General features: G+C 44.3%; 1 protein-coding gene across 1 annotated transcript; it reads right to left on the reverse strand.

Annotated features, from left to right (window-relative positions):
- Window positions 1–15,182: 15,182 nt before the first annotated feature.
- On the reverse strand, window positions 15,183–120,079 carry LOC122778181 (protocadherin Fat 4). The gene is made up of 17 exons (XM_044039808.1): window positions 114,539–120,079; window positions 63,482–63,613; window positions 58,831–59,092; window positions 57,911–58,261; window positions 54,824–55,746; window positions 52,790–52,964; window positions 40,334–40,514; window positions 37,283–37,533; window positions 32,571–36,920; window positions 31,005–31,109; window positions 30,282–30,589; window positions 27,577–27,662; window positions 26,264–26,443; window positions 25,775–25,899; window positions 24,494–24,711; window positions 20,135–20,396; window positions 15,183–18,325 (listed from the first exon to the last, which is right to left on the reverse strand). Exons 1-17 carry the CDS (start codon window positions 119,639–119,641, stop codon window positions 16,419–16,421), a joined length of 14,919 nt encoding a protein of 4,972 aa, XP_043895743.1. The 5' UTR covers window positions 119,642–120,079; the 3' UTR covers window positions 15,183–16,418.
- Between the last annotated feature and the right edge of the window lie 24,100 nt (window positions 120,080–144,179).

Raw genomic sequence — 144,179 nt, forward strand, 5'->3', positions numbered from 1 at the left:
CCCCCACCCCCTTCTCAGAGAACATCAAAGCGTGTGCACTTGGATGGATGTTAATGGTGCATGGCTGTCGTCTTGGTCCTGAGTGGCGAGAGAACTCCCCAGTGAAAGAAAAACAGCCAATTCGGGGTCTATACGGACGCAATTAGCGCGATTTATGTGAGCCTTTCCACGTCAGCACTCCCCGTTTCAACCCGCGAGATGTCGTAACTTTGACTTTTCAGAACCCTTACCCCTTTATTTTTGCCTTTTTATTGAACTTTATTGTAACAAACGCTAGTTCTAGAGTGAATCTATGAATCTATAGGTTGATTGTCTCTTAACTAGTGGTTACTATCAAAGCTTTGTTCCAGGTATTAAGTCAGAATTGGGTAAAACCCTCTTATGACCGTCATGATAATCAGGCCGCCTGGATTTATTTTGATTTTATGGCTGTAGAATTGTCAAAAAAATGTTAAATGAGTGAGTGGTCTGCTGTCTTAACCAGAACTCCCTGGAAGAAGAGATCTTGGATCTCAATAGGACCTTCCTGGCTAAATGAAGGGTAAATAAAACAAAAAATAAAAAAACGGCATCTGTGGACAATAGATCAAAATCTCTGCAGGGGGAAAAATAGAAGTGAAAGTCGCGCTAATTCGGAAAATCCAGCGCGCAGGACTCTGCGGCGCTGCTACGCGGCGATAAACGCTGACGCGGAGAACTCGCAGTTGACAAATGCAGTTTTGTCCTAACACAACAGCAATTACATGCACTTCATCCTTCAAAATGTCCCACCGGTCGGCCCACCCACTGAAGTTTTCCTCCCAAAAACAAAGGAAACTATTCTCTTTTTCCTTTTTCTTTTAATGGCGGTAGCTTTGCTTTGCATCGCCTTCCACCCCCGAGGCACTGCTTCTCCAGTCCCCCCTCTCCCTCCTGAATTTGAATGAGCCGAGATGGTGAAGGCCTGCACTGAGCATGGAGGAAACAAGGTGCATTATGTAGGTGGGAGGTAACCGAGCCATTGAGAGACAATTAGCATGAAGGCCAGACCTTTGGAAGCAGTGTGGAGGCTGCGGAGAGCGTTGCCGGGCCCAATGAAAAGATTAAGACTTGAGAAAAGATAGCAGGGCATGGGAAAATCCAAAGGGAACCGGGCGACTGAAGTAGCCAATGAGGAAAAGGAGGGACATGAGGTTTTTCTTCCTCTTCTTTTGGAGGTGAAAATGAATGTGCGTATGCATTCCTGCGTCCTTGTTTGTACGTGACTTTTGTTTCCCGCTGCACGTCCATGTGAAGCTGTCAGGCCGGTGAAAGACGCCGGCGCGGAGGACGAAGTTCCACCAGGTGTTCGCAAATCTGTTATTGGATCGCGGGCTAAATGGCTGTCATGTGTCAATGAGAAGCCTGTCGTGTGGTTAATGGTTTTAATGAGCCGTCCTTTCACATGTTGCTGCGTTTCTTTTCTTTTCTTTATTCCCCTGAACTCCGCTTTGGTGGATTCAGCCTGTATAGCCGAGTAGCGCAATAACGGGCACAGCTCCGCGGAAACTCCGCCAACTCCCCAGCCACCCGGAGCAGCCAATTTTAAAATTAGGAAGCAGATTATCCACGCTTGTGTTGTGGATAGTGACATTTCGCCCTTGCCATTTCCTACAGGCATCGCAGCTAAGAAGCATCCAGTGTAACTGCCTGGAAACCGACGCACGAGGAGCAACAGGAAGGTCAAAGAGAGCAGTTACAGATGTTGGTGTGTGTGTGTGTATCAGCTGTTAACTGTGTGTGTGTGTGTGTGTGTGTGTGTGTGCTGCACTCACAGGCAGAAAAACTCAGTTTTCATAAACATCACAACAGGCTGCAGAAATATGTGGTAATTACAGAAAACGTGAAGCAGCTGTGGACGTAGTTGAGTTTTCTGCTGTATTTATATATTCTGGTTATATACTGTTTATATTGTCATATGTTGATTCCTAATATGTTTCTATCATTTCTGCCGTTTGTAACTGAAAATGACCCAGGTAAAGGTTTCATTCTACCAAGACTTAACCTTTTAAACTGAATTATTCTACAAAATCTTTACTTTTTCAGACTTAAATCTTTAATATTATATCTATAAACTTAATTTGAGCTCTTGATTTGTTTTATATTCCTATGAGGAGAAGGGTCAGCTCTACAGAGGCGGCCATTTTGGACCACAAATGTTTTCACAAAAGCCCACAATGGACAAAGTAACTCACTTGGAAGGGAAGAGTCAAGTGAGAGATTAAACCCAATACGTGTATACGCAAGATGATTAAGGTCATTTGTTGCAGTTTATCTGAATTCACACAGATTTACACATGACATTTTTAAGGAGAAACAGATAATCTGTCAGTGTCTGACATGTCCTTCCCTCAGATTTAATCAGGATAACTGGCCAGATTTTAGGTCCCGATCTGGTTCTTCCGACAATCGTTGGCGTCTTCAGATTTTGGGCTGATTTGAACAGATTATCGTGCCGAATGATCCTGTCGTGTGAGGGATTAACAGACGTCATGTAAGTATTAAACACGTTTGATATTTTTGAGCCCTGCAATAACCAATGAGAGCGAGTTGAGCCGTAATTTGTACAATCCCAAATTGATTCCGTGCTCAGCCATGACTTCATCCACAGTTCTTTTTGTGTTTCTCTGCACAAAACAGCTATTAACTGACAGTCTGTTTATATTCTGAAGTCCCATTAAATCAAGTGAGTTTCTGCGAGATCCCTAATCCCTCGCATCTCCTCCCTGAAACTGTTTGATTGTGGGATTGAAGTGTGTGGTCCTGCGTCTTGACTGGATCGTCTAGTCTGTTCTTTCTCAGGATTAAACCCTTGTTTGTTGTGCCTTTTTTTTTTTAATCAAGTCAAATTTGAAAATCCTCTTGATTGATTGGGATCTGAAGAATATTGGTCCACTTCTCCTCAGCGGTTAGGAAATCTTGTGTCCCTGCAATACATGGAAAATTGGGATCAAAAACTACAATGTTGTTCCCTTTATTTCTTTTTGTTGGGTGTCCATCCAGTGTCCCCTAAACCTGAGGGATAAATGCAGCGCGGTTTGTCAGGAAAACCACTGAAAGTTGTTTGTTTACAGTGGAAAACTCCTGTGGGCGCCTTTAACGAGCAGCTGAGTCCCTGCTCGCTGCTGCTCACATCTTTCTGTTTCTCTTGATCATATCTGCAGGAGAAGCTCTTCCCTGTAGTGGATCCATTAAAGAATAACACAAGCCGTCGTCTTGTGCTAGGGTTCCATCATGGTTCGTAAAACCATGGGTCATTCATTCTTTATCAAACCGAACCGTTCCACCTGGTGGAGACACGGCTTTAGTTTGTGTATTTAAGGCAGCAGTTTTCATATCAACAAATGTCTGTTTCTCAGTATAAAAGTTTTTGTTTTCATCAAAATGTGAGGAAAAATGCCATGCCAACAGAATGCAAAGCAGAACAAACCTGCTGCTGTTCCTTTCACCATGCAGCTCCAAGTTTCCTGGACAATAAATGACAAAACATCACTTCTTTCTCTTCTCTTTCTTTCTGTGTGATTGTGTGTGAGAGAGAGAGGGTAGCGACAGGAGACACAAAAGTAGGTCACAGAGGCCGCTCTGTTATTTGTTAATTACTCAGAAGTCCACAGGGGGCGATAGAGGTTCTGCACTGGAGCTTTAATACGCATAAACCGAAACACTGTACGTAAAATAAACTAATTCGGCGAAATAGACCTAAAAATACACAAGGTCGGCAAGAAGGTTCGAAGGAGAAGGAGTGTTTACAGAGAACAACTAATTGAAATTACAGTGTGAGTCACATCGCAGTCAAACTGTTCAACTGGGACAATATCGAACATTCGGATGTGAAGAATCTCTGCTGCACAAACACTAAACTTTTCACCCACCTCTGCAGACGGTTAGTGACTGCGGTTTGGAAGATGCAGGGCTTAACATCTCAGGGATTGGATTGTTTTGCTGAAGTAAGGACCTGGCGTCGGAGGCAGTATTGTTTCCAGTTCTCTGTAATCTTCTCCTTAACTCGGCACAATAACGTAAGTGCTACTGTTCTGACCAAACACACAAGCCCCGAGAGGATCAGCGAGCGCCCCAGAGAGTTCACAGAAAACCGAACGCGAGGTCAAACACACGACGAATCTCTGAGGTAGAGAAGGATTTTAGGGGGTTTTCTGTTGTCAATAAAAGTCATTTTTTAAATAATCCCAAGCATTACGGAGCATTAAGTCAGAGAAGAGCACTTCCTGAACTGTAATGAGGATTCAAAGATGTCAAAACCTCGTACTCTTGTCTCGTTTTACTGCTTTTATTTCACATTTTCTTTTAATATTTCATGCATTTCCACTGTTTACCTGCCTTTTGGTTTTTCCCTCATTTGTAATTTAATGCAAGATTTACTGTGGAGTTTCCTCAGTTCCTGTTATTGTTTTGCTCTGTGTGGAGGTGGTGGTGGAGCTTTGTTCTGACTTTATTTGCACATACACAAATAAAGTCAGACTCCGGTGCGTCTCAAAGCTTCGGACATGATTGCTAAACTCTTAAACGGGGACTTTTTTCTCTGTGTGTTTTCATTTAAATTACAGTTGAGGTTGTTGAAAGTGGGTGTTAGGTTGAAGCAGTAGTTGGAGGAACAGTAAACATTTAGATAGCCGGTCCACCCACACTATCATATTTGACCACACAGAGTCATCGGTGTGTCATGTTGGGTTCTGACCGTGGGGGTTTGGGGCTTTCTGATGTGTGCGATTTGCTCGTTGAGCATCATTTATGATCGAGTTTTTTGTTTCCGACGAGTGGTTGGTAACAAAATCGTCTCGAAGTCGCGGTCTCGGCCGAAACTGGAGCCACGGGCCTGAAAACCGTGATGACACATGAACCGAAATGTCCACCGCGCCGTTTATGATGTCGTGTGCGGTGTTTACGATGCTGCAGGACCGCGAGAGGGAACCTTCCAGTCAAACCGGGCATGAGCGCTCATGTCGTGTCCTAGGAGATAATAATACTTTTAAACAGGAGCTTTGCAGGAGAAGGGAGAAACCACATGTTCAATTACAGAAATGACAAATCGTCGTCCTGTCATGCAGCTCAGACTATTTTCTTATGAACAGTTCTGAATAAAAAACTGCTCTGAAACAACCGTGTCTAACTGTTCGCAGTTAAATGACCATCAAGAGTAACTTTTAAGCCTTTCCTCATGGGTTGATGACCTCAATTATTAGTTCTAATATGTCTTCAATATAACATGTCCATTTTATAAACATTGGTCCCCCTTTGGAGTCAAATAGACAATAAAGCAGGAGATGCTCGAGGACAGGGTCCAATTCAGAGAAGTCCACGCAGAGAAAATCTCCTCGAGCAAAGGTCCAAAACATCATGATGTCCTATTATTGGTGGTGTTTTGAGTCAATAACGGACTGAAATGCAATAAAAAACATGAACTGGAAGGATTTTAAATAAGCCTTCTAATAAAAAATCCTCTTTTTTTCATTTGCAGTCAAAACAAAAATAAAAGTCAAATTAAAGGCCAAGATGGGATGGAAAAGAAAACGCTTTACACTTTAAACGAGCGTCTTAAACTAAAATGACTGCTTTTCGGAATAGAATTTGTACATTAAGTTTCCCTTTTGTTCTTTTTTGTTAAAGTAAAGAGTGACTGGATTAAAAAGCACAGTTTTTTGCCTTTTATGAAGTTTCCTTTTGTTCTTTATCTGATTTATCTTCCTCTTGTGTCTCCCTGTCTGTCTCTCACTCGTGGTCTCCATTGTTCTAAAGCATGAATGTTTAAGGGAGTAAAAAGAGCAAAAGAAACGCTGTGGAAAAGCTAACAGCAGCGTTAATACCCTCTATCTAACACGAAACGTTCATGTTTCTGGACACTGTCAACAATATCACCTAACAAAAGCATTAATTCTCTATTTGGAAAGTTCAAAATGCTCGTAAAATATGTCAAGGAGTGTGAAAATGACGCCGTCTTCTGTTTCTCTGCTAATTTTAAGGCTACAAAAACGAATGATCTGCAACTATACACTAATATAAACAGATTTATGTGTAGTACATAATATTTTTTTTGCTAATTAACCCTGCAAACCGTACAAACCTTACTGCTCCACCCTCTCGTCCAAATATGGTCTCTTCTGGTTTCCAACATTCAAGACGGCGCTGGCGCTAACATTAGACGACTTCACGAACGGTGAATCTTTTCAAACATAATTTGAGCTATTAATACAAAACCAGATAGAGATTGTCTTGCAATATAAAACCACCTGGGTCTGAATAAATGAACGAACGATGTCAAGTGTCGCTGCCAATTTCGATCATGACCTAACCTGATTGTTGACCAAATAGCTCCAAATAGAACTCTGCTAATTGATAATAATGAGACTCATTGTGCACCTTAAAATATCCCAATCATCAATCACAGAGCGGCGTTTTTAACTCACGATCCTCTTTCTTATTTGTTCTGGAGCCTTTGCGCGCTCAATTACTCCTATTATTAGACCAGGTTTGCTCGATCATTAGAGTGAAGAAGTGGTTTTCACTCTCTGAAGCAGTTTCCATAATGTTTCTGATGAGGAACTGTGTGTCATAGTCTAAAAAGTCCTGAACGAGCCTCCCTCGAGCTGCAACTTTCCCATGGTCAAGAGTGAACCCACCGAGTATCAACCGCTGACTTCCCCCCACCAACCCGCTCAGCCCCGACATCTCGGTTTAATTTTCGTCCCTATTAGATTCAATATTGATTAGGTTAGAGATATTTCAGCTACAGTGCATTGACAGAGATTCCCAGAGTAACACGGCCTCTGCCTGTAGGCTTGGCTGTGCCTTCACTGGAGCTGCTCCTGCCAGGTTATGTCTCTTGCACGGTCCGTTCTTCTCACGCGAAGAGATCTGGCTGCGCATGAGACACCGGGGGTAAAGGGATAGGTCAGGGTTGGTTTTTTTTTAAAATGTGGTCATATGAGGTTTTCCTTAAAACACAGCGTTTGTAGAGATGTTTGAAATCCTTGAAGGTCAGATTGACCAAATGACAGAAGAACTGGGTCGGAACAAGGACCTTCCTGCATGGAGTTTGCATGTTCTCCCAGTGTGTGCACAGGTTTTCTCCAGGTTCTCCGGCTTCCTCCCACAGTCCAAAGACATCCAGATTAGGGGATTAGGCAAATTAGAACTCTAAATTGAGCGTAGGTGTGAGTGTGTCCCTGATGGTTAGCAGTAAAACCAACAGTTTCCATGTCCTTGAGGTTAATATGCAGATTTTCTCAGTGGATTGAGAGAATTCTGTCTGAACGAATGTCTTTGGACAATGGATTTCATTAAATTGGGCCTTTTATTAATAACCAAAGTTTGTTTTTCCTTCTGTCGCTGCTGGCAACCATGTTTCCACTGACAGCGAGTGTCTGGCAGGTTTCGTGTAGTCATCTGTCAAAGTAAATCCCAGAAGTTCAAGAATCCATGTTTTAAAGTCCATATTAACAATGTAAAGCAAGTCTTGAATCTTGATTAGGAATCAAATGAAAGCAGAGTTACTTGACTTTTATATTTAGTGGAAGTGGAAAGAGAACTTGACTTGTAACCAGAGGGTTACTGGTTCAAATCCCCACCAGATCAAAGGACTAGAGCTCTCAATTTCCGTAGGTATTTTTTTTTTTTACTGAAAAAAAGCCTAAAAAACTAAGAGTTGAAAAGAAATTACCCACTCGGTTCTCTTTAGTGAGTGTCAGTCACCAAAGTCGCCCCTCTGTGTTCATTTGAACCAAAGTCGGTGTAAACAATAACGACATCTGCTCTGTCACGGCGTAAGAATGCGGAGGCGACCAGCTGGGAGAATCTTTTTTTCCTCCGAGCAGCGAAGGCTCCGGCTGGTGCCAAACACTCAGCGTCTTAACCGGCACTTAAGGCGGCAGCAACTCCTCGAATTAGAAAAACAAAACAAAACCCGGAGAATCGCTGAAGCAGCAGGAATGTCACACCGGGGGGACGAGAACCAGATGTGCTGCCTCTGTGGAGCCTGACACCGCGGCTCCCTGACAGTGCAGCGACACTCGAGCCAAGGCTCTCAGGACGATGGCGTTGTCTGTTTAGCATCCATCACACACTTCTATAAATGCTCTCAAGCTGGTGGCTGATTCAAGGCCCTCAGTGCCGGAGTAAAACCGCAGAGATCCACAGTCTTTCACAGAGCGGAGGCAGCCATCGTCTTCCTCTCTCACACTCGTACACACACACAAGCTTTCATGTCTGTTGAAAGGCAGCGTCTGGCTGCAGTACACACAGCGCCGAGGAACACTTATCGGAAACGAGCCTCGCGAGCGTTTGATGCACATGTGATACGGATTTCTGGGCGATAACTCGCCGAGTGTTAACGTCGTCTCATCACATGTGAAGACTTTCGGAGGACAAAAAGGGGCCGTTTGTCCGTCAGGCTGCACAGACGTATGAAGACTCGGCTAATGAGAGGCGACGCGTGGATGGCTCCAACGGGATTTACTGCACACCAGCAACAGCAGGAGGTTTGAATCCTGTAACTGAGGTCATTGTAATGACGGGTATTTGCAAACGTCAGCGTGATGATGGCTTTGGTCCAAGGTGACAGTGGCAGGAAGGTGCTCTGTGTAAAACTGCAGTCTTTAGTGTTTCAAATAAATAATACAATCCCGGTTCATTATACTGGAGAGTGGTTAGTTGTCAGGAAGTTTCTGAAACCCATAAACAAGGTTCAATTTTAGAGCTCCGGTTTGTTTATGCCGACATGTTGGCAGGAAAAGCTTCTGCAAACATGATTAGTACCAGAATAGGCTTCAGGCTGTCAGAGTGCACCGTTAATAATAAATCTATAGAGATCAAACAATTTTATGATGATAAGATATATGATACATGGTCCACAATACCAATATCACAATTCTGTGATAATCCATTTACTACAAGACCGAAGTGCAGGATTCTCTATTGATTCACAACATCGAGATCAAAGTGCAATGAGGTTTCACTTCACCTCATTCATTTGAGCAGCGCCGGCAAGTGGAGACATGAACTAGTGACGCCCGGCGAGTGAAACTGGTAGTGAGTGGGTTAGAATCTGTTACCTGTGGATTACCATTATTCCATCCCACCTTCTCTCAGGGTCTTTGAGGGTGGGGCTTCTGGTCAAATGCTTTCCAATATGGTGTTTTGATTTTGTGACGGGATTGTGTGATGTCAGTTACTGGAGGTGACCCACATTGGTATGGTATTTAATTTACAGAGGCTACATACATGGATTTTTCTCCACCAGTTAATCTGAACTAAAGCCTTTTGGATTTGAGGTAAAACCATCTTCAACTTTTCTATCGCAGGTCCAGTCTCCTTTTGTTCATTAATGAAGATGAGTAAGACCTGGACGACTGAGAACCTTCAAAGAAACTTCCTTTGTATTAGCTGTTATACTTATACTTGTCTTCCTTTCGGTTGACCATTGGTCGTCATTTGAGTCATTGGCACGTTGAAGGATTTTAAAGTAAATGTCTTTAAAAAGTAGTTTTTGTGAGTTCCAGGTCTGAGAAAGGAGGTTATAAGTAACACAGTTCTACACTACAGATAGAAACCACACCTTAAAAATCAACCCTGTTTACCTGTTTTTTTCCACATCCAACTTATCTGGTTAATTTTCACATGGCGGCAAAAGGGGGAGTTTGAAATTGGAAGTGTGTCTGCTCCGATCAGCAGCAGCAGAGGAGCGATGAAAGAAAAAGGCAACAATAACAGGCCGTAAAATAAAATATCCACCGCGATCATGTACGAGAGAGAAGCAAATAAAGCATCAATACCTGCATCTGCTGTGACAAACGAGTCAAAAAAAGACGCAGTGTTATTTATATCACATATCTGGATTCTCGTCGTTTATTTTTTGTTTTTGATGTCGCACTGATGTTCTCCGTCTCTCGCTCGCGCTCTCGTCATCTGTTGCTCACATGTCACAATTAAACGTCTGTTAACCAGCGTGAAGCGTGAGTGAAATGGGTTTTTAAGTTGTTGTTGTTCCAACAAAGAATGTGCTTCTAATTACATTGATGTGAAACTCGGAGCGGCGCTGTCGCTGCATGATTACTCTGAATAATCAATCCTTATAAACAAGCTTTAGGGAGGCTTTTTTCTTTTCTTTTGGGGGCAGAGAGGACGGACTCTCAGTGCCACATCCTTTTATAAATAGCAGGGAAAGTCTTAAGTCAACATGGAAATCATCTTAATGGGAATTATGTTTTGATGACGTTTGTGGATTCAGTGGTGGGAGGGCGGGGTTTTCTGACTGGGAAATCGAACGTGTCTCTTTTGCACCTTTCACTCAAGATAAATAAAGTGCACTGTGCTGATCTGCAAAACACATTAAGGCCAGTGTTTGGCATCCAAGTCACTTTGTTCCAACCCAAACCTAGTATGAACATAGTTTGAGATTTTTTAAGTGGGTTTGTATATTTTTTCAAACATGGAAGTCACAAAATAGAGGCAGCTGTGGACCGATAACTACTGTGTTCTGTGGGACTTTGGTGTGCGGGAGTGTTGTGTTGTTTAAACACAAAGTAAAGCAGTGAACAGAGTCTTAAGATAGCTTACACTCAAGGTGGTGTAGTTTTTTTTGGTGAGCCTTTTGTTTATGGGTTAAAATCAGTGTTTTTTTTACCTTTCTTTATCTGCTTTTCCTTGTTTCCTGTTTTATTTTGTACTTCTTCCTGGTTTGTGTACCTTGTTAAGATTGACTGAGTTGATTGCCTGCCCCGCCCTAATGTGATCCACCTGTGTCTAATTTGTCTCACCTGTGTCACCTGCTCTCCCTGTGTATTTAATCTCTGTGCTCCACAGTGTATGCATGGGGTTATTTTGTGTGTTTTCTGGGTCATGTGCTTCATGTAGTTTTTCCATTTGTTTCCTGGTCTTGTTACTTTTGTTTTTGGGGGATTTTCTGTTTGTGTCTTCCTTGTTGTTAGCTTATAGAATTGAAATACTTTATTCATCTCCAAGGGGAAATTGTTTTAACATAGCAGCAATACAAACAATTATTATAAACATAAAATGTGCGACAGTGGGAAAAAAAGAGTGCTATAATAAAGGAGTGGCATAATGGAGTTCAATGTCATACTGTATGTCATGGAGAGAAAATGTGCATTGTGCAAATGAGCAGGTTTTTTTTGTACTATTACAGAGAGTTATTGTAAGTTTTGATGGCTGATGGCAGGAATGACTTCCTGAATCTGTCCTTGTGACAGCGGAGCTGTCTGAATCTCTTGGAGAATGTGCTCTCCTGGGCTTGGAGGATGTGGTGGAGAGGATGATCGGGGTTATCCATGATGGAAAAAAGTTTATTCAGCATCCTTCTCTCCACCACAGTTTCCACGGTGTCCTGTTTGCAGCCGATGATGGAGCCGGCCTTCTTTATCAGTTTGTTAGTTTCACCGGCTCCAATGCTGCTCCCCCAGCACACCACAGCAAAGAACAGTGTGCTGGCCACAACAGGCTGGTAAAATAACTCCAACATCTTGCTGCATACATCAAAGGATCGCAGCCTCCTCAGAAAGAAGAGCCTGCTCATCCCCTTCCTGTACACAGCACTGGTGTTAGCCTTCCAGTCTGTTGCTCAGCCTCACATCTAGGAATTTGTATTCCTCCACCATCTCAATGTCCTCCCCCAGTACCCTCAAAGGTTGTGGAGCTGTCCTCTTCCTCCTGAAGTCCACCACCATCTCCTTGGTCTTGGTCACATTCAGAATCAGGTGGTTCTCACTGGCCCATTTCACAAAGTCAGCTACCACTGGTCAAATTTGAGTCATATTTAAAGTCTGAGGTGTATATGGTGAACAGGAAGGGGGACAGCACAGTTCCCTGTGGGGCTCCTACATCACTAACCACCACATCAGACAAACCACAACTCAGTCGGACAAACTGTGGTCTGCCTGTCAGGTAGTCAGTGATCCAGGAGATGGTGGGCGTGTCCACCTCCACCACCTGCAACTTCTCTCCCAGTAACAGTGGCTGGACGGTGTTGAAAGCACTGGAGAAATCAAAGAAAGTGATTCTCACAGTGCCTCCAGCACCATCCAGGTGAGACTGAGCTCGATGCAGCAGATAGATGAGGGCGTCATCCACCCCCAGGTTGGGCTGATAAGCAAATTGAAGCGGGTCCAGTGAGGACTTTACCTGCGGTCTGAGGTGGGCCAAGACCAGCCGCTCCAGCACCTTCATCACATGGGACGTCAGAGCCACTGGGTGGTAGTCCCTGGGTTCACAAGATGATTTGTGTTGTAGGCTACAAGCAAGTCCTCAGCTGCTATGCAAGTTAGCAACATCATAGCTACACCATTAGCTGCTATCCATGTTAGCAACATCATTGCTGCACCATCGGCTGCTATCCAAGTTAGCAACATCATCGCTACACCATCAGCTGCTATCCATGTTAGCAAAATCATTGCTACACCATCAGCTGCTATCCAAGTTAGCAACATCATTGCTACACCATCAGCTGCTATCCAAGTTAGCAACATCATTGCTACACCATCAGCTGCTATCCGTTAGCAACATCATTGCTACACCATCAGCTGCTATCCGTTAGCAACATCATTGCTACACCATCAGCTGCTATCCAGTTGGCAACATCATTGCCACACCATCAGCTGCTATCCAAGTTGGCACACATCATCATGCTGCGTTAGCAACATTATTGCTACACCATCAGCTGCTATGCAAGTTAGCAACATCATTGCTACACCATCAGCTACTATCCATGTTAGCAACATCATTGCTACACCATCAGCTGCTATCCAAGTTAGCAACATCATTGCTACATCATCAGCTGCTATCCGTTAGCAACATCATTGCTACACCATCAGCTGCTATCCAAGTTGGCAACATCATCGCTACACCATCAGCTGCTATCCAAGTTAGCAACATCATTGCTACACCATCAGCTGCTATCAGGCAACATCATCGCTACACCATCAGCTGCATCCAAGTTGGCAACATCATTGGCCGCCAAGTTAGCAACATCATCAGCTGCTATCCATGTTAGCAACATTATTGCTACACCATCAGCTATGCTATCCATGCTACTAGCAACATCATTGCTACACCATCAGCTGCTATCCAAGTTAGCAACATCATTGCTACACCATCAGCTGCTGTCCAAGTTAGTAACATCATAGTGGCACCATCATCTATGTCATCAACTGCTATATACAATCCCAAAGTAACCCTTTTAAATCTTTGAGGGTTTTATGGGGAACAAACTAGATTTACTTGTTTTATTGCATCATTTATAAAACGGATAACTTGTTGCTCACAGACCATTTGTATATTTCTGTGGGGGGCCAAGTCCTGCCCTGCCATGTAACATACAATGTTTGCACTGAGGATACATATGTATGTCCCAATTAATCCTTAAACCCATCATAAGCTCCTCTGCCCTTCGCTGAAGTCCAGCAGCCATCTGGATAACATCCAAAAACAGCACTCGCTGCCGCCCGCCCCCCCCCCCAAAGAAAATCAAGAAGACAGATTCATGTCAGTTGCTCATGAGTGTTTTACATCCCAACATACTGTAGAACAATGTGCCCTTTGTGTATACAAGCTGATCCTGTTCACCTATGGGGAGGTGGGGTGGGGGCCGAGAGTTCCTTCTGATACTGGCTGATGTCTTTCAGAGAGTGGACGCTGTGTGGTTTATTTGAATTCATCTCCTATTTGCTCAGCCCGCCGTTCACCCACACGGTCATTATCTTTGTGAGTGTTATTATTATCTGAGCATCGGCGGGGTCCAGACTTCCCAGAGAGACTTCGGTCAACACGGCCCTCTGCAGGCCCCCGAGGCCCCGCCGTGAGCTCGCAGCAGTGATTTACCCAGACTTGGACTGTCACTCTTCACTGAGGTCACAGCTCCCTGCGTTTTCTCTCGCGGCCTCTCTCGCTCTCCTCGATGACAGAGAAGATAAGCATGTTGCTCACACTGAATCACTGAAAAAAAAAAGGTCTGCTCAATAAGCCAGATGTAAATGATTGCTGAAAGCAATATAGGACCCTGCATTGCAGACTGTGCTTGATGTTTTGCTTGGCTGTGAGTGAGCAGTCTCGGTTTCATTCGGGTCCCAAAATGCCTTTTTAAATGTTTTGTTCAGACTCTGTATTATTTAAAGACGTACGCAGCGTGAGTGCTGAATATGCACTACGTCTCCTCACTGAGGATTGAGTAAAAGGAGGTAATCTGAGCTTGAAGATGGATATTTCTTTTAAAAATAGCCAGTGCTTACATGCATCTAAATGAGCTGCTAACATGTGCAGGGAAGCAGCTTTTTAAAGATATAGCTAAACTTTAATTTACTACCCTCTTAAGTCAAAATGGACGAAAACTACTATAAAAACATTTCAGATAAATATTTTTTCTCTCCATAAATCTCTTAAACTACAATTGTGAGGATTTTAACCCTTTTAAAATGTCAGTTTGATTAAGTTTGCTTATTTCCATATCACAAATGTTGAGTTTTTTTAATCGGTCTTGGACGTGTCAAAGATTAGCCAAACATTAACTTTGATGCATTATTAGTTTTTGTGTAGCATCCGATTTTAAAATGTACTTCACTCTTATGTCGAAAAGGGCAAAAATGTCCATAGTGAAGCCTGAGGGTTATTACATTTATTAAGACTTAAGGCCCATTTTTACTCTACGCAAAAAAGACGGATGGAGCCTTTGCTCCGTACTTTGCATTAATTTCTTCCGTCAGACGTTACGCGGCACTGCCCTCTATAGGAAGTAAACATCCATACCAGTGCAAAAGACACATGCAGGTATGTAGGGTAGTGACATTTGGGAGGGACGGATGTAAAATGGACAAAAATTGAGTATAAATGTAGCTTTAAAATGACCCTTGTGTCATCAGAGATTAAGGAGACATGTTTGAAGTGATATTGAAAGTTAAGTTATATAATGCTATTTCCCCCTCTCTCTCATATACTGTATTGCTGGATATCAAATTTGCAAATCCACGCGTTTGCAATGTTTTAAATTCTTAAGTTCACTGTTGTACACATGTACACAATGTATATTACACTTTTTAAATTCATAGAAATCAGTATTTCTATTAAATTTCTATTTTAATCACATCATCCGTGTAAAACTACTAGGGTTTTTTTCGTGAGACTCCTAGTTGGATAAATTGCATAGTGTGTGTTTAAATAAATATTTTTTTATTCTGTTATTGGCTTTTTACAAGTACAAAGCATACAGCATGTTATAGTTTTATCAAAAGTGGAAAATACTGGTGTTACATACGTAACAAATGTAAAAAATAAGTCTTCAATCTTACTTTCCCCGAAAGTAAGAACATACATTTCAGCGTATGAAAAACATCCATAGAAACACAGCTTAAGTAATTTTAAGTTAATAAACAGTACAAAAAAAATGTCGAAACCATACATGTCAAAAAAAATAATGGACGAGGGACACCAACAATAACAAATGACTCCATGATTTATCATGAATTTTAAAAAAAAATGTACACAAGTTCATAGTGTTTTAGTTGGGGTCATGTTTACACGTCATCATCATACATCAGTAACATCAACATCATCATCATCATCGTTGCCTGGAAAACACTTGGCTTGTCAGAAAATGCTCATTTATAGCAGACACTCTTCCCCACCCACCAAAGAAAAAAAACCTTTCCAACTCAACTTAGGCCGGGGGAAAAAAAAAAGACTAAAAGTCCTTCCCTCCCCGGAACTGAAATCCTCAAATGTCTGTAAGGCAGGAGACGTAATGAACCCTCATTCTTGGAGAATTTATCCAGTCTTCCATAAGAAAACAAACCAGGGAAAAAGATGAGGGATTCTAATCATTGGTGGGGTCTGAAACACCGTGTGCTGTCAGTAACGGGTACAGTCGGATCACACGCACACGTGCTTCTTTTCAGGCAAAAAAAATCGAGCCTTAAGGCAACCCAGACCGTGAGCTTTCTTTTACTTTATGGCCTGTCGGAATTTCTCTTCAGGTGTTAAAACAATCTCCCCTCTCATCTCTCAGCTGTGAATGTGACAGAAGCAACATCAGTATAATACAGAGCAGAAATGTGTGATCGAGATAACGTGAGCGGCGCTTTTGCAGTCACGAAACGTCGTAATGAGGCCTCTGAGAGATGAACGCGTGATTGTACAGTTGAGAATTTGAAACCTAAAAAAAACACAAGACTGGTAAACTGTTCCAAGGTGGCCAATGCCAAACGTCTGTCAAGTTACAGGTGCCATTTTTCTGCCTTACTGCATTGAAAGTCGTCTTATTTTGAATAATGTAAAAAAAAAAAAAAAGACACAGGGGTCCGATGCTCTCTGGAAATATACAGTCTTCTTAAAAAGCAAAAAAAAGGAGAACATCACCATATTGTACATCATCATCATAATAAATAGTCTCATACATATTGCTCAGCTTCTCCTTCGTTTAGAATGGTCACTGAACCATCGCCACTGTTCATTTCAATGTCTTTTGCTGCCGCGTTCTCCGGAAGCAAGGCTAAGTCCTTGAATACGTCCACATAATGTCCAAAGCCGGGGCCCCAGTTCAAGAGATTGTCCCAGTTGAAGCCCCCAGCTTGCTGGCCTAGTTTATGGGGCAGGGTGTAGTGCTGCTCACTTGGGGGCAATTGGGCAACACCAGGCCCTCCTTCTGCCCTCCGACTTGAGTAGCGCCTCTGCTTGAGCCTCCCACTGTAGTCCTCATCGTCAGCATCTGACTCGTTGACTTGTGAGAGCTTGGGAACCCGGGAGGTGTAAGAAACCGGTTTGTCCCGGTCGTACTCCATCTCCGAGCAGGTGAAGGAGTCATGAGAGTCACTTTCTGAAGAGGACTCTGGTGCCGGGATGCCGTCTGCAGGGTTGCGGACCCTTGACAGTGGCCTGCGGCAGTCCTCCTCAGAGCTGGAGCGCCCGTGGTCGGCGCTGCAGATGCTGGGGTTTCGTGGCCGTGGAGTATTCAGTCGCTCCACTTCCTCAATGGATAGCCCCACAGGAGGCCCCGTCTCCAGGGGGATCTGCTCAATCGGCTGCTTCAGCCGACTCCCGGGCCTGGAGGTGTGGCCGTGGCTGGCCATGGTCTGCGGACTCTTGCTGCGTCTCCCCAGCCGGGTGGCATAGTTGAACATGGGCGGAGGCTGGCACATGTCATTGTGCAGGTCCAGTGGGCTGCCCTCACGGCGAGCCAGGTTGAGTTCTCTGGTAGGAGTGTTTCGGTAAAAGGACGAGGGCTTGGTGAACGGGGCTGGCGAGTGTCTGGAGAGCGGATTTGGGGTGGGGCAGGCTGAGTGGGAGTGGCTCAATGGGGTGGACCTCAGCGCTTGCGTGTACTGGGGCTGGTAGGTGTAGCTTGTTGCTCCAAGCGGTAAGGGTGACTGTCTGGCGAAGCCCAGTGGGCTGTGTCTCTGGATGGAGAACTTGGGTGTGTGACTGCGGAACTGTTTGTAGTGCTGGATGATATCGGCGTCTGAAGGAGCGATACTGCTCGCGTTGTCTATGTCGTAGTGCTCGATATCTGCCTCTGGTACATTGCAGGGAGCACAGGGAGCACTCGGGACAGTCTCATTGTTGTGGGGGATGTCGGTTTCGTCATAGATCAGGTAAGGGTTCTCCCTCTCAATAATGTCCGGTTTGGGGTTCCCTTCCGGTTGTTTCCGTACCGTCATGTCATCTCCATATGGCGGGATGTTATCCGGGTCATCAAACGCGACGTTCTCGCTGCCCTTCTTCTTTTTCTTCTTCTTCTCCTTCGGCTTCTTCTCCTTGGGTTCCTTTGGCACTTTAGTCTTGTTGCGGTCCTTGCAGTGGTTGCACAGGATCAGGCTGAGAACCACCAAGGCAAGGACAGTGGCACAACTGCCGACAATTGCCGGTACTGCCCAGATGGGGAGGACCATTGTCTCTGCAGTGGGGCTGGGGCTACAGACAAACCCACCATTGTTGGCTGTCTTGCAGACAGTACCCTGTGGGCACTGGACACCCAAACAGGCCACCAAAGTCTCACATGTCTTTCCCGTGTAAAACTCGGAGCAGACGCAGGTGAAACCTGTGCGTGGATCCGGCACACAGCTGCCGTGGTTCTGGCAGGGATTAGAAGAACAGTCACCGGGCGGGACACATTGGTACGTGTACCACTGGTTGACACACATCAGGCCATCCCAGCACGGACTGCTCTCGCAAAGGTTGGGACCTCTGCAGCCGATCTTGACGGACGAGCTGGTCTTGGTTAAGGTGACGAGGCTGTGCTCTCCGGTAAATGGCAGGTTCTCCCTGTTGTACTTCACAAAGGCCAGGCAGCCATCGAAACCTGCAAATGAATGAGAGCAAAAATGTGGATCAGATTAAATGAGAAACAGCCAACAGCAGCTAACAAGGACATAACCGTGTCCTGGAGGGGAATAATTTCCAATTGATGGGTTTTCACAATGTATGCCAAGGCTGGATCGCTTGCTTGAAAATAACAGGAACTGGGAGTTATCATCAGAGCTAAAGGAATTTTGTTTAGACGGGTAATTGGTTCAAGCTTAGGACAAAAAAACACGAGAAACTTCCTCGTAGAAAGCACCTCCTCGGAAAAAAATCCATATTTTAAAAATGGACTTAATCTATCACTGGCCAATTTGAGAGGAGAAATAATTTTTTTTTTTCTAAAACAGAGAATCCATCGTCGGTGCCATTATAGCTCCAAGACATACATCTGGCTTGGATGAACGTCTCTGTGTCTAATTCAATCTTTTGCTTTGTGTGTTGCCTAACAGCACTGCCTCACCGATGTAAATAGATTTTATTGAATTTATCCCAGTGTAGATTAAATCCATTTGTGTCTTTTCATTAGCTCTTGAAAAGTGAGTACACAAGGAGAACACGACTGCTCAGACTCGGCATTGAGGTACGGGTTAGTGACCAGGCAGCCTGCCACAGACCTGCGTGCTCAGAACATGTTTGTTTTGAAATATGCCCCAGTCCTCGTGTAGAGGAGGTCAAGAAATCATTCAAATTCATTTTTACCATATTAGTCCATAGCTTTAAGGTTAGGGTTTTTTTTTTTTCCCCCTCCCACTGAAATTTAGAAATGTACTTTTTTATGACCTCCCCGTCTCTGAAATTTCACGACATCTCGTCTGTGATTTAAGTGTACACAAAAACAACGAATCTCCACAACGGCAGGCGCTTCAAGACCAGGTCAGATTAAATGGACATGTGTTATTTTGAGAATAAATGATGCTCTGATAAAGACATGTTTGTTCAACTACTGTAAATTGGTCGGCGTTCAATCTCAGCTGTGTCAAATAGACACAAGATTCCGGGCCAGATTCGGTTTTGCCGGGGTCAGCAGTTTGAGCAGAGGACTATTAGCTCATTTGGAGGGGGGGAAGAAGTTTGCAGTAGATTTATAAGGGCTCATGGGTCACACATATGTACTGTACGTGCATGTGCACGCACTTAAGCGTGCGTAAAAGAGGTTTCCATAACGCGAGAAAACACGGCCGCGTCAGTAATTTACAGCAGGTAAAGAGCCGTGGGTGAGTTTCTTGGTGCGCCGCCAGGTTTTGAGAGCTTCAGCATGTGTGTGTCTGACACGGCACATAAATACACGTGTACATTCACGCTCGCACTCGTAAATATACTGCACATTCAACAAGGGTATAGCTGTCATAATTACGGATAGAGCGGTATCTGAAGTACGGGTTTTAAGGCCTAAAATATGACAAATTCCTTGTCAAAACAATGGGAAAAATTCCTAATAAATGTTTTCTTGACGGGATTTATTTCGCCATGAGGCTCGTGATAATAAGGTTACTTATGGCTGCAGCACAGTTAGCAGCTCCTAAAAAGGAACATGACCCATTCTGACCCTATATATTACACATTCAACACTGAAAAATGACTTTGTGTGCATCATTTTATCATTTCTCTTATCAAACAGTTTGTGTCCGCAACAGTTGGGATTAAGGCGATTGCTCACAAGCACTGAATGAGTGGGAAACTTCTCTTATTTCCCCTGGCGTGATTTATCCCTCCAGCCCCGAGGTCAAACAGGCAATCCCCCAATCACACGCCAGAAAATACACTTTCTCTTCACTCGATTATGGACAAAAACAGACCCCGGCCTCACCTGCTGCTGTCTTTTGTTGCGCCGGCCCAGGCGGGATCCCTCCCAGGGAAAACGTCAACACGCCCAGACCGCCAAAGTCCTGCGTGACATGCTGGATGACCCTGGGGTGACCGCTGTCCACCTGCAGCACGGTAGCCGAGCCGTTCTTGACCAGCTGCAGCGTGTGCCACTGGCCGTCGGACAGCACGGCGTCCCCCAGGGTGCGCTCCACCTTCCCTCCCACGCCTGCATCCGAGATGTAGTGGATGTTACCGTTCCTCAGCTGTGGATACAACACAATAAGAGTAAAAGTTAAAAAATGCTCCAAAACTGGTGATTTTGTTTTTGTATTAACAGTTATTTCATACATATTTGTGAAAACAGTCGTCGACAACAACACGAGCGATTGATTGGCCAAATTATTTTTGAAACACTTGGTGGTGTTTCGCAATCCTTGCACACCATGTAACGGCAGGAAATGAGTGAATAAGACGTGTAGTAAGTGCAAACTGGGCTTTGAGAATGCCATTTCATTTTTTCCTTTTGAATTATCATGTCAGCATCAATGACAAGTGACAAAAGGAATTCTTCTCCCAGTTTCCACAAAGCTACGACCACTCGCTGCTTTCCCCGACTGTACTGTTGAGGTCAAAGCATTGAAAACAAAATGCAGCATCATGCTCGTAAATCTTCTTCCCGAAGGGGACACACACACCACATTTATCATATTCTCACGTCTTCTGTGCGTGTGTGTGTGTTGTTCAGGCACATGACGGCGATCAGAAACTCCCCAACAGCAACAACAAAAACACAAAAAAGGACACAAGGAGTGCATCTTTAGAAGAAATGAATCAAGCTCGCAACACATTTGCGGCGTACACTGCGTACGATACTCTCATGTGTCCTCCCCACACTGATGGAAAAGTCATCCCTTCTCCTTTTTCAAACGACACCAAAAATCAGCAATGATAAGTAGCTTCCGGAAGAAATGATTTTAAAATGGGAAAAGCAGAGAGTCCCCCAAGGCGAGGAAAACTGAGTGCTCTAAACCTGGAAAATCAATCACAGAGTTTATCTATTAAACATCTTTGTTTTTGTTTTTTTTATTATTATAAATATAGTTCTCTCCTCCTTAGCATAATGTACACGACAGTACGTAGTCCACTGCTGCTGCTGAACTTCTGGTGAGAAGCTGCTCAGAGCTGGAAAACAACATCACTTGGAAAAGAAGAAGTGGAGAAGGGGTTGGTGGTGGTGAGAGTGGAGGGAATGGTCTAAAAAGGAAAATTGAAGAGAATGAATGAGCCCGCAGGCCTCTCTGGGCAGCTGCCCAGGATCAGTCAGAGGGAGCGGGGGGGTGGTGGTGGTGCTGAGCTGGATAAGAGGAGAAGAAAGAGGAATGGGACTGTAGGGAAGTAGATGAGGAAGAACCATGTACTGTAGTTTGTTTACAGTTTACACCCAAAAAGAGTGTGTGTGTGGTAATGATTTGTGGTGCAAAGCCGTGAGACAATGTCAGCGGACGCGGTGAGAAACGCGGAGTGAGAGGGAGGAGGCAAAAGGTCGACCAATTTCTCCTTTTTGTCCATTTATCATATTAGCTCTGGCTCTGATAGTGGCCAATGGCTGTGCTGCCTCCACTTGTCATGTGGAGACGCAGATTATCGCTTTGCCACAGAGGCCATCAATCACAAAAATGGACATCGTCCTCTGACTTGCCAGTGAAGCTAATCAGGGAATAAAAATATGCTGTTTCAACAGAGGTCTACATGAAAATATATTCATTTTCCTAAGGACACAGTGGTCTCAATTGCTAGTTTTCAGGTCTTCTTTAACAACATATGATGTCCATCCATTCCTCCAGCTTCTACCAACGTATCCTCCACATAAGGGTCGCTGGTGCCAATCCCAGCTGACATCGCCAGTCCATCACGGGGACAGAGAGACAAACAATAATCCACTCACACCTATGATCAATTTAGACACCAGTGTGACTGACAGCTGTTATCTTCCATTATTTAGCCTGGTTCACACTCTTATCATTGACATCCACTTGCTCCACAGTCATGGTTGCTACTGGTTACAGTTGCTCTATTTGCACATTTTGATGGCTGCTATTTCTTGTTGTAAATGGATGATGATGATGATGATGATGATGATGAAGAATTAAAATAACAGTTTCAAGACCCCGTGTGAGCATGAGAGCTTGTGTGAGTAATGCAGGGTGCACAGCCTGTTGAGTACAATTGGCCAGATTTTGGTCCCAATCCGACCCTTCCGACAATCTTGGGTGTCTTCAAGTTTTTGGCTGATTTGAACAGATTATCTGGCCAAATTACCCTGTAGTGTGAGGGATTAACAGACGTGTCATCTGACACATCAGAGTATAATAACCAGTGAGAGCGACGTTGCGTGACGTGATGACCGTCTCTTCTCACAGCAGAGAAATGGGACAAACTTGTGGATTTATGGTAGCGGTAGGATTGCTTTTTTAATGTGTCCTGCATGACGTATGACAACCCAAAATGGAGAGCCTAAAGTCCGCCTTCATGTCTGTTTATATTCTTAAGTCACGTGAGTTTCAAAATCCCTTGAATCTCCTCACTGAAATGGTTTGACGAAATGCCAAGCATGTGGTCTTGTGTCTAGTCTGTGTTTTCTTAAGATTAAAACATTGAAAATCAGTTCCATAACTTGTTGCATCTGTGTCTCTCACGTTTTTAAAGTGTAGGAGCAGTGGCTACAAGATGCATTCAAGGAACCTCACTTCTGTAAACACACGTCGTCCGCTGATCACTGGTAACCTTGTGGCACTAATAATTAGAACAGCCTGGAAATAAACATATTTTTTTTTCAGCACAATCATCAATACAACATGATTCACTTTTGATGGTCCAAATACTCGGGAGATTTTTCTTTTTCATGCTCATGACTGCAAATGTTTCTATGATGCAACGTCATCTGGCAGCCACACTGTAAGACTTCAGCTCAAATTAAAGTGGATTTTTGCAACTGAACTGATCATGATCATGAATTAATGCCTTGAAAGTCCACACTGTGGCTCGTGTCTGACGCTGACCTTAAAAGAAACAGCGGTTGCTTTGCAAATGAGCTGGCTAGTTAGCGAAGTCATTCTAAGCACATCACGTAGGTATGAGGTTATTCAAAGAGTAAACTGAACTCCACAAAGCCCCGACGTTTATCCAAACTGGATCTTCACAGGGTCAAATCTTAACAGAAGTTATATACATACACTAGTGGCAGTGAGTCAGTGTGCAGGTGTTAGCATTTGTCATTAGCAGGCTAAACAATCACACAAAATACTTGGGTAAACCAGTGAAATAAAGCCTGTCTGGCGTTTGCTTGACATTGTTTTCTGTGTGACGCAATTCTTTTTTGGATGAATGTCTGACACAAACACCTTCATGTTACATATGTAGAGCAGATTCTTCACCCATCCAGAGAGATGTTGGAGTCTCGCATGTCCCAGAGGACATAAAACACTTTCAGTGTTGAACTCACGCGCTACCAAAAACAAAGCCGTCAATTAATCTGTCGCAAATGACCTCAGTGGTCATGAGGGAAGGAAAGGCAGCCAGGCCGATGCCCCTGTGTAACATTTAGGAGGGATTACTGGAAAAACTGTAATAGAAGTATGTTTGTATAATTGCTTTAAAATGGCTTGTCGCTCAACTGTGTTCACACGGAGCATGACCAAATTACATCAAAGTCATCAGTCGGCGCATTGGACGAGACGTGTTGTCGCTTGTGTCGTTACTTAATGACTTAATGAAGGACAAAATTATAGTTTTGGTCTCCAAAAGTTCTCCGTTATTGACTTTTTATGGCATTTACAGTCCGAGTAACTTCAGCTGCGGTCGACGCTAAAAAGAAATGACAAAAATATGCAGGCTTCCACAAATCGTGACACTCATGATGGAAGTGAATTGCACGAAAAATATCCAGGGGCACATTGCTTCAAATTGCTTAACACACTGAGTTAACCTCGACTAAAAGAAGCCCCTTTCTATTACAAGCTCCAGTATTTATGTTACTTTTTCATACAATGTTTTTATAATTTTCCATCTACATTTTAATAGGAAGTCTCAGTGACCTTTTGACCTGCCCCCGTTTCCCCATTGTAATTTGTTGTTGCTCTTACACTTTCTCCCGTGAACACCTGCAGCAGCTCACTGGCTTTCAGCCAAGGCTTTTATTGTGAAAGCGTGATTTACGGCGCTTTATAATAAAGAATTAGACGGCAGACACTGAATAATCTACGACCTATAATTATGTTGCCGTTACTGGATGAAATGTAGTGAAATGACCTGCAGTTAAATCAGAATTTAAAGTATACGACGTTCCCTCTGCCGCTCTCACCTTCACAGTGGTGTAGTTGCTGCTCTCTTGCACGTGCAGCAGCGTGCCGGTCTTGCTGCGCGTCCTGAACTTCACCTCCAGGCTGCTGGGCCCGACGCGGTCAGAGGACCTGCCCTGCAGCGACTGTCGCAGCAGGACGTCACGTTTGGGGCCGGGCTTCAGGGAGTAATCCAGCCGGCCTGTACCATCCAGGGACAGGGCGGTATCCGCCGTCATGTCTGCGCGAGACAGACAGGGGGGGATATTCTCAGTCCGAGAGTTTCACAGTCAAATTTAAAACATTAACATATAAAATATAATCACTCTGCTGCTCAGGGGACGCTCAGGTCTGAATGATTTTCCTGCCTTTACCACAAATTGGTCTTTACTTTGTCACTCGTGGTTAGAAATGTCTTCCTGTAAATGAAAGATGTAGGTCACGCCTCGCAACGGCCTGTGAGTGTAAAATTGAATGTGTTGATGATGTTTTTTAAGGAACTTAAAGCTACGGTAAGTGGAGCTAACAGAGCAGGATTTGGTCTAAACACAGGAAGTTGTTCTCTTGTTTGCTGACTTCATCTTTCTACCCTTTCACATACATTTTATGTCAGGAAATTTTACGAAAACAATTGCTTTTGTCAGGATTTGGTGGCTTATCCTCTTTAAAAAAATGGGTCCACTTATTTTATTTTTATTATATGTAACATTATATGATATTTTGTGTGGGTTTATTGCATTGTTACACAATTTGTACTTTCTTGTAAATAATGCACGTCTGCAACTAACTCTTAATCGATTAATCTGTAAAATAGCAGAAAATGTTGCTCAGTGTTGATCAAACCTGGAAATGATGATGTTCTCAAATGTCTTGTTTTGTCCACAAACCAAAATGATTCTGTTTTAATGATTTCTCTGTTATATGGAGCAAAGAAACTAGAAAATGTAGCAGAAAAATCCGTTTCATTACTGAAAAAAACCCCACTAAAATAGTTGATAATTCATCTCAGACAGTAGTTAAAGAAGTCTCTGGCAGCTTCTGTGAGTCTTATCTCTCTTCTGTTTTAGTTTGCTGATGTCTCATCTGAGTATGTGCAGATAGATTTATTTATTTATTTATATATAAAACACAATTGCTTTGAAATAAGGCTCAGCGTGCAGCATTGTGGCCTACATTTAAGCACCAGTGCTCGGTGCCTTTTGATGACTCATGGAGGAAGCATCATAAATAATCATGATGGAATAATCTTTCTTTCCCCCAAGTGCAACCTCAGCGTTACAGAGAGACACTTCAAAAGCACTTACACTTCTCGCAGAATTTGCCCGTGAAGCCGTCCACGCACTGGCACTGCTGCCAGGACCAGCGGTCCAAACAGGTGCCCCCGTGTCTGCAGGGGCTGGTGGTGCAGGCTCCTTCCAGTCTTGGACATCTATGGACATGGAAAGTGACAATCAGACGGCTAGTCGGCGGAAAGAGACTCCAGAAAAATAATTTCTCACCCATGCAGGGATACAAATAAAACCCCATAAAGAACCCCGGAGAGAATTAGCATATTAAAAGATCTGTCTTCGCCTCACTATTCACCAGCAAGACAGAAAAGTCAAAAAAATCCCTTGTCAATAATCTGCCGTTTTGTATTTAAAAAAACATCTTTTTAAAAACCGTCTCAGGAGGGTTTGAGAGTGTGAACAGATGTCCCACAGCGAGTGTCAAGGAGGTTAGAGAAGACGGACAGATTTAGACATGGGGGGGGAGAGAGGACAGGAGGGCGAGAGGTCCACGGGTTTGCTGACCTGTCAAGGATGCCACGCGATGCCAGCGCCTGACTCGGCTCCAGCGGGCGGCCATTGACGGCGAACTCCATGATGCAGCCGACAAAGTCGTGGGTGGCGATCTGACCGCGCCGATGAAGGACGGGTTCTATTGACCTGACGCCTCCCACTGAGAGCCGGTTGGGCTGCACGTCCAGGATCCTACACACACACACAGAGACGGATGAACAGAAGCTCACAAAGGGACGGAGAGAATGCACAGAGACGTCCATATGCACGGGAATCCAAACGCTCACAGATGCATTGAAGTCTTCAGAGACACACACACACACACACACACACTTACAACAGAAAGACACAGCGGGTCAGTGAGTTTCACAACAACATGGTCCCAAGACAATTATAGAATAAACCTTCTGCAGACCTTTCTGGCCTTTCCTCATCTGTTGAATCCATCTCTTTTTTTTGCACTCACTCTCTCACATGCACACACACACACACACACCATCAAACATACACAAAAACACATGCACAGTCTCAAGTTTTCCCCCCACAGAGCTTGGCTCAGCATTGTCTGTGTGTGTGTGTGTGTTAAAGCTGTAACCATCGAGTAATTCAATGTAGGTTTACATCATATATTACATATTTGCAGCAGATAACTTCATTTTTCACCAATTCTTCTAATAAAATTGTGAAAAAAAAAATCCAACTAAGTATGAAAATGCACTTATAATAATAGTGCTGTCATCCAAAAGCTTTCACAATAAAGCAGTGATGGATGAACAAAACAGCCAAAACAAAAGATGAGAAACTGCTCCATGGATCTGTTTCTGTCCTTTATTCTGTACAGAATAAATAAAAGAAAGTACTCAAATAGGAAGAGACACGGAGTAAACTACCACAATATTCATTTTTTTTCTTGGGGTCAGAGCGAATTTCCATCTCACCGGATGAGTCAAACTGAGTTGGAGAAGCCATCGTAAACTGTTTCCTAACCCAGGAGGAAAAACCGTGTTTGGTTCAAGCTGTCAAACCCGGTCGACGTGCAACCAATGACGGGCAACAGGTCAAAAGTGGAAGGGTGAAAGTCTGAGGAGGAGGAATACTGGGCTCTGTGTTACACTCAGCCTCCAGTGTGGTGATTGTACTTTGTTGATTTGCTTCACGGAGTGAAGAGTGAAGAGCAGCAGCTGTAAAGAATTACGCCAATGTGCTCATGGTCAAACCAGGTACATAAAAACCACATAAATTGGTGTTATTTTCCATTATTTACAGACACTGGAACAGAAACGGTCAACAATGTGTGTTTGTGTGTGAGCGTTTGATTTTCTTACCAGTCAGTGTGCACTGCTACATTGCTAACAGCACAATAGCCTGGCTCATGGTCATCGCCACACAGGTCCACAGTCAAAGAAGCAGCCTATATGATGACGGAAAACACACGAGAAGCATGTATCATCACATTATGCCGATTATTTTCGCCCACCAAAAACTCTGCTCACTCTTTCTGCACCAAAGCCCATAGAAAATATCAGCTATTTTAGCTCACAAGATCATGGAAGCTGCTGGTCGATTGCTAGCCCATATGATAAGTTCGTGTCACTCATGAAAATCCAAATTAAGGATTTCACACCCAGAAGTTACAAAGTAACACACATGAACTTACTGATAGAGGCATATGTGAATCGACAACTTATGTGCCGCAACATAAAATTGCTGATTTTCTGGTGTGGGAGAACGGTGACACAAAGTTTAGGTTACAGTCAAAAAAGGTCATTTAACTGTGAGGAAAAAGTGGCAGACATATAAGATATACGCCTAAGTGGGCATATATTTAATTAGGTGAGCCTTTTAAGTGGCAAAAATCTGTTTTTAGCTAGTGTAGCTAATTCCTTAGCTAGTTTAGCTAACCGAGTGTGTCAGCGTGTGTCATACAACCACTTAACTGTCCTTTTATCTCCAAATTTGACACTGGAAACTGTGATTGGATTAACCAATGATTCACTGTGAACAAAATGTGAGCAAAGCTGACAGAGAAAACACTTTTTGTTGTCGTTAGCAAACCACAACCATTTTGGCTCATGTATGACATGACATTTTATGTAACGCGCCCTCCTAAATAACTTAGTTGATGGAGACAGGCATCATAGCATATTTCATTTAATTGAATAAAGAGGAAAAATGTTTTTAAAGACGGAAACCCCGTGACTGACACAGCAGACCAGTGCAGACTGTGTCGCACGTTAGCACAAGTGCACGTTGAGGTTTCAACAGAAGGAAAAGTAGATTTGAAAATTGTCAAAGGTCTGTCATTTGCAACACGATTCCCCGCCCTAATAGAACTTTACTGTGCGCAGATCTTTAGGCAACTTGGCCTGTCACAGCAAATATCTTCTCATAGACTGTGGGCACCACTTTCACCCCAGGGTTCTGGTTCCACCCATTCATTTCTCACTGGGTATTTGTGTAACTAAGTCATGTTCAATGGTTAGAGTGAGTTTTGTCCACCACAAAGCATGTAGGCCAATTATTTTTCATCATTCCCGTACAGTGGTTGATGGGAGTGTGGCATAAAAATGACATAGATTACAGCAAACATTTCCTATTTCCCGTTAATGGCACTAAATCTTTTGCACAGATGTGGCTTTCACTGTTTCTCTCTCGCTCTCTCTTCCACCCCCTCCCTGTCTGTCTCTCTCGCTCTCTCTCTCTTTGTGCGCCTTGAGAGGGAACGACCTTATGAGGGAGAAAAGAAATGGGCTGGTGAGGAAACTGTCCGGAAAAGTGTGTGAAAGTGTTGAAAAACCGGGGCAATCACGCTCCACCTCTCCTGGACCTTGAGTAAACACGGACCACACCGGCTCGAATCTCTCACACAAATCATCCACCGCCCCACAGAGCACACACACACACACACACAAGTCTGTACCTAAGAAACTCTCTAGTTTTAAAGTGGGGGGAACTTTAAACACCAAATGTAAAAAACAAAAATTGTGAGTTGACCCTTTTAATGAGGCAAATATCACGACTTTCCACATCTGAAAACAAAGGCTCTGGGACGGAGGTCAAATACTGGAATAAGGGTGTTTGATTTCTAACAGTGATGTTTTGACTACATTGAACAGTGTTGTTAAATCAATGTGGTAACTGTTTAGTTTACATTCAATCAATTTCTCACTCCTTGTATGGCGGCCAATAGAAGTATTGCTCTTACGGTAATGGAGAAATAAAGTGATTAAGGTGGCAATGGTGATAAATCACAATCGTAACAGGATCTATGAACTCTCTGCTCCCACTGATTGCTTGGATCTCGCCTGATGAAGCCGCGTGTGACCAAGTCCTTTTGGTTTCCGTCTGCGTTTGACATTAGCTCTGACCTCCAAAATACCCCACAACACCTTTCCTCGAAAACCCCCAAAACAAAACCATAGTGATTGGGTTCACTTTACACCACTTGAGGGAGTTGGCACTTCAGGCACGACACTCACACTCTTGACTCTCATTCTTCAAGAGTCCTAACGTGACCGCCTCGGCGTATTATTCGCAGGTTCTTGACGCGTGCCGTATTCCTTTCCATCCCGTCACTCTGCACCATCTCAAGACTGACAATTTAACGATTTTACCAGCTTCCTATGAAACTCCCGGCACACGGTGAGAAATGACAGATTTGACGTCCAGCAGGAGAGCTATATTATAGAAGGTCTGACAGAGCCTGGTTAGATTTTTTCCCCCTTTCCTTGCCACTGCATTGCTGGCAGGACGAAGCCTCTCATTCGGAGCATAGGAGACAGAAATTCAACCTTCAGAGCCATTTTGGATCCTCTTATTGTACATCACAACGGGCAATAAAATATAATTACAAACCATGAAAACCATGAGCTGTGGTTTGAGGGAGTTAATTATAATCTGATGGTGCAAAGAAGAATATAAGGCCACATTTGGATGCAACGCTCTGGTTTAAAAGCCCAGGACGTAAACACGACACACACCTTTTTAAGTCACGTGGGTTGATTTCGACCAGAAAAGTAGGTGATCTTACCATCCCAGCTCTCCTGGCGATGACCGTGTGGAACTGCCCGTCGGCAACTTTGATCATCGTCATGAGTTTGTAAGTTCCACTTCCCAGGTTGAAGGAGAAGCGCATCCGTCCCTCGAAGATCTCCAGAGCCAGAAACTCCGCCTTGTCTCCGGTCTGGTTGTCGTGGTTGTACATAAGCAGAGCGTTGCTCTGCAGGGTAGCAAACTTAATATATATGTAGTTATTGTTGGGATCCAGCGACGGAAACTCCATGTAAGAGAGCTCCTCAAAGCCATAGCTGTTGAGTTCACAGTGTTTGCCGAAAACCCCTGAGGACAAAGGCAGAACCAAAAGAGGGATCAGAGACGAAGCCAATGAATGATTCACACTGTTGCTGCTGCTGAGATAAAAAAAAAAAACATGTCTGCAGATAAAGTGGAATCTTGACTGAGCAATGTTATCTAGTGTGTATTTAATAGTAACAAATGAGATATCACAGATAGTAAGCTTGCATCTTTGGAATGTTCCAAACTTCTATACCCTCAAACTGGAGGCTCATTTAAGACAGCAACAATACAAGGCATGAGAAATGGAGCCACTAAATGAAATGTCCACATTTGCTTAGGAAATCATGGTTTAACTTTCTATTCTTTGGGGAGGCTTCACATGTGAAATTGTCCATCTTGTATTTCAATTTGCCAGAGCTCGCTAATACCCCAAAAAAGTTTTCCTACCATTACTTACCGAACGGACAATGACAGTAATATCCATCCACCCGATTCTGACAGGAGCCACCATTAAAACATGGGTTACACTCACAGTGATTGATGATGGAATCGCACGTTTTGCCTGGGTTCACAGAACAACACAAATTAAAATGGATGGAGTGGCAGACAACACAGGGAAAAACTCCCGAGGGAGCACAGTTCACTTTCCCCCACAGGCCGAGTCATGCGGGCCTTTCATCACCTCACAGCTGAGCAATGCACTGCAAAAAAAAAGAAGGGCCTCAGATTGAGCCTCAATTTAGCTTTAATCCAAAATGTGTGATATAACCTATTTAACTTATAGTATTTTTGGGAAATACAAGATGCTATTTTGGAACACTTTGTCAAACGATTACATCACTTTGTCCAAAACAACATCTTGAAATTTTCATAGGAAAATGAGCTCACACAACTGGAAGATTCTTCCTCATAACAAAAAATGACATTTTATAATTTATTGCAAAATCTAAATATGTTTGGATAAGGCTCTCTCGCTCCCTTTTTCTTCTTCTCCTTTTTGCAGTGCATAAAAAAACAATGTACATGAGTTCAATGGTGTTCACATAAACACAACAGGTGATCATATGGAATGATAAAAAATAACAACCCGGAATGATTCAATGCAAGAGGACTCACAAAGAACAAATACTGAGAGATTTAGGCTGTAAATCCTGAGACAAGTCGCTTAATGGAGGCAGAACCTGCTGCCAAAAACCAGGCAGGGAAAACAGGAAGGTGAGAGTTCACTATGAGGGCATGCAAACTACCGTAAGTCAATAGGTGCGTTTCTTCGGGGTCATTCGTCTTGATGGAACCTCATGATTTCAGGTCATTTTTTATCCTCATAATAAAAAGGGACAGTAATGACTCGACTCGAGGCAAATCTCCTGCTCTGAAAATGTCTTTCAGATGCTGCTAGTCAGCAGCTGGACATCACACAGGATTTAAATTACCGAGTAATTCCACTTAAAATCCACTCCCCTTTTATCAAGGGTAATAATGCGGAGTATTCATTACTTTTCCGAACTAGAAAGCCTGATTGGATCTTTTATAAAGCTGCTCGTTTGTCATACAACTCACAACTGGAGCCAAATGAGAAATCTGTGATTAAGAAGCCCTTCTGTGTACAGTCGGATTAGAAATGCATCTGTGTGTGGTCATCGCTGCGTGCACCAACAAAGAAATGTGATACTGGGGGAGCTGTGTGTGGAGTCTACACTCAAGTCGTGACTGGGGTCAGCTTTGTATCATCCTTTTTTTATTAAAGCAAACATGACAGGCTGATATACATCACGTCCGATACCCCCCAACTAGTAAACCCGAAAATCAAACTGTTCCTGGCGTCCTTGCTTGCATGCTATGGCTACAACACGTCCTGGAAACATTCAGGGGGAAAATATTTTCCTTGGACCTAAAGCAGTGTCTGTGAGTGCATTATCATGTGAGTGTCCCAATGTTTTTTTTTTTTCTTTTTTCTAAGCCTCACATTTTAGTGACTGCGGTCCGAAATGTAATGTGACGTGTGTGTGTGTGTGTGTAGTACCTGCAAAGCCAGATTTGCAGAGGCAGTTGAAGCCGCCGGGGAAGTTCTGGCACAGCGCCCCATTCTTGCAGGGATTGGAGAGGCATTCGTTGACGTCCCTCTCGCAGGCCATGCCGGTGAAACCTTCAGGACAGGTGCAGGAGAAGCCGCCCACCAAATTATGGCAGGTGCCACCATTGTGGCAGGGCGACGGCTGGCACTCGTCGACGTCCGTCTCACACAGGGCTCCTGTGTATCCTGGCCTGCAGCTGCAGGCGTACGGCTGCAGGGGGTGGTTGGAAACAAGGATCACTGGGACACTTTCTTCTGTCTTCATATCAGGCCCGACACTGAGACGCCGCTTGCAGCTGCCTCCGTTCTGGCATGGGTTATGTGTGCACGGATCATGGTCCACCGCATCTATTTGCACCCCGCTCTGTCTATATAAAATGTCTTTGATACTCTGGAAGAATGTGGCCACGCCGCTGGGGTTGACATATTGTCCGTGGCCCCGTTTAACAGCTGCCATCAGGAAAGTCTGATTGTTGAGCTCAAACGCTCCATAGAGGAGCACTCCTGTGCCCAGTCCTGCTAGCTGAGAGTTGGCAATGCGTAAGAAACTGAGGTAGTGGTCCGTGAGGAAGTTTTTGATCCCTTGCGAGTTGAGACGGATGAGAATGCTGTTGTCTACTGTGGCGTTGGTGAAGCCCATGAAGACGACTCGAGCCGTATTGCTGACGGAACCGTGGACGCCGTCGCTACTACGGACGGTTAGCTCAAAGGTGCCATCGGTTGAACGAGATTTAGAGTTGAGGTTGCAGGACCCAGTTGGGATATTAAAGAGGCTGGACGATGGAGGGATAAGAGAGCAGTGGAACCTGTCCTGAATGTCTGGGTCCTGGGGTTTGACATCACCCAATGAACCTCCGGGAAACATGTTCCCAAAGTAGTGGACAAGGATTTCCATGGACCTTGGCTCTGAAGGGTTGTCATTCTGGTCATTTATTTTGACGTGGACTGTTCCTGTGGAGGACATCTGAGGCACGCCAGAATCCTTGATCATAACAGAGAGGTAGAAGTCGCTTATCTGTTCTCTGTCTATCTCTCGGCTGGTTGTTAACACTCCAGCTGGACTAAGGCTGAAGTAGCTGTTAGCGGAGCCAGAACTGAGGAGGCTGAATAAGAAAGGTCCTTGGTTCGGGGGTAGATCTGGGTCAGAGGCTGTCAGTGTTTTAACTCCAGTGCCAGCTCTCTGGTTCTCCATTACTTCAGCATAAGCGGTTGTCAAAGTTGGACCATTATCATTGATGTCTTCCAGATTCACAATAACGGTGGTGCTTCCTGTTGCAGGAGGTGTGCCAGTATCCACAGCTAGAATGGATAGATTATAAACAGGAGTTGTTTCTCTGTCCAGCTCTGCGGCTACAGAGACTTGGCCTGTTTTCGGGTTGATAGTAAAAACATTTTTATCAAACTCTGGAGAAATGGAGTAAGTAAATCGGCTCCAGCTTGGAACAGAGTCTGAATCCTCAGCACTCACAAAGGTTACCAGACCACCGGGTGAGAGACCCTCACTAACCTGCACATCGTACAGTTCTTGGGTAAAAACGGGAGGGTCATTAGCGTCGAGAATCGTGATATTCACAAACACCTCATCAATATCTGCACCGCGGATGCTCCCCGCGTTCTTGGCGAGAACTTTGAGTGAAATCTTTTCCTCTCTCTCACGGTCTAGAGTACCTGTGACATAAATCTGACCTGTTTTCTTATTGATGCTAAAGCCTTTCTTTCTGCTCTTCCCAAAAATGAGGTAGTAAACCACTCCATCATCTCCCTGGTCCCGGTCACTGGCGAACACTTCCCCGACCACTGTGCCTCTTGGAGCAGCTTCAGATATTTCAAAGTAGTACTGTTTGGAGACAAAGCGGGGTACGTATTCGTTGGCTCCCTTCAGTTGAATATTGACATTGGCGAAGTTGCAGCGCTCCTCGTCTGGGACATTGAAGGCCTTTACTGTTAAATGGTAGACCTGCTTGGACTCGTAATCCAAAAAGCCTTGCGTGGTGATGGTGCCAGAGTTTGGGTCGATAACAAAGAGGTCACTGTCCGATGACTGGATCACGTAAGCCATGACCGCGTTCGCTCCCGAGTCGCGGTCTGCGGCGTTCATTTTGACCACGGTCGTGCCACTGGGAACGTTCTCCTGCACAGTGGGGAAGTACTCTTCAGGATCAAACACGGGAGGGTTGTCGTTCACGTCGGTCACGTGTACTGTGACCGAGACGTAGCTCGTTTTGACGATCCAGCCTCCATCCGTGGCTGTAACTCTAAGTTCATGTTGCTGCTTCTCTTCAAAGTCCAGAGGTTTGGCCAGGGACAACACTCCGGTTTTACTATTAAGGGCAAACTGGCCCTTTTCATTGCCTGAAGTAATATTGTACGTGATGAGGCCGTTCATTTCTTTGTCTTTGTCTCTGGCAGACACAGTCCTAATAGCTGTTCCCACAGCGAGGCTTTCAGGCACAGTGGCTGAGATGTGGCTTTGCGAGAACTCGGGCGTGTGGTGGTTCTCCTCTGTGACGACAATTCGCACCGACGTCCGCGACGACAGAGGGGGGTTCCCTCGGTCGCTCGCTGTGATGTCCATGAGGAAAATCTTCTTCATGTCGGACGAAAGAGAGGAAGCGACAGTAATCCATCCACTGGTTTTGTCCAGTTTGAATTTACTTGAGCTGTTTCCGCCTGTAATTACGTACTCCACCTCGGAATTCAGGCCAAAGTCTTTTCTGTCCTGAGCTGCGACTCGAATCAGTCTGGTGCCGACTTTGACGCTCTTGGTGACGGGAGTGAAGTAGCTCGAGGAGTCAAACTCGGGAGGATTATCGTTGCTGTCCACAACATTTACAATGACTGTCGTCTCACTCATCAGTGGCTTCATCGCCCGGTCCGAGGCCGTCACGATGAAGCTGTGGCGATTTATATTCATGCTACTGGCAGCACTCGAGTTCTGATACTTCAACTGCTGCTTCACAAATATCTCTCCAGTGCTGGCATTGATTCTGAAAAACTCAGACTGGGAGCGGATGAAATAAAAGATTTTGCCGTTGAAACCCTCATCGGGATCCGTGGCAGAAACCCTCGTGACCAGGGAGCCCACTTCAGTGAGCTCGGGATAGTCCAGGTAGTAAGAGGGACGACTAAATCTGGGTGCGTTATCGTTAATGTCCGTTATGAATATGGTGACGTCTGTGCTCACTGTCCAGCCAGAGTCATGGGCAGACACTTTGACGATGTAATGGTTAGTGTCTTCTCTGTTGAGCGGCCTGCTGATTGTTATGTCTCCCGTGCTTGGATTGATGTTGAACGGAAGGCTCGTGTCTGTGATTGAATATCGGCTGACGGCGTTTGACCCCGCGTCCTCGTCTGTGGTGGTGACCCTGGTGACGGTGTAACCCACTGGCGCGTTTTCCGCCACCGTCGCGCTGAAGATTTTGGAAAACCTGGGGGCGTTGTCGTTCACGTCCAGCACGCTGATTAACACTTTGACCGCCATGTTTTTGGGCGGCAGCCCCCTGTCTGTGGCTTTAACCTTCAAAGAGTACTGAGCCACCTTCTCCCGGTCCAGAGGCCTGGTGGTTCGTATTTCACCAGTCGCTCGATTAATGCTGAAGCTGTTCTCCTTGTTGCCGTCCATGATGGCATATTCCAGCTGTCCGTTCGGCCCGCTGTCCAGATCTACGGCAGAGACCATCAGCACCCGCTGAGGTGACAGGTTCTCCAGTATTTCCGCATGGAAAGGATCCTTATCAAACACCGGGTGATTGTCATTCACGTCCAGCACATTTATTTCCATCTTCTCATAAGAGGAATATGGTGGAAAGCCCTGATCTCTGGCCTCCACCCAGAGAACATACTTCTGAATGTGCTCATAATCCAGCAAGTGCCTGATTGACAGTTCGCCCGAGAGCTGGTCAATGTGAAAGGCGTTATCCAGGTTGCCACTGGCGATGTAGTATGACAGCGGCCCGCCCCTCATTGAGGATCCAGTCACTGTTGTCACGACGTGGTTTGCCGGCTGGCTCTCGGGGAACGTGAACGCGCGCTCCCTCACTTTGATGACGGGGAAGTTTCCTCCAGTAACGAAGCGGACTGTGACCGTGGTCATATCCGTTTTGGGATTGGCTCCGCCGTCTTTCACTCGGACCGTGAGCGTAACCTCTGAGGTTCCCGTCAGCTTCTCGTTGGCCGTGATGGCTCCTCTGACCGGGTCAATCTTGAACTTCTCAGAGTTGCGTCCCATGAGGGAGTAGTGGAGCTGAGCGTTGGACCCCGCGTCCTCATCGGTGACGGTGACGGCGAAGACCAACGACCCTGAGGACACAAGCGAGGGTAAATTAGATTTACAAAATAAATCAGAATCAGATTCTTTTTATATAAATCCCTAGCAGGAAATTGGCTGCATTATGCTCGCTCAATCGAGAACTGAGATAACACGCAGGGGAATACGTTGGAAGGCATAAAATGATCAAAAAACAAGATAAAGTAGATAAAACATCAGCATGAAATACAAACATGACGAGAAATGTCCGTTATCCTAATGCCAATCAGAGCTAAAGCTGATAAAAACCCACATGGGAGCGAATGCTGATTAAACGCATCCTCACTGGTTAAAAAACATTTAAAACTTGGTTTAAGGGTTCAATAACTCTTCTCTTGGTGTCTTACATACTAACCTGCTGTGGTAGAGGCGGGGATGTGAGTGACATAAGGGTGGTGGTGGAAGCGCGGTGGGTTGTCGTTGATGTCCGCCACAGTCACGGACACCGTGGCGGAGCTGGATAAGCCCTCGGGCTGCCCGCCGTCGGTGGCCACGACCAGCAGCTGGTAATTAGCGCGGTCTTCCCGGTCCAGCAGGGAGCTGGTGATGATCTGTCCTGTGGCGGGGTTGATGGAGAACTGGCCGTGTCCTCCGGTCAGACTGTAGCTGTGGGAGAGATCAAGAGATACAGAGTCTCAGTGAAGTTTGACGGAACAAGGGACCGAGTTCACTACGATGATGAATTAAATCTGCATCGGCTTATATCAGTTATCAACTCTCTAAAGTAAAATAAAGCCAAAACAATACCTTGAGTGTAAAATGTGTGTTATTTCCTCTTAAGTAGAAGGAACAATGTCTTACAAAATGCAGAGACACACATTTCCACTACAGCTAATCACTTTTCTCTTATCTCGTTTCCCTTCTAATTGCCAATAGAAATCCCAGTTTGTTTTAGTTGGTGCATTAGAAACGCTGAAAAACAAAACTTAACAAAAAACAATCAATAATAGTGCTTCTAAATGAAAAAATGCACCACAGCTGCAAAAATCTGGAGATGTTTTTGTGTCTTAAACTTCAATTTATCTGAATTATTTTGAAGTTTCATCCACGTCTCATTATTCCTGCATGATGATCACCTATTGCAATGAAGTTATTGTGTTATATATGTATTATTTGTCATTTAAGTCGCATTATTTTTCCATTTTCCCCCTATGATATATTATTTTTGCCCCTACATTTGCTTAGACAGCTCCAAACACACTGTGATCTATAGAGGGCACTGTTTCGAGCTTTCACAGAACCAGATTTAATAGAAAAACAGGGAGAAGTATGTTCAATAATGGTCACCATATTGTGCTGGCGTGACATCAAATCAGTGAGTTAACTGACTGAGGCATCCAGCTTCGCATTCTATCAAGTGCAGCCACTGTTTTCTGCTCGGCTGCACAACGAGAGCCTCTGTGGCTCCGGCTGCCTCCTCTCGCTCTCTCTCGCTGCTGATGCTGGAGAGCAATACGATCCTTTTTATTCAATTTATCCTCCTCGTTTGGAATTTGCATGATCAAACATGGAACTCATAAAGCAAATCTATCAAACACAATGAAAGTGAACGAAAGACATCCTTCATCCGTACATGCTACACGTTAAAAATGTATGGAAAAACGGCAGAAGTGTAGTTAAAATAGGTGTGGGTTTCTGAAATTGTAATTTTAAAAAAGCTAAAGACTGATGGGTTTACATAGGAACTAATCCAAGAAACACTTGGACAATGATCTAACTTTAATAATAATAAAGAAAACGGGGAAAAAACGACCGTTGGAAATGCTGACTCATCATTACCAACTAATTGTCACATAAGTGCTGGCTTGCACTGCGATTGCGCCAAAGACTATAAAAGATAGCAATTCAGAGGAAGACGTCAAAGTGTTAAAGTTCCAAGTTCGGAACCTCTATCGCCCCCTGTGGACCTGAGTTGACGTAGTTTTCCAGAAAGGGAGACGCTCAAAGACGACTCACTCTACCACTGAGCTACCGTCGCCCATGTGTGGCGTAATCAACACAGTGTGAACTAATTTGGTTTAAACGAGAGTCATATTAAAAGTCACATACTCCAGCTTTAAAACTTGGCCCCTCCTTGACCCCACATTCAAACTCAGAGGCAGTGATGTTGGACTGAGGCCGAGGTGGAATCAGGGATGTATAAATTTCAAAAAAGCAAACAAAGCAAACAATAAAACAAAACATTCACCCCCCCGTCCAGAGATGGAACAACAAATCACAGGAACAACGTGTGAATGTGGAGAAGATGGAGACGCTGAGCTCTTTAAACGAGCGCTTGCACAACATCAGCAACACTTTAACTGTCCACAGATGCTCGTGATCTCAGCGCTGTCCAGATCCGAGGCAGAGACTCGGGGACTCGCACTTAATGGGCTGTGAGAATCAAAACTAATAAGTGAAGGTAAACTGGTTTCTGGTCTCCATTAAGGTTCCCTCGAACCCCCCCCCCGGAACCCCTGATGGGCACAACTCGTACTGTCATGGACAATTAAGATCCTCATTACCATGTTTTTGGAAACTGGAGCGCACAGTGGTGTCTATCCCCCCCGAACGTGTAGCCTGCGGGGGTTACACAGGAGAGAGGCGGGGTCACACTTGAGTCCGGCTCTAGAGGGACCGACCAGAAGCTCTTACAAGCTCCCCCGTGGAGGGCGGGCTGGGAGTGTGAGAGCTGTCGTCCGGCTTGTGAATAGCACGCCAAACAATGACGTCGGGTGTTGACTACGACTCCCGCATTCTCCTACTGAACTGTCATCAATTGCCACAAAAAGCTGGTGTTGAGGTAAAGCGTTTCACTGAAGCTGCTAAAGGCCGGGCCAAGACTCCTCCCCCTCCCCGGGTCCTGTATCGTCTTGAAAGGGTATTTTCACACTGGGGGATCCAAGCAAACTAGAAGTGACCTGATTACTCACAGTAGCAAGTGGACCAGCACTAAGCGAGACAGATCTAAATTTTTTTTAAAAATGGCCTAATTAGTCTGATCTGTATTGCAATGGTTTTTTTTTCTGTACTTTAAAGTAGAATTGAATTTGTTCGAGAAAGTTTTTAAAACCTCATTTTTCACTGATTGCCATAGCCTGTCATTATTTCATCGTGAGGCCACCTCATCATTTCTCTTTCCAGGGACAAAAAACGGCACGATGAAAGAGAAAACCTGCGTTTTGACAGTCGATATTTGAGAGTTTGATGTGGTTCTTTTAAAAAGCCGCGGGGGAAATTCATAGATGTAAACCGTGGCATTTGTTGTGTGTCGCCCCATCTCTCTCGCTCTCTCTCTCAACTCTGTAATTAAAGCATGAAAACAAGCCTCGCGCACAAGATAATATATGTATGAAAAAAAAGCCACAGAAGTGGGTCACAAGAAAAAGATTGGTACAAAAACAGTAGATTTCAAGAGGGAATTTACCTTATGACACCGTTGACGCCGACGTCCGCGTCCGAGCTGTTGACCAGCAGCACGTCCGAGCCCGTGGGGGCGTCCTCCGTGATGGTGGTGTGGAAGGACGAGGAGGTGAAGACGGGCACGTTGTCGTTGACGTCGTCCACCAGAACCGTCACGGTCCCCGTGCCGCTCAGAGGCGGAGAACCTGGGGGTGGACGCAGGGTGAAAGGGTGAGGGTTAGACCATAGGGAGTGGAAAGTTTGAGGACAACATGGAAGTAAAGTGAGTTTGTTTCCAGCACCATCAGTTACTGACAGTCTATGATATAAAATAGAAGCTTTATCTGGAGATGATGTGTCACTGACTTCTTGCTTATCTACTAGGATTCACCTTGTGCGAGTATAAATCCGGCTCAGGTGATAAAAGCTGTTTATTTTTGTTCCTTCTATTGAGCAAACTTCAAAAGTCTCGTCTCGGCACGGGTATTTTGCACTTCCACTCGCGATAGTACCGGGTACTTTTTGTAGTAGCTGCTCTGGCGAGGTTCCAAGCGAGCTGAGGCATTACTACGCGTGACACCACCAGACTGCCGGCCGCTAATTGGTCAAAGTGTCATCACAGGAAGAGACGCCCGACACAAGAATCAAGCCGTTAAAAAGACTTAACAATCTTAAAAACAAGGGTTAACCTCCAGAAATTACCAGGGTCTGGTTTGAAAGTGACCTAAGACTCGTAAATACACCACACAACAGTCTGCTAGACTTGGATCAATCAGGTGGATTACAACATTCAGTATATAACGTGTTCCCCTCCTCGCCTGAGGCGGCGCTGCGTCAAGAATTACTGAAGGACAAGACGAGACAAGCGATGAACAAGAAAAACTTGTCTCTCGTGGACATTTCTACCAACTATCATTCTACACACACGGGTTTTGGTTGTGGTTACCCACAATGCCCTGCGTTGTGGTCCGCTTTCTGCATTTGGTTCGCCGAGAGCCACGTTTTTAGGCGGACCAGAGTTCGGTTGCGCAGTCACACCTCCAAAAGAACCAACCGGACTAACTAGGATTGGATTTAGAAGGAGCTAATGTGAACGCACCCTTATTTCGTTGTCACACTGAACCTTTTGGATAAACGTATTCCCCTCCTCGCCTAAGGTGGCGCTGCAGGAAGACAAGAAAAGCGATGAACTCGCTCGTCTATTGGTTAATGCAGGACACCATATTTCAATCAGAGCCTTATGTTTTGGTTGTGTTTACCCACAATGCCCTGCGTTGTAGTTCAGTTGCGCAGTCGCACCTCCAAAGAGGAACCAGACTTTTCCTAGCAAACGAACTAGGGTACGATTGTGCAAACGCACCCTTCGTTTTTGTATTTGGACACTGAAGCGACTCCACGCTCCTGTGAAGAAGATTCATATTCCCACCGCATTTAATTGCAGCAAACCTCTCTCCCGCCACCGGTTTGGGTTTCCGCCGGGCCACCGCTGCCACATCAACACACACAAGCGCAGAACACATCAAAAGGGCTCGGTGTCTCTGAAACCCAATCTTTCAGGCGTCCTTCCTGGGGTCTTGAACACACATAGATTTTAATCTCCACAGAGAGAGAGAGGTGTCTATTTTAAGGTGCCGAGCGTGTCTGTGGAATCTGAGTGAGGAGAAGTTCTATTTTCAGCAAAAAAAAAAGTAACCCTTTTTTTTGCTTCTTCCTGGCGCGGGTGACGAAATGAGGCTGTTTGGGGCCCCCTGGGGGCCGGATTTAAATCAATAGCAGATGAAAACATGCCGCAATGCAGAAAAACCTGCGGAGAAAAAAAAGGGATTCAGACATCTGCCGTGCTTGAGCTGCTCTTTATAATCCTGCCTTAAATGGCACATTAAAGGGGCCCCGATCTATATTCCACAAACACCGAGGTTCAGACGTCGTCACGCGGAGTCGCAGTGTGAAATCTGGGGACGAATTCAAAGGTTTTTGGAGACGTGTTTTTGATTTGCTCTTGTTTATGCCGTTCATGAGGAGGGAAAAAAGATCACCTGAGGATAAAAGTGAGCCGTTTGAAAGACGCACCGGTTCCCTCCTGCAGCTCTGTTCAGGAATAGCTGTGAAACACCACAACAACACACACACACACACACACATACCCCGAGCTTGTGTACACAGCTGTGGACAACACCAGATGCTTGTCTACCACAGAGGCCTGGATTAATAAAATAAAAATAATAATAATAATTATTATGATAAGAAAAAAACATTTCCCTCTAAATCCAAACATGGAAAATGTGAGAAACGAGGATGTTGAGGGTCAGAGGAGGAAGCCGCGGCTCTGTTCCTCCGCCAGCACAGATTATCTTCCATATATGAGGAAAATCTGCTCGTCTTTGGTGCCAGAAATTCTCATTTGAATTTCTGATGAATTATCCTTACTCCGACCGCCGTCTATCTACGCAGGAGATAAGATAAGGAAAATGTACCTTTTACTGATCTCCTATAGAGGAACTTTAGAGACGGAGTAAGATTTGGCTCCAGAGAGCGACAGGTCTAAGACAACGACGCTCGGCACGTGTACGGGGCAGCTGTTTCCATTCATGTCACATGACAACATCTCGTATTCGCTGTATATCTAGCACCACATACTGAAGTGACACACATCTGAATCGAAAATCGGAATTGGCGATCCGATTTCGGCGTCCACAAAGTCCTCTGTTTGTTGCAATCTACAGTCTCACCAATAGGTGTCACTAATTCTTACATAGTGGACTCTTAAATGTTCCTATGAACTATAAGAAAGCACTTAAATCCAGCATAAAGACCAGTGTCCGGTATACACTGTCAGCCAAAGATGCAAAGATAGAAGAGTTCTAGGACTTCTCGACTCGTTCTGGGTATCAGTCATGTTCCATTATAGTACCTCCTCAAAGTGGGTGGGGTCAAAACTGACGTGACGCTCTTGCCAGGTTTATAAAGATGGAAGGTTTGATTCTCGAGTTGGACTTCTATTGCACTTTAGTTTTTACGTTGACAGTGATTCTACGTGCTTATAGTCCATGGTTTTTTAGTCAGTATGTCACATGATGTGGAAGCTTTTAAAAAGTAATTTATTTATTTTTATTATTTATTTTTCTATAGAAAAAATAAATAATACTTTTACTGAGTCGAAATTTAAATGAAATCCAAAAAAAAAAACAAGACGACAAATTCCAAAAGTTCCAGAGAGGGAAGAAAAATGAGTTTTCCACCTTCTGAAGTGTCCTTGAGCAAGAAGTGAAATCCCCCCGCCGCTGTAATCTGCTGACACAAACCTGTGACCTCCTCATGGTCAACAAAGATCAACAAACTGGAGGAACTCTGTGGGGTCCCCCCCCCCCACTCCCACACCACAGTGGCTGCGCTCAGGTTTTCTCAGATTCCTCGCAGAAAATGCCGTTTGAGAGGGAGTTTACTGTCACATCACTTCACGGGCCCCGGCTCTACGATAATAAACAGTCGTCCGACCTCGAGCGTGTCGTGTATATCCAGGTTTTCTGGTCAGAACAGAAGTGGCTGTAATGTTCAGGATAAACACAGCTGAATTCCAGAAGCGAAAATAAATGACACAAACAGACAGCAACAGTAAACAATGTTGTTTTTTAATCCCCCCGCACAAAAAAAGCTCCAGAAACCATACCGCAAAATGAGTAATGTCCTCTGCAGAACGACTCCTTTTTCAAGGAACGCCGTGTTTATAACCAAATATAGGCAGGGTTTCACATTTTGAGGTGAGCCTGTATTTCCACCTTTTAGCAAATATTTAAGATTCAGATTCACTCGGTCAAACGCAGACAAATTAGCGGCGGCAGAAAACACAATCGGAGCAGGGAGCATAAACTTGTGGTCGCATTAACCTAACAGCGTCTCATCACGGGGTCCGGTTGTGTAATCAGAGGACCACAACATGTGGCCCAGATCCCAGACGAGTGCAGTCAGCGGGATTTTCTTCATCGACGCACTACCTGATTGCGGCTTTTCCCTCACGCACCGCGCAACTCCAGCGAACTGACGTCAGTTGCGATTTGGACACGGTTGCCACGGCAACAGCCCCTCCTCCTCCTCCTGCAGCAGCTGATCCTCTTAAAATTGAGGTGTCACTTCACTGCTGCCGGGCAGAAGAAGAAGAGTCGCTGATAAGTGGCTTTGCTCAAGTCCGAGTGACGAAAAACATGGGCAACACTTTACATAACAACGCGGTCATCATTGTGTATTCCAGCGATATCATGGCAATTATAAGCGGCCTCTGATTACAGTTATTATTGTCTGCCTTCCGCCCCAGAGGATCACATTCTGAGGAGCGGGAACATGATTTGAGAAGACTTTGATATATTAGGAAAGAAAGAAAGAAAGAAAGAAACGATGTTTAATGTCGTTATAAAAGAGAAATTGGAGGGAGGATCAGCGTCTCCAGAAAGGACCAACGTGACCGAATGTCCGTCTTGTATAAAGTAAACTTAAAGGGATATTTGTAACTTACCAGAAAATTTCTTTGGTCGAAGTAAAAGTCTTAAAGTATGACATTTACTGGACTTAAGTATCAAAATCATCATTTTCTGAAGTATTCAAAAAGTTCAATTCCTGGCTCTGCTAAGTCTACGTGTCCTCAAGCAAAGACACTTAACCCCAGTGTGTGAACAGGTGAAAACTGTAGTGTAAATACAGACCATAATACCAACTCTTTGTCGTAACAAAGAGTTAGAGGAAATCCCTTGGAGTTAAAAGTTGTGAGAAATATAAATAAAGTAAAATACAGGTACGTGAGTTTTGTACTTCAGTACAGTAAAAAAGTTCCCAGGAATCCAACTCAGCACCTTCTTGCTGTGAGGCAACAGTGTTAACCACTACTAACTGTACACACAGAACATTTCGGAAGCAAGAGCGGAAGCAACACGTCGAGCCCAGTGTGTGTGTGTTTGTACTTACTCTGACATAAAACCCGACCTTGAAGAACATGGAGACCAAAACCTGGTCCCTCATGAGTCAGAACCTCATTTCTGAGTCTCTAATTAAAAGTTGTGAATTGTGGTGAGGAAAAGATTAAGTTAGAGGCAAAGTGAAAGCAGTTTCACAGGAAGTGACGTCACAGCCTGTTTACTGCCTCGGGAAAGCGAACATCCTCCTCTACCTTTGACCTGCCGTGTGCCTCTGTCACCAAAGGACAATGTCGCTCCTGCTAATCCAGAGTAAGACCTTAACTCCCGCTCCTTTGACACCTCTCAGTTTAAATGCCATACCTGTACGAGTGAGAGAAACTATCCGAGCAGACTTTCTGTGCACAGAATTCAACTCTTTTTTTGGGGAAAGGAGTGACTCAAGAGGAGAGGAATGCTCTCCAACAGTGCTGAGAGATGCCATCATCGTCTTAGCTGGAATCTGGCAAACGCCAAAGTGTGTGTGTGTGTGGAAGGGTGTCAGGGTCGATGACTTAGACAAATGCAGCGTGTCTCGAGGAAGACGGGATGGAATGGATGCCTAAATCTGGAAATGCACAATTTTGGCACACGGCTCCACGACACATGACTTCATGTTGCCGTGGAAAGAGAGCGGGTGGAAATTTGCAGCAGGAAGTCGGCTGCCTACCAGCGGCTGCCATGCACCCGCGGTCAGAGAGGAATTTTTTCCACTGGTAGATCCCATCCCCAGATACTTTACTCTTTCTCTTTTTTTATGCCACCCTTCTCTAGATTTTGACACATACTCTTGTCTTTTTCAAGTTTCATTATTTCTTACTGTGTGCGTTGTGTCATGATGTCAGTTCCTGTCTTTTATTTTGTTCAAGTTTCAGGAGGCTGGCTGGCTGGTTGGTCGGCGCCAGGGGGGCGGAGCCTCTGAGCCACTCACCTGCAACTCATCTCCTCGTTTTATTCTCGTTATTTTAGATTCTGGTTTCTGGATCCACAGTCGCCAGTACCAACACTATCACTGTGATACCCGCTGCTAGTACTTTTGTTCCTAATTACCTGTTTTTCTTCCTTTTGGTTTGATATTGTTTTGTTTTTGTAAATAAATCAGTTTCTTCTTTTTCCAAAATCTGCTCATTTTGGCAGTTTATCTATGGCAATCATCACACCGCTCTTTTTTTTACTCATACTCTTTGGTGCTTTTGCATTTGCCTGCCAACACACTTTGTGTTATTATCATTACTATCATTACTGTTATGTATTCCAGTGTCAGTGTGTTTGCATCGCTGCCACCAGTACGCCCCTGAGGAGCCGTGTGATCGGTAATCCACTTGTTTGCCAAAACAGATAAGGCAATCAAGGCACTACCTCACCTCGGTTTTGAAGTCTGTGCCGCACGAGCGTAATCTCATTTCAGACGGGTTAATCTGAGGTCACTCAGGGGAGCAGATCGCCCTAGACCTGGGTGCTGTGATTACAGCCTCACACCAGCATTGTTCACAAGTCGAGATAAACTGTGTAGACGTCGTTTCTTTATGTCCAATTTCCACCGCCGTTATAATCACACACGGGGGAAATGGGGGTTTGGGTCCAGAGGAGAAGCATGTTCCCTCAATCAGTAAAGAAAATAGTCGAACCTTGTGGTACTCTGTTTCCATGAGGTGGTTTTTTTTCACCCCAGAGAGTCGTGCCGTGAGCCTGAGCTCTGAAGTGGTATGGTTACCATAAAGAGTAAGTCCGAGCTAAGTCCCGGTGATAACGCTGTCTCCTGGACTGATGGTTTCCTCTGCGGGGGGAAGACCTCAGCCCGATGGTATTCAGATAACCGCTTTTATCCCACCAGTGGGCCGCTGCGCCGTAGGATCAAGTGGAAAAGCGCTGGCGTCGGAGCACCTTGTCTCATACGGAGCCGGCTAAATCCACCGCGGAGAGCTCTGAGCCGCACGAGGATTCCTCCCTCGAAACACGGTTAGCACTTCATTAAACACATTCCCGTCACATGTGTTGGTGCAGAGCGATAGGACCTGGTATTTACGTCCATCCTGAATCAATCCGGTCGCGTGCAGGTGGCACCGAGTACAGATCACGATCACAGAAACCACTATCAGAGGCGGACATATTCCTGAGCTGCATAAACCCAGTCCATCCTAGGGACGCCTGACCCACGGCAGTTCTAGTTATTGTGGCTTTATATGTAGATTTATCAGCCTCTGTCACACAATTCCTTTTTTGTGATAGTAAAAGGCTTAATTCATGTTACAGCAGTGTAAGTATTGCAGTGTATAGCTTTAAAACACAGTAAAACACACATAAATACCCAGAACCTGGCTAGGGCGTGTGTTTAGTGCCGTAAAGCAGTACTTTTTTCTAGCAATACTTTGCTCCACCTCCTGATACTGAGGACTCCAGGTCGGCGGCCCTGATCTTGCAAGGCTGGTTTTCCCGCTAACAGACAGTAGGGGGAGTGGGGACAGCCCCAAAGAAGACATTTAACCATCACAAAGACTCTGAAGCTCCGCTTTAATGTCACGAGTGAACAGTTAATACCAGATCCGAGACCCCGCAGTAACCCCCAAAAAAACGTATCGGTAGCATCCGAACGGACGAGCTTCACCAGAGACAAACCTGGACATCTGCCGCCTCCTGCTCTGCACTTAGCATGAACACAGACAGTTTCCTCTCTAAGCCTCTCAGAACCCAGAGAGCATTGTCTGCTGTGGACATATGTTCGGGCCTAAGCACCTTATTAGTGTCCATTACCAGCGCACAAATCACATGAACCTGCAGGAAGGTGCCGCGGCCATACTCTGTGAACAGGAGGGGGGTGCAAATACGCGCGTTAATGATGATTAAGCCGCGTGTTTTCTGATCGCTGCAGCTGCTGCGAGGAAACAGCAGCGCAGCACCTATGTCCTGGGAAAAGGCGGCGGGGTGTTACTCAGTCTAAGCCCCCACTAAGAAGCAGGTTTGAGTGTCTGTGCTGACACAAGAGATTATCTCGTCTCCTCGGTTGTGTACACAATTGATCGGGGGGGCTTCGTTAAAAGCAGGAACCGAGCTTCACACAGGAAACGGACAAAGACGGGAACGACCTGGGAAGTTCGGGACAAGTTGACTTAGGGGAAGACGGATGAATGTGCAAATTCATGAGACGGCCCATCTGTAGCCCGTAGCTTAAGGCTAAACGGTTCATTACGGTTTATGGACTGCAGCTAGATTGTGCTCTTAAGAGACGGCGTAAATAAAACACCATTACTCAGGGGGGGCGAGCGGGGGGGGGAATTGGCCTCGGCTGAAGCGAAATTGACATTTTTCTGCCTCTGAGAACCTGTTGCTTTGCGACAAAGCTTCTTTTAATGCAACCCCTGTGAATGCCCCCCCCCCCGGGCAGTGAGGGGTGCGAGCTGCGCCGCCGCCACCGCGCCGTTTGCCAACTATAACACAGCAAAGCGAGGTTTTCTCACCGCTAACAAGCGACACAGTGAAAGAAAGATGCCACCCCACGTGTACAAGGGAGGAGGCGGGGAATCCTTTGAATAATAACATTAATGATGACAATCTCAGGAGTTATTTATGGAGTGCTGCATATGAATGCTTTTGCATAATTTCATCCCCATATGTGAGAGCGGTGGTTTAGCCGTTTGCGGGCAGGCAAGGAAAACATATCGACAGACGAGAAGTGCTGCTTTTTTTTTTCTTCTCCTCCAGCTCATGGCCAAAATGTAATGAAGTGACTTGTTTTTTTTTTTAGTGTGGGTTTTTATGACAATGGTGCTTTTATTGTTGAATCCCATTTAGCATCTGTGCACGGTCCGGTAGCTGTTTTCTTATTTAAGGCTACGGAGAAATACTGAGAGCCGGAGAACACAATACAAGTCTATAACGTTCATGCTGAGGATGAATAAATGTGAAATATGACTTTGGAGAACGTGTTTAAGGGTGAACACGTCGAAAATGAGCTTCGGTGAAAAACACTTTCTCTGCTAACGCTGGTCCTCGGAGGAACAGAGAGCGAATAAACATCATTAAAAAGTGGAACTCACCAGGGCCCAACCCGCCCCCCAACAAAAAAAAAACAACCCATTACTTTACCAGAGCTATTTACACAAACATCCAGATCCAGCAATTGTTAAAGGGTGTACCAGCGAGTGCAAGACCGCATTGTTACTGCAGAGTTTTTAAAGAGCTGATCCAGAATGTTCCTGCTCCGTTAAAGTTCATTTGAGGAACCTGATATTTTATTTGGCCACGTCTCGTGTTGCCACTCTAGACTTCAGAAGAAGCCCATTAAGAGGTTGTTGTGGCAAGTACTGGACGGCGATGATGTAGACGATGCCCGGGCCGTTTTAACACATGTGTTATCAGTGTTTGCCTATTTTTGTTTGACTTATTTGACACAAATGGATAGATTTGCTGAGGGTGTTTTGACGTAAAATGGCACTTTAAGACCCATTTGTGTCCACATGAGCATTACAGCTTCATATTAAAAGTGAAGCTGATGCTCTCGTCTGTTTTCAGAAAGAAACAACAATGGTGGAAACAAGGATTTTTGTTTTGAGGCCGATGACAGGGTTATTTTTGTTGGAACTCGCCGTTCGTTGCTGTTGTGGCCAACGAGAGCTGACTGTGGGAAACTGTGTCTCCACTTCTGCTCGTTCAGACTGAAACTCGGCACTGGCATTTTTTTTAAAACGCACACAGTCAAACGGTAAGAGCGTTTCAAGCCTCTCCGTTCTTCTCGGGATATAACTGTGGACGACAAAGCTCATCCACAGCTGACGTTGCCTTAAACCGCAGGGTCTACACATGCACCGGGTCCATGGGAGCCATTTTAGGAGATTAAAAGATGCCGCGTTTAAATAGGCCTGGTCATTAAAGTTCTTTATCCGCTAAGCGGTCGTTTACCCCCCACGAATGCTGCTGCCCCTCACCCACCGGGCAAAAAGGACCGTATACGAGTGGGACACTATGGAGCGATGTGCCGGAGAGACGTGAAAGACATGGGATGGGAACTATCAACTATCATGTAAATGGAAACATACAAAACTATATATGAAAGGTCCACTTTTTAACATGTATAAAAAACTTCTATACACAAGCCATAAGTGTGGTAACTTTAAAATAAGCTTACAAAAACGACGCACAATACTTTCTGGTACCAGTGGAGGAGCCATTTGTTAGTTTTTTTACACACTGCTCCTTTAACTTGAGGACTTATTTGGTCCCAATTCCAAATGTTTTTGAGCAAAATTGACTTTTACGGATGAGGACACCAGAATAAATGCTATCTAACTATGATAATTAATGCCAGAGCGAAGTTAAACGGGGGAAAAGTGTCCCCCGGTGTCTTCGTATAATTCAAAAATGTCAAACACTAAACAAAAGGAGAAGCGTTTCGATAAAGGAAGCACTGCTAACAGACGTTCTGGTGTTTCATCGGCTGCAGATACCCACAGTTGCCCTGCTGAAATCTGCACAGAGTTATGTTTCCTACAACCACGCATGACCGCTGCTGAAAGCCATTCCAGCAAACATAGGCTTGGCAAGAGCATTTTATTGTGCAACTCTGTTGGAGATCACATTGTTTTACATTCTTCCGAGCATGCAGGCATAACTTGGATGATGCTAAGCAGCGGCTCAGGAATCAGATTTGCCCCGGAGCCGATCCAGATGTTGGACGAACAGTGAGATCGGCCGGTTGGGGGGAAAGCGCAGACCCCCAGTTATCTTCCTGTATCTGCAACAGCTAAAGTGACCTCAGAACAACTGCAAACAACTTTCCATAAACACAAACAGAGAGAGAGAAGGAGAAAAATCCACACGTTTGGTTTTCAGCTCTAAGTTTCCTCTCTCAACAAGATGAACTTGTAAAAACAACTTGCATGCAGCGTGTATGGAAGCCACATTTTGGAGGAGGACGGAGGATTGGAGGGTTGGAGGGTTGGACTTCTGCTCGGCCAAATTCACCAAAAGCCAAAGGCCATTATGAAAAGCCAGCTCTTTTGTTTCCATCGGTTTTGTGACAGATTTCAGTCAGCGCCGCAGAGAGGCTCCCGAATCCCGGCTCAGGCCACATTTAATGACTTTAACTGACACCGAGAATGCTGAAAGAGTTCCAGGTGGACGGATGGACAGACGGAGGACGGACGTCCAGCCTGTGACTCATTTATGGGAATAGAATCTGCCTTATCTGAGGTCGTATAGCCCTTGTGTTAAAACACTATTTTCCTCCTGTGTTAGGTGTTTTTTTGGGAATAGAAGAAGCACGGGAAGATAGAGGCAGGACTCTGTAGCGCGCGCTGAGATGAATGTCTGCGGTTGTGAAAAATGGGTCATGGTAGACGGCAGCCTCGCAGACATGTCTGCACCATCCACCTTCCACGTTTCCTGCCAGATCGGGCCTGGGAGAACCATTTCCCTGCACTGTCTCAGCCTCAAAAATGTGAGAAAATGCTCCCGGGTAATTTGGCCTGTACTATGATTATGGCTTCTCTTTTTTTTTTTTTTGATATTTTGATATTCTACCCCCAAAAATCCCTCTTTCTGCTCCTTCACCAACATTGTACAGCGATATCCTGTCAAAATATTTTGGAATTGTTGTCAGGGATCTAAATATGGACTCCTCGTCAAGCCTACCAAAAAAAAAGGGATCAAATCCTAATTAGTATGTTGGGTAACTTTGTCCATGTGGCGAGGAACCTCTAAACAGTATATGAGGCAAGAAAGCCTTAACAAAATTTGCTTGGGGTGGGTTTCTGCAACTTAAGTGTTTATGATCTGAAAATGTCGAGTTTTTGATTGTTCTGCCACAAAAATGACAAATATCCAAACACACGGTCCCATTTTCAACCATCCATCATCATCATCATCATCGTCGTCATCCCAATTCTCACCGAAAAGCTTGTGCACGGTCAAAAATATACGCGGCGCAACAATCGGTCACGTGGCCAGTGCCGGAATGAAACAGAACCACCCTCAGACCGTGCCAGAGCAGCTCGGGGGAAACATATACTTAACTGGCACACCATGTGATTTGGCTGCAACGGGGATACGCATGTACTCCTTCAACTGCACATTAAATGGCCTCCATGCAATAACAAGTTAACCTTTTATCTGGCTATAACAAGCTCTACCGCCGTATCCAAATAAACAGAGGATGCTATTGAATGGAACCCGCTGAAAGAAGCTTCTGGGGGAATGAGAATAAAAAAAAAAAAAACACCCACTATTTTGCAAGCTAAAAACTCCTGGATGTTTGGATTATTGTGCCACACAAAAAGAGCGCTGTGAAATCGAAATGCTGTTTGTTGACATTGCCGTTAGTTTAAGAAAAATATTCTTTTACAAGCTCAGTTTCGCCGGCTGAATACCAAATATGTTTGCCGTAATTCAACTGTGACCACGCGGGGACATATTACAAAGAAACACCAGATTATGGATGATAAACAACTGATTTTGGAGCACTATAAACAGAAACATAATCCAGAGGAGGAAGCATGAAACTCATCTATTACTTAAAAGGAAAACTGTCAAGCAGCGGTTGGCCGTACCTGAGTCGGTGGCTGTGATCAGCAGCACGTATTTCCCCTGAACTTCACGGTCCAGCGTCTGGGTCAGGCTCAGCTGACCGCTGGACGACAGGCTGAACGCGCCCTCGTCATTCCCACCGCTCAGCATGTAGCTCAGCTGGCTGTTGGCACCTTGGTCATCGTCTCTGGCAACGACCTGGAGAAAAGCAGAAACGGGCCTTTAGGGAGATTTTGAGAACCAAATGTTTATTTGGAATAAATGTAACAGGAAAGCTGGTGGGAGCTGCAGTTTTGGCACCGGTGCTGGAAAACGGGGAAATATTATGCACTGAGTTTGAATACAAATTTGAGATATTTCCAGTGATTTAATTTCCTTTACAGTTCAGGAGTAAATGTACAATTTTGCTAATTGCTTTTCTAAAACCTATGGGCATAAAATACATGATTTAGAACCACTTTTCTCTCCATGGAGGCTACTTAAAATGAATTGGAGTGCATTTGGCTGACAATTGTGTTTCATAACTTTGTAATTCTTATTAATAAAAGGTTTAAAAGCAGATATTTTACACAAAATATGTAAGTACATTAATACTATGGCGTTGTTGTGTTAGCATTTAAACTTCTTGAAGCTAAAAGCCATGCTAGCATGCAACCACAGAATACAGAATGACATTGTTTTGTCATTCTGTATTGTTTTATTGGTAATTATACAGTATATGATACAGTAATGTTAACTAAGCGGTTAAATCTACAATAATGCAGCATTTGACAGTGTAATATAGTGGAAAATATCATAAAAACAAAACTGACATCGCTTTGGTTAACAGCTAGCTACTAGCTTATTTATAGCTAATAAAACACACTTTCTATCTACTTGTGCTGCATCTACTGATGGTCTTTTGTAAAGTAGAGTACCTTTAATTGTACAGCACTTGTACTTATATTCCATCACTGGAGACAAACCCGTGTTTTTAGGCTCTAAACGTGCATAAAAGTTGACATTTATGTGTACTGGCCAAATGACTTAGCTGCTAGTTGCTGGCTTACAGTCTTTTTTTAAAACTTCATGTCAGGAATTCTGAAAGTTGAGCATTCTTGCGAGGACCAGATTGCTCATTTTACAACCACATAAATTAAATCCTGGTTGGGAGAGACCCAGTCTAACCACCACCCTCACTTAGTCTTTTCACTGAAGCAGCTAAAGGTTTAATTACCATCACGGTGCTCAGGAGCATGATGAAGGTAATTGTCGGGGGAAGGAAGATCATTACTTATTCACTTTGTCTAATCAGACTTTCCCAGGGAATCCACAAAAAAGGGAAACCAGAGCATCACGAATGGTTTCTTACCCCCTTTGGCTGCTTTGGAACTCAAGACCAGACATTCTTTTCACTCACTGTTGTACCCGATGCATTGTGGGCTCCCCAGCCCTTCCTGTCGTGCATGTTACAGACAGGCAGAGCCAGGTTAGCCCACAGATGTGAGCTCTTGTGTGGCAAAACCCGGCCACATCTGCGCCATTTCCATCTCCTCGCATAACTGTTCCCTCATTTCCTCAGAAGGTAAGCAAGTGAAAGAAAATGGAACAGCTCCCTCACTGGAAACCAAGTGTTTCCATTTTTTTCAAAACTATATATGGCTCATTTAGTCATCAAGGTGGTAGTCATCACGGATCCTAATTGCCTCATCAAGCCTCTTAGCCTTGTTTCATATTTCACCGAAAAGCCCACAGAGCTCAAATGGTGCAAAGCAAATTGCAGCCACGTATAATTTTCATTTCTGTCAGATATTCGTCACGCCACTTAACAAAATAAGACCGCCGTGCTGAGTGGTTTAGTGTGCAAATACTGCTCTCATACCTGCACTTATTAAGTTAGTATTCCAACAAATTTAGTTAAGGCATTAACCTGTTTGAGGTTTCAGGACTGTCATTCAAATCTCTGTCGCGTTCCCACTCGGGACGTCTTGTCTGCGAATGTTAATGACATCCTGACTGCTTCAATTCAACGAAGGCTCGGACAAAAAAAAACGGGGAAAACAAACAAACACACTGACCTGCAGGATATTTTTTGGCAGGCTCTCCAGGTTCTCCTGCATGTTGACGGTGTAAGGGGAGAGCTCAAACACGGGCGAACAGTCGTTGACGTCTAGCAGCACAATGTTGACGGTAGCGCGGTCCACCCTGGGGCTGCTGCCGCGATCGGCCGCTTGGACCACGAGGGAATAGGAAGACCGCACCTCGCGGTCCAGCTGCTTGGCCACAGAAATCACACCTGTGACCGAATCAATTCTGAAATCAGAGTTGCCGTTGCCTCCCGAGATTGAAAACCGGATCTGGCCGTTGGTGCCCTCATCCGCATCTGTAGCGAACACCTGGATGACATCTGTGCCCGTCAAGGTGTTCTCCTCAATCTCGATGTCGTAGATGTTTTGCGAGAAGCTCGGCGTGTTGTCATTGACGTCCAGAACCATCATGGTCACTTCCATGGTTGAAGACAGAGGGGGTTCTCCTTTATCTGTGGCCACAACCGTGAGGGTGTAGTTGGAAAACTCCTCCCGGTCCAGCTCCCCAACCAACCGGACGTCTCCATCAACTGTGCCAATGCTGAACTTGTTACCATAGGGTCCTCGCAGCGAATACTCGACGTAACTGTTGGGTCCACTGTCAGAGTCCACCGCCTGGGCGGTGAACACCACCGTGTCCACAGGCGTGTTCTCCTGGATGTAGGTCATCCTCTGCGAGGTGAAGGTCGGCGGGCAGTCGTTGACGTCCAGCAGAATGATCGACACCTGGGCGGTGCTGGTGAAGCGGGTCATGGGAGGCGGGGCCAGGTCGTTGACTGTGATCACCAGGTTGTAGAAGGATTGTGTTTCTCTGTCCAAGGCCTTCTTGGTTTGGAGGACTCCCTCTTTGGAGATGACAAAGTGACTCTGGGAATCACCCGAGGCGATTTTGTAGAGGAGCTGAGCATTAGGCCCTGAAAAACATGCAAAGTGACAAACATATTCTATTAATAAGTTGCATTTGTAGGATTCTCTTCACTGGTACTTTCCCTCTTTTGTTATTTCAGCTAATCTGTGGAATGTTTTCTATGATTTGCGACGACCTTGCTTGACAACAACACAGATATCATTGGAGCGGAGGTCAGATGTGGATATGTTTTTTGACAGGAATCCATTGTTCCAGATGCAATTGTTGCATTTGCTGAATATGTCGGAACGAAGCACCTCCATGTGCGTTATCAGCATCCATTTCCACATATTGTACTGTACATGTGGAGCAGCTGGAGGTCTGGCTGCCTCGCTTGTCCTCCATTCATGCGGCGTGACGGATTGCTATCAAGAGGAACGCCGCAGCAGAACTGATAGTGCCATTGTGTCTTTGTGGAAAGCCCCTTACAACTGAGACATTAATTTGAATGACAAGTCAAGTTTGACAGAGCAAAGGAGACACAGTGCACTATCTAACCTTGAAATCGGGCCTAATCCGCACCACTCCACTGGAAGTGGGGGTTAAAATGAGCTTAAATTGAGCGTCTGTAATTCAACTCAACGGGGTATTCATGTGGAAAGCGTCAGCTTCCCACACTCCACTGTGTATTTACAGTACACAAGTAATCCCTTATCAAAAAGCTTTAGGCTACGCCGTCTCGAGACAGAGTCTGCGGGAGGGTTAAAGGTCACAGCTTAGGAAGTGCTAACAATGGCGGTGCGGCGTTTTATTTTGACTGTGGAAAGCAGCAGCAGTATATCTGTGAGGAAGACGCGGACAGCGCAGGGAGAAGCCAGACTCCGGTGGAGAACTAGGCAGCGGATTTCCCAGGAATGTAGGTCAATATGACCACGTTTAGGCCTCGGTGAAGCAGTAATTACAGCGGAGGAAGGAGAGCGGTGGTGACTGTTTCGGATACCACGCGGCTCCTCACAAACACAAAGCCCACCACCCGGAACGCAGAAATAACTCAGGCCACTTAATCATACGCTAAAGATGCTATTTTTCATCAAGTCGCTCAAGCGTGGTGCGACGTAAGAAAAATGAAAAAAATAAATAAAATAAAATGCAGGGTTTGAGAAGCCTGCTGTGGAACCGACTCTCATAACAAAATGACAGGCCTACATTAAATTAATCTGCTCTGGGTAACTCGCGATTGATTTATGCACTGAAACTAAAGCACGTCCGTGCTCGGCGTTCTCACACAGAGATTTTCCTTAAATATACTGACATCGCTGGGACACAGGACCAGGATTTAACAGCAATTTTGAATGTGATGTATATTCTTTGGCTTAAAGTATAGTGTTAAAAATATGTCCTTAAATTTGAGTTAAGTCAAATCAACAACAGCAGCAGCACATGTGGAAGCAAAAAGACTCGTTTGGTTCGTCCACTTGAGACGTACCATGTCGTCTTGGAGTGGGGGTAGCACATACTGTACAGTATCACACAAATGAACTAAATGACCACAGGGGAAAGACAAAAAGGAATACAAACCACATATAATAACGTTAAAACCCGCAAGAAGGTTCAAAAATAGAAAAATAAGTAGAGAATGGACGACGTGAAACACCATGCCAGTGTCAGAGCCATTAAACAAGGACAGTCTGTCTCAATACGAAAAGACGTTTAGAATTAGAATCAGTGACTTTTGCCCAATTGCAGCAAGAAGTAATAGTAAATTTATCACATCCTTCTTTTACATACAGCAGTGGGTAGCATTTTGCTATGCCCAGGGATTAATGCCTTGCTCATGGGGACCACAGCCCTTGACCCAGTCCAGGACTTCGGTCACAAGCCCAGTTCCTTTCCCTAATTTATCTTCTCAAACTTTAAAGCTAATATACGCAATATAATCTTTTGGCTAACTTCCTGTCCATTTCTGCTAGTAGCATGCCATCATTTGAAGGTCATCTAATGAGCGTGTTTGGTGAGGAAACGAACGGCACCGAGCTAAAACAGCGACATAGGCTACAATTACGTTACTCAATCTTTGTTTTAAAAAAGGCATCAATCTGCTCTGGATACGCCTGCCATCTACATTACCTCCGTGTTTTAAAGTTGAAAACATTGGTGGCTATGGCTTAGCTAGAGTATTGCATGTGGTCTGCAGGCAGCAGCCTTAGCTTTACGATGATTTATGTACATACCATCATCGGCGTCACTGGCCCCGACAGTGAGGATACTGGACCCGGGCGGCAGACTCTCGGAGACGGACGTGCTGTACACGCTGGTGTTGAAGACGGGCGCGTTGTCGTTGACGTCCAGCACGTTGAAGTACACCCTGACCGCGCTGGTCTGCCCGCCGCCGTCCTGAGCCCTCGCCGTGAGAATGTAGTACTGCTGCGTCTCGTAGTCCAACGGGCGCGTCACGTTGAAGACGCCCGTCACCGGGTTCAGGAGGAACGTCTCGTCCTCGTCGTCCTCCTCCAGCGAGTATGTGACCTCGCCGTTCACCCCTGAGTCAGAGTCACTGGCCAGGATCGCCGCCACGATGGAGCCTGCGAGTTGTAACGCGGAGAGACGAGAAGTTAGATTTAACTGCCCTACTGAACAAAGTGACTTTAATGTATCCGCAGGGGGTTATTATGGGACTTTATTAATACCAGAGACTCGGGGATTGTGTTGCCAATTGCTAAAATAACAAAAAAAACGTTCTGTAGGAGCCGGTGGTGTTTTATGTCACAGGGAAAAAGCTCATTTCAATTCAATTTAAATTTATTGTATATTACCAAACTTCTTTTTCTTACTTTCCCTCTGCCTTGTTATTGAAACAATGAAAGGGATTACGGAGCTTTGCCAGATTTTTGTCAGTATTATTGTAAATCCCGCCGCTTGCCGATAGATTTCCACATAAATCAAATATCGGTTACTGTCATCTCCACTGATTAAACCCTCAATTTTCCCCGTTGAGTGGATTTGGAAGATCTCTGACAGTCGTAATTCTATGTTTAAAAGACAGTTTAAGGAAAAATTATTCTTGTCAAACGACACAAAGGAGCTGCTCTCGAAGACTTGATGACCTTAACAGAGTCCTCTGAGCGCTGAGGCCTTCACGAGCAGACTCTACCTGATGCCATGTCTTCGGGAATATCGAATGAGTACGTAGGACGGGAGAACTTGGGCGTGTGGTCGTTGATGTCCTTCACGGTGATATTCAGCCTCATGTCGGACGACTGCTTCCCGTCGTCGGCGCGCACCAGGAGGGAGTATTTCGAGCGGCGCTCCCGATCCAGCTTCTTGGTGGCGATGAGATCGCCGGACTCCGGGTCGATGCGGAAGCTGTCGTCCGCGCCGCTGATGATGGTGTACGTCACAAGAGCGTTGGGACCCTGAGGGAAAGACGGGAAGTAGAACGTTGGACGTTAAAAGAAACACTGTCACCTTAAACCCAATTACATTCCACACTCAAACATTCTCAGAGCACGAACACGAGCATCAAAGCAGGCCGCGTCAGGATCCGGTCGGAAATCAGATTGCTCAGCACATGTTCTCATGTCACGTCACCTTCCAGATCAAACCGCCTTTTATTATCTCGCATGAATGGACCTCTTTCACTCCTCACCTTTCACACAGGGACGCCGCGCATAAAGGGGACGGCTCGCCGACGACAAATCGAATCAATTTTGCCCGCTTAGAGGATCAATAAAGTCAGTGTCTTTACCTCTTATCTCCATATATTACAGTAATGGAAGTTCAAAATATGTACATATTACAAAATGTTTTACTTTTTTTGACAAGATAGTGGGAAAAAAGTTTACATTGTGAACATGAAAAAAAAAAAATTGCTAACAAGGTCCCCGCTCCACTGGTACGAGAACACGTCCCACGTGACCGCCACAGCGCGAGGCTTCGGAGGGGGGTTAGAGAAAGGCTGACGCCTGAAAGTGATATGACGACTGAATGACTGTGTCGACAGAGCCTGACATTTACATTTGTGCTACAATGAGAGATCAGACGACCGGTCTCGCTGTCGGCGGCTTCTGCCCCCGGAAAAGAAAAGAAGCAGCGACTTCAAAAAATTCCATTCACTGAAATGAAGCGTCAGGCGGCTCTGGTTACAATCGGTTAAGAGATCCTCGTCTGTGATGCTTTTTGATCCCGTCAGGACAAAGACGAGGCTTCTGTAGGGAGAGAGAATCTGCTGCTGTGTCTGCGGATCAACACATGGACTCTCACGGTGGACGATGGCAGTCATGTCATAAAATTAGACTGAATATGTCATTTTATATCAAATGCTGTGAAGCTGATCAAAAGCGAGCACCCCGAGGTCGTGAATTTCAGATTTTGACCTCAAAACACAAACAAAATGCCATGAAGTTACAATACGGCCGACCTCTTTACGTCAGGTTGAAAATTCCCCAAAATGTCCTGAAGAAACTTTACAAGGAGCAACCTTTGGGGGCGCTACAGAACGCTATGCCACTTTGACCTCCATCTCACAAGTTTCTACGTCTGTTAATTCAATTAAAAAATGCGAACAATGACCCAGAATAATAAAAATAATAATCGCAAGAAGTAACAATAGGTTCCTAGTATTTACTACTTGTTTATACTGCCCCAAGTGGCAAAGAAGAACCCATTTCAGCGCGTATAAGTATGAAAATGAGTGTAATCTAACGTATTTTCCAGGTTGTACACAAACATTTTGATCTCATCTAAGGACCCCGCTGTCATCAATCAGACGCTCCAGATCTGGCAATCCCATCAGCCACCTGGGCCACAGTCCGGAAACCCAACACCCGCGGTTTGCCAATTAATTTTCTGATAGGGTTCAAAAGCCAAGCAAGGGTGGGGGGCGGGACGGGGGGGTCCGCGTCCGCGCTCCAACACACACACACTTTATGAAATTATGGTTAAGCATTTACACACACATTGTTTTAATGCACTCATTTCTCCTCTGGCCCCGGTCGTTCCGCTAAAATATGTAATTAACATCGAGCGGCGCAGACTCGCACACCGACACCGGTTGCCCTCTTGACCTCCACTCCAAGAGTTGGACGACTTTTTAACAACTCTCCAAAGACACAATGGCTTGTTAGGGAAGGAAAGAGAGAGAGAGAGAGAGACGACCAATTAAAGTGCAGCGTTCCAGGGAGCAGAGTGTACCAGACTACCAGACGGAAACTCATTTAGCAGATGAGTGGGGCTTTTTTTCTGTGAGAAGTGAGAGAGGTGTGAAGCAGACAGGCGAGGGAGCGAGGGAGCGAGCTTCCTGTACGCAGAGGGCGAGCGAGCCAATCCCAACACAGACTCCCGAAAAAAAACAAGCCGTTACAAGTGAGCCACTTTATTAGGTACGGGACGCACATTGACCCCCGTCCACGTCGCTCGTTTGACGTTTTCTGCATGAATTTGTGGTTACTTTCTGCCATTTTTGCTCCAGAATTTGGAACGCTGAGACTTCTCGGAGTTAAAACGTTCAAATTATACATTCAAAGATGCTTTCTGATTTGATAGGCTTGCTTCACGTCCCAAACTTTTTAACGTCAAAACTATTTTGCCTCAAATCAAATTATCACTAAGCCCAATATCCCAGATGTGAAATTTGGGCCTCATGCATGTGGCCAATCGCAAATTTGAGCATGTTGAATATAAACTGTGAATTATTTGTTGGATTCAGATGGAAAAAAAAAATCGAAATTACAGTCACAGAGCAGAAAATGCAGCGGAATAAGCACAAATTGTGTGCGACAGATTCCACATTCGGATGCCATGTGATCGGCCGACTGTATTCTTATGCAGTTGAACAGGTGTGCCTAATAAAGTGGCTCCTAAAACAGGTCAGACTCGCAAGTATTTCTTTAAAACGAGGCGAGAAGCATTTTCTTTAGACAAAAGACCCCATTTTTACCCGTTTTTGGGCCGGTGGAATTGCAGCCGAAAAAAACGGATGCGTGGAAACAGCGTTTTAATCCCTCCTTTTACATGAATCCCACATGTAGCGTTTGCTAAAGTGCACGGGATCGCTGTGATGTCTGAATCCGAGGGCCCGTCAGCTGGCCGACAGCTTGCAGTCTTGGCTGCGCCGCGCCGCCTCACACATGTGGGCTCCCTCCAATGCGTTCCGTACGCTCGGTGTCAGCGCAGCTTAAGCTTCCTGCGTAAGGATGTGGGCACAGACTCGTATCTGGCTCCGAGTAAAAGCTGGAATGAAACGCAGGCCTCTTTTTTGCAAACCTATTCATGGCAGCGCCGCAGATTTTGGGAGTAAACATCCCTCCAGAATCTGTCGTTCCTGAAAGACTCAAGTGATTAACATCAGAATCTGGGCCTCGATGTGGTCATTTTGGAAAAATCGACATCCTTATTTTGTATCTGCAAATAAAAATAATGTCTAATTTTCAAGAGGGAGAAGGGAGAGCCTCGAGTTCCGCTTCACAGACCGCAGCTTTGTGAGGGGAAAAAGTGACCGACGGCAGCGTTTGATTTTCATACCATATGTGAAACCTTTTCAAGATCAAAGCTCGAGGGTTCGGTGCTTAAAACAATTAAATCGTGTCCCGAAAATCCCTCCGCTGTGGAGACTGACCCGTCTCCAGGTCTGAGATTTACACTCAATTTGCAGTTTTCGGTTCTGTGCGAGTTTTCTCACATTGGAAAAAGCGCAGAGACGGGGGTTTAGGCAACAGCTGTGGCCTCCTAAGTTAACATTAAATGTGAGTGCGTACTCCTCCGGTCTAATCCTTCTCTCTGAGTTCTTTGGTGTGGGTGAGGGTCCGCAGAAGGTGGAGATGCAGAGCCAGGGCCTGACATTTTTTCTCACTGCGGGATTTAATGTCCGTATCCTGTGTAAAAAGCAGCGAAAGATGGAGCTCTTTACTAATGCGGTGTGATGCTAGTGATGTAATGTGAACCGTTATGGACTGTGGACGGAGCGGCAACAGAATCAATCACTGACCACCGAGCTGTGAGCCGTGTGACACCAGAGGCCTCAGCATGAGTGCGTGTGTCTCAGCTTACATCAACACACGAGATAGAAGATGACAATTCTGATTCGAAACATGGAAACTGAAGTTCTCACCCTCCTGCACCAAAGCCCATAGAGAAAATGAGTGTTTTTAGCTCACGGGGACACAGGGGCTGCTGGTCGACCACTGCCTTCTTTGGTAGGTTTGTGTCACTTCGGTTAATCCAAACACAGGATTTTAGACACCGAATTTATCAGATAACAAATTTGAATTTATGTATTAAGAGAGAAGTGGATTGATAATTCCTATGCGCTGGGTTTGTAAAATTATTTGCTTTCTCAATGGGGTTTGGTGCAGAGGAGCGAGTGGTTTACAAAGCAACACAAACCTCAGTTTACAGCCGGGAAAGACAATCTAATGCTCCAATCTAATGTCTTAATCTGTCCTGGATTTAAGCAGGTGTATATTTTATCAGATGATTCTTTAATTAACTTATGGTAATATGGTAATTAAATGACCATATGCATAAATAATACGTTTTTGTTATCAATTTCGACTGGTTTATTCAACTACTGGATTCTATTCAATCTTAAAAGAAACGTACTTGAAAACATGGATTCTACTCATTCCCTCACTCTTTTATGAAAACTTCACGTTTACACGTTTGAATCTATAGTGTAGAGATTCCTGCTCTGCGGGAACAAAAAAAAAGAGCATATTTTTTAATTCAAATCGCTCCCGGGTCGACTTCTCTGAGAGCAGCGGAGTGGAAAACTGGCACAGAGACGCACAAAAACACAGAAGCTTCACCTCATCTGCATCCGTGGCTGTTAGCTGCATTATCTTGAAGCCGTCGCCGACGTTCTCCTCGATGGTCACGTCGAGAATGTCATTGGGGAAGACGGGCGGGTTGTCGTTGACGTCCTGCAGCGTGATCTCCACCTGCAGAGGAGGAGGAGGAAGAGTAAACACCACAGTTTCCGTTAAAGTGCCGCCAAACTGGGCCCTGCTACAGCTGTTAAGGAGCAGAAAATGAGTGGAAAGTTAGCGTTCTCTGATCCCACAGAGGCTTAAAGGGGAAGAAACTGTTAAATGTCGTCTAGTTTTGACTCAAAAGGTCATTTATTTAGATCAAATACCAGCACTTCAAGGTCAAATCACAGAAATTACACACACTTTTTGTTAAGGTTAAGTTTAAGATCCTTTTTTCCACAGTTGATTCCATGCGGCCCACCGCTCAACATTAACTTATAATGAAGTTATTTAATGAAGTCATTTTGAATTTAATAAAATCAACACAATCTGTTGTTAATACCCTCTTTTAACATGTCGTAAATTGTAAATAACTGCCAGTTTTAAGTATTCTGCATGAAAATGAGCAAAACCACTTACATTTTCTGGCCCTTTTAAGATTAAAATAAGCAAAAATTGACATTTTGAAGCTTCAAAATGTGATTTAATCTGTGATATAATCTTTAGTTTGTCGTGTTGGTGGCTAACTGTAGCCGAGCGTGCAATAACAGAGTCGGTGCCGCAGATCGCTGTGCTGTGGTGCGTCTATGGTAGACCTCATATACCCGAGCATCGCTGGAGCTTATAGAAACTGTATAGTTTGCAAATGAATTCAAGGCCCCTTTTTCCTTCCACAGTAAAGAAAACTGACTGCCGCTCTGGGATTTCCACTTTCATGTCTTCTAAACCTAAATAAACACACATTACTGGAGACCAAAATGACAACAGACCCCCCATGTGGATGGAGTTTGCCCCACGTAACACAGACACAGCAGCGGTCGCGATGAAATTGGAAGTAAAATCAAAGGATCTCTGACCAAACGTCGAGCTTCAATAATCGTTGTAAAGATGCCAGTATAACAAAAGGTACTTTCTTGTGTGCAGATATCACTGATTGATTCCCTTTTTTTGTGTGTGAAAAGTCCGTCCCAGTGGGAAAGAGGCAAGACTTAGAGATCAATATAAAAATCATTTTTATGTCGCCATTACACTGTGCAATTAGTTTTAAAAGGTCCAGAGTGGACATTTAGGAGAGTTTCTTGGGTTTTGAAGAGGTACGTGTGCACTTTAAAATAATACATTTGATATTTAAGGTCTTCAAATAAGCCTTTTGTATGTACTGTACCATTTCTCTAATACTCCGAGGGGAGGGTAGCAAAATGTAACAGTTGGGGCCGGTTATTTTGATACTACGCAACAAATAGGTACCGAAATCTTGGTGTTGTCTTTGATTCTTAATGAAGCGTTCAAGACAGCCAATCAGAAGCTGCAACTTACACCTACGTCACATTTCACAACTCAGATCTCTTGCCTCGAAGGCTGAATTAGAAGCAATCCTAGGTAGTAGGTTGTACAATAGTCTTTTTAGTTGTCTCTATTTTAGCATCCCAGTTCATTTTAGAGTACATTTTAAAGCCCTTGTTGCTACTTTTAGAGCTTTAAATACTCAGGCTCCTTCATACATGGCTGATCTGCTGCATCTCTACTCCCCAAGACTTCATCTCAGGTCAGCAGATCAGAGGCTCCTCGTGGTTCCCCAAACAAAATATATAACCAAAGGAGACCGTTCCTTTCCGAGTAGTAGCACTAAGACTTTGGAAAGCTCCACCGCTCACCTGGCGCTGCCTAACTTGTGTCCACTCTTTTAAATAGCAGCTGAAAACCTGAAGCTCTGTGGAAACACTTTCTTCTTTAAGTGCACTAAGTCAGGCTCATATAGAAGCTGAGATGGAGCCTTAAACTCCTCGACCCCTAGCAGTAGCATTGAGCTTAAACCAGACCTCATCAGTGGTGAAACCTCACCAGTGTTCAAACTGCATAAAAAATAAAAAAAATACAAATACAAATACAAAGCACAAGAATATTAGAAAAGCAAACAAATAAATAAATAAATATTAGAGCATTTGTATAAATGGCAGCCTGTGGCCAAGGGAAAAGGGAACTTGGCTTGTAACCGGAGGGTCGCCGCTTCAAGTCCCCACCAGGTCAAAAGGGCTGAGGTACCCCTGAGCAAGGTACCCAACCCCCATTGCTCCCCGGGCGCTACTCAGTGTGGCAGCCCACCGCTCCTAATTCTAGGATGGGTCAAATGCAGAGAAATAATTTCCCTAAGGGGATTAATAAAGTATAAAATTTAGAAATAAGTCCAGCTGAATGAGTTGCACATGCTCATCAATGGTGAAGTGAGACTGGCAATAATAGGTTTCCACTCATGTCCTGCGACTACAACCTACTACTCCACCTCATCCACTCCAAAATATGCATTTCAAAGCCAGTAAACACGACTCGCGCTCGAATCATAACAGACATTTTGCCGCGCGCTCTCTCTGTTTATTTGCCTCCATAAATATGGAAAAAAGCCGCGTTTGAATTCTCCAGCGATCGGATCCCCCATTAATGTTGACAGTGATTATGGTAATTCCCCGTGCCAGGCGTCCTCGTCAGATGCCCCCACAGCCTCTCCAAGCACACACACACACACACATCCAGCTATGCAGTCATTAGATGGAATGCAAGAACGGGAGGAGGAGGAGGGGGAAAGATGTCAAGTCGGCAATGGACGCAGCAACTGGAGTTTCCCAGCAGGCAACAGTGGAGAAGACAATAGGCGTCAAGGTCGTAAGGGGGGGTCAGACGCAACAACCTATTCATGTCAGCCAGTGACAGGAAAAGCCTGACTCCACATGTCCCGACAAACCAGACGCAGGAAGCTCCTCGCAGCAGCGACTCCTTTCCAGAGAATAAAAAATGACCCAGAACCAAAAAACTTAAGGGACAAAACCTTAACTTTTAAACCTTAACTTTTAAACCTTAACTTTTAAACCCTAGCTGGAGTCAGCGTCCACATGAGAGTTGGATGAGTTACACAAGAACAAGACAGATGATGACAGCGGGGCCCTCCTCTCCGACCTGTGCCTGAGCCGAGGGACCGGGGCAAAGTCAACAAACGATGAATATTTATCCCCCAGCCTTGATGTGTAAATAATGCACGGCCCACTTCTGAGGAGTGCGCTAATGAGGGTAGAAGTGCACTTTTGAGAGATCATTACGCCTCGCGCTTGTACTTTGCATTACCAACGCTCCCACGGGGCTGGAGTTTATCAAAGGGCTTCATGTGGAGGAAGAGGAAGCGAGGTCAGGAGGAGGAGAGACAGGTTCTCACTCCGTCTACCTGTCTGTGGCGGAGCCAGACGTCCACGCAGGTGAAACACATTAGTTTACAAAGTAAAAGGTTGCATTTCATCAACTAACTGCTTCAGGTTGCAGGCTGCTGCCAAAGCGGCTGCCGGGTTTTTATTATTTATGGAGAGGGATGAATGATTCACGCGCCAAGTGGCTCCTGAGTGCTGTCGATTAGGGGGAAACGTCACGTGAGGGAAGGTTTTTGTCCAACGAGCAATCACCAACACCATCATTATCTTTGGAGATATCCAAGTTTGGATTTCTGCAGTGACCCCAATAACGGCGGCGGATGGAATTCAAAAAAACAACTTGTTTACCATGAAATTCTGTCCCAGTTATTGTGAATACTAAACATATTTCAGTGGAACCATTTCCCTTAAGATCTAAGTCTGTAGACTGTGGAGCCATTGACCTCTGTTGTTTTGGGGCTGGTCGTCATCAGAACTCTGGACACTCTCCAAACTTCCGTCCACCTTCACAACATCCATGAACCTCCTCTGAAGTCTTCTTCTGTTCCTCCTGCCCTGCAGCTCCATCCTCTGTATGTGACCACTCCATCTCAACCTTGACTCTCTGAGCTGTCTCTCAAATATGCTCATTTCTAATCACAAGGCCAACATATAGAGTCATTTACACTCTCATATTATCTCCAATGAGGTCTTTGGACCTTGGGAAGAACACACTAAACACTACTTAATTGAACTGGAATTCAAACCAGCGGCTTATTACGCAAACACGTCCCTCCAGTAAAAACAATAAAAGAACACACATCAGACATCAAAGTGCAGACGTTCACCTCAAGAGTAACCTGAAGGTAAAAGCATCACCTGGATCTAAAAAGTCGACCGGTTCCCTACACGGAGCGTCTCATACTTTGTGGTGACTCGAGCCAAACGCTCGACAGACACAGACAGACTGGGGGAGGAGAGTCAGCGCAGGAGCAGGCGATGGATTCTTCCAGCACAATTCCACATAGGCTGCGCACATATTTTGTCAGTTACAGACTCAGTTGTTTTTAATAACCGGTAGAGAATCTGATTAATTGAGCAAGCTATGGTTTGCATTACAGATGAGTAACTCAGTGCACGCTCACTCCACCCTCCTCCCCCCCCCACCGAACACCACCGAACCTCTGAGTAAGCTGTGGCAAAACTCACATCATTAGCGCACAGAAACGCTTCTTTTCCTCCAAAACAGAGAGCGACCTCCGAGTGCAACTGATGCAACAGTTGGCCTGTTAGCGTTGAGCTCATCGGATCGTAAAAAAAACTGGAGCAGGGCGCGTCTCCTGCAGGAAACAATCATTTTCAAAATGATTAAATGTCTCATTAGATGCTGCTGACGAGTCGGGGTCAAGGGCCGAGGGAAGCGCCGACTTCCAGCTCTCGTTACGCCCGGCCTCTGAGATTGAACGGTTCCACTTTGCATCATCCGCTTTCACTGACGCGCGCGTTTTTTTTAAAAAAAACCCGGGATTACAAATCAATTCCAAATATAACACTTCATCATGGAGCCTGAGCCAGACACATAAACGTTTTTTTTAAAGGGAATGACTCAAGCGTTTGGCACTAAAACTGGACAATTAAATTGCACAAAGGAATTTTTGTAATGCCAACTAAAAAAAAAAAACAGATTCCATTCATGTGTGATAAATAAATAAGCACGACTGATCTAATCCGAGCGTTTGTTTACGCTGACATGATGGTTATCAAAGGTTATGTCGCTCTATCGCCTCGGCAACGGGAGGGCAGAGGGAGGAAACATTCGAAGGATGCAACTTCTGCGTTCCCCCTAAAAGGAGGGAATCTGAGTCTTCTCATATTTAGATGCCGAAGGTCCCCGTCCCTCTCTCCAACCACGGACTGAGAAACCCTTCAAAGAACCACACCCATGCAGGTCACTCGGGACATCGACCACAACCGCTTCAACAAAGGATCAAAACTTCCAGAGGTTTCTGAATTCTCGGCACGCTGGAAAACCCATCTGGAGCCAACGTTCCTGCTCTATTTAGGGAGCCACCGTATTGGATGAAGGAAAACTGTCATCCTCTCATCTTTGGGAAAGGATTACTGAGCGTCTGTTGAAAAAAAAAGCCCAGACCTGCGTCTGTGTTTTCCTCGCCTTAATCTGAAAACCGTGTGCCGTGATCCACGCACATGTCAAAACTCTGCCGGGGCGCTAGAATACTGTATGAAGGCTCTGTGGGTGAAGGACGCCGATTTGCACCGTTCTTGGCTGCGTCTTTTAATCACAAAAGAAAACTCGGCTAAATAATCAAGACAAGGTCAAACTGATCTCTCCGGCACGGCTTCTTTAACACGTGTAACCGAATGCAACTGCCCTGACCTGTCAAACAACGGCCCGCGGAGTAATTCATCCCCCGACCGCAGTCGTCAGACTCGGCGGAGTGCGCGCGCCGCTCCTCCGGAGACAGGAATTTGTGCCCGGGAAAAAAGAAGACAAAGCTGGACGCCGGCCAAAACCTCAATGCACTCAGCGAGAGTGAAGTCAGGATACGATCAAGTAAAAATCTCCCGCTGCAGCCCCCGTGGAAATAAGAAAGGAGTGATTAAGAGAAGGAGACAGACAAAACAAAACAGGAGAGCCTGCAAACAATCACAAAGCACCTTGGCCTTATGTAACCGACACTGGGGGAAAGAGAGGGGGACGTTGGACAAGTGGTTTTCATAAAGGGGATCACTGTCCTCTCAGTGGACCACTTCACCAACTGTTAAACGATGGTTTGTCTGCAGCAGGCCCCCGTCTCGCCCCCCCCCCGCAAATCCTTGCCAAGCGAGGCTTCCCTACGAGCATTTCTGCTAGGATACGTAATCCAACAAGCGCTAACAATCGCGCGGAGCGGTGTCACAGGAGACTCGTGATGGACGGCAACGTATCTGGACCGCTTCTTCTTCTTCTTCCTCTTCCTTCCGGGGAGACGGAAGGTTTAATTAGGCCGCGCGCCAAGATCAGAGCGGTGCTAATGGAGGTGAGGCGTGATTTAGCGCTCCTCGAATTCAAAGCCGCCGTCGGGAAAAATTACCGGAGCCCATTAAACGCGGCGTGTTTCCCGCATCTGTGGATTAAAAGGTTAGAGGAACATCAAAACAAAAGCATTTTCGACTTCTCGCAAGATGAAAGGTAAAAAACAAAATAATTAGCCTATTTGTGAAAAAAAATGCTTTGAAGTGAGTAAGGAAAGAAATGTATTTTCAGTTGTTTTTTTGGTTATCAGTAAGTCTGCCTTTCTTTTTTTTGTTTTTTAAGGGCTTTTTAAAAATTGGAAGGAGACCAGAACAGGAGTCAGCTGTCTATCAGTCTCCATGTCGGTGCCACTGACTCTGCATGAGACGACGGCCTTATCGCGCTGTTCTCTACACGATTACCTCCAATTACGGCCTTCAAGCCAAGCAGACCATGAAAGGGAGAGAAACAGCACTTAAATATTTGCAGAAAAAGAACCAAGATTTTCTGATTTTCTATGGGATCAAAACCTTGAAATAAACAAAATCCTGCAAATAAAGTCGTTAAATACAACCAGTGATGAACTTTAACATTAAATCTTACTACGAAACAATGGGAACTCTTTTCTTCTTCTTCTGTTGGCTGAACTTCTGCTCACTCATTTTTACATTCAACAAAAGATAAACTTATTTGTACTTTTTCAGATAACACGGTCAAGTTTTCGGGCTCCGCCTCGTTTTTTTTTTAATCTCGATGGAAATAAACCTTCAGACAGTTTTACAAAAGGACACAAGGTCAGCCAATGTTTCCCGGGCCTGTAGATTGAGAGCTCGTAATCCTTCAAGTGATTTGAAAAAAAACGAAAGAAAATCCCCTGAAGTTGGCGATCCAAAAAACGGGCGTATATCACACCGCTCGAAATTAAACAAGTCAGTGTGAGTCATCGCCTCTCGGTTGGCTTACAACCTTCAAACACTTGACTTACAGGTTCAACTAAACACGCCGGAGGTGAAGGTACCAGAATTACGTCGACTTTCGATCTGGATCTTTTTCCCAGTCTTTGCTCGACGCCCACGTCGTGCCGTACCACCGATGGCGGAAAACTCCATTTCACGTGTGTCAGGCCGTCAGAAACATCTTATGATGGGAACAATTTTTCCAAATGGCCCAGTTTATAATGTCAGGCGTCAGATCAGAGGGATTTTTTTGTGAAATCTACAAGATATACCATAAACATCAGACATATCGCTCTAAAGCCTGCAGCTGTTTCCAAAGACTCCTGGAAGGTCTACAGGAGGCTTTAAAGAATACTGTGGCATCCTTTTTTATAGTCCCTGTCAGCCACTGATAAATGCATGAGATTTATGGGAGTTGTCTGGATTAGACCTCATTATTAACTGTGACAACTAGAAATTTGGGTTTAACAGTATTTGAGATTAAAAATGTGAATTATCATTGTGGCTGAGGATGAGAGAGCATTCAATATATTGTTGTTTTGGCGGCAATAATCACATGGGAGCAATTAAATGTACTTTTTGCACGGGGACATAGTCAAAAAAGGGCAATTTAAGTGACTTTGAACATGGCACGGTTGTGGGCGCCAGATGGCCTGGTGTGAGCATTTCAGAAACTTCATGCCCAACCATGTCAACGGGAAATATCCAGTAAAGTGTCACTTCTCCAGGGTGAAAATGCACGAGGACCTCGAGGGCATGTGGCCTACAGCACCAGAAGACCACACCACAGCTTTATTAGGTGTCCCGTGTATATCAGAATATCCGAATATGTCAGATTCACTTTAAACTAAACATGAACCTGAACACTTCGCTGGAGATCTTCATGAAAAAAAGACTGAGGTGAAAATTGCAAAAGAAGATGTTACTTGACTCCTGTTGACTTCATTTAAACAGACGTGAGTGGAGGAGTGGAATGTAAGTGCATGTGTGTGTGTGTATGTATACACCATACAAGGGTTGGTGTATGGGGAGGGGGGGGGCGATTTAATTCAAAACAGGACTCAGATTGTTGTGAGAAAAGCCCCGGGCTCCCCTGCAGCCACTGTTTATGTGAAAAACCTCTGAAAGCATCAACATTGTGAGCAGATTGTGTGTGTGTCTGTGTGTGTGTGTGACACAGTAGTCAAACCCGTGGGTGACCTTTGCCCCGAGAGGAAACCTGAAAGCCACACACAGCTTCTGCTGACTAAACGAAAGACGCGATTGTCACTTCGCCTCGAAAACAATGGACACTGGTTTGAATATTTATCCCCCAAACGTGAAACAATGACTTGCAAATTCACTCTCTCATACACTTCAGCCAGAACTGATGCTCTTAAAGGGAGAAACTCGACGACCCAGACTTCCACAAATGGCGAGCAAACATCGCTGGGAGCGAGTAGCTTAGCTGCAAACACAAACAGAAATGTAAAAGTGATCGTTTTTGGGGGTTTTGTTATGTTATTGCACTGCATGTGTTGTCACTATAACAACCAACAGTGACGACAAGACTCCTGGAAGTCAGAGGATCCAGCTGCTGAAAATTAATTAGCATTAGGTCATGACGTAGAAACCACAAATTGTTGATTTTACGTTGTGTCCAGATTAAACAACTGAGAGACAGTTTAATGACTTTTGATGCTCCGGTAAGTGTGTTTTCCAACTTTTAAGGGAGCCAAGTTCGCCGTTTTTCCCCTTAATTTCAAGTCTTAGCTAAGTTAAACAAAAATGAATTGCCTCCTGGTTCAAAATCGAACTCTCAACGAGAAACGAGTGCATTATCCAAACAAATTTTTATGTCTCGTAACAGTTGTCTTTCAGATTTTTCAGAATAAAAGAACCAGATACTTCAAGAAATGTTAATATTGGACCTAATATTCATTCAATTTGAAACAGCTCTTTTGTGTTTGTTTTATATCAGATTTTTGGACTTTGGGGATAGTTTTGGAAATCACGTTGGACCTCAGTTCATCACATAAACTGGAAAACAGACAAGCAAATGAATAATGTAAACACGCTCATCTGGTCGCCTCAAAATAACCCCGATCATCCCAAATAAACATCTTAAAAATATTACATCTTGTCATTCGCTTTAAATACGCTACGTCTAATCCAAAAACAAATCTTGTGGAAGGCTTTTTTTTTGTTTGGCGTACGTACATCTGCCGCGGCCATTTCATTTAGACCTCAGGAGGAAACCGCTTGGTGAGAAGAACCCGACGCAAAGACATTCTAAAGGGCAGAGAAATGTTGATGAATTTAACATGAGGTGGCGTTAAAGAAAAAGACTTCTGCCAAATGACTTGACAATGAGGGACAGTTTCCCCCCCGCCGAGGCCATTCATGCTAACAGACCGCAGGGCCATGAGATAGCTCTGCCTCTCTTTTCTCTTCCTCGCACACAAAACGGAAACAAATGGATGTAAATGCAAAACCGTGGCAGCCAATCACCATAGACGACGACATGCTCATTCACACATGTGCGTCGGTAAAAGGCGTCCCCCCCCGTCCCCCTTCGTAGCGTGCACACATACCTCTGCAAAGACCTTCTTACAAGGCCCTCACATGTTCCACTCTCTCGTATTATCATGAAGACGGGCCTTTTGGAAGAACCATCCATCTTAATTAACAAGCTATTTGTATGCACTTCATTCCCCGAGACAAAATAGCATGGGAAGCAATCCCGCGGCCAAAGACGGATTCTCGGGGGGTTTAAGACATCATTAGTGGATTAAAAACAGACAAGGAAACATCAATGGGCTCCCAACGTCGTCTGTACATTTCATTATCTCCCACTGCTTCTTCCTTTTGCATTTGAACCAGAACTTTCTCCACGGACATGAAGCCGTCAGAGTCCCACACCAGTGTTAATCCCGTTAACGACGACGATGGCGGTGGTTAGCTTGATCTACGGAGGAGGACACGCCAGGAAAACGGCAGGACTGACGGCGTTTCACGTACGATGTTACGTAAGACGAAACCCTCTGCAAAATCGAAGGAAAAAACACAATAGTTGGAAGTCCACGCAAAGGTTCAGTAAAGACACGCTAACGCTCTTTCATCCGCTATTGATATTCCAGAACGTTCTCCACGAACAAGAAGCCTTTAGCCAGTGTTAAAAAGTTGACGTGGCAAAAAACTATGGCGGAATCTACCGGCACTTTTGGAAACAGGTAAAAACTAGACGGACATGTTAGGGGCGGGACAAACTTGTACAGAGAACCAATCAGAAGTGATCCCATCAGGCTAATCGTTCCGCGAGGTACGGAGGTTAGGTTGATCTACTTGGAGGACACTCGGAGACGAAACCCTCTGTAAACCATGCAGAGGTTTACAGAGGTACAAAGGAGCGAATATAATTTCTGGCTTCGGACGCCGAAGCACGAACAAACAAACGTCAGCCTCAGTACGATCTGTTTTCCCTCGCCAGTCCCGTGGCTAAACGCTTCGCAGTGACAAGCCGCGTTGACAGATCACTATTTTACGCCAGCTCAGCTTTGGCAGATGTCTGGTGACGTGTTTTGAGTTTTTCCAAATGGTCACGTCACAGAGAGTATGAGGGGTCTTTGCTTTATCACAGTCATCGCCTCTTTCTTCTTTTTCTCTTTGTCTGGTGGCACGCTTGAACGCAGCCGAATGGCCAAGAGACAATTCGTCTCAATTCCCCATTCAGGAAACCTACAGAGACTATTAATTGTCAACTCATAAAGGGACCACGGACGTCCCCCATGTGAGAGGACGCTCCTTGTACTCTCCCGTCTCTACTATCATCCATAACACCTTCAGGTTCTCTCCGGGGTTCGAGGGGTCAGCGTGCGAGGTCAGGAGGTGATGATTTATTCCTCGGAGCAGTTGCATTGTGGGAGTTTAACACAAGGGTGTCATTTGTCACGTGACCTCTCCTGTGGCTCTGACACGGAGAAGAGAAAGCAGAGGATTTTTTCCTTCTTTAAATAAATCCGGCAGAATTTTTACCCCCAAAAACTGAGACAGGCCGCCCCAGACAACCAGGACTTGTGGGTTATTTGGGAATCTGACAGAGAGAGAAAATACTCAGACAACAAAAGAGCAACGCTGTCCTGCTCCGGCTCTGACTCGGGGGAAGTGAAACCCAGTAATCAGCAATCACAGAAACAAAAGGCCGTCTTTAAAACAGCGAAGTCCGACAAGAGTCCATGTTTACTCGTGAGGTTACAGAAAAATGTTTAGTCTGGGAGCGACGGCAACAAAGACAGAAAAACGAAAGTGATTATCAACATATATATATATATATATATATATATATATATATACATATATACATATACATACGACAAAACAACATGTGAGCGAAACTGAAGATATACAGCGTCTCCACAGCCGAGCAAACACACAAACACAGCCGCGGAGAAGTGACATATTAATTCAACATTTACACAACATTTTTAAACAAAACACATGCGCCGAGGTTCCTCTTGTTCTCGCTAGATTTATCCGAGGGAACGCGCGATCAAAGAGACCAGAAGAAGAAACGAGTGATCACGAGAAATAAAGGCAACACTGAGGACGAGCGGCGAGCACACTCGGTTCAGGAGTTGAAACTTTACCACTTCACTGCCTCGGCGCAGACTTTGGGACTATCTGTGAGACAGTTTGAAGATTCGAGGCAGGTTCTGTCGGTTTCTTAAACAGTCCCAGCTGTGAGTGCTCGTCCATTTGAATAGTTTTAACGTCACGTCATCGACAAAAATACAAACTAAAAGCCGCAACGTAAAAGGTCACATTGTCTGGATATAGATTTGAAAAATATCATTTCCATCCTCAGAAACTGTTTTTATCCCCGTAATGACAACAATATAAACACACAAAACTCTAAGTACCACTTTCATGACCTTTTCAGGACTGGGGGAAGATGTTGCACGTCAGCGAGTGAAAACCCAGCTGGTGTCAGTGACGGGCTGCTTTCTCTGCACTGTCACATGTGATCTAGTCAGCGACAGGAGCGCTCACCGACTTCACCGCCACCGGTCCACTGACCCGGCACACACTGGGCGAACCAAGCAGGGACACAGAGAGAGGAGGGAGGACAGAAGGACAGAAGGAAGGAGGAGGGGGTGAGGGAGTAAAAGAAGTGCAAAAAGGCAAATGAGGGCAGCAATTGAGAGAGCAGAGAAAGACAAGTGAGGCCCTAAAGTCAATCGGCCCCTTGTCTCTGCTCGCTGCTTCTCTCTCTTAACCTCTTCTGCTTTTCTCTTGAACCCCTCCCCCCCACCCCACCCTCTCCATACTTTGTACTTTAAAGGTCCTCTCTGCTCTCTGTGCTGCTGCTTTAATTCCCAAAGGACCAATATGTTGTGCAGCTACCGGTTTTTAAGTCGTATTCTGATGTTCTGGCCCCGCTAACAGAAATATTCACTACAAGGGCTGGGTATGCAACTTCAATACTTGTGTAGTACTTTCCAAACTTTGGACTACGTCTCAAACTTCAATACTTTTGTGGTACTGTCCGAACTTTGGACCATGTATGAAACTTTAGCACTTTTGTGGTACTGTCCAAACTTTGGATTATGTCTCAAACTTCAATACTTTTGTGGTACTGTCAAACTTTAGACTATGTCTCAAACTTTGGACTGTGTCTCAAACTTCAACACTTTTGTGGTATTGTCCAAACTTTGGACTATGTCTCAAACTTCAACACTTTTGTGGTATTGTCCAAACTTTGGACCTTGTCTCAAACTTTGGACTGTGTCTCAAACTTCAACACTTTTGTGGTATCGTCCAAACTTTGGACTATGTCTCAAACTATGGACTATGTCTCAAACTTCAATACTTTTGTGGTATTGTCCAAACTTTGGACCTTGTCTCAAACTTTGGACTATGTCTCAAACTTCAATACTTGTGTGGTACTGACCAAACTTTGTACTATGTCTCAAACTTTAATACTTTTGTGGTACTGTCCAAACTTTAGACTATGTCTCAAACTTTGGACTTTGTCTCAAACTTCAATGCTTTTGTGGTATTGTCCAAATTTTGGACCTTTGGACCTTTGTCTCAAACTTACGACTATGTCTCAAACTTCAATACTTTTGTGGTATCGTCCGAACTTTGGACTATGTCACAAACTTCAATACTTTTGTGGTACTGTCAAAACTTTGTACTATGTCTCAAACTTAAATACTTTTGTGGTACTGTCCAAACTTTGGACCTTGTCTCAAACTTTGTACTATGTCTCAAACTTCAACACCTTTGTGGTATCGTCCAAACTTTGGACTATGTCACAAACTTCAATATTTTTGTGGTACTGTCCAAACAATTTTGCGGTATCGTCTGAACTTTGGACTATGTCTCAAACTTTGGACTATGTCTCAAACTTCGATACTTCAGTGGTGCTGTCCAAAGTTTGGACTATGTCTCAAACCTGGACCAGATGAAATAACTTTAACCAAAATGTGTGTTTTTTGTTCGAATGAAACCAAATGTCAACATTGATCTGATAAAAATAATCATTAGTTCTTTCATTTTTTACAAAAATCCCTTCATCTCACTGTAACTTCAGTAACAGTTTAACGACCCTTTGACCTCTCTGGGAAAAATGTTACTAACCCGAAAAGCTGTAAAACTTTAGAGGTAATCGCAAACCGAAAAATTCCCAGACATAATTTTAAAAAAATCAAACCAATAAAAGTCGTCACCTCTGCCTTTCGGTCAAACTGCCTGCTCCATACTTTGGATTGATCCCTCATTGTATTACACCCGGCCTACACACACGGTTTCAACAGGAAATAAATCACTTTAATGCAGTTATACATTTTCTTTTAAGACCTCAAAGGGGGGCACTCAGACTTTGGAGAAAGGTCACCTTACGCTCTTACAGCTCGTGTGAAAACAGCTGTCCACAAACCTGAGGAAATATATCTGATGAAAGAAAGAAAACCTGAAGCTTGAAGCTTGAAAGAAGGAGGCATTTAACACAAGCTGACACGTTACAGAGAACCATCTGGGAAAACCTGTGGGAAACTGGAAAGTGGACAATTCTTAGCATGGGATTGGGTGAAACACCTGTCTATCAAAGTTACTGCGGCCAATCAATGCGTCGCTCAAGAGCTCTATAGCGCCTGCTAATGTGAAAACAGAGGCAAAATTGAGTTCCACCGAATTTCCCAAAACTTGGTGGGAAGATGTTATAGACCGAGACGAGCAAAAAAGTAAACGGTAACCATGGCCTCAACTCAACAGGAAGTCGTCCACTTTGCCCATTTGCGCCTTACGTAAATGAGCGAACTCGTCCAAGCGTGTTCTTCTTACCGACGACCATCCGCGTTTTGGCGAAATATTTGCCACGAAAACAGGAAGTGCCTTCTGACTAACGGCATACATCGAGTCCCACCGAATTTCCTGAAACTTGCTGGGAAGATAGACCGCAACCGTGGCCTCAACTGTTCGAAATTGAGTGTTTTATTTTGTGTTAGTTAGTTTTAGTTCAGTGTCACTTCCTGTTTTATTTTGGTAGGGGGTTTCTCTATTTCCTGTGAGCGCCTTGTCTGTCTTGTTCTGTGTCTCTGATTCCCTGATTGTGTTCACCTGGTGCTCATTAACCCTCACTCCCTACATATACTCCCTTCTCCCACTTTCAGTTGCCAGTGCCAGTTTTGTTTGTTTCCTCGAGCTTGAGATCTGGTTTAGCTTAGCGATTAGCCTTCTTTCAGAGCCGTCCAGCTCACCTTTTGTTTGTTGCTTTAAACGAGTCAATAAAGCTCTTTCAAACCGTTTCTGGTCTCGTGCATTTGGGTCCACAAGCTTCGTGAAAGTTCATAACACCATTTTGGCGATTTGCACCCAGGCGAAGGCGAAAAGTTGTCGAAAGGTTTTGGCGGATTCTGCTCTAAATAAGCATTTGCCAAAACAAGGATATGTTACACACAATATCTGTCCTTAAGCCTCATTCTCCTGCCGCGCCGCAGTCTCTCCCTCTGCGGGGACTTAATTCCTGTTTCTATTTTCCCACTGCACGAGAGAGCGCTCCTCTTTCATTTGAGATTCCACTGACATGCAGCTCAGGTTTCAAGTTCAATCCACTTCTGGGTCACCGCCGTTTATAGCTGCACCTCCTCAAACAATGGCTCCGGGGTTGAGGGGAAATAATAAATAAATGCAACTGTGCATCTCCATCTCCCACCGTGACATTTAGCAGAGCAGACTGTCACACTGCGAGAGGTTTATTTTCCATTACCCGTGATATAATTTCCATCTGACACGGGTTCTGGGCTCGTCGCTGGACCATTGAATTCTCAGCGTTCTGCTCGGAGAAATGTGGGGTTTTTTTTGCTAAGCAAACTGTCAAAAGTCTGTCTCTCACACACACACACACTTACTCCTGGGAGCTGCTGCATCAAATGTTAGCGACTAAGAAGCAGCTTAATGTTGCAGTTGTGGCTTGAATGAGTGAGTGAGGGAGTGAGAAGAAGGTTTTAATTCAAGTTCCTTCAAGGTTCAAACTCCGAAGTGGTCGCTCGAGGTGTTGTAAATGTAAAACTTTGGAAGTAAGTTTGAGTTTGCCACTTAAACATCTTGAATTTAAAGGTAAATGTGGTTTTCGGACAACTGTGCTCTTATTTTCTGCACTTTTGTGATTCTTATCGGTGGCAAAGTGCTCGAGAAATCCACTTGAATAACATATTTACTTGAATACGAGGCACGGACGTCAAAGAAATGAACGTTGTCCAATTAAATTTGGATGGAAAACCAACGTTTTAATGCACTATGCAGCATTTAACAAGTTTCTGCGAACAAAAGTGTGTAAAATTGCATTAATAATCAATAATAGGCCAATGTTGATAATTGGTCAATCTTTGTTTTGCAGTTGAAATGAAACTGTCAAGAATTTTAATTCACTAAACTGCACAGAAAAATAGGAAATGTCAAAGAAATGAACTGTGTTCAATTAAATTTGGATGAAAAACCACATTTTTAATGCACTAACCAGCGTTTATCAGGTTTCTGAGCACAAAAATGTGTCAAATTGCAAAGAAAAGTAGACGAATATCATAAATTAATGTTATTTTGTGACACATTTGTTAACGGGGAATGACTTTACTGGAGACAAAGCTGTTATAAGAGACGCTCCAGCATGTGTCCGCTCTCCTCTCCAGCTGTTTGACTTGGCATTTGCCGTGTAATACAATTCTTTTCCGTTACGCTTAAAGCTTCGATTGATTTAACAAAAAAAAAAGAAATGGGGACACTTCTGTGACATTTTTTCAAGGTTTTAAAACTCCAAACTGCTTTCTTTAGCGACCACCTCTCGCTCTGTGGTCAACAACACTCTGGGAATGCCTCTGCGTTGCACGGTGGCCCTAAGACTCTTTTTCGGCCCCCCAAAAAAAATCTCTCCAGGGCCAGATGGTTTGGCCAAGGACGGCGCAGGCCACGGATTCCCACGGAGGGAACACTGCGAGTTTGGAACTTCTTCAGTTGCGCTCCGAGCTCCGCGCGGCGCTCTTTCAAACCCACTGGGCTGCGTGATGTTTAATTGAAGCCGCAAGATGTTAATCCGGGGGGAAGGAAAATCAACTAATCCAGATTAAGGTCACAGCCAGGCGGGGAATGGAATTGTCAAAAGGCTTATTACTCGAAAGCCAAACATGCTCACGTGAAACCAACACCGGGCGACACTGGCGCTTTTATTTTTTACTAATAATCTCACACAAATGCCCGCTAACTTGTTTTGTTTCCTGTTAAAGTGGAAATCAGGAAGTGGGACAAATGTGCGACTGAGCCGATCCTTGGATGGAATTTTAACAAGAGGGAGACGAGAGGCGAGCGAGCAGAGATTGTTACACGATAGCGTGAGCAGATGTAGCGACGTTCACTCCTTCATCTGATTCACTCCCTCCTTATCTTCTGAATTCATGTTGACACAAACCTCTACTGTTCGTCTTATCTACGCCGGCAGACGCCCAAAATGTGTTAAAATAGTTCCCTGTTGCTGTGGCGACGATGCCATCCCGTTTGTGTTCATCAGAGCAAAGTAACAGCGGGACATTTGGTCAGACTGTGTGTGTGTGTGTGTGAGAGCATTAAAAAGAGACAGCTGGGACATTTTTTTATACACTTACAACTGCGGTAGGCAACTCAGTGATATATAATATCCTTTTAGTTTCAAGCGGATCATATAATCTGAAGGATCCACTATTGGCTGTTTTTTGTTTATTTTTTGGCCAAAATCGATACCAATAATTAAATTTTTTTAATTTGATCTGCAGCTGTACTTAAGTACAAATACTTAGTATTATGGTCTGTATTGTGTATTTATACCACAAAAGTATTGACATTTGAGACATAGTTGAAAGTTTGAGACAAGGTCCAAAGATTGAGACAAGGTCCAAAGTTTGGACAATACCACAAAAGCATTGAAGTTTGAGTATTTATAGATGAGCTGCTTTACACTACAGTTTTCACCCATTCACACGCTGCAACATGGGATTAAGTGTCTTCGCTCATATAGACTTAGCAGAGCCAGGAATTGAACCCCACAACCTTCCATGGCTCAGTCCTAATTCCTCCATTTTTTAATACTTTGACTTCTAAAACTCAAGAAAATGACTTTTTATACGTCATATTATTAAGAAAAAAGTAACTTCAACGTCTACCAAAATCATTTTCTGGTGACATACAGTACATCAAGTATCCCTTTAAGGCACTTTACACAAGACTGGAAGCAGACTTCAGATACTAGTTGATGTACAGTCAGAGGCCACTTTATTAGGTACACCTGCCACATCACACGGCAGCAGTGAGACGGGGTCAAAATGACCCACTGAACTTGAAACATGAGCATCGGTTGGTTGTTGGCACCAAAAAATACTAATCTAAAGGTATTTTGGGCCAAAACAAAATTGCACTTTTGATGCTAGAAATCAGTGAAAACTGGTTCAAAATGACAGAAAATCAACAGTCACTGAAGGTACTTTATACGCGACTGATCTGCAGTATTCATAAGTTTATTTTAAGCGTTTAACGTAACATTATAATAGCGTCTAACGCTCACAGGAGTTATAGCTGTTGGCAAACGGTCGCTTGTATCTGCTTACAACTGCAATAAAGTGACAAAAGGAATCAGTCATAATACGCAATGTTGTGGGTGAATTCATGAGTGGCCTTGGACGCCGCCGCGCCACCGAGGACCGTTATAGTTTGCCGAGTATGTCGTGCCAAGTTTGCTCAGGTCTCGTGGCACCGCGGGGCGCTCCGCATTAATCCCTCCAACAATGACAAATGGCATCAAGTGCTATACTTTACATTCTGCGGCTCTCACCGCATACCAGAGGAGACGAGCCAGCAGGAGAATGCAAGTCCGTGGACGCGAGCCCACAATAATGTAACCCACACAGAGAGCCTATATCAAGAAATTTGGCGTTTTAATGCGAGTTTATAGCATAATTCGGGTTCACATCGCTGTAAAAGTACATTACAATAAATTCAAACCCAAAGCCAAAATGCAAAGATTCTTATTTTCCCTGAAACGTCTGTATTTTTTCATACATCTCGCAGAAAATTAAGGCTTTAAGGTTCAATATGTCAACGGATGGGACTATTCCTTTTACAATTTACGACTTTCCAGAGGTGGACGACGTGGATAATGCGTCCCACACTGTGTCTCGTATACCGCTGAGTGATTTCAGGTGTGACTGGACACTAACATTTATCCACAGAGGAGGGAAAAAAAGAGGACAAAACCTTGACAAGGCAGCTGTGTTTGGAGAAGGAAGCTATACATCAAAAAACCGGGGGAATGATCTACTGTAACGCGCTTGGGTGCGTTGTCTCATCTCCGACAGGTCCCCGAGATCCATCACGGTGTCGTGACGGGCGCACAGAGGCCTCCGCAATTAGTGCACCGACAGCTGGGGAGGACATTAAGGCCGTGCAGCGCGCTCGCTTCGTCTCCAGTGTTTAGAGAAGACTCAACGGCAAAAGACAAATACTAGGGCACTAATGAACGGTGTCTGTCACCGTGAGTGGAAACGCCTGGACGCTTTTAAGGAGCATGGCGAGAGTTTTGGGGGCAAAAAAACGGCTTAATGACATTTGGAAAAATGTTATTAAGATGTGTAATTTTTGCAGATGTTGGCCGGGGGTTAAGAAAATAAGTGTTTGGCCATTTGTCTTTGAATAGATCGTCGACGACGAGCCATCTGAGGCAATTAAACCCAAATGTGCTCACTTTGGAGGATTCTGAGCTCAGTTACCAAAAATCCATACCAGATTCTTACACCAGCGACAGGTAAGGATCCAAGACGGCGACCGTGGTGAAATATCGAGAGAGCGTGGGAGTCTGAGAACAGTCCGGCTTATCTTAAAGAATTAAGATAAGGCAGGAGTGCATCACTCACCGCGGTCCCGAGCCTAATCTGAGCTGCGGCTGATGTATTCTGCTCTATCTCACCTACACTCGCGCACGCATAGAAAAACAAACACAGATTACTGATTCAATTTATCCCCCCGGAGTCAAACCGCGTGCAGGATACAGCGTATGAACCCCACCAAATACCCTCATTTAGGGTCAAGTCTGTTTTTTAGGAGATACCGGACGAGATGAGATAACGGCTGAGAGTGAAATGTTCATTTTTATGTTTAACTGAGAGACAGAGAGGGTTGTTTATGTGATCCATCCTCTACGCAAGACACTCGCTGATGCTACTTTATGGTAAACTCACTGTTTTCTCGTCTATTTCTGAACGTCATACAGTAAATACGTCGATGCTTTGGTCAAGCCTGAGCCACAGATCGACGGCGGCCCTGTAATCATTTCTCCCCCGAAAAACCTCTCCCGCCTGTTTATTTCCATCTCGACCGACGCTGTCCAAGGATGGTGGGGATGTTTACGTTCTCCCAAATCCGCGCCGCTCTGTTACGACGCCACGCCATGTCAGCGTGAGCCTGCTTTTCGTATAAGTACAGACTATAAAGATCAACCCTCTCCTCCCCGCACTGTCGAGATTTATTCGCCGAGTGCTACGACGCCGGCGCTCAGCCTTTACGTTCCCGCTGCGCGTTATACGTGACATGAAAATGCGCGGGATCATTCGACCGCTATTGACACTAATGAAAGGTTCTCCGGCGTCTAGATTTAGAAGATAAACAGAGTTTTAGTTCAAACTGTAACCGACTGTGGCCGTAAATCAGCTTTTTACGACCTGCAAGTGGGATTTACAGCCCCGACCTATGCTGCTCACCACTGGCGTCGACAGTATACGCTCATGTAAGACAGACTATAAGTGTGGAGATTAACAGCAGACAACACTTGGCTTTATTATCTGCAACAAGACTGTTTATAAAACACAAAATCCCATTTCTTTACTGCGGCGTCAAGAGTCATGCAGGCAGTGGAGGGGCTGCAGGGTTTCAAAATAGCTTGTTTTGAATTTTAGCAGAGCAAATTAGCTGGAAAAATTCCCCATGGGGTAAAAAAGGCAAGAAAAAAAAGATCTAAAATGGGAGAAAAAGAAGCTGGAGTCTGAAACTGAAAGAGCGAAATAAACGTTTTTCGTAGAAAATCACCGTCGCGTCGCTCTGACCAAAGGGGCTGCGTTAGCTTAGCCGCACTTTGCCTTAGCCTTGCTCTTAATACATTTGCTAAATGTTTACTTTTGAGCGGCTAAACTAATGTTAGCTTGAATAAATGTTGAAAAATCAAGATGCAAATGTGGTCCAATTACTGTTATATATTGTATATAAAAAAAAGTCAACACATGTACACAGCTAGTACATTTCTAAAGGAAGGCTAGGTGCTAAATAGCATCAGTTAGCTAAGCCTTAATCAACATACATACTCAAACTAAACTACTTAATGATACAAACCTGTACGTTGTACATATACAAAAGTTTCATCAATAGGTGAACAAAACCTGTTGGTTTTAAGAAGTTGTTTTTTTTAGCATGTGATGCAGTGACATAAATCAGTTAATCCTGCAACAATCCAGGCTACAGTTATCTTTCTATAAACCACTCGTGGATGCTTGTAAACCGACTCCCTGGTGCTTTCATTTCTTGGGTATTTGAGTCTAAATTGGGCCAAAAAGAAACTGGACAAACAAAAACCATCCCGGAGGCAACAACGTGATGGAAACAATAACCCAGAGCCGCTGCCCGGCGTCAAACCACTCTGGAGCAGATCTGACCGTGGCGACACGAGGCTGGAGGAGGTCGTAAAAGTTAAGTCAGCAGGAGAGAGGGGAAGGAACGAAACACAAGGGTGGGGATTGTTTGGAATTCTCACAGTGCAGCTCAGCTCGGCTTCCTGTTATTTGTTTTGTAGTAAATGCTGACTCTCGGGGGGGAACACGAGTGACCGCGCTGCTGGACACAAGTCGCCGTCTGTCTGTGAACGGCGCGCGACTGCATGTGTGATTCCACTGTTTGCTTGTATTGTTTCTTACAGTTGAAGTCGCGATTAACAAAGACTGAGCAAAGTGCTTTCCAGCAGCATACGACGGCGTAAATACAGAGGTCATCGCTGCACAGCTGCATGTGTCAATCTGGGAAGCGAACGCAATAAAACGAGTGTTTTGCCAGATAATTGACGGCCTCTCCGTCGTGATTACAGACTCCGACTAAGGTCTAAATTCTAGAGCGAGGGCGTGATCACACGGAGACGCGTCGCTCCAAACACATCAGCAGCAGCAAGGCCATTGTTTCTTCCGCTGCACCACAGGCTTAGCGCAAACCTTTTTTAGAGTCACAGTTTGTTCTGGCAGCGAATCAAATGAAGCTCTAACTCCCCGAAAACCTCAGCTTTCTATGATCTTTTCCCCAACCTCCAACTTATCATGTGAGAGTCTGACAGCTGCGTGATTCCATTTTTTAATATTTCACATTTGATTGCTCGCTTTTGTGTTCAAGGTTCACCGTGATTTCTTCTCTCTGGCTTTTCAGAAGCAGAACCTGAGGCTCAGAGCCTCCACGACATCTTCTCCTGGAACTAGTTCACTATATCTCCTGACCTAAAGCTGGAAAATGTGTATAAATAAACTAGACCCCAGATTTCCTGGTATCAGTGAATCATAGAGTCCAATCCATCTTCTAAAATCCAAACTTTGTCTCGTCCTTGGTTGTGCAGAAACTTCTAAAGATATAATTAGGAGGATGAGCCACAAACTCTGTGGGAATCACGGTCCCCACAGTGACAGCACATTTTGGGGACATTAGAGAGGATGTTTTCCTTGCTTTCAGACAAAAGCCATTTCCATTTACTGACATTTACTTGTCTCCAAAGAACAAAAAGCAACAGAGAAAAAAGATCAAATGGGAGGGAAATGTGGCCTTTTTATGACGCATTCCGTGTCGCGCAACTTTATCGGAGGGTTTCATTTAAAAAAACAAAAATGTGTTTTTCTGAGAATTCTAAATATATAAATAGCAACAAAGTGCAATGTAATGGTGAAATCTGGACTGATCTGTGCTGAATTCAACAGTCGTGTTTATCCGTAGTGTGGGACCACTCCTGTGTGTGTGTGTGTGTGTGAGTCAGCATATCAATATGTTTACCAGTGTGTGATTTGACTCGACTGACGTGGCACCACGAAAACAAAAGAGTCATACAAATGTGCCTCTCTCCTCCATTGGAAGCTAATGGCGCGGGACCTTTCCTCGCCTCATTATCTGGTTCTGCCTCGTCTTACAGTGAAATACGAGGGAAACGGGGGGAGAAAAGTATTAAAAATAGAGCAAAAATTGGAAAAAATGGGAAAGGAAAGGAAAGACAAACGTCAGGAGAGGCAGGGAGATGGAGAAGTAGCGCGACGTGAAAAAAATGCAAAAGAGGAAATCGATATGAAAACAGATTCGGACGGGAAACCCGGGGAGAGAAATAAATCGAAACACAGGTACGACATTAAGAATGTTGACAAAAGAAAAACGAGGGGAAAACAAGGAAAAAGTGAAACACAGCGGGAGCCCGACCACGGAGGGCCGAGCAGACTCCATGGCGTGAGTTTTATTGTCTCACTTTTTAATTGTAAATAACAGGCCTCGGCGATGTGAGCGACCATTCATTCGTCCAGACAGAGTGATTAATCCATGCTGGGCTTTGCAAGAGTGTGTGTGTGTGAGTGTGTGAAGGAGGAAAAAGAGAAGGGTCTTTCTTCTCCTTTCTTGTCTCTATCTCGCTGCCCTGCAGGCTCTAATTGGTTAATTTCATAAACTTCTCAAAGGGGGCGCTCACTGAGGCCCTGCCTCGCTTTTACTGCAGGAAAACAGGAGCCGGCTTCGGCATCAGCTACCTGCAGCTCCTGTGGTCTTTGTTGCAGAGGGGGATGAGAGCCTGGAGGGGTGGAGGGGTGTAGGGTGGCGGTGGGAAACATGTCGCTGGGCCCAGACAGGGAGGGAGTTCTCTCTCTCAGCTTGAAGCTGGTCACTTCCCAGTGTTTTGTCCACGGGAGGAGATCAACGACCTGCTCATTATTTCATTCCGGGTTGCTGCTGTGATATCACAGATTACAAGCTGCTTGGATAGAAATCTGAAACAAAGCGGTGCCTGTTTGAAGTATTTTGGCGTCGAAAACCACCGTCTCGTTGCTCTGACCTTTAAGGAAGTGGCTGCATTAGCTTAGCCGCACTTTGCCTTCTCCTTGCTCTTAATCCATTTGCTAAATATTTAGCAGCTAAACTAACGTTAGCTTGAATAAATGTTCAAAAATCAAGATGTATATGTGGTCAAATTACTGTTTTATATCAACTAGGGGTCAAAAACAATATCAACAAATAAAAAATGTACACAGAAGGAAGAAGGAAGGAAGTGCTAAATAGCATCCGTTAGCTAAGCACTAATCAACATATGTACTCATTCTAATCTACATAATGATACAAACTTCATCAGTGTTGTACATATGCAAATCTTTTTTTCTTTAAATTTTACCAATAGCTAAACTAAAACTCTTGGTTTTAGAGGTTTTTTTTTAGCTTAGCATGTGATGCAGTGACTTTCAGGCTACACTAGAGATTGATTAGACAAATGGTTCTAGCGCTACTCGATTCTACACGGTTTGGGTGTCAGACACGTCGATTTTGATTACTTTATCGTACCACGTCAATGTGCTCGCCGGTTTTTAAAAATAGCGGGCTTGTCCGGCAGTTTATCGGCTCAGCTAGCTTGAAGGTACCAAAAAAAGCAGCACCAGGAACCAGGAACTAAACTGAGCCGAGTCCAGCTGAGTAGTGCTCGTACTGCATAATAGAAAAGCACATTTATTCAGATTATATTGGTCAGGTTAAAGTTTAGCTAACAGAATGTGGGAAGGAGTGTCAAAGATTTACTGTAGCTGGTTCCTAAAATAATGCATTTTCCCTTTTTTCAAGTGGAAACTGAAATGCCTGAAGTCCTAATTTTCCTCCAACTACATCGTTTTCATGCGAGGGAGTCGTTTGGCTCCGTGCGCTACAGTGTTAGCGCTTGTTTGCCAACTGACCGGCAAAGTTGTTTCTCCTACGTGAGGCTGAAAATAGATCTGACACGCTTGACATAGCATTCGGCCAAAGAACATTAAACGCGCGCCGAGAAAACGTTAATCACGCGCTAACAACAACGGCCGCCTTCGAAATTGGTGCGTCCAGACAGTGAAATGTCTACATCAGTTCCTTTTGCCCGCAGGAGTCGCCACGCAAATGCCGCTTGGAAAAAGAAAAAAAAAGGGCTCTATGGAAACAGCCCTATCAGAGCTCGGGATCAGAGACTTCTAAGTGTTTTGCCCCCGAAAATGAGCGAGCGAGCCGAAGATCTGGGGCCGTGTTTACACTCCCTCCTTCACAGAAGTGGACCCTGCATGGACGTCTGGTCCAAGAGCAGGAGATACCATCAGAGGTCCTGTTTGTTGCATGCGACGGGCATTCTGCTGCCTTTCCACCCACCTTAACTGATTATTCCTTTCATTTATTTATTTTTTTGGAGATTTTGCGCCGCACACTATCCAGCTTTTTTTTGTACAAGAGGAATTCCAGCCTCTGCATGGTGGAGGGCCCTTCACAACCGATAAAAACCCAAAAGTATAAACAAGCTCCCATTAGGGAACTGGCGGCCAACCAGCCTTTCACCTCAAAGGGATCTGTGTTATCTGCAAAGCCGCCTTGGCCCTGAGTCTGAGATGATTCACTGCAGGAGCCTTTTACAGAGGACATTGAGATGAGCCAGGTCTAGGTGCAGCCGCCGTCCAAAGGCCAATCTGTCTCTATAAAATTGACTTGTTCGCCCCAAGTGTCGGAGACAAAGAGCGTCAGCACATTTGGATCCGCGCGTGTCATCTCGCCGATGCAATCCTACACCTCGCTACGTGTGAACCCTTGCGTTTTAGGAGCGCTTTAAATCAACAAGTATGAGCCTCACGGACCATTAAGAGTTCAGCATTCTCGTGAAACAGCGAGATGCATACCGACGAGGAATAAATATCCCTCAGGTGGCATTTGTCTTTGTGCCGTGTCACTTATGGGTTGATAAATATTGGCGCCGGGTTTGGTTCTGAAGGGGATTTTAAATCCACGCCCCCTGCCCCCCCCATGTGCAACACTAGAGGTAGTGTACTGCTGCTGCCATCCATCAGCATCACCGCAGCAGTTTACAGTTCTATAAAAGTGTTACTGTGTCTCTGTCTCTCTGTAAATCAGGTGTGCAGAAGACTGACATCACAAGTAACACAAGACTAATAAAGCAGAAACTAAATCTGAAGGAGTTTCATAAATAATGTATATTAAGAAGGTAGCGTGGCAATAAAAACGGAGCCCGGTGCGCCGTGGGAACGCTGTCCTGCTGTCTTTTGAGAAGGACATTTAAAGATTTCGCTGAGAATCGGAGGCACGGTTGTTTGGGAGGAGACAAAGTCTGGGACTAAATTGGAGCGTGCGCTGTAAAATGAGCTACCAGATTAAACAAAAAATAAAAAAAAAAATAGTTTGCAGGATGTGAGGAGTAGGGAGGGGGTGAAACACAAACATTCACATCTGCAACTTTCTTTCATCTCCACTTTTCCGTGCCGTTAGCCATGACCAGTGTTCACATTTACATTTTCATATGCTTATTTTTCGCTTATTGAGGCCACTTATCAGCTGTGTTTCCCAACCCGGCATAAATCCTCAGGATTAAAGGAGAAGAAGTTTTTGGGGGTGGAAAAAAAAAAGAAGAGGGAGGGAGCGACAGGATGAAAAGAAGTTGGGGGGGCCCATAGAAATGCTAAGGAAGTGGCCCTCTTTTTTTTCTTCCCCCCAAGTTGCTAAGGGGTAGGAAGTTCCCAGCTCCGCCACTTCATTAATTCATGCTATTTAACAAGCGGGATTGTGGTGGGGCTTCATCGGCCCCCTTCACACTGCAACCAACAACAGTGCCATCAGTAACTGACAACCCCCCGGGCGGAGGTGCTATGGCCTCCGGGGTCCGCGCTGCAAACAGAGCCACGGGAAGCAGAACCCCGCCATTCAAGGGTTCAGCCTTTATTTGTCATCCCTGGTTTCTCCCCCAGCCATACACATCCACAATCACGGGCCTCCGGGGGTGGACGGCAGATTGGAGGATGAATCTCTCCTGTTTCCTATTAGGACAGAATTGAATAACGGGGTGGCCGAGGAGGAGGAGGCTGCTCATCAGAAGAATCAGTATGCTCATCCATAACTTCTCAGCGCTCGCTGACCACAGGGTTTGTGAGATGCTGGGAGACGAGGAGGAGGAGGAGAAAATAGCAACATGCTTACATACCAAATCATCCAAACTTCTGTGGTTTTTTTGAGGGGTATCTGACGTGTTTTCTCTCTCTCAGAAACAACCAAGACGCTCGGTCCAACCCAAATTTACCGTCTGGGAAAAACGGCAACAGCCCGAGCTCCTTCAAGGCAATTCTACACAGATGAAGCTGAATATGTCCCGCGTGTGTTCTCCCACCATCTTCCACGAGAACATTACAAACTGAGCCCAAAAGAAGATAACTACCACATTATAGAAAGCCATAAATGATCTATAATAGTCTCGAGAACAGACACTGGACTAAAATAATACTCAGCGTTGTCAAAATGCTGACTAAATGTTTGTAATCCTGTCATAAAACTATGTTCCCGAGAACAGAGAGTGTCGCAGTGAAGTGATAATTGAGCTGTTTCGAGTGCTTTTGTTAATGAGGTCCTGACACAGTGTCAGCGGCAGTGTCTTAAAAATATCCTCACGGGATTATAACACTGTGATACTGCCTTTTCAAGCCTGTACCAAAGTCCATAGAGAAAATGTGTGTTTTTAATTTGTGGGGGACCCAGGAGAAGTGGTCTGCTGCTGCCTTGTTTGGTAAAATAGTGTCACTCAGTTTACGTTGAACGAGGCAGCAGTGGATCGACAACTGCTGTGTGCTGCGATGTAAAATTGTGGATTTTCTCTATGGGGTTTGGTGCAGAAGAGTGAGATAAATGTACAGTACACATATTGTCCACTCATATTTCAACCCCGAGACACGAGGGACGTTATGTTATGTTACGAGGGACATTTTTAAGATTGTACATGTGGATTATTTTTATCAACGCCGCGTCCCCCCCCCCCTTGTGAAACCTCACAGCCTTCGCGAGCTGACAGCTCGAAAATTCACCCCTGAGAAACGGCAAAGTTCACCGTGATTACAGATTTAAAGCGGCGAGGTTATCCTCGTGCCGAATTTGTCAAAGAATTCCCCGAAAGAACTTTACCCAGAATGCCTTAAGGAAATCCTGCCCGGGCCCCCCACATCACTCACTGTGCCTGGAGGTGTTGAAATGGTGGTGGGGGCTGAAATAATTCCCATATCTGCTGCGACCTCAACCCCTAAATTTCAGTGGCCCTCAGCTGTTCCACCATCAGCCCGTTTTGTTATCTCACGCAAAAACCGCCGAGGGACGGCGACTGAAAATAAACACGGCCGCATAGTGTTATATGGTAAAGTGACATTATCTCGGGTCTGTTATCTATTATGGTGAGACCATAATGAATGAGGGTTAAAGAGTACATGTCTTCTCACAGGCCGGCGTGAGCGAGGGGGACAATTTTGCGAGAGCGGTGCTTGATCGTGGCGCGGCCTTGGCTCTTAATTGCTTAATATAGTTATTAGAGGATGCCAAATGGGGGGTGGGGGGGTGGGGGGAGACCACCAGAGTAGGATTGTCTCTGAATTATCACAGTTGCCTTTCAGGGCCGTGGAAATCCTCTAAAGGCCGGCGACTGAGCGTCACACAAGGCTTTTATCGTCTTCCCACAGGGGCCCGCGAGGATCCCCCACTAACAGCCACAAAGGCGGGACACGCCGGCTGCCCCCACCCCCCCACACACACAATGAAAACATTGTTGGAAGGATAACTTCATATACAGATCAATGACGGGTGATAAAGATGATGAACTTTGTCAGAAATGTGTTTAACCATCATGATCATGATGGCCGTCTGGTTTTATTTTGATTTTATGGCTGTAGAATTGTCAAAAAAATGTCATTAGGTGAGTGCTTCTTCCTTTTTTTTCCCAGGATAATGGAATTACGATACTGAGACGCGCTGGTGAATCTTGTCTGTGATTGGACGGCCATTTCTGAGGGCTACCATAATGATACCATATACCGTAAAACAAGTATAAAAGCTCTTATTTCTCTGCTTTACTTGGAAATTTTTTTCCCTTTCCAAGTAGCTCGCCAAAGGTTTCAATAATTGAACTTCAACCTGCTGTGATTTTTTTGCCAATTTGTTGTCAATCAAGCACTTTGAGTGAGTGGTGTCGTGAGATGGGCACTAATATGGGCAAATAATAACAAAATGAAAAATGCATTTATATTTTAATTTAAAGTGTGCGATATCCTGGAAAGAAATCCATACAAAGCATTACAGGAAAGACAAAATTCACAAAATGGAGGTGAATTCCATACTATTTTTGTTATGTTTTTGCAAAAAAAGAGTTGGCGGACACCGTCATTTCTTTTAAATGTCCAGGCAAAACAAGCTCTTTCGGTTTGTTTGGGTTTAAAATAAGCTATGGGATTAAATGTTAAAAGGCACAAGCACAAATGGTAACAGAAGGGTTAAAGGTAATAAAAGTAAATAAAAGTGGATTAAAAGTCCAGTAAGTGCAGCTAAAAAAAAAACAAGCCACAATATGTCAAACATTGTGCTTTTCCTAAACACAAATGACCCACAATGCACTGCAAAAAGGACAGGAAAAAAAAGCTCGACAAGTACACTGATGTTTGGTTTGTAACTTCAAAAACCACCTTATTAAAAAAACTTTGTGGAATAGTGCATATACTCGCGTGTCCTTCTGCTCCCGTAATGGAAACGGCATGTTTAGTTATGACATCATTTCCAGACGGGAACCTTCTAACACGCAAACAAAACGGCGCTACGTCTCCAGAGAGGACAACCGAAATTAATAGCGCCATTTCATTTGAAGTGGGGGGGGTCACCTTTTTAAATCAAAAGCGCTGTTTATTCCTGTCCGATGGCGACAGAGCCAAATGGAACAACTTTAATATAAACCGCGTTCCCACCGTATGTCCTCTTCCTCTTCCCCTTTCTGTCTTTCTTTCCCCGCATCTTCGTTTTTAAAAACCTTTCCCAGGATGAGACACATCTTTTCTGAATGAAGTAATCAGCATTAAAGACGCCACTGCGCTCGGCGACCTCATTTTTCTCTGTCTTTTGTTCTTTCTTTTTTTTTTTTTCCCCTACAGTCTGATGACTTTAACATACACGGATGGGTAGAATGGGTCGAGGCTGCCCCCCCACCCACCCCCTTTTAGCCAAACAACGAGGGAAATGCCTGGGAATTACCTGTTGGACCCAAAAGATCTTGGCAAGCAAGCCCCCCATGCCAGGGCTCCAGTGAAAACACTCACTTTAACAAACAAAGACAGAGGCAGCGCAGGTCTCTGGGGCAAAATTCGCTCATTAATTCCACTTAGCTCAATTTTGCACGGCTCTCACTGAGCACTGACTGACAGAGTTCCCCCACAAAGACGCCATTGAGACATCTTCACTCCTGCGGGTAAAGAAAAAACCCCTACATGGTTTGATAAGAATCTGACGGAGAAGAAAAAGAAACGGCGATTTCTGATCCGACAACGGGGGAAAAAAATGAGCCCTAACGTGCGATCGCTGGGGCAAACTTTGCTCGGCTGGGTTAAGTTAACCACCAAATGACAGCAGCAGCCCCACGGTTAATTTACAAAGAGGAAATCCTGAAATGAGACTTTTTCTACGACGGTCCTGTCAATAGGCCGCAAAGAGGCTTTGGAAAAAGACACTTCATAACTCTTTCCCCTCCTTTATTTCATTCATTCATTCATTTTCCTCCTCTTAAGTCTCTCGCAGTGGAAAAGACTGCACAATTAATCACAAAATAATCTAATGGCAATATGATCCAGGGGTTCACTGACCCAAAAAAACTATTTTTCATAAGAGAAATCACTTGGAAATGACAGTTCAGATGCAAAAAAACATGGATTTTTTGACCGTATCGCGCAGCTCTACTCAGTAATCTCAGCCGTCCCAGGCTGTACACAGCGGGCCGGCTGATGTCTGCGCTCACTCAAATCTGTCTGATTCTCATCACACACAGAGAGAGAGAGACAGAAAAAAAAACTCAAGTCGAGACTGAATGCAGACGCTGCACCGCACAACTCGCCCTGGCAGGCAAAGCTGTCACCATCGAGTTTACTCCCGTCCTCTGAGGAGACAATCCAGCTACGAAAACAGTCCGCCGGTGCCTCGAATCATGAGAAGCAGCGAGGGTAGACGGAGAGAGAGAGAAGCTCAGGTGACGTAATCTCAAATTAGTGGGATTATCATGAGGGGAAATTTGTCTTTGACTTAACAAGTCACACGGTGCGTTCAATGAGGATAAGGAAAAACGTTACTTGTGCTAAATCAAATGTCTCAGAGTCATGATAATGCAAACTGGGAGTCAAATTACTCACTTATGCTCCATGGTTCCTGACCACACGCTGAGACCTGGAAATAACAGACAAAGTCGATACAGATGTCGAAATTCACAGCCGTTTGTGTTCGGACGGATGAGGACACCGTGTTTATGCTCCGTCGACTCAAAGAACTGTCCGTCTACTGCAAACACGCGTAATCCCACTTCATATGCTGACGAGTAGCTGCCGGCTAAAGTTTCTATCACCTGTGAGGTGACCAACGTGACACAATTCATCCAGTAAGTCAATCCCCAGCGAGTGCTTGTATCAGACCAAGTGGTAACTGGTTGAATCTGAACTCCTGGAGATTCACATTTTGAGGTTTTAGCTAACGGGAATTCACAAACGTTACAGACGACAGAGGCTCCTATTGGATAATAACAGCTGTATCTGCAACAGTATTTATATTGCGCGACGACTCGCTCTACCACTGAGCTACCTTCGCCCGTTGTCCTCTCATATAAACTCTACTTTATCATCCATTATCGTCATGAAAGACCTGAAACTAGCTAGCTAACTAGCTTGTGGCTATTTAATATACACTTATTTCCTGGCTGACATTGTGTGTATTGTATACGGGACGAGGACGAGCTACTGTTCGACTAAACTGTGCGTGGAAACCGTTCCTGGATGTCCCAAAGCTGAACTAAAGTTTTTAAAAGATGTTATCTCTGCTGCATCGCTGGCTTTTAGTGGCTGTGACGAATCGCCCGCCCTCAGCTCCCCACAAAGTCTTAAGATCTCGAGTATTTCTTGAACCTTTCGTGTGACCCATTTTACCACCTCTATCCATCCCCTACGTTCACTTTGACTGCTTTTGTATTTTCACCCCCTCCCCTCTCCCCGCCTACCCACCCACCCGCCCGCCTCCTCTCCAAGGGTTTAACCTCAGGTCACCACCAACTTCTTAATCAGTCCAGCACATGACCATTCCTTTCAATCCCCACATACCAGGAGAGAAGCACTCCCTGATACAGTATATTACAATAAAGAGCTCAGGTCCCAAAATCGAGGGACCATATCCCCGTATGAAAGCCGCGGCCCCCGATACATCAATAGACAGATTTGGTTGTGGGGCAGTGGGGAAGGGCTGTGAAGCACTTCTCCAGAAAATCCACACTTCAAAAGAACCCAGTATTAGACTGAGGAGGGGGGGTCGGTGGTGTGTGTGTGTGTGTGAGAGGATAGAGTCCCTCTACAAAGTCTGCGATGCCAATCCACTGTGGTCACCGAGAGAAAAGAAAGAAAGAAAGAAAGAAAGAACGGGAGGAAAAAAACAAAAAATCTGAAGGGAACTGAGATGTTAATGTGTGTGTTCTCGGAATTCTTTGAGGGATGTGGCCCGAGTTTCAAAGAGCATAATGGTTACCAGTCGCCTTATCATCATTTTTGATGTTTTAACGCTCGAAAAATTCGCCGCCTGCAACCTCCTACTGTCAGCGCCGCGTGATTTCCGACTGTTAGTCTCTCTGTTGTGATCTCATTATACGGCTCTTTCACCCAACGTCAGGAAGACGGCCGCAAAGGCGGCGCTGTCGAAAAAGAAGGGATGTGTGTGGGGGAGAAAGGGGTGTAATTTCCTGGGTTAGCCAAAGAGCCCAAAGGTTAGAGGTCAAAAAGTCCTCAGGAGGGGTGAGAGTTCAACCTCTCGCAGTTGTATTTCTTTTGCCCGCTCATAAAACCCACAGAGTCACCCCCCCAACCCCGCAGCAAAACTAGCACGACTGCCTTTTGTATTCACATTATCTCAAATCACATAATAATCCCTTGGTTCAGTTTGCTCTCCTAATCTGTGTGCAAGATTACAAGATTTGGCCGTGAAGGGGCATGAGATGAATAACTTGAATTGACAAACCAAGGTTACAACACCGGTTTCATACTAACACACCGAAATATGAACTTTATCACTTTACCATTCAGGTTCACTGGGCATGCTCAGTTACAGTTGTACACAAGAAGTTGATTCTTTCCTCTTCAGTTGTTTGTTTTCCACTTCAGGAAGTATGACTGACAAGAAATGTCGTTTCCGTTATGAGACGGACAAAGAGTTGAAACTCAAAGGGCAAAGTAGGTCAAGCTGAGCTTTTTTTTGCCCATCATTTTTGGGGGGCACTAAAATCCCAAGGCAGCGTGGACAGAAGATGTAACCAGAGCAGAACTGACTCCTTTATAGTAGTCCCTGAGTACCACATCGGTAATACTGCAAGAATGGTGTAAGAATGATGACAAACCAAGAACTCTTCTGAGTTTGCACCCAAGAATTCAGCCTCCAAAAAAAGATTTTTGGCCAACCCTCGGGCCGCAACACTAGCTCGTGTAAAGGAACACGCTGAGGAGCACACATCCAGAAAATGACTCCACCCCGTCACACAACCTGGAAGTCGGCCCAGACTGAGAACCACATACAGTATTTATCAGGAGGGAAACAGAGCCGGGGGCCCACTTCAAAGACGGGCCTCGATAAGAGTGACCTGATAACCTCAGACCAGTTGTACTACACTCTCAGATTAGCGGCCGTGGCTCTCTGGGTGTCATGAACTTGTAAAAACAAGACCCAATAAGCTCAAGAACAGGAATTGACCGGTGTTAAACTTGGACGATAGATTAAAATGTGTGTTTTTGTTGGTGCAGTTTCAGGTCTCGGGGAGAAAGCATAGAATACACACACAGAGTGTACAGTAGTGCATATTTCAAATGTATATAAAAGATCAGTGGAAAAAAAAAAAAGGTTGTTTCCTGGAAAGATTTCAAAAAGGTTCCAGTCATTATTGATAAGAACATGCTTGTGTCTGGTGGTAGATTTCTTGTGTACCCCATCAAGGGAATTCCATATCCAGTCAGTAAGGCTTCCAATTTTGTCAAACTAGCAGAGTATGAGCAACAGTGGACGTGTAGCCATTCAAATTCGGTATTTCCCGGAATTACACTGCACAGAGCCACTGATAGATTGGATAACACGGATATTAATAAATATTTTTGAGAAGCATTTGGTCATTTCCCTCCAGAAAAAAAATGGTTTCCCCCAATTTTACCCCCTAAAACTTTGTCCCAAAAGTACTTTTGTAGCAGAAGACCACAACAGGCCATGGCCAAGTGGAAATAGGGAACTTCAAGTCCCCACCAGGTCAAAGGCCTGGGGTACCCCTGCTCCCTGGGCACTGCTAATTCTAGGAAGGTTTTTAGTAGAGGATAAGTTATATGCAAAGAATTTACCTCAGGGGATTACTAAAGTACAATAATAACTAAAAAAGGGGCCAGAAAAGTGGGACCAGATAATACCTGATATTCTGGTATGAAAAGTGAAGCCCAGGAAGTAGCAGTTAGCTACCAGGGGGCAAAAATAACTCAGTTTGAATGGAGTTCTATGGGAAAAGGAGCTTCTACTGCTCCCCATTTTTTATGCACCGTCTATGTGCATGCTGCGGTTTGAACACTAGTCTTAGCGTCAGGGGTCTCCCTCCCTGGAAGTGAAGAGCACTCTCCTGCAAATGAAGACGACAAACAACCTCTGCCACTCGGTTGGTGACGGGGACTCGGGAGAGGGAGAGAGTGTCGCCGGGGTCAGAGACTGAAACGGCAAACACCTCCGCGGCCACTTGACGGGGTGGAAAAAAGAGAGGGCGAGACAAGGGTGGCAGAGTGTTTGAGAGAGGGTGGGAGTAGCACTTGAGGCCCGAATGGAAGACACAAGCCTCCCAGCAGCAGCAGTCAGAGGCAGGGGGACACAGGGGCTACTGTTCCCATTGAGGTCTTTGTCTCCCAAGCCATCTCTTGTTTTTCCTTCGCAAACCGTGGGCACAATGAAGGCGGCGTGCTCCCCTCCCCTCGCGTAAAAGGGGCTGTCAATACTGGACCTATCAGACCCTGAATGGCCAAATCAGCCTTCCCATGAAAATCAAGTCAATGACCTGCTTCCCCTGGCTCTCCTCCTTGTGAAGTGGGTGACAGCTATAATTTCAATAAGTAAAACAGAGAGAGAGGGAGAGCAAGGAGAGGAGAAAGAGGGAGTTCTCGCACATGTTGCTGAGGGGACTCGGCCGCAGACTCGGCATCCTCATATAAAATGCATTAATTCCTTCGCTGTGAGCTCACCGTAAATGATTTGATTGTGGCCGATTCGACATAGTTTTTTTCTTCGAGCGCTGAAAAAACACAGAAAGAAGAAAGAAGGAGGAAGAAAAGGAAAAGGAAACAAGATGCCCGGGAATGCTAAAGACAATTTTGAGGCAAACATTTAACTTCAGCCTTCTGACCCAATCAAGTGGAAGAGAAGACAGGCTTTGTCCACCTTGGCCCATCCGAGGAAAGTTCGCAGACGGGAGGGAAGGGGTAGAAAGAGAGGAGGAAAAAGAAATGTAAAGATTTTGCCAAGCTTTTGTCACGCCTTAAGGACTGGCTTAGTCAATTGCTGTCAGATCAAGAAGACAGGGAGAAAAACAGCCGTGGTTGCCTTATAAAAAAAAAAACACCTTTTCTCGCAGCCAAGTCGGGGGAGAGAGAGAGAGAGAGAGTTCCCCATAGACAGAATTACACAGTTACTTTTAAAGGATTTGCATTTAAAAGATGGCGCGCTGGCCTGAATGCGGCTCGTTTCCCCCTCCGTGGCCATAGAAACAGCAGAAAAGGTGGAAAATTCAGTCCACTGAACTTTAAACGACTTTATTAAAGTGTCACTAATCAGACGTGAAAGACACAAGGTTTTAGTGTTTGGGCAACGTTACAGAAAAACTCAAGCTTAATGACCTGTTAAGAGCATTAGTTTTGAAAAGACTTGTTGATGTCCTGTTCCATAACAAAGAAGTGACCTTTGCCTCATGCCAGGAAAAATTAATTCCCCAAATATTCCAGGAATTTGACTCAAGCATTCGGGACATTTTTACATACGGGGTTTAATTGGACGACGACTGTCGTTTGTAGGTTAACTACCAAAACTACTACTTATTAGTGTGTCAGGAGCATTCTGTGTCTTTTTAGACACATTTCAGTCCAAAACTGTGGATTGTTGTCGTCTTCTTTTATGTCCCGGCCTCTTTAATTACTTCCAGGTTGAAGACAAACGGTGGAATATGTATATATATATATATATATATATATATACATACATATATATATATATATATATATATATACATATGTATATATACATATGTATATATATATATATGTATATATATATATATATATATATACATATATATGTATATATATATATATGCAGAAAACCTTAGCCAGTTAGGGTCCAGGAAGCATTATCTGGGTGTCGTAGTGTGAAAAATTAATTTTTTTGAGTCAGACTAAAGTGTTAACACGTCTTTTAACCCTCGGAACCTTTTCGTTACTATGTCAAAACATGTATGCAGAGGCTATAAGAATATATGTGCAGTATACAGTGTCTTATATCCTTTTTTTCAGCATATATATAAACACACCTGAGCAAAAAAAGTACTACAAATTTGCAAAATTAGGAACATTTGGAAATACACTACAGTTCAAAGTTTGCTCGACTTGTTTTTTTATGAAAAAAATAAATGAGAAACAGTCAGGTTTAAGTCCCGTTTTAGTAACACAGTAACTCGATTTTTTCCTAAACCTTCTTGTGTTTGAGGATTTCTGCTATCGAGCCAGTCGCTTCATGAAAACACATTTTTAAGCCCCTATTTCTTCATAATGATGTAAGTGCAGCGATCTGCGTTCAACACAAGATATCAGCGTATATTCAAAGAAATACTGTCTTTCCCACTTTGGTCCCAGAGGACAACTGAGGGAGTCATCTCCAGCGTCGTCACCAGCTGTGGAAATCCAGCAGCGTACCAATTTTTACAGATTACACGTGATAAACACGCGATTCAGACACTTTCTGGCATGCGTTTCCCACCCCTCAGAAAAAGCCAAATTCCTAAGCAGAAAATTGCTACCATTACAGCTGTAATGGGATAACAACCCCAAGAATAATCCCTCGCTAACAATGGCGAGGCCTGAAAAGAGTCATGTGAGTCGTGTTTGGTGTCTGCCAGAGGAGCACGGGCGTTCTACAGCCACCGGCCGGGCGATGTAATCTCTGTGCTTCCATCCACACAGAAGTGATGGACCTCATTTTCATTCAGGAGGCTGTGGGGATGGAGGGGGAGTAGTTTGGGTGTCTTCTGATTGTTGTTGTGGGTTTTGAAGGGGGTTGGTTGATGAATTAGCATCGGTGCTGCAGAATAAAAAAACTGAGCCTCTGATCTTCCCCGGCTGGTCTTAATCATATACACGCACTAAATGAATCATCCCGGGACTTCGCCCAAGTTCATTTGAATGCGAGAATTAATTACAGCCGGAGTGGAGCTAATGTATGCAGATGAGCGGAAAAACAACAATGTAAACAACGCCGACAATCGGGGTAATGGTTGCAGCGGGGCTAATTTGTGTCATGATGATATTTTAGTTTTGCGAAGGGAGCAAAAGTCTAATGAGGGGGAAACAAACAAGAAGAAGCTTCTTTTTGGTAAAAAAAAAAAAGGTGAGAGGTTTCCAGATTGATGTGGAAGGGATGCGTTATTGGCCTGACTCGTGAATAATCAGTGTTGTGATAAACTGCGAGGCGTGCAGACGCGTGCACCGTCTCACCCAAAACTGAATCAGTTGTCATCCTGGTTTACGTACAAACATTCCCCAAAAATCGGCGCCAAAATGACACATCACGCCAACGATGCAGCATCATTATCAAGTATCCTCAGTTACAACAAAACAAATAAAGCCCTCAGCTAATAAATTCATATCGCATCAAAGAACTATTTTACTTCTCCGGCACAAGAAAAGAACACTGATGCTCAGCCATTAAGTTAATTAGCTGAACACTCCAGACCAGATAATGAGGGGATCATGTGAGGACATTTTCATGTAGTTCCGTTTACGTTAAAAATTGGTATTTTAAAGTAGTTTTCCTGCCATTTTGACATCAAATTTGTCAGAGCACTGAGGCCACGCCTTTTGACGCAAATAACTTAACTTGTTTGGAACGTACGGACTGAGTTTGGCGTGGCTAGCTCAAACATGCTAGGACGACTTCGTTCGTTTTTTGTTTTTCCAAAATGGCCGACTTCTGGGTGGGCGGGGCTAATGAAAGTACGTTGGAGATTTGTTCCGGAATCATGAGAGCAACAAGTGCACCAAGTTTGGTTAAAATCGGAAACAACTATGTGCGGAAAATTTCGCATTTTAACGCAATTTTGGCCAAAAACACACTCACCAAATGTAATCGCAATCCAGCGACTTTCGTCTGACCATTACCCGACTTTAGGGGGCTCTACAGGTTTGTGCCCTATGCCACTATCGCATTTTTCACAGACCCGACCTCAGTGCCAAATTTCAAGAGTTTTTTTGCCCGTTAGCCCCCTCAAAAATGAGCGGAAGGCCACGAGTAAATTATAATCTGAAGGATAAGTTATCCAAACACTTGACTAAACCGATGACATCTAAGATCAAATGTATTTAAGCTGCTGAGGGAAATGTCTCAGTACACACTGAGGTTTTCAGAGCTTCATTTTTTTGCTTAAAAACCAGCTGCTTACAGCTGGAAATCAGACTAACGAGTGACACACATACGGTAAAAGCTGTGCTCTATTAAAAAACAAAAACCACACCATTTAACTTTCAGGAAACTTTAAGAAAAAAAAGAAGAGTAAGCACAGAAGGAAGTTAAAGGGTTTGGTGCTAATTCTCTCTGAGTTCATTACCATGAGGGAGTCATTTAAGAAAATCCACTTTAATCATTGATCAAGTGCAGCTTTGAAGAGTTTTCTTATGAAACGACATGAAACGGACAACAAACAAACAAACAAGCAGCTGGTGATGTTGACATTTTACCTCATTATTACCCCAGGATGAATATGTGATGTTTTTTGCGATGTTTCCATATAAAACTTTTCAGTATAATGCCAATAGAGTGGGAGAGAACGACACTTCTGCTCCTACTTAACTCTGTTTGTCATTGTACACTTGTTTATTTGTGATGTTTTTAGACTTTCTACAGTATTTTATCGTTTTATTATCTGTTTTATTGTTTGTTATTAGGTCTATTAGGTCTTGTGTTTCTACACTTTATGGGTTTTTATTTATCTCTGATGTACAGCTGTTGTTTTTAATAAATAAAGTTGGATAGGACTGGATCTTAAAACACAATGGGGGGAGTGGCACATGTGTTTTATCCCACCAAAAAATGCAAATTAACTTAACAAACAAAGGTTTTAGGACTGGAACAATGAAGCGATTAACTGGTCATTTCTCAATGACTAAATGAATCTCGTCTTCCTGGTTCCTTTGTTCCATAAAAGTAATAAATGAATCAATAAAACTGAATCATCTTGGTTGGAGGACAAAACGAGACATTGGACAACATCATGATTTTGAATTTTTAGGAAATACTCAACATTTTCTTAAATTTTATGGACCAAATGAGAAAATAATGGATAGATTAGTCGCAGCCCGAACTGATTTATTTGTAAATTCTTACTTGAGGTTTGGGTTCAGAGTCAAAAGCTGTTCTTTGTTCTCAACAATCAACTATTCGTCTCACTATTCTTGATTTTCCTGTTTCTGAAAAGTTTTTCTTTCGCTAAGTGTAGTTTATTTAGTCTTTGATATATAAATGTGCTCCAGTTCTACGACTAGAACATCAAAAAGTACCCAAAGACCAAATCACGAACCCAAATAAAAGTGCACACTTCAACTTTTGTGAGGATTAAGTGATGAAACTGCAGTGTTACACAAACACTTGATGAAAGAGCAGCAGAGTGTCGGCCCCCACAGGCGCTGAGCACATGAGGGACAGACAGACTGAATATAGCGCGCTGTTTTACTGCCGGCCCTGCAGCGAGGCATGATGGGAAGTAATAACCACATCATTACCAGCCGTGCCTCCGTCTTGTCAGTCGTCAGAGGGGAAAAAGGGAAGCACGCGGAGTTCACGCTCGGGCTGTCAGTCCAACACGCTGTCGGACTCTGTCTCACACACACACAGATACTGTACACACACATTTATCCGCCTGATGAAACACAATCACTGCTTTTCTTTTTTAAAAGAGTGACACCCTCACTTACACACACACACACACACGCTGCTTGTTTAGCTGCCAAGACAAGAAGCAGTGCTTCCGCTCAAGTCCTGCCAAGTGAGGTGAAAGGTCACATGATTCACTGCGAGGAGTCCTTAAGAGTGCGGCTCACTCAGTCATTATCAAAATAACCGCGTCACGTGACAGGAAGCCTCCGCGCCGAGTGGGCGGGGATTAGCACCAAACTAGCTAGCTGACACACAAGCTCCCCTTCTCTGTTTAAATTTAGTTTCCTCTGTAAAAAAAAAAGTATATATATATATTAGAGCTGTAGTGTGACTTTTAAAGGTAAACAAATGTCCACTACATTCACACCATTACATTTAAGTCACGACTGAGAAGGTGGAAGCAAGTAACTACATGTAGCGCTAGCCTAGCATTTCCTACTACAGCAGGGGTGTCACGATTCTCCAAATCCTTGATTATAAGGTTTGTTCTTCAGTGTGAAAAGCACTTGAGGAACTAACTGTGTCATTTTTGTATTGAGCTGAAAATCGCCACAGCAGCCAACAAACACACGTCGATGTAATATCTGATCACCCTCGATGTTATTGTCACATAATTACACTTTTCCGGGACAGAGAGTTCATAACGATCCGTCAGTCAACTGCACGCCAGCCAAGTTTCCTCCGTCATTGTCGGCGAGCTACGTGACAGGGACAGAGACGCTGAGGACGGGGCGCCAAGATTTGGTGGACTGCGCAAAACGACGTCCGCTAGAACAGGTTTGTGTTGTAAGGTAAGTGTGTAAGGACACATAAAACACCTTAACCTGACCTTAACTTAAACTCATCCCAGACGCTGAACCCCTGAGAAGTCCTTTAAATCGTCCTCACAACGCCAAAGTGTGACGACTTCAAACTGACCTCAAAACATCCAACTGTCTTGACTAGAGCTGCAACTAGCGATTATTTACATAATCGATTAATCGTTTGGTCCATAAAATATTAGAAAACCTTCAAATGTTTTGTTGTTTTTCATATCTGGAACTTTTAATGATTTCTTTGTTATCCAGAGCAGCGAAATGAAGAATTTAAGAAGCTTAAACAGTCGGAAATCTTGTTTTAATCATGAAAAAAGCTTCCAACCGATTAATCGATTATCAAAATAGTTGTCGATTAATTTAGTAATCGACTAATGAGAGATTGTTTAAGCTCTAGTCTTGACACCTGCCCTCACAAAAATGTCCTTCCAATGCTGCACACAAATGTCCTTCCAATGTCAAAATGAGTGTCCTCTTCACAAAGTGTCCTCACGACAATGGCTTTCAGCCACGATTTGTCCTCACAATAGAAGAGACGTGAGCGCACACACAAAACACAAACACACACAAAGCATACAGAGTGTGGACAGCTTTGTGTTTGAAAAGGACGGAGCGTCAGGTCAACTCTGAGGACAACACTTTGTTAAATTGCACCTCGACACCTTCACACAATAGCGGCAGGGTGAAATGAGGACAGCAGCGTCCGCGGGAAAAAGAGAAGAAATAAAAAGACGTCAAAACAGCACATTGTCAAGCAAATGTAATGGAAACCAGAAACCTGCTGCTTTTCTGCAAGGACTCAACAACAGTCGGACTTCTCCTTTGACATTTCACCAACTTCAATAAAAACATAAAAAGCACGAGGGCGGCTCAGGTGCCACGAGGACGTGGACGTCCCTGCTGCACCAGCTGCTTTCTATTAAACACAGTGAGTTATTTCTGATTCTCACTTTGATTGTTCAAAAACCGGCGTTAAAAACCGCATTTTTGTTTAACTTTTGCATGAAAGTTTTAAGACAATCAGCACAAGACAGAAATATTCAGGGTTATTGCAACAGCAGCAGCAACTCTCTGACAATCTCCTCCGATGAGATAATAATCCCTTCCTAAAGTGAGGCTCGCGCTCTGCCGTTATTGTCTCGCTTTGACCACACGCCGGGACATTCCTGCTCGGCTTCGCGCTCCAACAACCGCCGCACTTCTGCAAAGTCATCCGCGGGACGGCGACGTGAACGAGCGATTGAATGGTGGAGGCAGGATTGGGATTAGCGGTACGCTTTACCCCCCTTTGTTTTTTGTCGGCAGGATTATAGAGAAACTACTTCTCCGCCTGCGTCTCCTCCTCCTCCTTTCTCTCCCGCACTCGTCTCTGCATGCAATCACTTCACCTGCGACGGGAGCACACCTGCTCCCAATCTAATCATCCAGCACATGAGCACTTATTTCCTGGTTCTCCGGGCCACCAGTCCCCAGATTGTTGCAGACCTCTGTGGGGTAAACGTCACGGCTCTCTCGGATATACAATACTGTCACACTTCTGCTCCTAGTGACAAAATCTGCCACTTTACTGGGATTTGGGATTTGATCCCGAACTTGTGGAGAGAGCGACATCAAATTGCAACACGCAAAAAACTGTCTTTCTGAACAGATACCTCTGGATGTAAAAAGAAGAAATATTGCTTTTATGGCGGACTGATCCTTCAACCACTCAAACTTTCCCTTTTCATTTCCCCGAGGGAAGTTTTTAAGTAGTAAAAATGTGGTCTAAGAGTTTGAGAAAACTTTGCTGAAGTGGTCAAGATATATATGTATATGTGTGTATATGTATAGTATTTTCTCTCCTTAACATACTCCAGCGTTTCAATAAAGCTATGATTTTTAAATTAAAGGGGAATATTCTTGATGTGGGCCCTATGGAAATAGAATTGAACACTGATGTGGTGACGGTTGCACGCTTGCCGTTCAGACCCGTTTACCACGTGAATGATCAGAAAACAAAAGGGAACAAAAAAAACCTGAAAAACGGCTACAATAAAAGAGGAGAAGGACCTTAAATCACAGGAGATAAGTCAGAGGAATCTCAAGGTCCAACAGGCCGTCAAATGAAGAGCACGGGCAGAGTTATGACTAACACTCTCGAGTAGCGTGATTTAAAAAACTTTTAACAACGTGCATAGAAATTCTGCACCGGAAAAAGTCAAGCAGGGACATTTTGAGAGCTGAAATATTTCAATTCCAAAATTGAAACCAGCTGCTAATCGACTGCGGCTGGTCTTTCTTTTTCTTTTTCTTTTTTTTCCTTCTTCTTTTTCGGGGGGTTAAAGGACCCTGCAGAGCAGAGATGGCAAAGAAAAGACCGTGCAATTTTCCCCAAACTTGGAAAGCAATAATCACAGCAACAAAAGCAAGAGAAAAATAGGTATGAATGGTGAATCACAATAAGGCTTAATAAAGTTCTGAGCTCGTGCAGGAGCTGCAGAGCATCTCCTGATGGAAAACTCATAAAAAATAAGAGGGGAGATAACAATAACACAGGCTCCCGCTCTCTGGTGCCAGTCTATCTTTGCTTGTCTCTCGTCTCTGACACTAAAGCCGTAGACTCCCTCCGCTGCCCCCCCCCCGTCCCTCTAAATGATCTGTCCGAGCTGTGGGAGATACCTCTTCCTGCCCCCGGGGGTCGCTTGTCTTACCACAAGCTGTGGTGACGAGGTGTGTGTGTGTGTGTGTGTGTGAGAACACTGCAAACGAGACAGAAACGTTTGATGTCCCAGGAGGTGGAGGGAGGGGAAAAAAAGACAGTAAATGTCACCGTGTGGAGGTGCCGCTGATGGACGGCGAGCAGGAAGTGAGATGTGCCAGAAGAGCAGCAGGAGTGAGCTCTTTTTCTTTTTTTTTGGTCACAGAGCACAGAGACGGGGTCAAAACAATGGAAATGTGCGAGCGTTTGTTGACGCGCGGTCGCGTCACGTGGTAAGAACAAATCATTCCGTAGCTGGGATCCATTATTACCGCAGAGGAGTGGAGCCAAAATCAACCCCCCCCTCCTTGCTCTACCTCTTTCTCTCCAACTCCCTGTGTTTTACAAGTGAAAGTAGTGGAACATTTTTTATTTTTTTTCCCCCCTTCCTTTCAGAGCTGGATGGACTCGGTCATATTTTATGGTCCCTTCAGAGTCAACAGAGGAGAGAGTGATGAAGAAATCTCTGGGATGCAGTCACACGCGCACACACACACACACACACACACACACACACACACACACACACACACACACACACACACACACGTGGGCTCACAATCACAGCGACCACCTGATCGCTCCCACCTCAGCGGCTCCCAATCAACCACGTCGCGGTCGAGCGACTGCAAAGCTTTGGAAACTTCAGATCACAGCTTTTCTGATTGCAAACCTTTTCGATCACGCGCGATTCCGTCAGAAGAAGAGGAATCGTTTGCACGTTGGGTCCGAACATGTGCCGCGGGAATGACCTTCCGTCCAAATGAGGCGCGACAATCAAAGTCACAGAATAGGAGAAATTCGTCTCTTGTATAAAAATAAAACTCGGCGGTTTATTATTCTAACCTGACGTCCTGCGTTGGGGGGGGGAAGAGTTTTGAGCACACACGACCGCAGAGGCGGCATTTTTTTATCCTTTTATTACTCATGTGTGTTCCTTCTTCTGTAAACATCATTTAGAGGCAAAAGCGGTGCTTTAAAAATAGAGAGTGTAAATAATTTTTTTTTTTTTGCCTTAACCTGTTTAGAGTAGCAGCAGGGTGTGGCGACCGCAGCAGGACAATTCACTTCGCCGCGAAAGAGCGAGAGAGAGAGGGAGAGAAAGAGAGCTGCAAAAAGTTCACCGAGCGCCGCTGAGATCACGACGTTTGTTTACACTGCGTTTAAAACCGTATCAGTTTCACTGACACCGCTAAACGGCCGACGCGTCTCCGTAGCAACATCAAAACAAACGCCCAAAAACAAGGTCTGAGTACCAGGTTTAGTTGCATTATCAAGTAAAACTCTCTTATTTTTTAGCACATATTTACCCCTGTAAACTTATTTATCAATGATGAAAGTATAACATGATAACTGCTATCAGTATATTTAATCATAACCATTGCTGTATTTAACCCGGATTACGACAAATCTTGAAACTTATGTCAAGAATCTACTGGTTATTTTTACTTAAAACCCTGATTAACTCTTAGAACACAGAGCATTTTGGCTAGACAACCTATAGGAAATGTGATGAAAGATTGTCTTTATAAACAATATAAACACACCTGAGCATAAAGTACTCATAATGTTTAAGATTGGATTGAATTTGGGACATTTGGAAATATTTAACTTGGCTTGTAACGGCCTATTTTTGTGACTTCTGCAGAATTATCGCTACGATATATCGCGACATAAAATGAATCAAATGAATCACAACTTTGAATATGTGACCTATAAACACACAACCCCCGGACGTCCAAATAAGGAGTTGTGTATTATTCCCACGTGATCACTAAGGGTTAAAACAATGAAATTTAGCAAATTATGGGGAATTATGTTAAATATTTAATAATATCGGAGTTCTCCCTCTTGCGTTAACGTGTAAAAGTCAATATTTCGATGGTACCTCGTCTTGTTTTGAAGATCAGATGTCAGAAAAACGTAACCTTTTTACTGTTTTAGTAAAAGTAATGAGGTCGAGAGGGTCAGTAGTTTGGTTCCAGGCTTCTTGAGCGTCCTTGGGCAAGAAACTGAAACCTAAATTAGTCCAGGCGGTTTGTGTAAAACATAAAGATCATTGACTGTGTGTTTTCCATATCTTTTACTACATTTACCCAGATTTTTGTCCATGTCCAGATTGTAATCGGGTTAAAAAGAAGTCAAACCACTATTTGACTCTCTGTCCAAGTCCCAAAGAAAAGCTTTAATGTTGGTCTACTGTGGTCAAACGGCTGTGAATGCTTTTCAAAATAAAGTCACGCTCCGTTACGACACAAAGGGAACGTAGAAAAACACTAATAAATAACGCAATAAGAGGATATAACTTCATCACGGCTCGGCGTGACTCAGCAGAGTTCAAAAGGTTTCCCGATGATCGTATTTGACAGTGACATAATCATAATAATCTGAAAAGAAAGTCTGTGGCGACCATTCAAGGGAGTTTTCGGACTTGTGGCGAGCGTGTGTTAGTGTGTGTTTCTGGCTCGCGCGCATGAGCGAATGTTTATCCAAACTTTTATGGCGACTGCCTAATAAAACGGACGGACGCTCGCGAGGCCAGCTCGCCCGCAGGTCCGACGACCACCTACGCGGGCGGACGCGCCGCCTCCTCGATGACCGTCTCAAAGCGGCGCGCCCAGCCACGTTACGGCGTGAAATACAACTGTGGTTGTCGATACCACCCCCTCCCCGTTTCTCAAGCACATGTGCATGAGAAAAGACACACTCAGAATATTGCAATTAGACCGTGAATTACATGACGCAAGGATGCGGTTCGTTCTGCCTCAGTCCTCATCCTGTTCTCGTAAAAAAAAACGGGCCTTCTGCAGAGCGTGGAGTTTTAATACAAAGCGTGTGTACGAGACAAATGTAATCAAAGCTGTTTTTGTTTTAATTCAATAAAAAAAAAAAAAAAAAAAGGACATTGCAAGCACAGCTTCGGGGGAGTATCCGTAACACCGCTCGACCTTTCCTGTGGGAGCCGCGCTCATCGGCGTTTCAGCGCCGTATTAAAACTCTCACACAAGGAAATAAATACACAAACGAAAACCAGCCACCGTATCAAGTTGTCCAGCCGTACATGACCTTCTCCTCTCTGCCTGGTTGACCTGGCTGGCTTAACGGGTTTTATATTTCAGACTGGCTTTTCTTTCTCTCTCTTTTTTTTCTCTCTCCTCGCTGCCTAATCACATTTCCCTTCCCCGGGTTCACGTTGGAGAAGGTTTTCAGGATCCCCGGAACAAGGAGGCGAGCAGAGAGAGGGAACCAATGAGAGGCAAAAGAGACTTTGAAGTCCGTTGCCAATGAGATTTATGAATCAGGCTGGTCCACAACACAAGAGGGAAACACAAACAGTCTCCCAGAGACACAAAGATGGATAAAACAGAGATCAGGCTAGCCATGGCAACAAAGATCCACACTAATTTCTATATCTGACTCAACCATCTGCAACCACACAACTGTTTTTCACTATCGCTGGGCGGGCAGATCACATCCGACCATCTTTCTTTCTTCACACATGATGCCTGCCCTGCCCCTCGCCTCTTCCTCCCCGTGATTCCCCGCTACCGGGCCCGTGTCTGGCACTCCCAGAACCCACCACTCCCAATAACACCGTCTGACACGTCCGCAAACCCTCCCAAAGCTACTCCAGTACATCGCTTTACCCGGTGAAGGACCATTAGGGAGGAAAGCTGGCTGACAGCGGCATCCACGCACACACTCCTAAATCTGCCAAAGCGAGACGCTGGCACAGACCAAGAAATAACAAAAGTCTCCCGGATTGCGGACAGGGCTGTGCAACGCTTTATCTGCGGAGGCAAAACAAAGGAAGGCCTGCAGAACACTCTGATCCGTGTTTACTTTCAACGGAGAACAATGCCTCCAAGAGGGACGGGGCAAGGACTGATGTGGCACTTCAGGGACCCAACCCCCCACCGCTCTCGCAAAAATGCACTAGATTCTCAGAGTTTAAGAAAACAGTGTAAAACACTCGGGTCTCACTGGGGTTGGAGGGTTTGAATGTGAGGAGGAGGAGGCTGATGAAGGGAGGGAGCATGGAAGACGAGAAACAGAGACAGTTGAGGTGACAGGGAAATCTCTGTGATGTCTTTATCACAATGTTATAGTAGCTGTTTTTCTTTCTTTTTCTTTTATGTATAGGATCACAGGCTTCCCAGTATCAGCAGTGGAGTTACGTCAGTCGTGAATCACAAACGTGAGCGTAGCGCGTGACCTAAATTTCATCCGTGTAAACTCAGTTGGCGGTTGTTTTTGGGGCAAAAGAAGACGTAACCGTGGAATCTTGAGATTATATCAAGAAATATACAAGGAAATAGAAATTAGGGCAATCTCTTGGTGAGATATTGCTGTCAGTCAGTCAGTCATCATCTAACCGCTTTATCCTCCACCAGAGGGTCGCGGGGGGTGCTGTGCCAATCTCAGCTACATCGGGCGATAGGCGGGGTACACCCTGGACAGTTCGCCAGTCCATCGCAGGGCCACACACAACTAGAGACAAACGACCATTCACACTCACACTCACTCCTACGGTCAATTTAGAGTGTCCAATTTACCTAATCCCCACACTGCATGTTTTTGGACTGTGGGAGGAAGCCGGAGAACCCGGAGACAGCCCAGGCACACACGGGGAGAATATGCAAACTCCATGCAGAAAGGCCCTTGTTCCAACCGGGGCTCGAACCCGGGTCTTCCCGCTGCAAGGCGAGAGTGCTAACCACTACACCACCGTGTGACCCTATTGCCGAAACTGGACCTACGGAAATCTGTAAATATGACCTTGCCCCACAAACAAGCAATCACTGAAACCCAGAAAATGTGCAATACAACACTCCACCAAACTTAACTTAAAAAAGAAATCCTTGATTATAAAGAGCAGAACCTCCCTCACTGATTCCTCTCTGATTCACACCTGATGTCACATCACTTCATCTGTGCAGCGCTGGTCGGTGGGCTTAACGTCCGGATGTGATGAATCAAAACTTCTACTGGAATACAAAACATCCTCCTTTAAAAACTATGAATGGAATCTAGAATGGCTAACAATGGATACTCCGTTGCCAGGAAATCATCTTTCTCTCAAGGTTATGAGGTCATTTTGACAGCATTCCAACAAGCTACTGGAATACATCCATCACATATGACCAAATAATGGCAAACAATAACAGTTAGACTTACTGAGGGGGAAAAATGACAGGAAACAACCCAGAGTCTCTTTTTTCACCTTTTATCATCGATAAAGCTGGCTCTGCCAAATTCTTTGTCTGAGTGTTTCCAAAACATCACACACGGTGCACAGAGGAGGAGGAGGGGGGAAACATGCCGACTTTGCCCTCACGCATCCAATCAATGGAGAGAATTGGGAAATGGAGAATGTGAAAGGGTCACAACCCCAGGGATGGAAATAATCCCCCAGTTGCTACTGGGTATATGGTGTATAAACACAGAACTGGAAAAACATTAGTCTAAGTCTGGAGGTTTACACTATTGTACAAGAGCACACGCTTTGACTCTCCTTTCACGGAGAAGTCCAACTCTTTGAATGTGACCTACTGAGAAAACAATAAAGCTCGTAACGACTGCCCACCGAAGGCCCTCTAAGTAGATTACTCCCACATTTTTGGGTCTCACGCTTCTCAAAAGTGGACAGACTGACTGCCCCGGCCAGGTGGAAACCAAAGCAATATATATTCTGTCATTAACCCGGCGGTAGACTCTGCAGGAAAGCAGATCGTCATCTTAGCCGCAGGCAAAGTGAGACAACACTCGATATTCCCATTTGGCCCGTGAAAGCCTTTAAGTTAACTTGGCTAATGCGATTTCGCCCCTCAGTAATCCTTGATTTCAATAATATGCCAGTTTGTCTCTGAAAAACACACGCGGCCGCCTCGGGTTTCAGTTTCCATAGACGCGGCGGTTCGAAAAAAGGCATCAATTACATCTGTCGCCGGCGTCCCGCTAATCTGAACGGCTTAAATAATTTCACGTGCGGCTTTTTCGTCCTCCAATGTGGCCGCACGTTTCAAACACATGTCACACCTTGAAAATTCCAACGGCTCGTACGAAGTATGAGTGAAATAACAAACACGAACAGAATCCTCGACATTTACTTTCAAGAGAAGAGATTCATCGCACAACAATGAGCGGCTTAAATTTCACTCGCTCTGCGCTCGGCGTCATTTTCACAGAGTCTTAAGAGGTCATCCAATTTGAATGGTCACTTATTGCCTGTGGAGCAGGTTGGTGGTGGTATGAAGGTACCTCAAGACCACCCGAGTGCCAAAACAGCCTCAGGGTCAAAGGCTCAAAGTAGCAGCGGCCTTCATGATACATACCATGGAAACCATGATGGGCTTTGAACCTGAAACAGGAGACCTGCATGATTTTATGTCCACAGTGGAGGGAAATTAAAAAATGAGGGTTCTCTTTTCTTTCTTTTTTTTCGATTTGTACAGTTCATATCCGCTGATAAGAACATTTCTGGTCACGAGAACACGAGAAGCGCTCATGCAGACGACACGCAACGTTCATTTCCCCTTCCCCCGGACCGCGCAGACATTAGAGAAAGAACATTAAAGGCGATTTTTACGGCTAGTTTGTTTCTGGACACGGGAACAATAAAGTTGCACCGTGCCAAAGAACAGGGCCTTCTTTCTCATGTCCAAGAAAGTTCTGATTTAATATCAGGAGGAATTTAATTCACGAGAAGACAAATTAAATAGATCTTTCTGTTTTTGGAGCGTCCCTTTTTTTTTTGTTCGGATCTTGATCCCATTAAAATTTCATTCGAAAAATCTCCAGCAGCGGCCAGGACTCTTTGTCACGTATCTAAATAAGTACTGGCACTTCACTCTGGCACATTGTGCGCTGTGGTTACTGGTTTTTAGTGCCTTGTTTTTACAGTATTTTGTTTTTATTGTCAGGTTTTTCCTACATTTCAATGTATTATAAACTTTTTTAGTGTGTTTTGAGGCAGGTGCAATTCTTATTTCTTATTTTTGGTCCTATTTTTCTGTATATTTTTGAATTACACATCCTTTCTGTGCTGTGTATTGTGTTATTCTGCAGCTGTTGTATCACTTTTGGCCGGGGATAAATTCCCCTGTGGGTACAATAAAGCATATTTGATTTGAATAGGTGGCTTTCCCGTGTCTGTAGGGGGAAAAAAAAGAGTTAGTGGAGCACTGACCTCAGCACGCTGTGTTCTGGGCTGGTTGGCGTCGCTCTCGATGGCGTACACATCCACCAGGTAGAGGTCGGAGCCCTTCTCTCGGTCCAGCTCCGCCGCCGTCTGTATCACTCCAGTGTTGCGGCCGATGGTGAAAAGGCGCCCCACGGCTTTCCCACCACTCCGCACCGCCACGATGAAATACTCCACTCTGCTGGCGGAGCCCCGTGGGCTGGAGGCATCGAGGGAGATGACATTGGTGCCCGGCGGCTGGCCCTCTTTAAGGATGGTGATGTATTTGGGCTGGGAGAACACGGGCCCGTCCAGCCCTTGAAGGATGATGGTCATCTCTGTCCTGGAGGTCTTGCGGTTCATGCCGTGGTCAGTGGCCGACACCGTGAGCGTGTACATGAGCCGGGAGGGCACCAGCTGGGAGGCCAGGCGAATGTCCCCACTGTACCTGTCCATGATGAAGGTGTCCGAGTCTCCTTCCACGAGCTCGTACTCCACCTCCCCGTTTTCCCCCTCATCGGGGTCAAAGGCCACCACTGTTGTCAGGATGGAGCCGATGACTATGTTGGGCTCGGCCACGAGGGCGTTCTGTGACAGGAAAGTGGGGACGTTGTCGTTCAGGTCCGTGACCCATATTGTGACATTTTTCAGGGCAAAGCGGCGGAATTCCACAGGAAAAGCCTGATCTGTGGCTTTGACGGTCAGCTCAAACAGGTTGGAGAATTCCCTGTCTATTTCTCTGTTGGTGAAAATGAGCCCAGTGCTCGAGTCGATGTTGAAGTGGCTCCCCCGAGGGATCTGCTGAACAATGGAGTACTCCAGCTCCCCGTTGATGTCTGCGTCCGTGTCATGAGCCGTAATCATCATGACTGAGGAGGAAACGGGAAGATTCTCCGGGATGGATTTGAAGATGTCACCGGGAGTAAATATGGGAGGATTGTCATTAAAGTCCCTGACTTGGATCACTACGGGGATGGATGAGGAGCGCTGCGGCCTGCCATTGTCCTTTGCAGTGATGTTGAGCTTGTAAAACGACTGCGTTTCAAAGTCCAGCCTTTTCACCAGAAAGATGCTGCCAGTGTTGGGGCTGATGCTGAACGTGCCGTGGTTGTTTGTGGCGGTGATGCTGTACGTTATGTCTGCGTTTTGGCCTGAGTCGGCATCGGTGGCTGTCACAGATGCCACCAACTCCCCGATCCTCATGTTCTCTAAGACGTCCACAGACAGGGAGGATTTAGGGAAGGAGGGGGAGTTGTCATTCTCATCCAGGATGCTGATGCTGAGCATGCAGGAGGAGGACAGGGGCACCGCTCCAGCATCAGCAGCTATGATTTTCAAAGAATAAGAGGATGTAGATTCATAGTCCAGCTTTCCCACGAGGGTGACCTGTCCGGAGCTGCCGTCAATCAAAAACTGTCCCTCTTCGTTGCCCTCGGTGATGAGATATTGAACCAGTCCATTTTTGTTCTCGTCCACATCAGAGGCAGAGACTCTGAGCAGCTGTGTCATGTTCTGTGCTGACTCTGAGATGGAGGCCTGGTAAATGTCTTTGGTGAATTTAGGCGTGTTGTCGTTGATGTCTTGAATGTAAACTTGCACTTTGGCCTGGTCTCTGAGGGGCCTGGGGAGACCCTGGTCCGACGAGACGACCACGAAGCTGAACACGGCGGCGCCTCTTTGTCTCATGAGCGACTCGCGGTCCAACTGCAGCGTGCTGGTCAACTCCCCTGTGATGGTGTTCAGCTCAAAGTTGGGCTGCGGAGTCTCAAACGTATATCTGACCTCACTGTTTGGACCAAAGTCCTTATCCTCGGCAAAAACCCGCCCGACCAGCGACCCCCGCGCCTGCTCCTCCTCAAAGTGAAACACATAATTGGTGCTGTTGAACAGGGGCCGGTTGTCGTTCACGTCGTCCAGAATCACAGTGACGTTGACAGTGGCGCTGAGCGGCTCCACAGCTCTGTCCTTGGCCACGACCACTAAGTTATATCTGTCCTGCACTTCTCTGTCCAGCTCCGTTTTGATGTACAGCTGTCCGTCTGGAAAAATGCCAAACACGTCGCCTACGTTGCCGCCGGCGACGTCGTACATTATCTCCCCGTTCAGACCCGAGTCTTTGTCGGCGGCCTCCACTTTGAAAAAGCGGCTGTTGACCGGCTCCGACTCCAGGATGATGACCTCGTACGAGAGCTGGTCGAACACCGGCGAGTTGTCGTTCACGTCGTAGACACTGACGATGAGGACGAGGCTGGACGTGTGCTGAGGGACCCCCATGTCTGATGCAGTGACCTCCACCTCGTAAGAGCTCGTGGTGACCTCCAGTGGCCCAGTCAGTGTGATGAGGCCTCGCTTCTCATGAATATGAAACAGTCCTTTTGGGTTTTGTTTGAGGCTGTAGACCACCATGCCATTCAGGCCCTCGTCAGGATCCGCAGCCCTGGCCTGGAATATGACATGGCCTGTGCTCCAGTTCTCCACGGCACTCACGTGCTCCACGGCGTGAATGAAACGAGGGGCATTGTCATTTAAGTCCTTCACGGTGATGTTAACAAAAGCCTCCCCTGTGATCTCCCCTGCTCTGGCCACAACTTTCAGCTGATAAAAGCCCTGCTCCTCTCTGTCTATCTGACTGGATGCTGTGATCTGACCCGCGCCGTTTACGGCAAAGAGCCCCCTTTGGTCTCCCGAGGTGATGAGATATGAGATGTTAGTGTTTAAGTCGACCGTCGTGGCCGACACGGTGCCTATCACCGCCCCCGCGCCTATGTTTTCAAACATGACAAAGCTGTAGACTCTCTGACTGAAGACGGGCGGGTTGTCCTGTGTGTCTATGACAGTTACAGTCACGATGGCCTGTGTGTGTGAGCGCAGGCCGCCGCCATCTGCTGCTGTCACCTGCAGCTGGTAAGCAGTTTTCTCCTCTCTATCCAGAGGCACTAGAGTGGTAATTTTCCCCGCGTTGCTATTAATGCGGAATTTGGACGCGTCTCCGGCCGTGATTATATATTTGACTGTGCCGTTTCGACCTAAATCGGGATCTGTGGCTGAAACTGTGGTGACATAAGAACCCGAGGGCTCATTTTCTTTCACATTGGCAAAATACTGCACCGGGTAGAAAACTGGCCTATTGTCATTGATATCCCTCAGGGTGATGTTGACTTTTCCTACAGAGTGCAGAGGGGGGCTGCCCGCATCTGCTGCCTGCACATGCAGTAAGTAGGAGGCCTGATCCTCTCTGTCTAGCTCCACGGCTGTGCTTAATCGCCCCGACGCGGCGTCCAGGCGAAACAGCTCCCGGACACTGGCTGGAGTCTCTGCATCAAACGAGAACCGGATAGTTCCGTTGGCCCCGAGGTCGTCGTCTGACGCAGACAGCAGCGCCAGCTCGGTGCCAGCGGGAGCGTGCTCCACCAGGGAAACGTGATACGTGCTCTGGGTAAATGTGGGCACTTGGTCGTTCACGTCAGTGATGTTGATTATCAGTTTAGTGTACGAAATCTTGGGCTGCAGCCCCTGGTCTTTGGCACTAATGTTAAGTACTATTTCAGATGCTACTTCTCTATCCAGCAAAGCTGCACTGGTAACCAGACCACTGTTTTCACTGATGGAAAACCAGCCCAAAGCGTTTCCAGACACCAGGGAGTAGCGCAGGTTGGCATTCTGCCCAGAGTCGCCATCTGTTGCAGAAACCCCTTTAATGTAGCTGCCTTTTGGAATGTCTTCACTGATGTCTACTCTGTACAGTGTTTCCTGAAATATGGGCGGGTGATCGTTGATATCATTCACAAAAATAACCAAACTGGCAAAGGAGGAGCGCGCCACGGGCTTGCCGTTGTCCGACACCGACACGGTCAGGTTGTACGAGGAGATTCTCTCTCTGTCTAACACGCTGGCCACTTTGATCAGACTCAAATTGGGCACGGGAGACGTCTGCACTTCAAAGTGCCGCTGCTCGTTGCCGCCTAAGATGGAAACGGATATGTTGCCATTAGCTGTGGGCGAGTCGGAGTCTGAGACGGTGAGCAGAGCCACGACTGTGCCGATCTGAGCGTTCTCGTCCACCGAGGCAAACTTGGACGTGGTGGGGAAATACCGAAACTTCACCACGGGGTCATTATCGTTCACGTCTAACAGTTTTATCGTGGCTTCTGTTCTGCCGGACAGAGACGGCACGCCGTTATCTACAGCATGGATAGTCAGGGAATACTCTTTCTTACTCTCATAATCCAAACCCTCCTTTATTGTAATAATGCCAACTTTGGGGTCAATTTGGAACGGCGTCCCCTCATCCAAAAAGTACCTGATTTCAGCATTAGCTCCCTCATCCTGGTCTGACGCTGTGATCTGGAGGACACTGGAGCCTACTGCTGCATCCTCATACACACTGGTCTGATACTGGTCTTGATCAAACACAGGGGGGTTGTCGTTTATGTCCTGAATGGTGACGTTTACTTGCAGGTAGCCAAACTTTTTCGGGTCCCCTTTGTCCTCCACCTCGACCAGGAGCTGGTAGAAGGGGGTCACCTCCCTGTCCAAGCCTCCGGTTGAGACCAGGTGCAGGAACGCGCCCTCTCCGCTCGGATTGACTGTAATATCCAGGCGGAACCTCCTGCGCTCGTTGCCCTTTACTATTCTGTACGTGGTGTGGTCCACGCCGTTACTCCCAATGTCTGCGTCGGTGGCGGTGTCCAGGATCACCTGCCTGCCGCTGCTCGCGTCCTCCTTGAAAGACACGACTATGGACGCGTCCGGGAAAACCGGCGAGTTGTCGTTAATATCCAACACGACTATCCGGACCTCGGTGGGGTACGTGGGCTGGCTGGACAGCACCACCACGTTGATGACATCACTCTGCAGAACCTCCCTGTCAATCACGGAGGAGGCGTAGATGACCCCCGTGGTGCCGTTGATGGCGAAAAGTCTGTGGCTCTCGCTGAAGCGGTACGTGAAGCTGGGCTTGGTCTCGATCTGGCCCACGTAGGTGCCGACGGGCTGCTCCTCCAGGACCTGGAACTCTTGGCGCACTTGGCTGGACGCGGAGTCGCGCGACAGAGTCCACAGCGTCAGCAGAACCAAGTGAAACCGGCTTAAACTCCTACCTGCGTGCGCCATGGTCAGTGAGCCAGTCCAGCGTTCTCAGACAGAGTCCATGCCGGACGATGCATCCACTTCACACAAGTTGCAAAGCCACTAACGCATTGTGCAAAAGGAGAAAACTCAATGAGAAACGCAGCAACAGCTCCTTTCCGCGCGTCTTCAGTGTCCCAAACTTTTCCACAGGCGCGTTATTCTATCCCGCTGCCGCTGCTGCTGCTGCTGCTGCGCGCTCCTCCACTGCAACTAAATCCTCTGAATGGAGACAATGATTCCTGCAGATCAGGAACAGCAACAAAAAAGTTTCACTTCAACTCCACGGGAAAGCAACACACGCACAAACAGAAGCTCCGTGGCGCGCGCCGCGATGCGTAAAAACCCAAAGTTTATCCAAAGTTGGAGCGCAGAGTCCGAGGCGCTGTGTCGAGCCCACGCAGCGCGTCCCGTGGAATAACGGTGCAGGCGCTTCAGTCATATTGTGCTCAGGAGTCTCAGTGAGTTAGGACAAAGCTGGAGTTGGACAAACTCCCTCCCATCGCGGATCCCATTGGATGGTGAGTGTGCGCCTGCCCGCCCGCCCTCCCACAGCCTCCCACAGCAGCTTCCCCACTGTGTCCCACGACTGTGGATGAGGATGTCAATCTAATGAGACAGGTAACGATGCCCCGAGCGCTCCTCATTACCTCAAAAAAGTGTCTTTAAAAAGCACAAGAGGTTTAAATAACTTTGCAGAGTCACTGCAGGAGCAACACAGTAATCTAATCTCGATATCTGAGATGAAATAATTCAAAATACATCAAACCGTGATCACTTTAGAGTCGTTTTTATTCAACGAACGTTCAATAAAATGAACATGAAAACCAGAAAAGGCCACAATTCACTGCCAAAAAAGGTCCTATTTGAGGTATTATAACACAGTGTTTGCTTATATTATAATAACTCCACAACATGTTTCAAATAACACATTATAGTGAAAAGTGTGCACATGCATGTGTTAAAGACATCAAATAAAACCAAATTAATGTTAATATTATGGGTTTTTTTCATCAAAAAAAAGAATATTTACACTATTACTGCATAAAAATCCATTTAAATTTACATTTTTAAAATAACAACATGAGCATAACCAAGTTTAATTCTTAAAAAAATGTGTAAATGAAGTATTTTTCCTTGTGTTTAAACATGTATTCATTAGTTATAATTAGGTGGCTAACAAAGGCATACATTGCTGATTTTCCCTTCTGCGCATCATCACAGGCAGTTTATAACTGTGGGCGCATAGCTCCATCTAGTGGCCGAACACTGGTAGTGCTACACTTCACTGACTTTACAGGAGGGGAAGACATGAAAAATTATTACTTTAAGACTCAGTTGTTGACATAATAGTTTATACAACACGTCAGGTCAAGACACATCGTACAAAAATAAAATAAAATTCAATTTAAAAGCCCTTTATCATCAGATTATTCATCATTTTTGATTGTGATTTGTCTTCTTTCAATGTCAACTGCAATTTTTCAGCAGAATTGTTAATGTTCCTTCATGAAACTTCAATATTTGACAGAAAAGTGAGCTGTAATAACCACATGCACAGTTACATATTGATAAGAACAGTTCTGGAGAACTTAAACTTAGAACTTATCATTAAAAGTAAATACATAATACACAAATTGGAGCAGTATTTGTTCACATTAGTGAAATATACGTAACCATATCACCTATTTTACTGGAAATAGTCAAAAATCGGGACCCTTTTTTAGCATTGTTTTACATTGCAGATTAACGCTGAAGACCTAAAAACTAAGAACGAACACAAAAAACGTCCAATAAACCAGATTTACGGCAGCTTTTCTCCTTCAGTGTCAGAAAAGCTATTAATAAGCAAACAAAAACCATTGAATGAGAGTGTGTGTGTACTGTAAACATCAAATTCTTCATCTGGAGACTGTATATTTGTAATCGTCGACTATTTTGATAAACGATGAATCGGTTTGAAGCTTTTTTTCATGATTAAAACAAGATTTCTGATCCTTTTAGCTTCTTAAATGAAAATATTTTCTTCATAAAACAAAGAAATCCTTAAAAACCGGAATCATTTTGGTTTGTGGACAAAAACAAGACATTTGAGAACGTCATCTTTCCAGGTTTGACACACACTGATGACATTTTATGGACCAAATGAATCGTGAAAAGAATCGATTATGAAAAGAATCGTTAATTGCAGCTCTAATTATTTGTGGTAAGTTTGTAGGTACTGTTATTTTTAATTCCAATTTCTTGAATTGACTTTTTTTTCCCCCCATTTGTGTTCAATTATCTTAATCAATTTCACTGCTGAAGAGATTCAGATTTAACAAACGTGTGTTTAAACTCTTTGGCGTTTGGCGTCCGTCCAAATACGCTCATTGAAAAAGTCTTAATTGTGGAGGAACAAACGGTTTCTAATTTTGTGGAAACTCAAACCTGCTGCTGAACTCCCGCGCCGCGCTTCATCTGTCCTGTGAAATAACATCAGCGGGCGTAATTACCACCCAACCCTCCTTGGGTTTGTTTTCCCGTGTTTTCTTCTTTTTTTTTTTTAAAGCGACATAAATGTTTATTCAGGTTTGGTATTTGACAATTTGTGGCTTCCGTAATCAGGCTTCTGGGCTAGGACATGAGTCAACCGAGGTAGCAGATTACGTCCTCACAGGAGACGCCGGGCCTATAACCAGATTACGGCGGGTTTAGCCACGAGTTGCCAGAAGAGGCTGATCACACTGTTGTTTTTGTTGAGCTCATTTCCAACAGCTGAGTGATGATTCTTAGATGTGAAGGAGCTGAAATTTGGCACGGCGGGAAGATATTGCACCGCGTCACATTTTCAGTTATCGCTTGGTCCGTAAGATGTCAGAAAACGTTCAAAAATGTTGACGAGGATGTCCTTAAATGTCTTGTTTTGTTCACGAACCGACAAGATCATTGAGTTTTTAATGATTTCTTTGTTTTGCGGGGCAAAGAAACGATCAGAAAATCTTAGATAGTCATCGATTAATAGTCGATTCATTTCTTTCAGCTTCAGGAAACATTATTTTGCTGGTCCGGCCCACTTTGACACCCCTGCTATAGACCCTATTGTAGTTAACTGGCCCGTCGTGTCTTGTCTCAAGGACAAACTTTTAAGGAAAACGAAACTTAGTGATGGAATTCACAATATACATTATTGTGAATTCACAATTTAGTTTCATCCACACTATTCAAAACATACACACGTTCAGTCCTTAAAAAAACAGACCACATAAATGCATTTATGTGGTCTAAAAAGGCATCTACGTAAATCCACATGCTAGTTCCCCTCACAGGTGACAGTTTCTGTAACTTCAACTGCAATTTGTTCTGTAACTTTATCTTTTTTAACGAGCCAAACCTTGATTACATGTCTCTGATTTTGTGAGTCACGCGACATAAACCACAGTTTGTGGCGATAGAAAGAAAAAAGGGTACAATTCTGTGAATTCCTTTCGATGACGTGGCAAAAAGAATCCTCCGGTGACCCCCATCTGTGCGCTCCGGCTGGTGATGGATGATGAAACGGTCGGGTTGTGATGTAAAAATCCGGAAAGTCGTGTTAAAACCTGAGGGCAAAAACATGTTCATGAGGATGTGAGAGCGAAAGGAAAAGTGTAATCAGATTATCTTTGTCTCCGGCGAGGGCCGAACACGCGGAGAGCAGAGAAGTCCGACGTCAGAGCATCAAAGGCTGTTTCCTGCGCTCTCGTAAAAAAAAAAATCCATCGACATATTGTAAAGTCAAAGCTCGGCTGTAAAGATCAAATGCTGGAGTCGACGAGGAGATGAAGGGCTGCGGGAAATAATCCAAAGCAGCCGCTCGTTCTCCTCTGAGGTGCTCGGAAAATCAAATCTTACTTTTGAAGTTGAGTTAAAGCTAAAGTATGGGACGATACCAATCCCCATATCGTTTTAGACCATTTATGAACGTTATGAAGCTGATTTCTATTTACATTTTCACAGTCTTTGCAAGAAAGAGTCCATCTTGCACATTTAGAGGAAAATGGAGGATAAAGCACGGCACATATGGACACATAGGACGTCGGTGAATGGCTGGCTTCTAATAACGGACACGAAATTGGTCAAATCACAAAACTCAAGGCTAATAATAATTATAATATATTATTTAAACTTGGAACACTTACAAAACAGACAAAAAGAAGACCTACTGTACATAGAACAGCCAGTTCCTAGTTCAAAACTGATTGAAATAGACATACACAAACAAGATAGGATAAGATAAACTTTATTTATAAATTCACAGCACACAAATGTGGATGTGGTTCCAGTGCTACCTGACCAGTTGTACATTTTATAACAACCATTTTAAATTGATATTAAGTGGCAGTTTGGGTGGACCACATGTGGCCCGCGGACCTCTGTTTGAGCTCTGTCATTGATCCTCAGTCTTAAACGTCCTTTCCTTTACTTTCTACGGAAAGAAAGTAAACAAAGTGGTCGGTTTTAGTCTCAAAGGCAGGAGGAGTTGAGTTGAATGTTTTTTTAAAAAAAAGAGAAGAATTGACAGAAAGGTTATTGTACGCCCTCTCTTTCTAATAAACGAGCGCGTGGACGGCCGGAGCATTAACGCTGACAGCGGCTCCATTGCGCGTCTGTATTTGTTTAACGTGTTTCTGGACTTTAAATTTGCAGGGGGGGGGGAGTTTTTTTCCCAGCAGCCCCTTGTCGTGGAGTCAGACGTGAGTGGGGCCTCCTCCCGCCGTCTGACAAACGTCTCAGTGCGAGGAAATAAATATCAATCAGTGAAACCGCGCGCGCTGTTGTTGTACGAGATATCGTTTGCGCCGGCCTTTGCCAAACGAACCAAACAGTCACTCATTCCAGGCGGCGGAGGTCGGCCCTGAACGCGGCAGCCGCGCTGAAATGTGGAATTGCCGCCGATGAAAGCGCACAAGAAGCATTTGTGTGTGTGTTTTTCACACGAGAGCGAGTGAGTCAGAGGCAGGAAAAGGGAGGGGACGGTGATGACATGTGACCGGGCGGTTTGGTCGTATCCTGGCCTTTAAATCACTCATAAAGCTGCCAGGGCTGTTTGAGTTCATGCCCAGCAGTCTGGTGACATTGTTAACTTTAATCTCTTTACATTCGAATAAACTACTAAATTTTCAGGGGGAGGAATTACTGGACTGACTCCACCCTTCATTCATCCATCCACCCATCCGTCCTCATCCTGTCATCATTTACCCTGCTGGGGTTTCCACTGAATCTACTCAATATGGAATAATAATCTGGGCTCGTTTGCACCATAAAATATTCTAATAATCCAGCAACGTGGCGTTAAGTGTCTTGCCCAAGGAATTGAACATACAACCCACAAGTTTTCTAACCCAGGAGTGTCAAATATACGGCTTGCGGGCCAGAATAGATCCACTGTGATGTGTGAAATGTGGAAATGGCAACACTTTGGTATAATATTGTTGAAATTGCACTTATTTTTCTCAAGAAATGTCAATGTTTTGCAAAAAAGATACTTCATTAAAATATAAAACTAACGGGAAACCGTTTGACAACCCTGATCTAACCAATACGTAACCAGTCCATTGGTTAGCCACCAGGGGGCAGTGCTCCTGTTTGCAAATATAAGTCAATTTGAATTGAAAATTGACTTTCTACTGCTCACTTGATTTATAAAAATGGGTAAACCTTTCCCTTTAAGCTCTTCTTCAATAGAACCTGAAGACAATTTTGTAAAAAACTCTATTATTTGATTATCTATTATTTGACCTTTTTTGTGGGTATTTTTGCTCGTTTCTGTTTAATGTTTAACATCTGTTTGGTCTTTTGTCACAAATCTATTATTAAAAGAGGAAACAATTCAGATCTTTCTCCCGAGAATTGAGAGAGAGACAACAAACATGACTGTGAGTGTCAGACAGACATGATTATGTTCAAATGTAAATGTAAATCTTAAATGTCTCGGAAAAAGAACACAGCCAAATATTGTTTTTAACTTGAATGAGCACAAAGACATGTACACCCCTTGTCCCAATATTTATTCTCGTGGTGGCCAGCGCGTCCTTATTACAGCGCTGCGGCATCTGTGTTTACCAGATCATGTTCATTTGGGAACAGGAACTATAAGAGAGGAACTAAAAGTAAAAAAATGTGCAAGGACTGCAACTACGTTAACAGTAAATAGGGAATAAAACAATATTTATTCACCATTTTACAGCTTATCCAGTGCAAAAAGTAGATTGATCCATGAAGAAAGCCAATTATTATTGAAAAAAAAAGCAATATTTGGATGTTACTGTTTGATTTTTAGGAGACATGGATCATAAAATAATTAACAATTGACCACAGTTTTCTTATTATGATGAATTATGATTATAGATGTAATGCCTGGGATTTTGATTGCAATGCTGTAGCTCACCAACAGGCGTCACTGCCGTATCATTTAATAAATAACATTCACTGTACTGCACAGGAACAGTGGAGACGTAAAGCAGATTTCATTTCTCTTTATTAGTATTATTTATCTGCACTTTTATCCCCCACTCACACAAACATGGGTGCTCACGGCAGCCGTTTACAGCAGCTGATAACAGAGAAACTGATTGAAAACATTTTATGTGAGCGGCCGCCGCCTCTTCTTCATCCTCTTCATTCTACAACCCACTCAGGGATGCTACACCGAGCCGATAATACCAAATTAATACGCGGCGCAATTAGGGAGTCAACAATGAAATGGCACGTGCCATAATTGTTTCATTCAATTTGAATAATTAGCCCTGTTAATTAGCTGTGTTGTGTGTTGTGGTTTTGTGTCGCCGCTTTGCAAGCATGAAAACCTCTGAATAATCCAGAGTGGCACCTAATTAAAAAAGTGAATATGATTAAGCATAATGAGGCATTTATTTCATTTCAATTACTTTTTCACATTCCTGTATAGAGCGGCTCGTGCACCAAAACAAGGCGCTTTAATATAACGTTGTAGTTATTACTTTTCGTGTCTTTCTTTTGCCATTAAATGCACAAAAAATTGGATCTAAATGCGCTCACCTGCCACTTTATTAGGTAGCTTGGTTGTAAAGAGCGGTTATTTGAGTTACTATTCTAGTCTTAAAAACACTTTCTGGAATAATCTGACCGTATTGGTGCTGTTCTGGTGAAGAAATAGAAGAACATTAAGTCTAATATGATCCAGAAACACCTTCATATCCTTAACTAAGTTAAGGTCAGCCTGATATCGGTATATCAGTAGAATCTGTCGATTATTTTCTCGACTCATTGAGTAATCGTTTGGTCCCTAAAGCGACAGAAAATGTTGACCACTGTTTCTCAAACGTCTTGTTTTGTCCAAAACAACAAAAATGATTCCGTTTTAATCATTTCTTTGTCGTACGGAGCAAGGAAACCAGAAAACATTCACATTTAAGAAGCTGAGAGATCATAAAACGTCTTTGAATTCCTTTTAAACACTCAAAGTGATTCATTGATTGCCAAAATAGTTGCCAATTAATTTAGTAATCGCATCATAATCGCTTCATCTACTCAAAATTGAGACATTGGTGTTATGAAAAAGTGGTATCGGGGCATCCCAAATTTAAAATCAATTAAAGGTGCTGTCTTATTTAACCAATTTAATCAGGAAAAAACCACATCAAGATTAAAAATCTGTTTTTTTAAGTGCGTCCTGGCCAAGACAGTTCAGCAGCACAGTTTCAAACAAAGTATAACCCCACTGAACCATAAAACCCCCATAAATCAGCAAGATTTATCTTAGCCCTATTCATATTTTGATAGGAAACTATGAATAAAGTTGTCTGGAAGGAAGAAAAAAAATCTGAAGTTTGTAGCCCTTAATGATATAAACATGACATATTTTTCGAACCGGAATTTCCCTGTTTGGTTTGGCTTAACCAGGCCTGTCTCCATACATTATGTAGCTTCCGTGTGATTGGCTGGTTGGAGAGTAGCAATAACAAGTGGCAGAACAGGTGTACCTAATAAAGTGGCAGCTGAGTTTATATTTCTGATACCATCTGCCTGAGTTGTTTTGCTGTTATTATTATTATTATTACCCTCTCCATGCACGTCACACAAAGCGCACAATCTGCGGTAACTGAAGTCATTTCAATTACAATCTGACCTTTACTCGGAGACAGATTGAGATCACGCTCGGGAGCAGCTTCCGTAGACTCTCGCTCTCGCCAATTTGCTCCGCTCGCGCGGATAAGAAAATGAAGTAGACCGCCGCTCGCCGTGATGCCTCTGAAATGAATATGGCTGCACACTGAGGCTGCCGAGAGGAGTTCATTAAACATCGCTTTCCCATTTTACACACGTATCGTGTGCAGTTAGGTCGACATGAGCTTCTTGTGATATCACATTCTTGTCTTTCTTGGTAGCTCTTTGCCAAAAACAAGTACTAAATCAAAGGTTATATTCGTAAATGTCTTCTCTGCTGCAAATGGGAACACACTTCCAATTTGAGTCAGCGCGTAAGGTACGTGCCGACTGCACGCGCTCCTGTAGCTCGACTCGCTCCAGTCCAGTTGGTGGCGCACTCAAAAAAACACAACAAAGAAGATTTAACCTTGGACACACAAGGACAACTCAACGCTCAAAAAAACACAAGAAAATACGGTTTATTTCTATGTCTATTTCTTGGTGAGACCTTTATTTAAGCATGCCAATGAGACTCTAGATAAGTTTTGTTTTGTTTTTAGCTTTCCTTTTGACTTTTTCACTTATTTTCCTTCTTGTAGCTTGTGTGTTTCTCGTTTGTCAATTACCGTCACCCGTGTTGTGTGAGCCACATTTGCTCCTTGTTATTTCAGCTCACCATATATTCTCCTACAGTCGACTATCGCTCCCTGTCACATAGTCTCGTTTGCTTTCTGCACGTTTCCCAGCCAGTGATCTCTTGTTTTTGCATCTTTTTTTACCTTACCCTTCTGCCCACTGTGCCTTTTCTGAACCCTGTATTGCACTATTAAATTCGGATGTTGCCACTCCTGTCCTGCACTTGGCTCCAAAGGAAACAACTTGTCATTTCGGTCTGATTTCAGAAATGCAAATATTCCATAAACGAGACCTTGTTTTATAGCTGTATGGCGTTAAGGAGGTTCCCCGTATCATAAAACAGCTCCCTTGATAGAAATAAAGGTAACGACTTGGCAAAGACTGAAATGAAGGTATCATGTACCTGAGCAGCGAGGGTACAATTTTCTGAAACTATAAAAATATAAAAATTTGTGGTAAACTGTTCTGTAATGAGGGTTCACGGTGTTGGTTTAACGACAGCCGCCAGTAGGAGATCTGAACACCACACCACTCTGTTGTCAGACTGATGGCATCTTGGGTTAAGTACTGCTTTAAATCCTCTGAGATGCTCCGGTAATTCACTCGACCCTGATTGTCCCTCCAGATGCGTTCACATCTGAATTATCCTCCGGACTTTTTTTTTACCACTTCTCGTGGAGCGAAGGATCAATACGCATGCCCCTCGACTTCGGATAATACAGTGTTTCCTCCAGGCCTTTGGCTGACTGTGTTTCATTTAAAGGCACGACAGCAATTTCTGCAAACACGTGATTGTGAATGCTTATGGGAGGATTATGGTTATGACAGTTCCTGAAGAGATCCGTCTGACTGTTACCGCCGTCATGCTCCCAGTAATGGAGCTGAATTATTTACTCGGTTATACTTTAAACAGAAAACAATTTGCGTTCGACACGCAGCATTTTCAGCTACAGCTATAAAAACATCACAATTATACCAATCTCAACGACTCATATATCTCTAAGAGGCACCGTTCAACCTTCATAACGGCAATGTTTCAGCCATTATATTTTTAGTCCACTGACAGCAGTCAATGCTAAACATATAAATCTAAAGAAGCTGCAAAGCTGTGGCCGTGGTTTCCATACTTTCTTGGGAATTATTTGGCTTTACACAAGAGTTTTGTTACTTCTACTACTGATATTGTGGCCACTTGAGGGCAGCAAAGACAAACTTTAGGCACAAAATTAAAACATTATAACCTGTGTTGAACCATTAAAGTTAGCTCTGTTTTGGTCTCCACCAACGCCTGCAAGCCCCATTACTATGTTTTACCATAAGTTATGTTTGAGCTGTGTGTACAGTGGTTTTCTCAGAACTGTTTTTTTTTGTTGTTGAAAACACAGAGAAAATGGGAGAGGGGTCAGCGACTGTGACCCACATTGATAAAGTCAAGTTAATAAATAAATTGTCCTCGCTGACCCACAGATTACAGGCCGGGGCTCTTTTTTTGAAGACACCACGCGTAATGCTCTTAATAAAATGCTTAATGAAAGTAAGTCAATGGAGATTTGTATGGTTTAATCAGTTTGGACTTTTGTTCTGGTGTTTTCTGTTTCTTTCCTTTCCATCTTGTTTGTTTCCTGTTTTATTTTGTAGGCTCCTCCTTGTCTTGTTTTACTTCCTGTCATTGTCTGGTTTCCCTGATGTGTTGCACCTGTGTTCAATCATCCCTGCCTCCCCAGGGTATTTAGCCTCTGTGCTCACGAGTCTTCTGGTTGTTGTCTGTTGTGCTTGGTTTGGTTCTCTGTTTCTGCTCCTTCTGTTGCTGAGAAATGTTGGTTTTCTTTTTTGTTTTCACCTGGACACTTACCTGTGTTCTTAATTACTTTTTGACTATTTTTGCCCATTGTGTTGCTGATACTTAGTAATTTATTTAGACTGTAGTAGACTTTTCTGGTTTGAAAACTCTGCCATACATTTGAGTCTTATTTTTGCTGAACTGTGACAGAACCATCGCATCATCCCCAACTCCCTAAATACACATGACAAAAAAAATGGGTTGCCAAATAATTTAACTGTCAACATTTGCCAATTTGCTTTCTACCCCGAGTGATGCCACTCGCTAAATCTAGTGGTGAGCTAGCTAGCGGTTAGCATCATTGGCACCGATGTTAGCTGTTAGCAAGTGGACAACAATCTTAGCTTTTAGCTAGTGGACAACAATCTTAGCTGTTAGCTCCTACCTACCAGCAGCTCATGTGTCTCAGTTAGCTCAAAACACTGATTTTCTCTTTGGACTGTGAAGTTGCCTAGCCTCCTGCTCCAGTTTCCAGAAGCTAACATATTGCTAATATCCCATAAACTTAAGCAGACATAGATTTTATTAGGTTGAACTCCTGTGTGCGGTCATGTGGGGTCAAGTATCTCTTCTGCATGCTGTATTAAGGTGAGACGTGGACGGCCCTCACGGCAGGAATTGTAGCGCGCTTATCTATTCCCTCAGATGTGACGCAGGCAGACTGAGTACAGTCAGGTACGGTGTCCTCAGTGGCCATGTGAAAGCTGCGTATCATCACACAAACACGGATAAAAGCCCAAAGCTGTCTAAAGCACACTGTGTAAATCGTGTAATGTACATTGAAGATGCCCCGGGGCAGTTCCATTACCACCAGGGGATAGATTTCATGTTTGTCGAGGCGGAAAATAATAGCTTTGAAAGTGTTAAGTTCATCCATAAAAAAAAATGTGGAGAAGAAAAGCCCCCGTCGAAGTACAGTGACTGTCGGTGAGTCCACACTCTGCCTCCCACAAGGGAGAAGCGATCCCTTGATTTGTGTCCCTCGATTCAGTGAGCGCATGTCATAAGATGGTGTCGCGGTGTGGAGGAGGGGGGAGAAAAGAGAGGAGAGGAGGTGCAGGTGGATCCTTGAGGCACCCCATTAAGCAAAGTTTAACATTGTAAGCATTTCTTGAGTTACATCAGTATCGAATGCCCTGGTGCCCTCAGAGTGCCTGCAGGGGGACATACTTTTCAAAGCCAAGTAAAAACAAAAAAAAAAAGAAGGGGGGTAAATTCAGACTCAGGCTGAGAAAATATGTTGAATAAGGATAAAAATCTATTTATATCATCACTTTTACCACACGCGCTACAAGCAATGTAAACATCCACCTCCTGTACAATATGCCAAAAATAAACTTTGAACAGAAGAGTCAATTTATCCAGCTCAAAAGGAAACGGTGTCTTCGTTGCAGTTGCAGGAAGCTGGTCCTGAACGTTGGCAAAGACCCTGCAGACTGAGTTCCACTGAGGTTGGGTGATGTTCTGTAATTTCCGACCCGGAGCTAATCTGTACAGCATGCTGTGTGGTGAGGGTGCGATTTCTACTCAGGGCGGAGGAATGACTGGACGGATTTGTTGCATTTGAACTCCCCAGCATATTCCTTGGCACGTCTGTAATTAAGAAATGTGCTCGCTGTGAGAAAGTGGGTTTCTGGGTAATAATAATAATAACAAAATGAAAGAAAAATCACTGCTTTGTGAGCTGCCACTTCTCTTTTTCCTCTTTTTGCTGTTTTAATTTAAGTTTGTCAGCTCAGTGACAAATGCCCCAAAACACGCTTTACGTGGAACTTTAATGCTCGCATATTCAATCTCTATTTCTGCCAAGTGCTATATCTGCTCAAACCAGGCCCGCGTGAGTTTTCGCACAGCTGAACAATCTCGGCTAAACTCGGCTAAACGACTCTAACAGACATCTCCTTTCATACGACTCAGAGTGCAAAAAGAACGCGTGGAAATGTGAAAGGCGGAGGAGCTTTCTATTTTTAAGGAATTGGTTTGACATTGTGTGCCTCGAGGACATTTTCTTTCTCAAAAAGGTTGTCGGGTTTTGCCAAAATTTTGGTTTTAAACTCCGGAAAAACAGCCCTTAGCCCGACACAAGTTGTAGTGGGTTTGTTTACATAGCAACGACTCTTGAGAGTGGTTCATTTATGCAGACCCAACTCACTGATATCCATCCATCCATCATCTGTACCTGTTATCTTCTGAGGGTCACAGGGGTAGCTGGAGCCAAGCCAAGCAAACGGAAAAATATCAATTTATTATGTTACTCAGGCTAAAACCACATTTTAAAACACATGTACTGAAATTGTTCAACATCAAATTTCCCGATGTCGGACTAACACGCCCAGATATTGTGGTTGGGAGTGGAATTACTACCACTTATTACTTATTACCCAAAGTGGCCAATGCTGCTCTGCGCACTTCACACACTGGGCTTTGACCTGGAAAAAATAGAAGAAGATATGATAAAATCCATATTACTGCATTCAAAATGACACTCAACATGGTATCAACTTTTTTAGTTTGAAAACTCTGAACATTTGACTCTTATTTTGTTGAACTGTGACAGAACAATCACATCATTCCCACCTCCCTAAATACACGACAAAAAAACGTTGCCAAATAATTCAACTGTCAACATTTGTTGTCTATATTATGCTAACTCTATTTGTGGTAACCTAGCTAGCTGTTAGCACCATTGACACTGATACTAGCTGTTAGCTAGTGGACAACAATGTTAGCTGTCAGCTAGTGGACAACAATGTTAGCTCTTAGCTCCTATATCAGCAGCTCCTGTGTCGCAGTGAGCTAAAAACACTGCTAAATCAGCTAAAGTTGTTTTCATGTTTGACGTAAAAGAACTTAGCGCCTCCACTTAACTGGCTGAATATTTCAGTACGATAAATAAGGTTGAAAAATTGCCTTATTGGCACCATTGGCACTATATATAGCACCATTGGCACTGATACTAGCTGTTAGCTAGTGGACAACAATGTTAACTGTTAGCTAGTGGACAACAATGTTAGCTGTTAGCTGAGCTAAAAACACTGCTAAATCAGCCAAAGTTGTTTTCATGTTTGACGTCACAGAACTTAGCGCCTCCACTTAACTGGCTGAATATTTCAGTGCGACAAATAAGTTTGAAAAAGTGCGTAATGTTGTTTTTGTGTCACATATCATATGAGTAACCCTGTATTTTACCCCCAAAGGTTTTTATTGCAACATATCTGCGAAAAAGACAAAATGAGAGGTAAATACTTAAAAATTAAATAGTTTGGTAAATGTTTTATTGTGAATTCTTTGCCACCAACAGCGATATTTTTGACTTTGAAAAAAGACCACATGCTGCTACATCCTCTGCGGTTTTATCCAACACTTCAAAATGTGTGGTTTGATACAGCAGCAAGCTTGATATAGTTCTGTGTAGCCATATGGGAACACCTCTGCTTTACAGTTTGCTATGATAGTTCATATTTCTTCTTCTTTGAAGTCATTCTATGAAATTTTGTGCAACTGAAGCTACCGGTGTGAGTCCAGACTTCACTTTTGTTTGTGTTCAAAAATAAATAATATTAAAGTTTTTGTTTTACAGACGTATTGGACAGGGAATAAGCATTATTGTTCCATCTTTGCAAAGTGTAACCAATGTATGTTACTGTTCTGTGCTTTATTAGATCACAAGATGGGGCAGTTTGGAAGAAAACACTTTAAAAAATGCCCTTTTTTTTTAAGAAACTTAATATGACGACCAAAAAATGTTTAATTCATTTGCGTACACATGTGGAACAAAAAAAACGCGAAACGCAGTACTCGTGTTACGTGTTTGAACAATGGAAGTAAATTAAGTCGCAACAATGTGTGCCTTTTAGTGCCCCCAGTGTACATAACTGGCCATAAATCCACTTTTATCGCTCCTGCATTCCTGAGGATAAATGTCCTCTCTACAAAGCGGTATTAGGTATCGCTGTGCGAACATAAAACCGATGATATCTCCTCCATCACATGCTTTGCTCATACAGTAGTATCTCGGTAATCAGGGTTGTGGGCTCATTTATTTTTTTTTTATCTTATATTTCATCTGTCTTTTCTAATGGAGGAAAAACCAGCTGGTTTCTCATTTGCCCTCCTGAAGCAGGTTTATGGCAATTCTTTTGTCAGCGTACCGATACACTTGTAATAACCATGTGAAGCTATTGTGCCTCCATAGCATGAATTACTGCCTCCAATGTTCATTTTCCACGTCGTCATAAGGCTCGAAAGTAGAGATTGGTATCATAATTTTCATCAGAGTGTAAAATGGATACGGCCCTTTTTAAGATTAGGTATCGTAGATTACATATGCTTCTTCCCCTTCAGCGTAAATGACTATACAGTATGTGCAGGGAAGTGGAATACATTCTCGCACAAACGTCCCACGCTTGGTATCATATCTCGGCTTTCATCAGACGATATGATGTGCGGTGGTTCCACTCTGATGCCAGTGAGATTACAGAAAAATAAAAATGAATAAATAGCCTGTTGTTTATCATATCGGATGCTGGCTGTGTCAGAATAGTGGCCCCTGTGTTTCTCCGTACACAAGCTCAGGCCGTTCATCACACTTGTTATGATGGACTCGAGGTTTGTGTTGTCAACTCGGCAAATGATGTGTGACCGCGTCCGTCTCAGAGCCGCGAACATGCACTCGCCGCGGCGAAACAGCGGTTATTACCTCTGCTTTGTGTTGTTATTGTCTCTAAATCAAAGTTTATTCAGACTTTTACGAGTCGCGTGTGTTCCATTTACCTCAGTCTTTCCTTGTTATCAGAGATGTACATAGCAAAAGGGAGAAAATGCTGATTTTCATGTGCGGATATTTATACCCGTTTTGTGAAGTATACAAATGTTTAACAGTGATTGATGCGTGTTACCGGCTGCTACATCCATCACCATAATAACAATAATGATTCTCCACCTAATTATTCTGTCTCCTCAACATTATAAATATGATAGATCACCTGTCGAGGTGTCCTGTTTCACGCTACAGCGTGTTACTTGCATGACGACCCCTGAATGCAACGCCTATAGTTATATTCACAGGTAGGCTGCGCTTGAATGTTGATAAAGCAAAACAACAGATCCAACTTGTAGTTCAAATTTATTGGCAAAGATCAAATATGCAACCCTAAGTGTGTTTATATAGGAGTATAATTGCTTTAAAATAAAGATTTTTCTCCTTTTCATAGTCTTGGCTTTACAGAGACTGCCATCTTTCTATGGCAGCCCAAATCAGCATGAATAGAGTGCATTATAGGATTTTAATAGTAGCTTATAGTAACTATGAATCATCAGCTGACTATTATCTGCCTTGTTTTAAGTATAAACTTAACCCAGTGAGCAAAAACTACATTCCTGGTGTCGGGTTCCTATCATTACTATGTTGTACAATCAGTTATGACCAGTTCAGGCCAAATTGCTGTCTATTCAGGCTTTTTCAAGCTTTGATCTATATAGTATTGGCTGACTTTTGATTTTCATACTTTTTTTTTAAAGCTTTAAGCTATTTGATACTTCCCGGGCAGTAGCCTGCAAACTCAGGAAACCTAAGCTGAGTTAAGGTTGGGGTCAGGTTCAAACATAAAAACCAGACTCCCTGTCAGGTTTTGTCGGGTTCAGGCAGAAAGCTTTGCGACGTGTTTGAAAAGAACTTAGTGGCTCAAGTCCATATCTTCCGGACAAGGTGACGATGAACACGTTTATAAGTGAATCAAACTTTAGTTTCCGCTCGGGCAGACAGTTTGTTTCATTGATAAAATTAAAACAATGTCAGCTGGTGATTTTTAGTAGAGTGAAGCACCGTTTCACTCCACCTCATTTCCGAACATCACTGCCAGGTTACTGCTCTATTACTGAAAGCGGCTCAGAGCTGTCTTTAATGGACATGTTTGGGCCATGAGCCAACCGTCAGTTTTAACCGCGCCGCTCCACGAAAGGACTCACAATTAGCCCCATTGAAGTAACTGTCATCGCACTAATCTCTGGCTCTTTTTTATATACATAATTAAAGGAGAGGCCTTCCCGTGTGTTTACACTCGAACATGGTCAGACTGTCGGGAACAGTGGCCTCGCCGATGAGCGGGGAGCTTTGTTTGTTTCCCCCCTGAGGCTTCACAGCGTGTCAGAGACTTGACGTGACTATGTAGGAAGACAGGTCACCGGCAACAACCAAACAAACCTTCCACACCTTCCCTCCGGACGAAGGGGGAGCTTGTCAGATGGGCGATAACTAAGTGGTGCTGATTCACCACTCCCTGCCTACCTCTGTTTGTACAGGAGTGCGATTAAACCTCCAGTTTATGTCGTTCTCCACAAACTTATGCTGATAGCAACACGTCTTTGGCTGAATTTATTACAAACTGTACAAAATAGTGTGATGATGGAACAGAATCAATTCATGAAAGTCTGTAATGAGTCTCTGGGTCTTGGACATGAAGGGGAAAATATCCAAGCCAAGGACATCAGTCTAGACACTGGTGGTTGGTGAGACTGATGAAGGATGAAGACGGATGGATCAGATGAGACTGCGAAAGACGTGGTGGCGACAGCAGAGAGTGAGAGAACTAAAGCAGAAAGAGGCAACGTTTTAAAAAGACCTGATGATGAACATGTGTAACGCAGTTAAAAAATAATCCTGCATCGCTTATTTATAAAGTGTTAATTAATTTAGAAAGGATACCTAAAGAGCCCCAGACGAGACAATATTACGTATAACGCGAGGACGAAGGGGGCTGAAGCTGCATGATGGACAGAGATGGTGTGATTAAGTTTTATTTTAGGTTGGGAATGAGTCACAAAGACATAGGCTCAAAAGCCTGGCAGCGCAGGGAATCATTATAAACGAAGTTAAGTAAAGATAGAGAGATATTCACAGATTCAAACTTCTGCAATCAATAACATTTAAAACATTGTCGAAACACATGCGAAGACGCGAGACGATGATAAATGAGGCAAATGAGGTTCGACCTTGACTGAGATCAATGTTGTTGTATTTTTTCAATCGCCGAAGATTGAATCTGTGAATATCATTCTAACTCGTGTCACAGTTTCAAGCGAGGCTGCGCTACGTCTGCTTACCCAGCTGTCCAAGTTGTTGATGGGAATGATAAACCCACAGTTATAATTATTTTGTGGCCACAAATAAGAGATTTTCCTGAAATTAGAGAGTGATGTTGTGTTCAAGTTCTTCCATGTGTAAAGTTTCTTTTAAATGATGGTGTTGTTTTGTTTTTGAGCACTGTATTGTTCAGGCAGAGCACTTGAATTAAAGGCATCTTATCTTATATTGATAATAAGATGCTAACTTCTGTGCTGGAAATAAAGCCAGGCCACTGTTATGTACAGTAAACACTTAGCAAGGGGTGTTAGCATGTTTAGCTTCAACAGACACTGTTAAACCCATGTAACCAAACTTTAGCTCTTGTGTTTAGTAATTTCTTAGCAAGGATAGCATGTTTAGCTTCAACAGACACTGTTAAACGCATGTAACTAAACTTAAGCCCTTGTGTTACGTTTACTTAGCAAGGGGTGTTAGCATGTTTAGTTTCAACAGACACTGTTCAACCCATGTAACCAAACTTTAGCTCTTGTGTTATGTATACGTAGCAAGGGGTGTTAGCATGTTTAGCTTCAACAGACACTGTTAAACGCATGTAACTAAACTTTAGCCCTTGTGTTACGTTTACTAAACTACTTAGCAAGGGGTGTTAGCGTGTTTAGCTTCAACAGACACTGTTAAACGCATGGAACTAAACTTTAGCTCATTTCCTAGAGAGGAAAGAGGAGAAATTAGAGAAAGATGTGAGGGAAGGATTATTATCTCAGAAAGAAGTGGAGCAAGGAAAGTAACAATGGACAGAAGTAGAGGAAATGTGGAAGAATAATAATAAGAAGGGAGTGAGGGGGGGAGTATAAAGCTAAAAGACTGTGCGATAGTCAGCTGTGGGATTAGCTCACCAACCCTCAGAGTGCCTTTGTAAGGGCAGCTGGTTGCTGGGGGTTTGAGACCAGGCCTGTACCTGTGACTCACTGACCACAGGTGTCAATCAAACCTGACCTGTCTGCCAGAGGAATGTAGAAAACAAGCCTGTGTGGTCTGAGCGTACCTGGGCGCAGAGAGCGGCGAATGGCGGCCGCATTGGTGCAGCGGCACGTTCCGCTGAATGAGACATTCAGCTGCTCGCTGCAGTGAGGATAACACCTGGAGGTGAAGAAGACAGAAAATACACCCCTATCTCTGCTTTGTGTTTCTTTTTTTTGTGGGGGGGGGATGTAATCGTACGCCAGGTCCTCTTGCCTGGGGCCAGTGTGAGCAGAGGTTATTGTTAAGTCATCCAACAGTGCACCTTTCTTTCGTCTCAGGTTCCACTCCAGTACTTTCATTTGTTGAGCCTGAGAGCGTTTTTTGTCTACAGGTCACAGTTTCTACAGGCATAGGCCTATGATCTAAGATCTAACCTGCATCACACATAATTCTCAACACTCACCTGAAAGGACAGGAAAATTGTCCATTCATAGGCTACTTTAAAAAACAAAAAAAATAATATATGTACAACTCTAGCCGTTAGTGTTAAGACACATACCCAAACACTTAGATAACTCACCATGAATTTGGCCTTTTCAGAACAGACAAACGTCAAAAAGTGTCAGTGTTTCTGCGCCGATCAGCAGCATGATGAGAGGAAAGGCGACATTTACTGATTCTTTAAATAACCATCAAGGACAACGTTATCTCACACCTGCATCTACATTTCCAGCGCCTGCTAAAACGGGAAGCAACACCTTGCAGGTTTGGCAACGCAAGAAATTCCTGACTAATATCTGCAGCTTGACTTACCGTTCTGGCAAAGGCCAAAAACACCAATTACAAAACATAAACAGGTTGCATTTTAAAATTGTATAGTGAATAAACTGGCTCTTGCATTGTTATCAGTAACGCCAGTATTGACATTTAGCTAGTTTCCTTAACCTAATGACATGTAAAGTCAAAGTCAGATAGAAACAACAGCAATACATGAAATGAAGTCATGCTACTTTACTTTTGGGCAGATACTGATAGAGGATTTAAGGAAATTATTTTGGATTTTGCCTTTACAATCACTCACTGAGAAGTTGTAAGGACCTTATTGCCTTCCTTTCTGGTCTAGAAAGGCCACCATAGTTTCCTGATGTGCTGGGGAGTCCTCTATTGGTTGCATTCTGCAGTGTCACCATTAGATGTCACAAATTCTCACTCACTGGACCTTCAAAGAAATCAAATGCATTCAAATACTACATGAAATGTAAGGAATATAGTCTCTTCTCTTAATGTAAATTATCATTCAACCTTTAGAAACGCATGGTCCCACTGAAGATCCTGTGAAAGCGAGATCTATAGAATAAATGCAGCATATATACGAATCTGCATGCATGTGCGTCTTTGTTTTCTCTGATAAAAGCGGCGTGTGTGAAATTCAGGTGAGCGCTTCTCCCATCTGTCCTCATTTACTCAGTCCATGAAGCATGATTGGCACCTGCAGAGTTTCTGCTTGTGTTTACGTGCATGGCGGCGCCTCGGTGCCTTCATGCGCCCGTTCGCTGTTAAAATCCTCTGTTCCCTTTCACTGCGCGCCGTAATGTCTTAATGGCCTCGTATGAAAAGATCCAGGGTTGATTTATTTGGTGGCGTTCTGCCCTTTCCATCTGGAGTGAGCCCATATTCCATTCAAGCTGTTCAAATATTCCGGCTCTCGCTGTGAGAGGTTTGATCATGGAGTGTGATTATGATTAAGATTTTAAGACCCATTCAATAAGAAGCCGTTGATTTGTCATCTAGCCAAGATCTATATCGTATTGGCCTCTGCTTGGAGGCTTATAGGCTGACTTTTGATTTTCATACATTACTGACCGGTGATTTTTATTTTATGGGTGCTTTGGCATATATTGGTGTTTTTATTTCTTTATAAACAATATATGTGTCACTGTCTCTGCCGTCAAGGCCAGAACTCTTGTTTGGAATTTAAATATAAAGTACCACAGAGGGAAAGTAGTCTCACATTAATCACTTGTGTCTTTTTACAAGGGAACATGATACGCCTGTTAGTATTTCTATGTTAAAGAATGTTGTGCTTACGTTGGATTTTAGTCCTATGTTATATTGATAGAAAAGTTTTTTTTCCCCCCACACGTTTACAGTGATGAATGCAGTTTTTACAAAGAGTTTTAAAAGTCAAGGGTGAGGTAGCGGTTACACCTCATCCTTGAGGACATTTCTAGCAGTTTAGAAGGTCATACCTGCAGGATGGTAGAACGGGACAGCAAGGAGTGTGGACGACATGGGGGAAAGTACTGCAAGCAAAAGATCACATGGTCCGACATTTGGGAAGCAGACTACGGTTGTGTAAGATTGCTGGTCCAAGGACACCTTACCAAGTTCTGCAAACCTTCATGCAACCTAAACGGAAATGCTCAGAGAGAGGCTCCTTGGAACATGTTCTTAGCATGTTGTCCCAAAGACCTGCATGCTACCATTGGTGCCATGACCTCAAAGCAGTTGGTAGGCTAGTGGTTGATCTTCTTTGAGAACCGGTGAGAGGCCATGTCCACACCCAGGACCAAAGTCTGGTCCCCACACCATTGTCAGTGACTGGCATTTGGAAGTGGACCTTAACGTCACATCTGCAACCAAGATCATTGTTTCAGAATCCACCAAGCAACTGATCATGCTGGAATTAATCGCACCCCGGGAAGAGTGGAAGCAAAGGATGGTGCCGGTGTATGTGGCTGGTTGTCTGTCTCTGTCTCTGCTGAGTTTGTTGTTTTTGTTGTTTGCTACTAGTTGCACGCTAGTGTATGATCGCCTGACCCTTCTAAATCAATTATAGCTTGCCCCCAAACAAGGACTTTCAAATCTGACTTGATTTTAAAAACCCGGGAGACTACAGACACAACAAACTTTGCAACCAAATTTTAATCCTGAGGAAAGACAGACTAGACGATCCGGTCAAGATGCAGGACCAAACACTTGGCGTTTAATCAATGTCTTCAGGGAGGAGATTCCAGGGATGTGTTATCTCACAACAACTGAGTTACGGAGAAGCACAAAAAAAACTGTGGATGAAATCATGGCAGAGTTAAGGTTCTAAACAAAAGTATGCAACATCTGTTTCCCGCTCAATTCGCTCTCATTGGTTATTGCAGAGTTCTGCCAAAACCCTAATAAATGTCGTAAATATCAATTATACTTATGATTTGAAATTGGGGAGACTCTGATGCATCTGATGATCTATTAATCCTCCATACTACAGGATCATCTAAACATCAAAACAGCCTAAAATTGGAAGGCACCCAAGGTTGTCGGAAGGGGCAGATCGGGACCAAAATCTGGCCAATTGTCCTCAATTGTCCGCCAATTGTGTTTAACCTAAGACAAAAACAAGTGTTACGCTTGTCAAGTCAACTACTGTCTACTAGACATCCAAAGATCACAACACAAACAGTGGGATGACTGTTCCTTTGCCGTTGCTGGTCCAAGGTTTTGGAACGAAGCTGGCACTTTTTAAAGCCAAACTTAAAACGTATTAGTTTAATTTGGTCTTTAATACCTTTGCTTCTGCTCTTAATGTATATTTTATTGATTATTATTTAATTCTTCTTTATATATCGAGTGACTAGACGAGGCCAACGAGTGCACCACGTACCAGGAGCTTGTGAACACATGGCAAAGGCGAGGCTGGTGGGCCTGATGTGAGTCTGTGGAGGTGGACTGTTGAGGCTCTGGAGAGGATTTAAAGTGCTGGGCATCGTGATGAAGCAAAGAGGGGACTCATTAAGAAGCTGCAGAGGAGGCCACTAGAGGGCGGGAGGCCATGCTGGGGTCTGATCAACCCCCCGGTTACATCACCGATAATGCATCCCGGTGCAATTACGAGAGGTGTCTTTCATCTACAATGCAGAATTATGTCTCCGTTTACATCAACACCATGGCTTAATCATGCAGCTATGGCCCACATTCGTACATGTTATGCTTAAGTCGGTAAAGCACTAAACATATTTGATTCAGCGCTCGGCACTCTCTGTTCTGCGTGAAGCAAATCAAACAGCTCAGTCTGTGAGAGCCGGGCGAGAAACTCGGCACTCAAAATGAGTCCAACAGTTAAGAGACAGTGCTAAGTGCTCCGCGCGGAGGACGGGATTAATAGTTAAGTACAGCACAGCAGCTGCAATGACAGCCTGTCTTCTGCCCCCCCCCGAGAAAACATCAAAACATCATCTGGTAGAAGGAGGTCAGGCTGTCAACCTGACGAGCATTTCTCTCATTTTTGGGAAAACATTTTTTTAAACAAATGAAGCATTTTCATGGTCATGTCTCGGCGTTTTCTGTCGCGAGGCCAACGAGTCTGTGTCACAGCTGCGCTTGAAAAAAAACCTTCACCTGGAGGGAGCTGCTGATAGATTTGCAAATCATTTCAACACAGTGCTCACCAGAGTGTCTCGGAGACAATCACAAATGTTGAAATGTGGATGTATGTGGTTATGACAAGGGCACGAGGAATCAGTCTGACATTTTAATTTAGTAGAATTTGACCATCACACAGTCCAAAAACAGGCAGATTTGGGGGTTTAGGCAAATTGGACACTCAAATTTACCCTATAGATTGGCACCAGCGACCGCCATGTGAAGGATTAAGTGGTAGAAGATGAGTGAGTGACCAGGTGTAGTGAAAAACACAGCTATATTTTTTTGCTTATAGATGTGTTCTGTCAAACTTAGACCTTACACAGCAGTCTTCAGAGAGACGTTGATTTAATCAGAATTAATTATCTTGTGTGGAAACAGCTGGTTGTGGGGCCACTTTAAAAAATGACATAACTTCACCGCACTGTTTATACTACTATTACTATGCAAATGAGCTCGGGTTACATGCACTTCTGTCACAGTTTGGGTCAGAGACAACAGTGAGCAGCAGACGACAAATAAAAACGGAGGGTTTCTGTCTTTATTATCCTGTATATTGAGCTCTGGCAGCGCGGCAGCTTCGCTGGGAAGCAAGGCTGCGGGGAAATGGAGCAGAAATCATCCAGACCACTGGGGGATAGATGGAAAGATAATGGCAGTTTCAGTAAAAAAAAACAGAAAAAAGAAACTGGGATCGGTGAGAAATGAAATTGAAATAATTTACTCTGAAAACAAAGCCTTTTATATCACACAGGTGTTCCCCCATGTATCACCCTGCAGCACAAAGTACAGATGACAATGCACCGGCCTGCTGCGCTGACAAAGCTCATTGACTTCTGCTGCTACACCACACTCATTCTCAGAGACTGTCAAGATGTGTTTTTCCTTTCTAGGCTTTTAATTACTTGCTTTTTTCCCCCAAAATATTTTTTATTTATTTTTGAATAATTACTTGCTTGTACTACAAATTTTAATGATTTTTTCTTTTTTTTCTATCAAAGTCTTACCTCTATAATGGCTGGTTAACGTATTTAAACTAATAAAACAGTATATAATTATAATAGACACAACTATATTAAGTGGTTTAAAAAGTATGAAACAAAACATCACTCTTGTCTTCTTCTGATGAGCAATCAGGTCATGGATGCAGGACACGCTGCCCTCTGCTGGACAACTTGTTAATTACAGTACATCTTAGAGTCGGAAGCGCTTGTAGGCTGTATAGTTTGAATTTGAACTTGATTTCCCAAGGTTTGAGTTTGAACTTCTCCCTAATTTTCAACACTTATACACACATTGAAGTTATTCTGACCCAAGTTCGATCAGACATCCACATTTTTTAGTGTGATTTATCAATTAAATAGAGTATTTATATAGGAAATCAGTGATCAATCACGTTATTTAACTGTATGGTGTCATTAGTCTTTAGTTATAGTAAA

This window comes from Solea senegalensis, linkage group LG12 (assembly GCF_019176455.1).
Source record: "Solea senegalensis isolate Sse05_10M linkage group LG12, IFAPA_SoseM_1, whole genome shotgun sequence".
Taxonomy (NCBI): Eukaryota; Metazoa; Chordata; class Actinopteri; order Pleuronectiformes; family Soleidae; genus Solea; species Solea senegalensis.

What these genes read in the sequence shown, in the direction of transcription:
- LOC122778181 (XM_044039808.1), bottom strand. Translation starts at nt 119,641, where the DNA reads ATGGCGCACGCAGGTAGGAGTTTAAGCCGGTTTCACTTGGTTCTGCTG. An exon ending in GATCACAGCCACCGACTCAG is followed by an intron (nt 40,515 to 52,789) that starts GTACGGCCAACC and finishes GTCCACCCCCAG; the next exon opens with GTTCTCCGCCTCTGAGCGGC. An exon ending in GGCGTCAACGGTGTCATAAG is followed by an intron (nt 37,534 to 40,333) that starts GTAAATTCCCTC and finishes TCTCTCCCACAG; the next exon opens with CTACAGTCTGACCGGAGGAC.